The 144,077-nt window shown below is 32.6% G+C and overlaps 6 protein-coding genes and 2 long non-coding RNA genes across 18 annotated transcripts; 2 read left to right on the plus strand and 6 right to left on the minus strand.

Annotated features, from left to right (window-relative positions):
• Positions 1 to 354: 354 nt before the first annotated feature.
• LOC136271111 (uncharacterized) lies at positions 355 to 10,176 on the minus strand. Its single transcript, XR_010708947.1, has 4 exons — positions 10,078 to 10,176; positions 8,751 to 9,388; positions 937 to 4,434; positions 355 to 436 (listed from the first exon to the last, which is right to left on the minus strand). It is a non-coding gene; the product is annotated as an uncharacterized lncRNA (long non-coding RNA).
• Positions 10,177 to 13,027: 2,851 nt separating this feature from the next.
• Positions 13,028 to 23,014, plus strand: LOC136270601 (uncharacterized). Its single transcript, XM_066068712.1, has 5 exons — positions 13,028 to 13,143; positions 18,908 to 18,997; positions 19,193 to 19,330; positions 20,188 to 20,295; positions 22,902 to 23,014. Exons 1-5 carry the CDS (start codon positions 13,128 to 13,130, stop codon positions 22,997 to 22,999), a joined length of 450 nt encoding a protein of 149 aa, XP_065924784.1. The 5' UTR covers positions 13,028 to 13,127; the 3' UTR covers positions 23,000 to 23,014.
• Positions 23,015 to 27,230: 4,216 nt separating this feature from the next.
• LOC136270707 (uncharacterized) lies at positions 27,231 to 32,015 on the minus strand. 2 transcript variants are annotated; one of them, XR_010708534.1, is made up of 4 exons: positions 31,968 to 32,015; positions 31,795 to 31,857; positions 28,920 to 29,258; positions 27,231 to 28,100 (listed from the first exon to the last, which is right to left on the minus strand). It is a non-coding gene; the product is annotated as an uncharacterized lncRNA (long non-coding RNA). The 2 variants fall into 2 exon arrangements; XR_010708535.1 differs by lacking the exons at positions 31,795 to 31,857; positions 31,968 to 32,015 and adding an exon at positions 29,671 to 30,032.
• On the plus strand, positions 29,124 to 39,838 carry LOC105329192 (coiled-coil domain-containing protein 89). Of its 2 annotated transcripts, none has more exons than XM_066069143.1 (6): positions 29,124 to 29,265; positions 33,331 to 33,414; positions 33,609 to 33,746; positions 34,130 to 34,237; positions 37,340 to 37,426; positions 37,818 to 39,838. In XM_066069143.1, the coding sequence occupies exons 2-6, from the start codon at positions 33,375 to 33,377 to the stop codon at positions 38,423 to 38,425; spliced, it is 981 nt and encodes a 326-aa protein (XP_065925215.1). In that variant the 5' UTR covers positions 29,124 to 29,265; positions 33,331 to 33,374; the 3' UTR covers positions 38,426 to 39,838. The 2 variants fall into 2 exon arrangements, with proteins under 2 accessions (XP_065925215.1, XP_065925216.1); XM_066069144.1 differs by having other exon boundaries at positions 37,340 to 37,390.
• Positions 39,839 to 41,082: 1,244 nt separating this feature from the next.
• LOC117690368 (uncharacterized) lies at positions 41,083 to 62,154 on the minus strand. Of its 2 annotated transcripts, none has more exons than XM_066069148.1 (9): positions 62,034 to 62,154; positions 46,902 to 46,979; positions 45,894 to 45,978; positions 45,663 to 45,731; positions 44,208 to 44,313; positions 44,101 to 44,121; positions 43,647 to 43,991; positions 42,890 to 43,228; positions 41,083 to 42,066 (listed from the first exon to the last, which is right to left on the minus strand). In XM_066069148.1, the coding sequence occupies exons 1-9, from the start codon at positions 62,036 to 62,038 to the stop codon at positions 41,813 to 41,815; spliced, it is 1,302 nt and encodes a 433-aa protein (XP_065925220.1). In that variant the 5' UTR covers positions 62,039 to 62,154; the 3' UTR covers positions 41,083 to 41,812. The 2 variants fall into 2 exon arrangements, with proteins under 2 accessions (XP_065925220.1, XP_065925222.1); XM_066069150.1 differs by lacking the exon at positions 62,034 to 62,154 and adding an exon at positions 50,747 to 50,807.
• LOC136270596 (uncharacterized) lies at positions 51,404 to 57,443 on the minus strand. 2 transcript variants are annotated; one of them, XR_010708413.1, is made up of 3 exons: positions 57,208 to 57,443; positions 52,003 to 56,709; positions 51,404 to 51,504 (listed from the first exon to the last, which is right to left on the minus strand). XR_010708413.1 is itself a non-coding variant. In XM_066068687.1 (2 exons), exon 2 carries the CDS (start codon positions 55,974 to 55,976, stop codon positions 52,614 to 52,616), a length of 3,363 nt encoding a protein of 1,120 aa, XP_065924759.1. In that variant the 5' UTR covers positions 55,977 to 56,709; positions 57,208 to 57,443; the 3' UTR covers positions 51,513 to 52,613. The 2 variants fall into 2 exon arrangements, 1 of the variants encoding a protein (XP_065924759.1); XM_066068687.1 differs by lacking the exon at positions 51,404 to 51,504 and having other exon boundaries at positions 51,513 to 56,709.
• A 23,301-nt stretch (positions 62,155 to 85,455) lies between the features above and the next one.
• Positions 85,456 to 96,490, minus strand: LOC105322633 (uncharacterized). 3 transcript variants are annotated; one of them, XM_066069147.1, is made up of 9 exons: positions 96,276 to 96,490; positions 91,266 to 91,343; positions 90,245 to 90,331; positions 90,039 to 90,107; positions 88,582 to 88,687; positions 88,474 to 88,494; positions 88,014 to 88,277; positions 87,258 to 87,596; positions 85,456 to 86,442 (listed from the first exon to the last, which is right to left on the minus strand). In XM_066069147.1, exons 1-9 carry the CDS (start codon positions 96,330 to 96,332, stop codon positions 86,189 to 86,191), a joined length of 1,275 nt encoding a protein of 424 aa, XP_065925219.1. In that variant the 5' UTR covers positions 96,333 to 96,490; the 3' UTR covers positions 85,456 to 86,188. The 3 variants fall into 3 exon arrangements, with proteins under 3 accessions (XP_065925219.1, XP_065925217.1, XP_065925218.1); XM_066069145.1 differs by having other exon boundaries at positions 88,014 to 88,364; positions 96,276 to 96,489; XM_066069146.1 differs by lacking the exon at positions 90,039 to 90,107 and having other exon boundaries at positions 88,014 to 88,364; positions 96,276 to 96,489.
• Positions 96,491 to 98,370: 1,880 nt separating this feature from the next.
• Positions 98,371 to 108,135, minus strand: LOC105322631 (uncharacterized). Of its 5 annotated transcripts, none has more exons than XM_011421458.4 (10): positions 107,851 to 108,135; positions 105,478 to 105,531; positions 103,984 to 104,061; positions 103,189 to 103,308; positions 103,000 to 103,062; positions 102,375 to 102,474; positions 102,244 to 102,264; positions 101,157 to 101,516; positions 100,495 to 100,833; positions 98,371 to 99,143 (listed from the first exon to the last, which is right to left on the minus strand). In XM_011421458.4, the coding sequence occupies exons 1-10, from the start codon at positions 107,929 to 107,931 to the stop codon at positions 98,890 to 98,892; spliced, it is 1,470 nt and encodes a 489-aa protein (XP_011419760.3). In that variant the 5' UTR covers positions 107,932 to 108,135; the 3' UTR covers positions 98,371 to 98,889. The 5 variants fall into 5 exon arrangements, with proteins under 5 accessions (XP_011419760.3, XP_034330325.2, XP_011419758.3 ...); XM_034474434.2 differs by having other exon boundaries at positions 105,478 to 105,528; positions 107,851 to 108,059; XM_011421456.4 differs by lacking the exon at positions 107,851 to 108,135 and adding an exon at positions 107,014 to 107,204 and having other exon boundaries at positions 105,478 to 105,528.
• Between the last annotated feature and the right edge of the window lie 35,942 nt (positions 108,136 to 144,077).

Consider the following 144,077-nt stretch of genomic DNA (forward strand, 5'->3'; position numbering starts at 1 on the left):
TTAAGAAAATATTGTTATTTATATCGGTTTACCTTTTGCTGTGTATGCAAATATTGCATTTAATATCGGCCAAGCTATTAAAATACTATACATACTTGAACTGTCGTTATAAACTAAATTTTTTTTTAAAACTTTACCTTCTGTTTTGTGAGCCTCTGTCTGGTTTTGAAGAACAGGGCGGCACGTGATCTCGTCAATGGAACTGACAACACTTTCGGGAATACTTCCGGTACAACCTACAGACCAACCATCATCGCCGTTATATGTTGTGATACAAGCAAAATTCATGACATATAGAGGAAAAGTTGTATTTCCCAGAGTTCCAAGTAGATTAATTGATACAGGTATACGTACCCTCTTGTTGACGAGCACCTGATCTCAAACTGTTCGTCTACCGCTGACTGGTCAATTTCATTTAGGACTGAAGAAAGATCACCTACAAAGTAATCAGTTACAGGTTTAATTTCAAATTAAATCTTTTTCCTTTCCATGTTATTAAATCTTAGCAATATGCTAATTTCAAATTACTAATAAATATGATGAATTTTTTATAATATTTTTTAAATGTAATTCAAGATGAGCTGTCTATTCAACATCGTAAGATGATGGTTTAGACAAAAGGTTTGTTTTTACATTATAGGTTAACATCATGATAATAAGAAACAGTACGAAAACAGAAAGGTATTCTGTTGGAAGTGGAAGACATTATTAAAAAAGATTTGATCTTTTGTCAGCAAATTAATATTTAATGAGGTTTATAACTTGTTTAACACTTAATATTTTCAAACGTTAATTACGCATAAGATTAATTTTTTTTATATAAATACATTACTGTTGTAAATGTCTTCATTTCATAATATCCAAAAAAAAAGCAGCCATTGTAAATTCTAGTTATTACACAGATCAATTAAACTTTATTTCGATTTCAACATCTACCTGATGTGTATAACTTCTTGTTTGTGTTTGTAATGTAAATACAAGCTGTCCTTCATCACCACAATTGATTTGGCGACGAACGGATAATCCACTGTCCAGCCGAAAAGTCGTTTCGGAATATACCGTTTGATTAATCTCGGGAAAATGTTGTGTTTGGAGGCGGTAAATATTTGGATTTAATTCTAGGAGAAGTGATGAGTTTGAGATCATTTGTTCAATGTTTTCAAATTAATCACATTATATTACTATTACTGTACAATACTACTGTATTCAATCTCAATTTCCAGCGTGTTATGGTGGTTTTATCTGAGCTAAGAAAACATTCTACAACATTTAGAATAAATACATATCTATACTACTATATTAAAATAATAGACTCGAAATTTTAGTCTTTAATACCGAGAAATCGGAAGAATACTGCCTTTTGTTTTATATATTTTAAACATCATTGGTACTTGAAGATTGCCAATTTGTTTTTATTTTTCCTCAGTTAAGCTTTGCTAATTAATAATCAACGAAAATGGCTCAAAAAATCCCGGAAATCACCTGGATATTTTGGATTTTACAATCTTGCGCTTGTGCAATACATTCACCCTAACGGGATCTTTAGTTTATGTTTCCACAATATCACATCTGCATGAATAAACTCAGAAATGATAAAACAAATACGGGTAAATTTTCATAGGACTTTTGCTATATATTCTGTTCATATATATTAATGATTTCTTATGAGAGAAAGTATAAAATAACAAATATACATTTCAACTACATGTATGTACTTACTTTTGTCTTCGTGATGACAATATCCGATATGCAATGTCAACCCGTGCACGCACGGGTCAAAGTCTAGTACAGTTTATAAACGTTACAGTTGAATTCTGAATATTTTGTAAAGAAAAAATATGATGATAAAGAGACTGAAAAGCATGCTTACGGAACTCTTTTGAATAATCCTTTGAAAAAGTAGTAATATTATGTACATGAAAAGACCTAAGAATTATTTCATAGTTATGACCTTTCATTTTCTTTGTCTTTCTGTCTCCACCTTTCACCTGCCTTTGGACAGGAGCTGGAGCTGGAGCTTTCTGATACATAATAGTCACAGCAGCCATCACCACAACAATCACTGCTATGAAACACTGATGTTATCACAAATTTAGTAAACTAACAATAAAATATTATATCATGTTAATATCAAATACTATTGCATAATATAATATGTCCTATCTTTGATTCATAGAAAATAAAGCTTAGGACAGATGGAAGAAAGAAATGAAATACAATGTGAGTGAAAAAATCAAAATTTTAAATGAATTCTCTCACGTGAAAAAAATTCGCTATTTATTAAAGTCAAGGGTCCATTGCATGTAAAGTCTAATCGTGTGTGTTGCATTAATTTTTTTAAATTCAAAAAATTTAGAACTATATATCACAATTTAAATTGCTATAGATAATTTTTAAAACTTTGATGTAACAAAAATCTCACCTTATTAAATCATCAACTCAGATTTCAAAAATATGAAATAATGTAAGAGATAAACGTAAACAGTTAACGTAAACTGTAAATATATAATTTGTCATACAACTAAAATATCATTATGAGGTGAATTATAATGATAGTATTTGTCACTAACTCTGTAATATCGGTAAGCGGTAAAGGGGGATCCGTTAGGCCGCCCTAAGTCATGTTCATGAATATTCACTTTTTTACTTTCGTTTTGAATTCCATGTGCTCGTAAACAAGAAAAAATTTGAATTATTGAAAGGAAGCAGAGGAGGGAAAATTTACGGAATTGTGTCACAGACGATGGATATTGTAAATGCGTCAACTCCTTAGCAGAAGCAGAACAAGTTCGGAAGGAATTTGAGGTAGAGAAAAAGTCTAACTTTCGTGTCAGGGAAACGGTAATCTGATTTTGGCAATCACGGCCATTGTTAGTATCAGTTACTGTTGAAATTGATAATACATGTTACCGCAATGAAAGGTTAGTAAATCTCAGTGAGTTTGGGTTTTACCAAGGAAGGCATATACATGTATATACAGATCTGTTTTCTGATTTCTAGCTCTCGACAAAGTATAGTAATTGTTATATATATCTGATTGATAGTCTTACAGTCAATTTTAAAAATGTTTTATATCATGCAGCTCAATTTACGCACGCACGCACGCACGCACGCACGCACGCACGCACGCACGCACGCACACACACACACACACACACACACACACACACACACACACACACACACACACACACACACACACACACACACACACACACACACACACACACACACACACACACACACACACACACACACACACACACACACACACACACACACACACTTTCTTGAGTGATTAAAGTCATGGATCAGTAATTTTTCACAAGACTATTCTGCTTATTTTGTGTACTTAATATACACATGTATTGCTGTCTTCGTAAATGATGGTAACATTTTTTCAAATGCCTCAAAACTGCAGAAAATAATGCAATGTATTGACTGCATATGAGTTCGAGGGCAAATTCATTTTGTCAGACCCAAGAACCAAACTGTTTGTCGATTATGCTGAAGGCGAGCAGTTTGAATTATTCTTAATAATTGGAAACAACTTTTAGTTAATAACTCTATTTAATTCAAGTTAGTCAGTCTGTTTTTAACTTCAGATCTTCGTAATAAATTCCATTTGAGATTCACCGACATTGGCAACAATGAAACAATTAATTACACTGGCATGCCATTTATCAAAGTGTCCAAATATGAACGCCATTGCTTGTTTGGTAAAGACAAGTGTGTTCTCAAGTACCAACTTGTATCTCAGGCGAAGTTGTGCTAAGTAGATGTGTTTTCTCTTACTTCTTTGTTTAATGGATTAATAAAACCTATAATCTAAGTATATTATCTCAATAATAGTCGATTTATATCACAAAGTACACAACAGATGCGCAAACAGATTGAAACAAAGTCATTAATTATACAAACCTGACTAAGAAGATGCATGATTTGGTGTTCTTCATCCTTGGGTAAGCTTATATAAATCCGATGCTCTCTTCATGTTGCTTCCCATAACTTCCAGGTCTTCTCTTAGTTTCTCACTAGCTATTTTCCTGGCCTTCTCTATATCTTGTTTTGCTTGCAAATTTCAATCATCTCTACATACGTATCAATCTACATATTTTTAAATATGTTTCAATTTACCTATCTTTGCTCTTATTTTGAGTACATTATGGAGCTGTACTAAAAAAAACATCTGTTTGAAAATTAATTCTAAAAACATGTGAATATTTTGAATTGAAAATAAAAGTATTCCAAAAAATATAAGTATTTCATATGTATCCATTATAAAAATGAATTTTGACAATATTTGTTTTGAAACGTCAGATACCATATATTATCTGAACACAAAAACTTATTTCAAGACTATTTTTGCTGGACAGCCTTTCTTTTCCGTTGATTGGGTATGCTGCCTCCTATTCAAAGATGAAGGGTGGTCACCTTAAAAAAAAACAAATACGAAAAAGTATTATTTTATACATGTTTAAATAGCTACTTCACATCTGTAAGATCCAGTAGAGTGACCTAGGATCAAGTAGACCGCCACTGTGTTGGTACTTACATTAGAGACTTTGTATTATACCTACAATAAGTCCGGAACAAAGGAATAGTACTCCTTATGTTGGAGTTACCAGTAGATGGACCTAGGATCCAGTAGACCGCCCTCATGTTAGTACTCACCTGAAGGACTATGCATTAAACCTACATTAAGTCAGGAACCAAAGACACTCCTAACCTGGGAAAATTTTGTAGAGCGACCTAGGATCCAGTTAAATTAATCCAGTAAACTAAATCTATGCTTTATAAGTACCTTATTTCAAATATTTTATACTATGTTGTTTGTCACTGCATGAAATGGTTTTTTGTTGATTGTGTTCAAAAGTTTCTTAGTACTCTTATTTACTTTCTGATAAAGCTTGGCTTCTTGAATTCTGATATCGTTTTTAAATAGATTAATAGATGATGATGTTTTTTTCTCAGGTATTCCAAAATAGATCAGAAAAATCTAAAAACAAAAATTGGTGAGTCAATAGAAAGAAAGCTATCCAAGGGATAATTTTGATTTCATACCGGCTACATCAAATAAGGGTCAGCGACTGGATGAAGATAACATTAACGATGTGCAGTGTTGAACAAGATGATAAAGATGAGGTCCTCTCGGAGTTGATCACAACAACCAATTTCTTCTGTCACCATTCAGAGTTCTAGAGGCATTTGCTTTCTAGGTAATGTATTCTAAGTTTAAGATTGTCGTGCATAATTATTGGTGAGTTCATTTGTAATGCTGATATGTCTTATATTACTGTCTACATATGTTGTCACTTTTTATTGAGTTTTGATATCAAATGAATTAAAGTATTGTTTCATTTTGTTTTAAAGAAATTTTAAATTTTAGCTGTACGAAATTCTAAATACTCAACCGTGTATGCAGTAAGATGATAATTCAATAATATATTTCAGAAATGAAGACTCTGTTTGCTTATTGGATGCCACCTATAGAACCACGAAATATACTTTGCCTTTTTTATTTTTAGCAGTCAAGACAAATGCTGGTTTTAGTGTAACGGCAGAGTCACTTGTCCAGAATGAGACCAAAGACTTAAGGTCTCCAAACTATCAAAAAATGGGTAAATGAGGCTTCAGAAGGCTGGAAATGGAAGCTCGAAGCTGAAATTCTTTATGAAAGACTTCTGTGAGCGAGAAATAGTCACCATAGAGGACATTTTCTCAGGTAGTTTGGCTTATGGAACATGATATAGGTGTAATCTGCAAATAACTGTGTTTGGAATTACTGTATTAAATTTATTTTTATTCTAATTTTTCATAAGTCTGGTTTTGCTATCAGTTTCGAATTATTAACTTTATTTCAATTTTATGCATTAGCTGATACACTGTGATATAATTCTTGTTATAGAATGTTTCGTATTTCCTAGCGACTTTCACTGTGAGCAAAGCTGGACAAGATGGGTAAGCAAAACGGACAATGGTGTAAATGAGAGTAAGGATAAAGTCCTTGCCATGATAAGAAGGTGTACCCACTCCTGCTCAGGGGACCATTTGGAAATTGCACTAATCTCTCACAACTTCTTTTGAGTGGAAAGCAAATATGGGTTGAGGAACTGGTTTACTATGACATCGCTCTCTGAGAAAAAAGTAATTCATATCTTCTTATTTTGATAAATTTGATCAGTTAATGAATGGTTATATTTTAACACAATCTTACATTTTTATATGCAGATTATTTGTTGTGCACTTGCCAGTTTTTGTAATGCAGCAGACTACTTAATGAGCTAGCTCAACTATTTTGGGGTATTTTTGAAAATCAACACAAAGATTTAACAGTTTATAATTTCATCTTTTTATCGTTGGGTTTGGGCTTATAGATACGGTCAAGACCTCTTAGTAAACACCAACAATGGGCTTGAGAGGCAAAACACAATTTTCAAATATAAATTTCTAGAACAGAGAAAAGATAACCCTCTCTCAGTATTGAACAAAAATTAATAACACGCTAACGCAAAATGATTTTCCTGTTTTTATAAAACATGGCGTCTGTCCTCATTTTTCTCTTTTTGTAAGTTAAACTTGATAACTCTGAATTTAATATATTTTGCTGCAAACAGCATAACTTTTCGAAATCAATCGGACAAGTAGGTCAAGAGTCTTTACAAGTGTCGATTTAGATCTTTTATTTTTACTCTGTTTCCACTTATAAAAGACGTCAAGAAAATCCATCGCTTCCCTTGCCTTGACATTTCTTTTCAATTACATATTTAAGTCAGATTCGTTTATGTCAGTAAGAACTGCAAATGGAATATCTAACAATTTCTTTTCTTCGGGAGATGGGACAATTCTTTTCATTTCTAGAATACTAGTATTTACATCCGGTGTATTTTTCCAATAACGCTGGAATGGCAGCTGTTTGTTTCCTGGGGTATCTTGGTAAATTTGACTTTAACTTTTTAAATTCAGAACTCTCTTGCATCTTATTTAAAAACGATAACCCGATAATTGGCGTTTTGTAAAATTTCTATTGATATTTTATTGCTACGATTTTTGGCGTCACCATTTTTGCACCACCTACTTTTCAATTCAATAACTTTGTTTAATTTTGATGTTACTTCTTTCTCATTTTTGTTATTCTGTTTCTCTCTCTCTCTCTCTCTCTCTCTCTCTTACTCTCTCTTTCTTACTCTCTCTCTCTTACTCTTTCCCGTTTTGTTGTTTTTGTTTTCTTAAAATAGCGGCTTTAATGATCGTATCTTGAAATGGCATAATTTTAACGTACACATGTTAATAATTTTAATGCAACTGATTTGATTTAAAATTGTTTAACAAACAAATTTAGTTTTAGCAGTGTTGGTCGTAATAAAAAATGATTTACCATCAAGAATTTAATTATTATTTCATGAAATATTGTTTTGAGTAGTACAAACTGTTAAAGAAGAGATGAACATTACATACAATATCTATATTTTAAATGTTGTTCAAATATTTAGACGATAAATTAAAATAATCATTTGATTTTAGTCTTGCGTTTTTGTGGTTTAAGTAATGTGTGACTTACGATGTTAAACTATTTCTTGTATATAAGCGTCTGATTAAATTCAACTCAGATTTGTTGGCCCCATAAATTTTAAAGTAGCACATTCTGCATATACAGTTTTTAGGAATCAAATTCCAAAATTTAATAGATTTAAACGAAATTTATCAAATGAGTATTTTACGTACTCATGAGGTTTCCTCTACTTACAATGGTTGACACAGGCACCTACCATCGTTTTTGAAAATTGGGGGTAGGGGGTAGGGCTGACTCATCCAAAATGTCTTGACAAGCAAAGGGGGAAGGGGGCAAGTGTACCTTCAATTTCCATGTTTATTTCCTTTTTTCAATTCATTGATTTACATGGTCCCATAAAAGATGGGCACTTTCATGTTTATTCAATTTTTGTATGTTAATTTAAGACCCCCCCCCCCCCCCCCAAATGCTACGTGCCTGTGACACCAATGTCTTGCGCAATGTCTTTAGCACTTTTCGATAGTACGTACGCTCGAGTGCGTACATGTATATCTAGAGCGGAGCGGATCACAGGTGGTTGTGGTCAGGATACATTCCACCCTTGTAGATCCCATGGGTAGACTCATTGAATCCCTCTCTCTTATACATTTGATATGATAAAAATTCCTTTAAAGTCATTTCTTCAACATGCCCCTATCCAATACGAGTTATATATAAACCCCTCCCTCCCCAACCAGCATAATAAAAAGTAAAAGTACAGGCCATGTCACTTCAATTTGTTTACATTATCAAACAAAGAACCCTTTATGTAAATTTCAATTATATAATATTTATTTATTTTAAAAACCATTCAGAACAAATATATGGTTTGAAACATCCTTACCATTTTTGTCTGCTTTCTATATAAGCAAAATTGCATAAAAGTTACTAAATATATGTACCTTAAGTAGGTAAATAAATCTATGTAGACAAATGAAGCTACGTAGCTAAATCTGGTGGTTGTACTAGACCTGACTGTGTACTCTCTTTTATACAGAAATCAATTTGTACTGTCTTTCTTTAGCCAAAAAATATGTGCTCCTCTCAACGGTCACATCCGTTATAAATTAATGTAAAAATGTCGAGGGAAGGCTTTACCGAGGGCCTTGTTTACTATCTTTGTGTCGAAATTAAAATTCTTATAAGCGCGTCAAAAGATGTACAAATAAAAAATTGTTCACGATATATAAATTCATACCAAGCTCGCGCTCCGAAATTTCATGAGTTGCAGTGTGTAGGTATGATGTGGCTGTTTCATTTCGATGGAAGGCTTGTCAAGTCTGCCAAGTCAATATCCGGTGGCGTAAGTCATAAGTAAGTTGTACATGAGCAGTCGCAAGGTGTTGCGCAGAATTTTCACAAGGTATTCCGAGTGCGTGAACAAAATATCGAAGGCTTTTTGTACATTTATTTTGGTAGGTTAGTATTATTCTTTTAACTAACATTAATGATTTATTTACACTTCTTTTATAACTTGTCATCGATTCTTATGTTACAAGTAGTCGGACACTTGCCTGACTCTGACGTTTTGTAGTTATGTGTGTTCGGTAAGTCTGTCCAAAATGCCGTTTACTTTTCCCCCCACTATAGCAGGTGGTTTACCGCTAGTGAAATCCAAAAAGGGTTCTCAGTTTACGGGCGCAGATCCAGGCGTTGATGAAATAACGTTCTTGAAATCATTTCTACAATTGTTAGCACCAATAGCGTGCGCGACGTCTTCAACACTTTTCAATAGTACGTACACTCGAGTGCGTACATGTTTATCTAGATCGGAGATGATCACAGGTGTCTGTGGACAGGATACCTCCCTCTTCCATGGACAGACTCGTTGAATATCTTTTTCATAAAAAGAATTCTTTTAATGTCATGTATACAATATGCATCTATCCAATACGAGTTATATATACCCCCAACCAGCATATAAAACGAGAAAATATAAGCTAAGCCACTCCGGTTTGTTTACATTATCAAGCTATGGACCCGTTTTATATTTTAATTATTATATATTTATATATTTAAAAATCCACACAGTACAAATATGGGATGATAGTTCCCTGCCACCTTTTGTCTGCTTTACATAAAAAGCAAAATTGCATAAAGGTAGCTAAATAAACCTACCACAAGTAGGAAAATAAAGCTATGTAGGCAAATCAAGCTACGAAGCTAATTTTAGTGATTGTACTGGACCTGACTGTGTACAGTTTAAATAAAGGTAGCTATATAAACCCCTTTTCAGGTGGATAAATAAAGCTATGTAGGCAAATCAAGCTACGTAGCTACATCTAGATATTTTAATGTACTTAACTGTGTACTCTTTTTTATACAGAAATCAATTTGTACTGTCTCCCTTTAAATCTGTGTTGGTCTCAACGGTCACACCCGTTATAAATTAATGTAAAAATGTCCAGGGAAGAACTGACTTTACCCACGGCCGTGTTTACTATCTATGTATCGAAATGGCCTAACTTATAGGCACGTTACAAGATGTAAAAATAAGATATTGTTCACGATATATTAATTCATACCTAGCTCGCCTTCCGAAATGTTCATGTATTGCAGTGTGTAGGTATGGTGTGGCTGTTTCGTTTCGAAGGCCTGTTAAGTCTGCCAAGTCAATATCCGGTGGCGTAAGTCATTAGTAAGTCGTACATGAACTGTCGCAAGGTTGCTGTGCATAATATTCACGAGGTAATCCGAGTGCGCGAACCAAACAGCGAAGGTTTATTGTACATTTTGGCAGGTTAGTATTATTCTTTTTTTGACATTAATGGTTCATCTACACTTATTTTATCATATGTCATCAATTTTCTTGTTACAAGTAGTTGGACACTTGCCAGACTCGGACTTTAGCACGTGGTTTACATTAAGAAGTTTACCTTTCATAGGCGTCGGAACCGGAGGGGGGGAGGGGCTAGGCTTAGTTAGACCTAACCATTAGGCACATATCAGATTAGAGGGTTCAGCCCCCCCACTTTTTTCCGCAGGAAACATTATTGTTCCGTAATGTACGTTTGAAAGATTAAGAAGTTGGAGTCAGAGGCATACTAGCCCCCCCCCCCCCCCCCCGGGATTTAGGAATTTCGTTATTTCGGGAAAAAAAGAAAATGTAGTAGGTAATTTTTTTTTTATTGGAAGTATAGGTATACTCTCCCCCCCTCCCCCCACGGATTAGGATTTCCATGATTTTTTTGGGGGGGGGGGGGGGATGTAGTAGGAAGTATAGAGAATAGTTCCACCCCCCCCCCCCCCCCCCCCCCACGGATTAGGATTTTCATGATTTTTGGATTAGGTTTTTTTCTCTCAATATTTCTGAGGATCAGTCTAGCCACCCCCCCCCCCCACCCCACTTTCAATTTGCTTCCGATGCCAGTGCCTTTCTACCACTAAATTATGCAGCTAGTGAAGTTCAGAGGGACTCTTAGTATAGAGGCGCAGATCCAGGATTTTTCCATGATCAAACCACATTTGTCAATCATTTTGATTGAAATAAAAAAAAAAGAATAATTTTTTTTTTCATCAAAAATTAAATTTCTTTTTATGAATTATAAGTTAATAGAAAAATAGCGTTTTTTAAATCCTTTCTACAATTAATGAAACCAATATCGTGCGCGACGTCTACAACACTTTTCGATCGTACTTACGCTCTAATGCGTACATTTTCATCTAGTTTGGAGCGGATTACAGGATTTTGTGGACAGAATACACCTCTTCTTCGTTTGGGTCCCCTGGCCATGGGTAGACTCATTGAAAATCTTTTTTCATAAAGATTCCTTAAAAGTCATGTATACAATATGCCCCTATTAAAAAACCAGTGTTATATATATATATATATATATATATATATATATATATATATATATATATATATATATATATATATATATATATATATATATATATATATATATCCCCAACCAGCATATAAAAAGAGGAAATATAGGTTATGCATCTCCGATTTTTTTACATTATCAAACATATAAATCCGCTTCATACATCCTAACATAGCACGGGTTGATATTACCGCTCTAAAGATATTTCTTTCTATTAATGCTTTAAAAATGAATGAGTGTTCTTCTGCAGTCTTACTATACCATGTACAACGAGTCTTCGAAGACAAGCTAGGTAACTGAGCAAAATTCAAATCTGCCAAAATTCAAATATGTGACCTTGTAGGATAAAATCCGCCCGAAGTTGAAAGTAGAATATAATATGGCTGAACTTGAGACTAATTGGGAATCCCCTTTACACGCAATCGGGACACCTAGGATTTCTCGCATGTTAAGCGTAAGAGACAAAAATTGACTGATTGATTGTTTCATTCACTTTGATGCCTGTCTTTGTGGAAAAAAGTATTTGTTTTGGGGGAGCCGTCTATCCTTCCCCGGTTCCGACGCCTATGATATGATAGCTTTAAAGAATGGGTCTTCTTTCGTCTTGATGATTACTAATAAATAAATTTAAGGCTAGAATATGAACATGAAAATCCGCAATTCTATGATGAAAAATTAATAAACATTTTTATCTGAATCTCCAAGCTCGTAAAAGGAGCAACGGCAGCAGATTTGTCACACATTTCTAATTATATCTACGCTTGATTTCGTATATATGGCCGTCGAAGGAATCTTTATTTTGGGGGAGTAGGGGTGTATATAATGTGTTTGTTTAAATATTATTAACATACTCTTTTGTGGGAGTTTGCGTTTATAACTGCTCATACATTTATGCATCCCTTTACTCTAAACACGTTCAATTCTGTAAGACAACAACTACTGTGTATTACTGTGTATTAATCATTATTTCATATGACAGTGAGAGCATCTACGACGCTTGATATCTTTCGTCTTTTTAAATGCATTTTATATAAAGTGGTAAAGTCGTAAAATATAACGTAGAGCAGACTTAGTCCCTTGAATATAGTTTAAATGTTAATTTTAAAAAACCGATTCGTTCAAAGTATAGCCGCGTAACGTTTCTTTTTCCGCGAATAGGCTAAGGCGTGTTTAACAGAGAGGGGTTTGCGAGCGCTTGCTTAATTCCCTATACTTGCAACACAAATTCCGGCGAGCGCTCTCGAGCACCCGCTCAGCAGAACACGCATCAGTAGCCCTTATCACTTTAACGCGTACGCTCGGCTGTGTTTTACAAAAGAACTGACGACAACGTCGTAAATATTTTTAGTCTTCTGGAATGATCTTTGATGAACAAAATTTATGTAAAACCCTTATTTAGAACTTTTTTGATATCTATTATTATATTTTAAGGTCTTTTAAATCAAATATTCATTAGTTTGTGATTAAAAAGCCATTCTTTAGCTGGTCAAGTATTTTCAGTCTTAGGATATTAAACGAACAAAATTTATGTATTAGAACTTTTTACAACTATTTTGATTTTATTGTCATACTTTACCGTCCGTAGATTAAAACATCGATTGAATTGAGATTTGTAAGCAAACATTAATATGTTCTTTTCTCAAATGCAGCCATGAAGATGGCAGGGGATAAGAATTGATCTGAGGTCGGGCAAAAGAGGATCCCTACTAGTGCCGTTGTGATTTTAGGATCTATCATAATTCATAATGGCATCATTAGTTTGTAAGTAGTGTTACACAATTTTTTTATTTACACATTTTATTTCAGATTAAAAACATATATATCTTAATAATCTAACCTATTTGCAAACTGTTGTTATTTAATTGTATAGTTTTAGTAAATATAATCTTTTTGGTAAATATTTCGATCAAGCGAGGTTGATAAAATAGAACATTTAAGGTGGTATGGGACACCTGTCGATATTGACTTGGAAAAGAAATACATTATATAATACTTTTACATGTTTAGAATATTAAACTTTTACAATAAGTGATCAAAAATACGTTTAATTCTTGTTTTTGGATAGGTAAACATTATAAAAGCTCTAGCGGGATTCTAACTCATGACTTACAGATTCGTTGTGAACGATCTGACCCTTTGTGCAAGCTGTTAGGTAACAATTTTGGATGGAAATGTCTACAAAAGTAAACTAGATTTTATTGTTTATAATGATAGGAAATACGTCACTATATGGATATATGAAGATGTCTCATACCACCTTAAACAACATTCAACATGTACTATGTGTTGTAATTAATCGTTTATATAAAACTTATATTGATGACATTTATCTTTTATGAAAATTCAGATACTACAGAAAATCGCATTGTATATTGATTCCGTGAGCTTAGATTTTCATGGGACGTTTTATTTATCATAATATAAAGTATAATATGCTTATTGTATGCTTATTCAGAGGGTTGGATTTACATGTATATTGGTTGCTATTAACTATAAATGTATTTTCCGAAAGTATTTTTTATTTGGTGATTCAGTCGTCATTTAATTACGCAATTGCTATAAAAATCCATGTATATAAAAATGAATAAGAAAAACACAAATAAATAAATGACGGGCACTGGGCTGCAAATGTAATGCACAGAGAGGGAGCGTGTGATAGTTTTTATAATTCCGCAGGTGAATGTGTGGGTATTTGGACCCACACTGTCATCTTCCTCTCCCATGCAATCTTACACGTGCCGTTCCCTTACCCATAGTCCATACGTTACTTGAGTTTAGTTTTGCAGTAATATTTGATAAAAGGGGTTTTTCTAATGAAACAGTACACTGTCGTTAATTTTTTTTTAAAATAAGTTTTTACGACCTGTAAATGTTTTATTGTTAGACTTTTTTGACAATCCATTAAATTTTAAAACTAGAATATGAACTCGGAAAAATAATAAAACGATACATAAAATAGGACAAACTATTCTTATTTTTTTTAAGTCTGAATCGATATACGTATTTATACACATTTCCATAATATTGCAAAATGTGCAATATATCTAAATAAAAAAGAGCTTACTATAAAAAAAATAGGATTAAAGAAAGTTTATTCATGTAAAAATATATGTATTGTAATTGTTAGGAGAATACAATTAAAGTATCCGTTATTATTTTCGAAAATTTTCAATCGAGAGATACCCCAAATCCCCCCTAAGTGGATTTGTGCTATTCTGTATAATATTATTGCCATAAAGCATTATACCAACACTGACAAACGTAGTTTTTCTTCATAAACATCAAGAAAATTGAAAAGTCAAGGATAAAAAATTAATAGACTTGTCTAATTAAATCTTTCAGCTGGAAAAATGAGCAACAGCGAATTTGTCACACATTTCTATTTATAGATAGACAGGATTTCGCAGATTTTAAGTTCTCGCACAGAATCTGTTTTTAATGAGAGGAGGGGGGGGGGGGGGGCATTGTGGTCTACGTTTTTTTTTTTTTTTTTTTAGTTAATTAGCAGTTCACCAACATTTGCATACTCCTCTAAATACTCTTATAAATTGTAAAACCATAATTACTTATTTTCCTATGTAGACGTTTTGATATTAAACTAGATCAACAGCAATGAAGTGCTATCAAATCATTATTTAATTTCTTTTTCTTTTTTTGTAAAGTTCTCCCAGCTTGTAAAATAGATTACAATGGGCTACATATACAAATTAGTTGTACCTGTCATCTAGTATTTCAGCAGGATTTCACGTGATTGCTGCCATGTTTATTAGATACCTATAATATTTAATTACAATGCTGCAATTCTACATTTTAAAAAGTACTAGTTATTATCTTCACAGAAACAGAAAAGACTAGATACGATCTCGTTACGAGTAACGAGTAGGTCTTCCGTTCAATTTTTAAAAGATAGGATTCAAAAATCAATGAAATTTCAGAACTTCCCCTCAACCACTCCCTTTTAGATAATGTATACGATTGTCAATATCCTTTAAAATTCTTAACAAAGTGTTTTACTTTTTCATATACAGAACATTGAAGATTTAAGATTTTAGTCCCCTAAAATCCTTAATTACGTGATCAATGGGTGTGGCAATGAGTTTTTCAAACGGATATTGTTACGATCAACAACTTTGCTTCTTTAATGCATTACAAAATCTTTATCGTTTTTAAGGTATGGGTAAAAGACTTTACGAGTGACTTGGCCCCTAATTGAAGGGGCCAGCCCTTTTTTCTTGAGTTGATTTGAAAAGTCTCACGAATACTAACATTTTTTGTTCATACACCTATGTAAAATTGCTGATCATTTTTGAGATACAAATGATTGAATATTTTAGGGGCCAGCCCTCGAGATCCTTAGTGGGGACAAACATTGGTGTTTTGATTAATGGAATTGATTAGAATCATCAATGCAAACATTTTCTCTTCTACAATGCTAAACAAAATATGTCTCCTTCTCTAAATATATTGCGTCAAAGTTTAAGTACTTTAGCCCTAAAATCCCTAATTACGTAATATACGCGTGGCAGTGATTTGACCTGTTGAATATTGTTACGATCAACAACTTTGCTTCTATAATGCATTACAAAATCTTTATAGTTTTTAAGTTATTTGTAATAGACATTACGAGTGTCTTGGTACCTAATTGAAGGGGCCAGCCCCTTTTTCATAATTTCTTTGAAAAGGTCTAAAAAATAAGAACATTTTTTGTTCCTTCACCCATCTTGAATTGTTGTTCATTTTTTCTATACAAATGGTTGAATATTTTACGGGCCAGCCCTCTAGATCCTTTATAGGGATAGACATTGGTGTTTTGATTAATGGAATCGATTAGAATAATCAATGTTAGCATTTTCTTTTCTACAATGCTAAACAGAATATGTCTCCTTCTATAGACATATTGCGTCACAATTTAAGTACTTTGGCCCCTAAAAACCCCTAATTACGTAAAAGATGGGCGTGGCATTGATTTTTTTCTGATAGATATTGTTACGATCAACAACTTTGCTTCTATAATGAATTACAAAATCTTTATAGTTTTTAAGTTATCTATAATAGCGTTTACGAGTGTCTTGGCCCCTGAATAAAGGGGCCAGCCCGTTTTTCTTGATTTCTTGAAAAAGTCGTAAGAATACTAACATTTTTTGTTCCTTCACCCATCTAAAATTGGTCTTCATTTTTGAGATACAAATGATTAAATATTTTAGGGGCCAGCCCTCTAGCGCCCTAATGGGGACAGACATTGGTGTTTTGAATAATGAAATCGATTAAAATCACCAATGTAAGCATTTTCTTTTCTACAATGCTAAACAAAATATGTCTCCTTCTCTAGATGAATTGCGTCAAAGTTTCAGTACTTTGGCCCCTAAAAATCCCTAATTACGTAAAAAATGGGCGTGGCAATGGTAATTTTTCTGATAGATATTGTTACGATCAACAAATTTGCTTCTATAATGCATTACAAAATCTTTATCGTTTTTAAGTTATTCTTAATAGCGTTTACGAGTGGTTTGACACCTAATTAAAGGTGCCAGCCCCTTTTTTCTTGATTTTGTTGGAAAGAACGTTTGATTATCTACCACGTTTGTAATATATATCTGAACAAAATATCAACTGATTAAAAGATACAGATCAAAACGTATGAAAATTTTGAATGAAAATTTGTACCCAATTTTCGTGCCTAGGCGAACTCCAAGAAATGGCGCCACTAGCGTAAAACAACATAATAGTGCACAACTTCAAACTATAGACTACCTTTCCTGAAAATTTCATAGTCATATCTTTGATAGTTTCTGATATCAGCTATGCACAAAATAGGTCGTAAAAATGTACAAAATAGTCGATAAATCGGTACCGGAAAAAATAAAAAAAAAATGTATGAAGTTTAGATCACACCGAATAACCTCTGAAACAATTATCGATATTGGTTAAAAGGTTTTCAAGAAATCGCGTGCACAAAATTTGGAAAAAACAGTAAGAAACAGTACGAAAACTATAAGGTCTTCCGCTGGAAACGGAAGACCTTAAAATTTGAAATAATGAAATTGAAATACATGTAGTAACAACTGTACATGTGTAAATTCCTTATCTCCTGTAGTAACCCACAATGCATTGCAACTCATTCATGATTAGACCAGTCGGTAATATAAATTAAACAGGTCACAAACCACATTGTTGTCTCTTAGTCCTTAATTAAACGAAAATCACATGAAAAGAAAGCCAGCTCAAAACTGCCATAAATATTGATCATGCCTAGAATATATATCTACTCAAACATCATTTTTAGTGCTTTAAAATCTATAGGATGCGATTTAAGATGGGTCCCTATTCATAACATTTACCTTGTAAAACTCTACTTTCAGTTTGGGGAATGGTATATAACAACCTTTTTACTAACTTCCTATTACGCTTTCAAACAAAAATTTCTCACAATATTCTACTAGATTTGTATTTCTTTTTTTACCTTTCTTTTTATCCTAACCTAAAAACAACCAATTAAATCAGGCCATTGATTTTTATTTTTTAAAGCATAGTTTGTTACTGGGACTACTTGCGTAAACAATTAACTCATGGCTAAATAGTGAATGTGACCTTACAGACATCTGAAGTGTGTACTATAACGGCTGACAAAAGAAAACACTTATCCTGTCAAAATGTCCCAATATGATATATCTCGATCTTTATACTCTTTTTCCCCTGTTAAAAACTATTATGATTTTATTAAATCATTAATCAAGAAGATTTGACACGCCAGTAATTTATCAAATGGATCTTACATGGTTTTTATGAGAAATATAATCTCACAATGAAAAATAAATAAAAGAATTTATGAGAAATATAATTTCACAACAAAAGACCAATATAAGCTCTATATTATTTTTGTATGATTTTGTTTTTGTACATGTATTTTATTTTTAACTGAAAATTTTATTTGACTGCAAACATAATTGAACTTTGGTGTCATTGAGTGCATAATGTAATTGTTCTCAGCGTAATTGTCCTGCTATCGAAAATCATTTATATGTTTAGCGATAAGTCATTTCAGATAGGGTGATATTTAATTTTTCGTTTTTTATTTTTCAAGTGAAAATATATATGAAAATTAAAGTTGTTCCAACTTTTACAATAAATAAGTTAACAAAAAAAATATTGTTACCTACGCTACTTTTCCACCAAAATATAATAATTTTTTAGATTAAGCTTTGTAAACTATTTCTATGCCAATTTGTACAGCTGTAAAAAAGCAATTAAATATGAAATATCAAATTCCTTACATAGCCAAATTGTTGACATATACCAGTATTAGAATAAACGTTAAATATTTTGATAAGTCAGAAACAGGACAAAATTCCTTGTTTAATATAAAATTGTAGAAGGATCTATATCGAGACCTAACAAACAGGAATATAAATTAAAACACGATTTCTAAACAGTAATAAGGTGGACTTTTTACTCGGAGAAAATTAACAGTGGCTAAAATTACTGACTGCATTTATCTGCAAGTTTTAATCCTTTGTATGGTGTCCAGCTTATGAGGTTTCACAGCCGTTTCCCGAGCAATATGGTGTTGATGAGGAAATGATTAATATCGTTAAAAACATCATCGTGAAACTGACAGGTATATCTAATTTTTGAAAATTTTTATTCAAAATTACAATTTATTAATAAAAAACGGTATTTGTTAAAATTTTTATTATGTAAGTTATCAAATTTTAGTACCAGCATGAATAATTACTAAATAAATCTTAGCACAACCATCTTTCATTTAATTTATCAATATTTGTGAATAAAGCTGAATGGTCTGATATTTCAGGTTATCCTCCAGTTAATGCAGAGCATGTCTATAACTTGTTGCAGTATATCAATACTTTTCCTCACCCCTACCGCACAATAAGAGAGCATACAGGAGGTACTCTTCCAATCCCTCTAACAGTCGCAGCAAGTCTTCCAGGTTCGTTTTGTAACTTTTATTCACGTGCTTATATGGTGCTAGATCCCGAAAACAAGTCGCTGCGAAGTTGTTAATTTGAAGTTAACGCCCAAATAAAGTAATTACTGATAAAAGTTGGTTTACAGTATTTGCTAAGTTTTTGCATATGAAATAGTGCGTTCAAACAACAAATATTGTATTATTTATGTATAATTATCTATATATTAAGTAAATACTTCACGCAACTTTATATTTCTTCAGTTTTTGCAATTCAAATTTTAACTGTAGAAATGTTAAACGTAACTTAAAAATATACTGAATTAATTTCAGAATTACTTAGCTCACTGAAAAATGGTTATGAATCTCAAGTTTTATTTAAACAATACGATGTTCTCTTCATGTGATATTTGAAGGTGGCAACATTGCAGATAAAACTTGCATAACTTTTCACGATTTTTTTTTCCCGCAATGCTTGCAACCTTCATAAACCGCATGAATAATCAAAGAAAGCGAGTTTTTGTTTATATTTTCAAAATCTTTTTTTGATTGCAAAAAGTAAGAGGTAAAACTTACCGTTAATGTACGTCTGTACGTTAGCTAAAAAAAACAGCCAAATCTTCTCCTATGGAATTTGAGTCTGACATCATCATGATTGTTTCATACAGTCCTTGATTTTTCTTAGGTCGCTGTAGGTATTGACCGATCGATATACGGGGCGTGTAGTTTTTAGTCTGGCTGTTTCTATAGAGTCATGAATTAACAATAATGTTCTTAAGAAACAGATGGAACCATACTCGGGAGATGTAAATACCATGATTTAAATTCATATAAAGTAAAATTGAAGCAAGTTACATCTCTAATTCAGTATTTTTTCTTAGGATGGGAAAATATTACTCCTCAGCAAATGCATTTTATACGTGCCTTATTCAATCACATCCTAGAACCGGATCAAATGCTGGTGCGCGATATATTCTACAGACAACTCGGTAAGTTTATGAAGTGAGTAGATACACATTTTGGATAAAAACTGAGAATTGTTTCCTGTTTCTTTCTGCTTATTTCCCCATGATCAAATCTAATTTGCTTTTAAATTCGATCTACCGGTAGATTCCATCCCAGACTATCTCTCAACCTTTATTTTTTTATGACTTATACGAAAGCCGTGTTTCTACTTTATATAAAATGGTTTTTGGGAGTTGATTTTTAATCAACTCTCCTATGCAGTCACTCGGACAAACCGAAAGTGAAACAGTGTTTGGACCTCAGCACAACTCATTGCTCCTGACAAGACTTAGTTCTTGAAAATAATTAATGTATTCGATGTAATGTATGCTAAAGCATTGTTTTGCAAGGAAACGTATTTACAAATACCTTAAAAATAGTCAGATTTTGAATGGTACGAACAATTTAAATATTTTTTGTAGTCGTATGTATTCATACGCTAGAGTTTAATATAGTCTCGTTCAACTCGACGCTCGGCTGTCTCCGTAAACCCTTGTCGGAGATTTACGGTGTCAGCCGAGCGTTTGGTTTAACGAGACTAGAGTTCAATATAAAATAATTGCTTGGATCCATACAATTTTCGAGAAATATTTCTACCACTGATACATAGTTTGATTGAATGAATTTTATCTTTAAATATTATTCAATATGATTCATATGGAGGTTTCTCGACATTCTAGTCGAAAAGGTTCAAAAATTCATATTATAAAAATATGCGTAATTCAAATTAGAAAGTACGTATACATGTACTTGTCATGCAAAATAACATATCATTGATTTTAAAATAAATAAACCTCGACAAAATCAACTCCCGTCAGTTCTTCAGTACTTTGATTATTAATCGTGTCTATAAAGATGTAATATCGATGTTATTTGCATGTGCCAGTCAATTATTTTTCCCTCTGCAGAATCACTGGGCTGATATGATTTTAAAGTTTATTCAATATTCGACTCCCTCAATCAAAGAAGATTTTTATAAAAATATTTTTGATATAAATATAATTTATGATTCAAATCAGTTTATTTTGGTTAAAATAGATATCAATTCATTATACCCCGTTCCGAAGGAGATGGGGGTACATTATTAAGCATTTATAGCTAGCTGACATTTATTTATTCGATATGTCCAGGTTAATATCGGACCGAAATATGCGTCCCTGTTATTGGGCATCGAAGAAATTATATGAAATGAATTGACAATGATGTAGCGCCGACATTTTAGCGCGCATCAATGCTATGCACCTCGTACTTGATAAAATAATTATTCTTAAATGGTTTAACTTGTAAAACGTATTAAATTGACATTGAAAATACGTTGTTACGCCAATTTTCGTTTCGCAAAATAACTCTGAAGACTATACTCGAATCTGATTGGCTGCAGGATGTAGGATAGGATAGGATAGGATAGGATAGGATAGAACTTAACTTTGATATTTCTATCATGTACCGTGCATCCTGCATCCTATCCTATCCTTGTCAACTTTCAGGATAGCAGCACTGTATACTGTTTTACTCTTGTGTGTCTCTCTGTTTATCCGTCTCTGTATGTCTGTCTGTCTGTAACACAAATTTTCATCATATTTTTTTTAACTATTTACTGCAAATGCTTGAAATCTTAACACACTATTTTTTATGCATGCCATATTGTGTGATATATTTTTGTACCAATCGGACGTCAACTTCCTGTTGAATGACGACTTTGTTTATTTTTAGCCTAAATTTTCAAACAATTTTCGTCAAAGATTTCTCGGCAACTATTTATCGCACAGATGCTTGAAAATTTAACACACTATTTGTTTAGGCATACCATATTATGGAATATATCATTTTGTACCAATCAGAATTCAACTTTCTCTTAAATGACGACTTTGTTTTTTTTAGCCTGAATTTCACACAAATTTTTGTCAAAGATATCTCAACAACTATTTATCGTAGATGCTTAAAATTTCAACACATTGTTTGTTTAGGCAAGCCATATCGTGGGATGTATTTTTGTACCTACAGGACGCCAAACTATTGTTAAATATAGACTGTGCTTATTTTGCATATTCACATTAGAGCTGGGTATCACTAGTAAGCATAAGCTCACAGATATTTTATTTCATTTTTTTAAAATTTCAACAACTAACAATAATTAACAATGCCCATATATCAATGAACAACAAATTATTGAATATAAAAAGTACAAAGACAGAATACGAATTTGGCTTACGTTCAGTTTCATATTAGCAACACAAAACGATGTATAATGCTGTAAACGTTACTTTTTTAACATATACGAATAGCATTTTATTGATAGTGGGATTACTATAAGGAATTGCTAATGATATAATTCTCATGTTTTTCTAGTCACATATTGAAAAAAAATATTTCCGTTAAAAATCTAAAGAAGTCTCAATAGAGTTTCTTTAATCTTATAAAATACACAGTTGGCTCTAATGTATTAATATAACACCAGTAATGCTTGTTTGGAATTATGGATAGATACTATTGCTTGAACAAAGCTTTTTTCATTTAAATTGACATTGCAAGGAAAACAATTTTAAAAAAGTACACAGTCAAACAATGTATTCAAACTTTCGTTTTGCAGGCCGTGCTCCCACGGTGCAAGAATTTGTCCAGTTCCTTTTGAACTTCGAAGGTAATGAGCTGGTTGAGTCCCCTCGCAAGACTCTAGGTATTTTTTAGTCATATATAATAAATAAAGAAATAACTTCTATTTGCATCTTTGACATGCATATAATATTACAGGCAAAATTGAAGCTTCTAGAGGGATAATTTTGATAAAATGCGGCGTTTATAATTAGTTTGAGATAATTAGAAATCTTAATATATATCATGGAAATGTAGTTTACAGTGTTTTTATCGAGTTGTGTTTTAAAACAGGTTCATAATGTGTTTGTTAAACTAATTGAAAATCTTTTAATTACGCCTCCTGGAATCTAACTGTAAAAGATATTCTGCATCAATATGCAATTATACACAAGATATTAAGTTAACGTAAAACACTGATTTATTGTTGTATTTTACATAACAAAGGGCAGACGTTCTTCGAAAATCAGGAGCTCAGAGTCACCTTAAAATGTCTTCGAAGGAATATGGAATGGTTGAAAAAAATACACAGCTCTTTGACCAACATAGTACAGCTTTTAGGGGATTTAAGCACTCGGAATCTGAGAAGAATTTATGAACAGGAGACACGACAACGAGTCTTACAAAATGTTTTATATGAAGTTCAGCAACAGAATGCTATGCTGCAGCTTGACCATAATTTGATACAGAGTGAACTTACCAAATGCCATGTTGAGCTGGAGGATGAAAGAAAGGATAAGCAAATGTACCAACTTAGATGGGAAGAGTTAAAGACGGCCAAACAACAGTTACTGGTGGGAAAACAACAGTTACTGACAGACAAACAACAGTTACTGACAGACAATCAAAAGTTACTGACAGACAAACAACAGTTACTGACAGACAATCAGAAGTTACTGACAGACAAACAACAGTTACTGACAGACAATCAACAGTTAATGACAGACAAACAACAGTTACTGTCGTTATTGGTTCTTCTTCTTTTGCTGCTTTTTGCCTTTCTTTTTATCCTTCTTTTTAAATTTTGAAACAAGATCTTGCGTGAGCCGTTCCTCCAAGACACTTTTAAGAAGATCGTTGAGTGTAAGATAACACTTTAAAAGACGTTTTTTTCCCTGATGCTAATAAGTTGCCTTCGCAGATCTACAGTGGATAATATCTCTGAGAAGCCCTGTGGACTTTACATAATTTGATTAGGCCAACAAAGTCCAAGTGCCGGTGACTGCTTAGACATTGCTATATATTTGTTATCAACATTCGTTTGTTTTAGAATCTCATCATTTTTACCCCATGTTATACATATTATAAAGATGTGCTATCCCCCAAAATGGACCATTCAATTTGCATGTATATATTAAAAATTACTTTTTTTAATTTTAAAGAATAAGCAGACGTATAGTTATACTAATGTTGTCTTAGATTTTATGTTTTTATTCATTGTTTTAAGTGCATAATCTGTTTATACCCGCATATAACGCATTGGCCTGTATATTTATTGCTATTTTTCCCTAGCTTGGAATAGTTGCGTAAAATTGCATAATTTCATTGTTACCGAATAAGACGGTTCGCTGGTCGTGGCCATTTCTAGACTATATTGATCTCCTTTGGAGGAAGAGATGTATATAAAAGTGCATAAAAGAACCCAAGTTCAAATGGTAAAAATATATACAAGTTTCCTTTACTTAATTAATATTTGTAGTGAAACAAATCATATTGGAAAACTTAAGGCAGATCTGACAGTGAATTTGTTGACCTTTCAGCCTCCTTAACACGGCGATATGAGATGTACATAACTTGTTAATCGAAATACTCAGGTAAAAGGTCCTCGACTTTCATAGGGATTGTAGGGAGAGCGACGCTGGTGGAGAAATATAGTGAACAATGATTTTTACGAACAGTATTTAACTTTTATACTTTTTTAAATTTTCTGCATCTACTGTTGTTGTCATCTGTTCCTTTATTTTTATTTTGCATATTTGTTTAAACTTTATGTTGGAGAAAGGACGATAGAAATTCAATATTTGGCATCAAAGTATGACAAAAAATGTAAAATCTATTTTTAAGATGATAACTACTTGTTTCATCATCACTCCATGTTTATAAAAATGCCTAAATTAAGATTTTGTATCATATGGGCAGAAACATATTATTTTGTTTTCAAATTTGTGGAAAGAGACTCTAATATTCATCTATTTATTCATTATAAAGTTATCCAACTTATGAATTAACTTTATATCATAAATTTTTGTACATTCTACCTTTATTTAGATCTGAATGTTGAGTAAAGATTTACTTTAAATGAATGATGAATGTTATTAAAACGTTTCACTGATATTGAAAAACTCTAGATTGAAACGCGTGAAAAAAATTGCTGAAGATGTTTTTGCTTTATAAATCGTAAATATATCAAATCTGTTTCTTAATGTTTTCTATGTAAACACTGTTCTATCATTAAAAGGTTTAAACATTTCATTTCACTTTTTTAACATTTATTTGATTGCTTTTTTACTATTTAATTAATTATGAAATGTTATTTTATGTTTCATTTTCTTTTGGAAAATATATGTAGCCTTTTTTAAAGAGAGCTGTGCTACATTTTACAAAAGAACTAACGACAAAGTCGAAAATGTTTATTGTCTTGTTAGATGATCTTTAGAGAACAAAATTGACATACAACCATTTGTTTACAAATATTTCAATTCCCATAATTACATTTTCCAGCCATAAGAATAATTCATTGATTAGTTGGTGACTAATTAGCATTCATTAATGTGGTCGTAAGTCGTAAGTTCTTTTGTAAATCGCAGCCCTGGACGACCGTGACTGTTTTAGAATATATTAATTGTTTAAGATAAAAGAGCTCTGCATAAAGATATAGCAAAATGTTAAAATGTTAAAGCTTAAGTATATGATTTTTGTTCTCTGTTAATTGACAGTTTATGGCTAAACAAACTATTTAGCATATCTAAAGAAAAAAAAAGGTCTGATGTTAACATGGTGATCACCCAGCCTCCTTAAATTGATATAACAATTAAATATACTTATCTGAAAAAAAATTGTAAGTACATTAAAAATTTCTGTAAATAAATCGATAGACATCTCTTTTAAAACTTCACAATTCTTTTTTCTATGTCACTTATTTATATATTGTAGAATATTTTCATTCTTTTATGTCTTTTAGATACTTAAACATAATACAAATTATTGTAAGCGGCATAGAATACTGACAAAAAGCATCAAGAACAAAAACACAAATAATTTAACATAATATGATATTTGTATACGATAATAGTTTTTGATATTTTCAATATCAATCTTTATACACCTGGTTAAAGCATATCGATTGAGGACACATGGTTAGATATATTCTTATTTTCATCAGTCTTTTTTAAGGTAATATTTTCCGATATTAAAAGGCTGTATCTGTTCAAATATAATAAAGAAATTAATTAAATTGCTGCATAAATATAATACCAGATTAAACTGGGTGAGACAGTTTACGCTTTAGAAACTACAAAACGTTTTATATAATCGTAAACTTTTTTAAACGTGTATACATGTAAACGATTTTAGATATCTTATTATTAAATGTATTATTTTTCATGATATGTCCTATCATCAAGAGCAGGCGGCTACCAAAAGGATACACTATTGTACGGATAACTCCTCCTACAGTTTTCAAGATAGGAAGTTGTTCTTTTGCAGATCAATTGTACATATATCAGAGCTGTGCATATTTCCTGGATTTTGATTTTTTTATTAAATACGAGCTGATGAACCTTCTCATTCTCTCGCAGAGTATTTCATATAGGGTACCCCTATTGTACGGATAACGCCTTTTACAGTTTTTAAGATTTCTATGGATGGATTGTGTTAATCAATTCAGGGTTGACAAATGGATTATAAATACTGTTCACACAAAAGAAAACTCTGTTTGCAGTCACATTGACTGCTTTTCTCTTGTTTAGACAATGAAATAGTGCGTTTCAAACAATATTGAAATTTGTAATCAAATTCCACACGTAAAACTTGATATTTTAAGTTGATATCGCTGATGCATAAGACCGCACATGTTAACACTGTGGTATGAAATTAATATCTGAGTGTAAATTTTCATTTTTTTTTCTGTTTTAGCTTAAAAAATTCTCAGCATAATCACACATCGACAAGTTAATTAGATAAAATATCATAATAATGAAAACAAACGAAGGCTTTTTTTTTTTTACATAAAATTAAAGATTTGTTAAAAACCTCTGAAAACACAGACTATTTTTAACGAAGATATAACAAATATCGATTTATAAAAAATGATTTATTAATTCCGCTTAGAAGATATACCAAAATTTTCTTTCAATCATTAAGGATTGTATGTCTATCATTTATTTGATTCGATTCAATTTTTTTTCGCCTATTTCTTTATTTGTATTTATAATTTTAAATGATAAATATATTAAAGAGGGTTTTATTTCAAATACTTTCATTGATTAAAAACTGAAATAGGAAACGTTTTTACTAGTAAAATGTAAGATATGTGTTGATATAAGCATTTGTACCTAGTATAGCCCTAGACGGGTTTAAACGGGTGGGTAACGGATGAAAACAGATTGATGATATTTATTTACTGGTTTATTACACAGGTGACTTTTATTTTTTGTGCAACTCCTACAAGTTATTTGAATTGACTGTGAATGTTTCCTAAAATGAAACATTTATAACTTTATTAGTAAAGAATTGAACTAAGAATCTTATAAAATTGCTTCTTCAACATTAAAAACTCGCCCTTTGAATTTTAAATTTCATGTATTTCATATTTTGCAAGGTTTATATGTTGTCGATAAAAAGCCAGCACGAAACATGAAGAGTCACGAAAATTCTTCAATGTGTTCATACGATCACCTTAGCTTATAATTGCAAAACGTACATCGTGCAAATACACCCGTGCGCTAACTTCCAGTAGAATCCGTGCATATCGTTTTTACGTTTTCTACGTTGAGTCGCATCCCATCCCTATCGCATCCCATTTCCTTTATGACGTCATCAATATGGCTGCAGACGCAGGCTTGAGTAGAGAAGTATTCCCCTTTACCACAGGGAGCTGTGTAGAGTCTATCGTCCTCACAGCGGTGGAAAATGTTGCAAAATTTTGGATCTGAATAAAACCTGTCCTGATTATCTCCAGAACAGTCAAAACTACAATCTGTACCAAAAAAAGAAACAAACGAAAAGATAAATGGTAGAAATATTACAAAACACGTTCGTAACATATGATATAACAATATAACTAGTATCTAAAATCGATTTCAATATATACTAATTTCTTTTTTAAAAACAAGGAAGATTCACAGTTAACATTACTTTTTTTCTTTGAAAGTTTGATAGCAATGTGATTTATTTAAATATAGCTAATGTGTGTTTTTCATTACTGTTTAGAACATGTTATGTTTTTAATAGGTGTATTTGTTAATTTAACAATATCATAACACGCAGTAAAAAATATGATGACACGCAAAAAAAAATATGACGACACGCAAAAAAAAAGATAACCCACAGAAAAAAAAATGAAAAATACTGTAACACAATCAATTCGAGACAACTTGTATCAAAACGTTGATTATAGACCCTAAATAATTGCAATACTAACTAAAAAGGTAATAAATAAATAAATTATCTTGATTTAGAAATGGTCTGATGTTTCATTTGTTGTATGGGTTTTTATATTTTGGTAGTATTAAATCAAATCTGGAACGAATTAAAATAGACAATTTTAGAATAACAAAAATTCATAGTATAAAGAAAACTTATATCATAATGTAATGGATTTTTCGATAATTATTTATATGTAAGAGTAAGAAAATAAGGGCATATTCATACCAATTAATTTAAGAGGTAATATAATAACTCTACAATATTGTACAACGTGAAGCAGGATTGAAATTCATATCTGTTAATTTTTAGCTGTAAATGCAAATACTGTATCAAATATCGGCCGAGTTATTGAAATACTATTAATACATACTTAAACTGTCGTTACAAACTAAAACTTCTTTTGAAATTTTAGCTTCCGCTTCGTCAGCCTCTGTCTGGTTTTGAAGAACAGGGCGGCAGGTAATCTCGTCAATGGAACTGACAACACTTTCGGGAATACTTCCGGTACAACCTACGGACCAACCATCATCGCCGTTATATGTTGTGATACAAGTAAAATTCATTCCATATAGAGGAAAAGTTGTATTTCCCAGAGTTCCAATGAAATTTATTGATGCAGATGTACATCCACTTGTTGACAAGCACCTGATCTCAAACTGTTCATCTACCGCTGACTGACCAACCTCCATTCGGACTGAAGAAAGTTCACCTACAAAGTAATCAGATACAGGTTTAATTTCAAATCAAATCGTTTTCCTTTTTCTAATGCATGTTACCAAATCAAAGACATTTGCTAATATCTATATAATAAATTAAATCAATTATTCATTATATATCTTTTATGTGTCATTCATGATGAGCAGTTTATTCAATATTGTAAGATAATGGTTTAGACAAAAGATTTGTTTTTATATTATAGGTTTAGAAAAAATATATTTGAATTTATTTCAGATAATTAATAATAACTGGGGATTGTAGCTTTCTTTACAACCAGTTTTCTTCAATGTAACAAAAATAAAAATATGTTTTATTGATATATTAGTATATAGTTGTATTTGTCTGCATTTCACAAAATCTAGCCACAAGGAATCCTAATGATAACACATATCAAGCCAACTTACTTTCGATTTGAACGTCTACCTGTTGTTTATAACTTTTTGTTGGCGTTTGCAATGTTATTACAAGCTGTCCTTCATCCCGTACTGTTTTGAGGAGAAAGTGCATTTATAACTGTTCATTCATTAATGCATCCCTTTACTGTATACCCCTGCACATGTGACAGTGTGACGACAACGTGTATATGACATGTATGTTGTGTTATATTCACTGAATATGTATAAACTCCTAATCTCTTGTAGAAACCCACAATGCATTGCAACTCATTCATGATTAAACCAGTCGGTAAAATTAAACAGGTCACATACACTACGATAAAAAGTTACACAAAGTTTAAGTGAGTCAAACGGCTTGCGTGAAATGCAAAATACGCCCGACTAACTTTCGGTTTAAGTCCACTGACTCGAATTGAGATTGTAAAGGAAGTAACAAATGTCTGCACCAATCGGTGATGTTCCGTGTCCTCATGAAAGTTATAAATAAAATAGGCCTAGAAAATGGGCTTCTGTGCTTATTCGGAACACCTCGGACTTATCGCAAATTGAGCTTGCAAGACTTCGAGGTGTTCCTAAAATATATCCATCAAAAGTGACTGTAGAGTGTGCATGATCTATCGGAATTTATTATGACAGCTTTATTACCAATAAGTAAGTAATATTGATACTTACATATTTTATTCTAATTCTTATTATTCAATTCGGTACAATAATATTGTTCTCGCATTTCAATTGATTATATTAAACTGAAGCGTTACGGTATCCGAAAAGCTTAATCTAAGGTTTTCAGTACAGGCGCAGATGTGGGCCAATGATTCCCAGTCCCTTTTTCCACATTCACAAAACCATCTGATTTCTCAATTCCCAATTCCACAAATATCTATCCTGAATATTTTATTATTATTTTTTTTATTTATTTTTTTTTTTGGGGGGGGGGGGGTAAGATACATTGAGAACCTGAATTGTCAATACCATCAAGTATCCCTAATTTTCCTAAACGGGTTTGTCTTTACATGTACCAAAACCCAGAAACCTCACAAGGATAGATCTGTTTTATAGATTCAAAATTATTGTATTTAAGCAGTAAACCCACTGACATACTCTTCTAAATATGCAGAGGCATCGGAAGCAAATTAAAGTGTGTGTGTTGGGGGGGGGGGGGGGGCTTCGCCAAAATCTTGACCCCCCCCCCTTCCCCTAAATACAGTTCGCCAATCCTCAAAATCACAATTTAGGGGTTGGGGATTTGGGATGTTAACCGAAGTGCATTGTTAAAGTAAGATGTACATTTTAATTCTAAAGTAGTTCTAGAATACTACCGTTCATGTTATTTTAACCATATTAAAACACTTAATGATGAAATGGAAAATACTATGCTTATCATTATACTACTATGCTTATCTTTGCGGAAAAAAAGTTTTGGGGTAGAGGTAAGCCCCCTCCCCGGTTCCGACGCCTATGATATGATGCATGTAGCTGTGAAGCATGACACTATGTCTCCTTTTTCTTAATGCTTCAGTACTAATAAATAAATCTAAGACTAGAATATGAAAATGGAAATCCGAAATTCTTCGATGAAAAATTAATAAATATTTTTAAGTGAATCTCCCAGCCAGAAATATGAGCAACGGCAACTTTGTCACTCATTCTAAATTTATCGAAGCTGGATTTCGTACATATATAACGGTCGCAAAGAATCTTTTCACTACTTTTTTTTTGGGGGGGGGGGGGCAATCTCAGCCCATCTACGTCTTGGTTTTGTTGGTTTGTGAAATAGTAAAATAGTCAATAGTAAAATATTGATATTAATACGATAAGACAACTATAAATATATATTACTTGTACGGAGTAAAACATGACAGATACATATTGTGGGCTGTATATAATGTCTGAAAAAATACTATTAACGTACTGTTTTGAGGAGAAAGTGCATTTATAACTGTTCATTCATTAATGCATCCCTTTACTGTATACCCCTGCACATGTGACAGTGTGACGACAACGTGTATATGACATGTATGTTGTGTTATATTCACTGAATATGTATAAACTCCTAATCTCTTGTAGTAACCCACAATGCATTGCAACTCATTCATGATTAAACCAGTCGGTAAAATTAAACAGGTCACATACCACATTGTTGTCTCCTAGTCTTTTATTGAATGAAAATCACATTGAAAGACACCCAGCTCAAAACTGCAATAAATGTTGAATATCCCTATAACATATCTATTCAAATATCATTTCCAAAGTCTTAAAAATCTGTACGATTCGATTTGAGATCGATCCCTTTACATAACATTTACCTTGGAAAACCCAACTTTCTGTTCGGGGAATGGTGAACAATAGTCTCGTTCAACCAGACGCTCGGCTGTTTCCGTATATATCCGACGAGCAGAGATTTACGGAGACAGTCGAGTGTCTGGTTGAACGAGACTATGTGAACAACGGCCTTTTTACACACTTACTATTACGTCTTCAAATGTTATATTTTCACGATATTCTACTTGATTTTGATTTATTTTTTCCTTTCTTTTTATTCTTACCTAAAATATCAATCAAATCAGGTCATTGATTTTTTTCAAAACACAATTTTTTACTGGGACTACTTGCGTTAACACTGATATCATGGTTAAATAGTAAAGCTGACTTTACAGACAGCTTGAATGTGTGTACCATTCTGACAGACAAGGGAACACAGAGAACCTGTTGGAATTACCCTATAAGATACGGACCCAAGATAACCTACTTGTAGGGACATAGAATCCTTTGATTTTCATTATCCCCTAGCATGCAAATCCACATTTAGTTTGGTTTAATTTATGATAAACACACGTCTCGTTCTTTACACACTTTTTTCTCCTTTAAACGTCTAGTTATCTGAACGCATATGTTTGAAATCGTTGAGATATAAACATTTGAATAATGATATAGGAGGCTCGGCTCGACACCTCATAAAATTAATAAATGGATTTTTAAACGGTTTTTACTTAAAATATTATTTTCACAAAAAAGACCAATATAAGCTCTAGTTTATTTTTGTATGATATTGCTTTTGTATTTTTTTTAAACTAGAAAATTTATTTGGCTGCAAACAATAAAATGTAGAGCTTGGAATGTGGTCTCATTGAGTGCATAATGTAAATCTTCTCCGCGTAATTGTCCTCTTATTAAAAATCGTTTATATATTTTGCAATAGAACATGACATTGAGAGTAATATTTGTTTATTTTTTTAATTTTCCAAATAAACATATTTATAAAAATTAAAGTCATTCCAAATTTTACAATACATTTGATAAACAAGGAATATCTATTTACCTTCGGCACTATTCTGCCAAAAATATAGTAATTTTAGATTAAGTTTTGTTAATTATTTTTATGCTGAGTTGTACAGTTGTAAAAGAGCTAGTAGATATTAATGATCAAATTCCTAACATAGCAGATAATTGACAAATACTAGGATTCGATTATTTTTTTTTATATTTTGATGAATCAGAAACCGGAAAAAAATCTGTTCTTCAATTTAAACTAATAATGGATCCATATCAGCCACGGATATACCCGATTTCTGAAAAAGCACTATTGTGGACTTTTTAGTGACGGAAATACTATCATTGCCTAAAATTACTGATTGTTACTGCATTTAAAAATCCTTTTTATCATGTTAGCCACTGGGGTTTCTCAGCAGTTTCAACAAGGAGTTGATGAGGAAATGATAAATATCATTATCAGTATCATCATAATACTGACAGGTATATTTGATTTTTTAAATTTATATCAAAAATTACGATTTACTAATACAAAACGGTATTTCTTAAAATGGTAGTTATCTATGTTATATTATGTAAGAACCAGCATGAAAACTTACTATATAAATCTTAGCATAACCATCTTTCATTTAATTTATCAATATTTAAGAATTAAGTTGAATGGACTGATATTTCAGGTTATCCTCCAGTAAATGCAGAGCATGTCTATAACTTGTTGCAGTATATCAATACTTTTCCTCACCCCTACCACACAATAAGAGAGCATACAGGAGGTACTCTTCCAATCCCTCTAACAGTCGCAGCAAGTCTTCCAGGTTCGTTTTGTAACTTTTATTTACGTGCTAGTATGGTGCTTGATTCCCAAAAACAAGTCGCTGCGATCTTGTGAATTTCAAGTTAACGTCTAGATAAAGTAATTACCGATAAATGTGGAATTAAAGTATTTGCTAAGATTTTGCTAATGAAATAGTGCGTACAAACAAATATTGAATTATTTACATGTAACTAATTACTTTAGGCAACTTTATATTTGTTCAGTTTAAATTTAAATGCAGAAATGTAACTTGAAATGAAAATAAACTTATCTATTTTAAGAATAACAAAGTTAACTGAAAAGGGGTAATAAAACAAAAGCTCTGTGATACACATAACGAAAAAGGAAGCAAGTTACATTTACTACTTAAATATTTTTTTTTAGGTTGGGAAAACGTTGCTCCTCAGCAAATGAATTTTATACATGCCGTTTTCAATCACATCCTTGAACAGGATCAAAAGTTGGTCCGCGATCTATTCTATAGACAACTCGGTAAGTTAATGCAGTGAGTATACCAACATTTAGATAAAAAATAATTTTGATTTGTTTCCCGATTTTATGTGCTTCTTTCATCAAATCTAATGCGCTTTTAATTTCCGTCAATTTATGATCTCAGACTGTCTCTCAACCTTAACCTCTCTATGATATATCAAAAAGTTGTGTTTTTACTTTAAACAAAATACAATTAATTAATTTTTTTACAACGATTTTATTTTCTGCAGAATCACTTGGTTCATGTTGATATGCTTTGTTACAACGCACTTTAAGAATAACGCTCTTTGAATTTTTTTTCAAAGTGTCTTGATTTTGGGACCAAGTCAACGCCTTATGAAAAAAACTTCACTTTTCAAAGTGCGTTGATATTGTCGGTATTAACGCACTTTGAAAAAAAATTGTTTAGTGTTTAGTCAAAATAATTTATTATTTTATATACAATAAATGATTGTTTTTACCTTATTTAGCTTAAGGTGGAATGACCCTCTAATATGAGAGATAACTGCTTTAGAAATATTCTCACTTTGTCTCAGATAACTCACAATTTTTAAGGCATGTAGCAACAGGGGGCGGTACTTGGTCCTATTTAATGCAGGAAGGTGACATTTATTTAAACTTTTACCGGGGGGGGGGAGAAAAGTTTTGCAAAAAAAATACAAAAAACTCATTATATTGATCAAATTTTATAAGGTGATATCTATATACCATCCCTTTCTCACATCCCCCAGTGTATTGTCGTTTTTATTTTTTAAATCAAATGAAGTAGTGCAGTACATAAACTATACGTGTTTGATGTTTTAGGGCAGAGAATCTTTAGATAGTATTTTCTTTTATTTCTCTCTTTATATCTCGTTCACAAAGGTAAATGAATAATATTATTATACTTGGGAAAAACATACTAAAACAATTGCAAACTCTAGACTTATTCATCATCATTTGAGACTAAGATTTCTACTGTTGAAAACTGAATGAGGTTTTACTATTCTGAAAGATTAGATATGGGAAAACAAAATTAAAAACAACAATATTACATTTTATTGAGAATGTACCAATTACTGGAATATCATTCATTTGATCCCCTTTTTGTGTTAGAACAAAATGTTCTGGTTTACATTTTTAACATTCTTAAACATATGGATCCATTAACTATTATCCAAATTAAAAAATAAAACATTTTATGAAAAATTAGGAACTATGATACATGTAATGGCTGATTAAAGCAGCATTTATTACAAATCTATACAACAAAGTGCCATTTTGAACTACATGTAAAAAGCAGCGCTTTACTATGTTTTGAAAGCTGATTTGAAATTTTATGTAACTGTATTTTATTTATCATAGGCATTTATTATTTTTAATTTTATGCTTTGAAGGTAAAACTTTGGTTTAATCACTATGTCTAATTTTTTTTTCAAATCATGACAACACACATCATCAATTTTGGAGAAATCTAGCAGCGCTTTATCACTTTAACTGTGTTTCATTGGAATATCTTGGTATTGACTTTGATGAAAATCAAAACGATTTTTAAAAAAAAAGAAATATATGGTAAAATTGATAGCAGTGGTATATTACACTTTCATGGGATATATTTTAAAAAGAAACTATTCCATAATCAGGTAACTTGATAAGCGATTTCTCGATTAGAATATTTTCTTTTCTCACAAGCTTACGTAGTTTGACAATTTACACATAAAGAACAACTCGGGAGATTTAAATTATCCCAATATGACATAAACTGCATCGCTTAGCAACTGCATTTTCCCTTTTAGTTTATGCAATAAATTTACTTCTTATCCGGTACATTGGGCTATGTGTGATAATGTACACACACTCTAATTCTTATTTTTAAGTTTATAATAATTTAAAGTTTGTGTATGTACATGCAATTTATTATTTTTATGATTGATTTAAAAATTTAAAACGAGGGTTTATGTTGAAGCACGTAAAGATTTTTTAACATACCATTGGAGAAATTATTGTTTGGCCAGCTCGTTTTTTCAATATCGCTGTATTTTATTTAAAACAAGGCTTACTTATTTTTCCGATTTTAAACGTTTACTCTAAGTTGCTGAGTATCAAATATGTTTTGGAAGGAAAATGAGGGGTATGGGACACCATTTTACTGTAAATGATGTACTAGTAATTGATCTGTATCTTTGGTTAACCACCACCCCAACTTTATCAAAGACGGTAAATTAGATTCACTAGTGTCAACAAATCATTATACTATCAACACATTAGAAGTTCAATTTCAGAGTTTGCAATTTTTATACATATTTTTCAAAGTGAATTTCGTGTCTTGATACTAAAAGGAGTCGATATACATTCAAAACGCACTTTGAAAAAAGCTCAAAGTGGGTTAACTTGGTCTCAAATTTAACGCACTTTGAAAACTGCGTAATTTTTTAAAGTGCGTTGCCATACAGCTTATTAAGGTTTTTTAGATACATGAACCCCCTTCTGTTATAAACGTTTGTAATAGTAACAGAATTTAAATTTAGTTTATTTTTGCCACAACAGATATTCATTGATTACTTTTTTATTATTTTCAACAAGACAATAATAATTAATAATAGTACATCAATATTAATAGACAATAATAATTAAATTGATTTAAGTTGATTAACAACATTGGGTACAAGAGTACAAAAAGTACAGAGACGGAATACGAATTTCGCTTACTTTCAATTTCATTTTTATAAATGCAAGCGATGTAGAATGTAGTAAACTTTATATTTTTAACAAACTAAATAATGGAAAGTGAATCATACAGTAATGGCAATGTTATGCGATTTTTGTTATTGACTACAGACACAGTGCTTTTAATATCATTCTTGATTTTACTAGTCATTTAATGAAAAATCTACTTCATTTAAAAATCAAATGATGTTTCAATAGAGTTCTCTATAATCTTCTACAACACACAGCTGGCTCTAATGTATGTCATATATTGTTTGGAATTTTAAATAAATAATGTTGTTAAAACAAATCTATTTCTTTTGAATGGACTTTAGAAGGGAAACTATTAAGGAAAAAAAGTGTAAAAACAAAAATTGGAATATTATATGGTGATGTAATAAAACTTCCATTTTGCAGGTCGTGCCCCCACAGTGCAAGAATTCGCCCAGTTCCTTTTGAACTTCGAAGGTAATGAGCTGGTTGAGTCCCCTCGCAAGACTCTAGGTATTTTGTAGTCATATATAATAATTAAACAAATTAACATTTGATTTACATCAATTTACATGCATATTGTATGACAGGCAAAATTAAAGCTTCTAGAAGAATATTTTTGGTAAATTGAGGCGTTCATGATAAGTGTTAAGATTGGATTTATAATTTATAGCAAGGAAATGTAGTTTACAATGCTATTTTAGAGTCGTGTTTTCAAACACCTTAAAAGATTGACTAACAATGATATTAAATTCATTAAAATGTAACTAATTGAAAATATTTTGCTGATGCCCTCCTGAAAACTATTTGTAAATTAAAGTTATTTTCACATCAATATACAGTTTTATACAATACATTAACTTAACGTAAAAAACTGAGTTATTGTTATTTTTTTAAAACAAAGGACAGACATTTTTCGAAAATCAGGTGCTAAGAGTCACCTTAGAACGTCTTCGAAGGGATATAGGATGGCTGAAAGAAATACACAGGTCATTGGCCAACATAACGCAGCTTTTAGGAGAGTCAAATACTCGGACTAGGAGAAGAGTTAATGAGCTGGAGACACGACAAAGAGTCTTACAAAATAATTTAGATGAAGTTCAACGACAGAATGCTAGGCTGCAGCTTGATCATAATTCAATACAGAGGGAACTTACCGAATGCCATGTTGAGCTGGAGGATGAAAGAAAGGATAAGCAAATGTACCAGCTTAGATGGGAAGAGTTAAAGACGGGCAAAGAACAGTTATTGGCGGAAAAACAACAGTTACTGACAGACAAACAGAAGTTACTGACAGACAATCAACAATTACTGACAGACAATCAACTGTTACTCTCAGATAAACAACAGTTACTGACAGACAATCAACTGTTACTGACAGACAATCAACTGTTACTCTCAGACAAACAACGGTTACTGATGTTCAAACAGGCGCTGCAAACCACCTACATTTTATTATTGCTTCTTCTTCTTTTGCTGCTTCCTGGCTTTCTTTTTATGTTTCTTTTTTGAAACAAGAGCCATTTCTCTCAGACTACTGTAAGAAGATCATACAACGTAAGATGACACACTAAAAGACGTTAATATTTAAAGTCGAAATGGGTTAAATTATTTTGAATAGGTTAAATTGTACAGGACTAAAGGGGTACATGTATCAACAAAGATAAAAGTATGTTTTCATAGCTTTAAATTCTAAATTTGGTTTATGTAATTTTTTTGCATCCCAATTTTTATCGCTGATTTCTTAGATTTAGCTCTTGAGAATATTTTGATGCATATGACGTTCATACCAAACTGTACACGTTTCCTCATAAATTCATTTATGTAAATGGAGGGGTTGGGAGGGGGTTAAGTTATAATCATAATACTCGTATATTTTATTCTTCAATGAACACTTTGTTTGTTTTTTATCTAGTTGTTTGTTTGTGTGTTTTTTGTTGTTGTTTTTGTTGTTTTTTGTTTTTGTTTTTTTTTAACAAAAGTAACTTACGCAAAAAGTCCTGGTGATATTTTTATACATTGATATTTATTTGTTAAGAACATTCATTTATTTCAGAATCTCATAATTTTAACCCCATGTTATACTTGAGAGTAATGATATGCTAACGTAAAAACTGGACGATTCAATTTGCATGTATATATTAAAAATTACTATTTTTATATTTGAAGTATAAGCTGAAAATTATTCATAAATAGGCAACAGTACACTGTTATAAAAACCTTTCGATTTTCTAACATCTGAATGCACATTTAACTTCATGGCCATCGTGTAGTAATACTCATGTTGTCTTAGATTTTGCGTTATTATTCATTGTTTTAAGTGCATAATCTGTTTGTACTCGCATTTAATGCATTTGCCTGTATATTTATTGTTATTTCTTTCTTGGTTTAGAATAGTTGCGTAAAATTGCATAATTTCATTGTGACCGAATAAGACGGCTTGCTGGTCGTGGCCATTTCTAGATATATTGATCTTCTTTAGAAGAAGATATATATGTAGCCTTTTTTTAAAGAGAACTGGGCTACATTTTACAAAAGAACGTACGACAAAGTCGTAAATATTTACTGTCTTGTAAGACGATTTTTAGAGAACAAAATTGACATAAAACCATTTGTTTACAAATATTTCATTTCTCATAATTATATTTTGCAGCCATAAGAATAATTCATTGATTAGTTGGTGACTAATTAGCATTCATTAATTTGGTCGTAAGTCGTAAGTTCTTTTTAAATTGCAGCCCTGAACAATCGTGGCCAGATTAGAATATATTAATTGTCTAAGATAAAAGAGCTCTGCATAGAGATAGGGGAAAAGGTTAAAATGTTAAAGCTTAAGTATATGATTTTTGTTCTTTTTTAATTGAAAGTTCATAACTTAACAACCTATTTAGCATCTATACTACAATATTAAAATAATAGACTCGATTTTTGGGGCTTTAATAATAATAAATCATAAGATTACTGTCTTGTGTTTTATATATTTTAAACATCATTGGTACTTGAAGATTACCATTTTTTTTTTGGATTGTTTTGATTCTACAATCTTGCACAAGCACATTACGTTCACGCTTAAACACGGACGGCTCTTTAGTGTATGTTTCCACAATATCACATTTGGATAAACTCAGAAACGATAATACAAATACGTGTAAATTTTCATTGGAAATTTGCTTATATATATTCTGTTCATCAAAGAAAATACGGGAGATAAATCTAACACTATTTACTCGGGAAAATCCTGATAGCTCCGACTGACAACATGGTGTGTAAATTTGAAGCGAGTAAAAAAGTTAGTGAATAGGTGTCGAATTCTCCAAAACTATGAATCAGTTTTTTAGATGAGAGGTATTTACAGCCTTAAACTGGTTTGCTATGAATAATTTGTTATTTTTTATGCAACTTCCTTAATTTTCCCCAAAATCGTTTCGGAGCGAATCTGCAATTTTCTGCTACATTATGGGAGACATTTTAACTGTAGTGAAGGCTCAGTATATGGTGTGTCGATGTATCTATTTCGTAAATGTCCGATATCATATGCAATGTCAACCCGTGCACGCATAGGTCAATGTCTAGAATCTAAAGGATACGGATAACTCCTCCTATAGTTTTCAAGATAGGAAATTGAACAGATTGTTCTTTTGCGTATCAATTGCACAATTGCACATATATCATAGCTGTGCATATTACTTGGATTTTAATTTTTGATAATTTTTGAAAAAAAATACGAGCTGTTGAACAATTCGCACAGAATATTGTTCATAGGGTACCCATATTGTACGTGTAACGCCTTCTACAGTTTTCAAGATTTCTTTTGATGGATTATGTTATTCAATTCAAGGTTGACAAATTGATTATGAATACTGTTCACACAAAAGAAAACTCAGTTTGCAGTCACATTAAGAACTTTTCTTTTGTTTAGGCAATGAAATAGTGCGTTTAGAACAATATTGAAATTGAGTTTAAATTTTCATAATTTTTCCTGTTTTAGCTTAAAAATCCTTAGTGTAATCACACATCGACATTGTTTTGTCAAATGTGTCAAAAAAGATATTAAGATAAAATATTATAATAATGAAAGCCAAACAAAACATTTTTTACATAAAATTAAGGATTTGTTAAAAACCTCTGAAAAAAAAGAATATTTTTAACGTAGATATAACAAACATCGATCTATGAAAATGATTTATTAGTTCCGCATTTTTTTTCCATCATTAAGGATTGTATTTCTACCTTTTATTTGATTCGACTTTTTTGTTCCACCTATTTCTTTATATGTATTTATAATTTTAAATGATAAACATATTACAAAGTCACATACAAACAAACACAACTTGTGCTCATCATCATTTATTTAATACTTTTTGCCAAAAACTGCGGCGTCCGATTGTTTATCATACTTTTGAACTTTTTATAAATAGATGTTATTTCAAATACTTTCATTGATTATAAACTGAAGTAGGAAACGTTTCTACTAGTAAAATGTAAGATGTGTGTTGATATAAGCATTTGTACCTAGTATAGCCCTTGGTTTAAACGGGTGGGTAATGGGTGAAAACAAATTATTGATATTTATTTACTGTTTTTTTTACACAGGTGACTTACTTTTTGTGCAACTCCTACAAGACAATTGAATTGACTGTGAATGTTTCCAAAGAAGAAACTTGTATTACTCTTATAGTAAAGAATTGAACTAAGAATCTTATAAAATTGCTTCTTTCACATTAAAAACTCGCTCTTTGAATTTTTGATTACATGTAATTCATATTTTGAAAGGTTTATATGTTGTCGATAAAACGCCAGCGCTAAACATAAAGTGTCACGAAAATTCTTCAATGTGTTCATACGATCACCTTATAGCTTATAATTGCAAAACGTACATCGTGCAAATACACCCGCGCGCTAACTTCCAGTAGAATACATGCATAGCGTTTTTACGTTTTCTACGTTGAGTCGCATCCCATCCTTATCGCAGCCAATTTCCTTTATGACGTCATCAATATTGCTGCAGACGCAGGTTTGAGTAGAGAAGTATGCTCCTTTACCACAGGGGACTGTGTAGAGTCTCTTGTCCACACATCGGTGGAAAATGTTGCAAAACTTTGGATTCGAATAATACTTGTCTTGATTATCTCCAGAACAGTCAAAACTACAATCTGTGAAAAAAAAAGACAAACGGAAAGATTAACGATAGAAATATTATATTATATTATATATTATTATAATGTTCGTACCATATGAAATAACATTGTGACTAGTATCTAAAATCGATTTCAATATATACTAAGTTCTGTTTTAAAAACAAGCAAGACTTACAGTTAACATAACTTTTTTTTTCTTTAAAAGTTTGATAGCTAGGTGGTCAATAAAAATATAGCTAATGTGTGTTTTTCATTACTGTTTAGCAAATGTTATGTTTTTAATAGGTGTATTTGTTAATTATATCATAACACGCAGTAAACAATATGATGACACGCAAAAAAAAAATTAAAAAATGATAACCCACAGAAAGAAAAATTGAAAACTACTGTAACACAATCAATTCGAGACAACTTGTATCAAAACATTGATTATTGACCCTGAATAATTGCAATACGAACTAAAAAGGTAATATATAAATAAATCATCTTCATTTAGAAATGTTCAGATGTTTCATTTGTTGTATGGCTTTTTATATTTTGGTAGAATTAAATCAAATCTGGAACGAATTCATATAGACAATTTTAGAATAACCAAAATTCATAGTATAAAGAAAACTGACATCATAATGTGAGGGATTGTTCGATAATTATTTATATGTAAGAGTAAGAAAAAAAGGGCATATTCATACCCATTAATTTAAGAGGAAATAATAACTCTACAATACTAGTATTGTACAACGTGAATTAGGATTGATATTTATATCTGTTATTTTTTAGCTGTAAATGCAAATATTGTATCAAATATCGGCCGAGTTATTGAAATACTATTAATACATACTTAAACTGTCGTTACAAACTAAAACTTCTTTTGAAATTTTGACTTCCGCTTCATCAGCCTCTGTCTGGTTTCGAAGAACAGGGCGGCACGTGATCTCGTCAATGGAACTGACAACACTTTCGGGAATACTTCCGGTACAACCTACGGACCAACCATCATCGCCGTTATATGTTGTGATACAAGTAAAGTTCATTCCATATAGAGGAAAAGTTGTATTTCTCAGAGTTCCAATCAAATTAATTGATGCAGGTGTACATCCACTTGTTGACGAGCACCTGATCTCAAACTGTTCGTCTACCGCTGACTGACCAACCTCCATTCGGACTGGAGAAAGTTCACCTACAAAGTAATCAGGTAGAGGTTTTATTTCAAATCAAATCGTTTTCCTTTTTCTAATGCATGTTACCAAATCAAAGACATTTGCTAATATCTACATAATAAATTCAATTAATTATTCATTATATATCTTTTATGTGTCATTCATGATGAACAGTTTATTCAATATTGTAAGATAATGGTTTAGACAAAAGATTTGTTTTTATATTATAGGTTTAAAAAAAATATATCTAAATTTATTTCAGATAATTAATAATAACTGGGGATTGTTGCTTTCTTTACAACCAGTTTTCTTCAATGTAACAAAAATAAAAATATGTTTTATTGATATATTAGTAAATAGTTGTATACGTATTTGTCTGCATTTCACAAAATCTAGCCACAAGGAATCCTAATGATAACACAAATCAAGCCAACTTACTTTCGATTTGAACGTCTACCTGGTGTTTATAACTTTTTGTTGGCGTTTGTAATGTTATTACAAGCTGTCCTTCATCACCACAATTTACTGGGCCCCCACGAATTTCTATGACTGGCGAAGAACGGATAATCCATCGTCCAGTCGAAATCGTTTCGGACTGTAGCGTTTGATTAATCTCGGGAAAATGTTGTGCTTGGAAGATATTTGGATTAAATTCCAGGAGAAGTGATGAGTTGGAGATGATTTGTTCTATGTTTTCTGAATAATTACATAATATTACTATCGCTGTATTAAATCTCAATTTCCAGTGTGTCGTGGTGGTGTTATCTGAGCTCAGAAAACATTCTACAACATTTAGAATGAATACATATACTGTTTATAAACGTTACAATTGAATTCTTAATATTTCATAACGAAAAAATATGATTATAAAGAGACAGTAAGGCATACTTACGGAACTCTTTTGAATAATCCTCTGAAAAAGTAATAATATTATTAACATGGAAAGACTTCAGAATAATTTCATCGTTCCGAAATTTTATTTCTTTCTTACTCTTTTACCTGCTTTTGGATCTGGACCTGGGGCTTTCTGATACATAATAGTCACTGCAGCTATCACCACAACAGTCACTGCTATGAACACTGATGCTATCACAAATCTAGCAAACTAAGGATAAAATGTTATCTGTTAAAATATTAATAATTATTGCAAAATATTATGTTTCTTATATGTGATGCATAACAAATTATGCTTTGGACAGATGGAAGAAAGAAATGAAATGCAATATGACTGAAAAAATCAAAATTCTAAATGAATTCTCTCACGTGAAAATAATTCGCTATCTATTAAAGTCATGTGTCCATTGCATATAAAGACTTAATGTGTTACATTAAATTTTTAAAATTCAGAGAATTTAAAACTAGCTATATACATGTACAATAATTTAAATTGTTTAATTTTAGATTCTTTGAATTTTAAAACTTTAATGTAACAAATATCTCACCTTATTAAATCATCAATTCAAAGTTCAAAAATATTAAACGATTTTCGTTTCTTCGTCATGAAGAAAAGAGATGAACGAACATAAACAGTAAAGATAAACTGTAAATACTATTGAGTCAGGCATTGAGTCACACATAATTTAAAGCTGATTTCGAGCCTGATCATTGTATTGTTTTTGTTGTATTTTTTTTTGGGGGGGGGGGTTCTTCTTTGTTTCATTTTTTTTTTGGTTTATCGTTAATGTTCAATCGTTTAATATCGTAGCAAATTACACTATGATATATAATTTATATTAATATAATTTGTCGTAAAATTAAAGGTGAATTATAATGATAGTATTTGTCACTAACTTACATATATGCAATATCGGCACATCATATTCTAAGGGAAAGAAATAGTTTGCACCATTATGGATATCACCAATGTAATTGATTTTTTTAATAAACTGCATTTACGTCGATGTGAATTTGAACGAATTTCCCTTTTAAATGATGTTAAAAATGTTTGCATCTGAAAACTAAGAAATTAAAACATCACCAAGCATGCAATGGTAAAGAAAGATAAAACAATATTTACAAATGTCTCATTATTTGTGATGATAAAAGATTTTCATACAACTTGCTGTATTTTTGTATTTCCTTGTCAACGCATGGGGATTAAAACCTTACAACACGTAGGACAACGAGCATATACTTGTATCAATGCAAATCATTTGAAAACCAACATCAATGTTTTTACCCAACCGTTATTGCTAAATATTCTTACGTGGAAGCTAAAAGTAATTTGATTAATTTATAACAATTCCTAGTATGTCTTTCGTCTTGTGAAACATGTGCTTATGAATATTTGGAGCTGATACTCTCTCTTATAAAACTCCCAATTCTTACTCATCATAAATTACGGAAACTTTATTCATTAAAGGACTTGAATGAATTCAGGCATTATAACTGAACTGAATTGACAAGTCAAGGCTATCAGCTAAACATAATTGTTTATTGATACATAATACTCACTTTTATGTAACGGAATTTTGCGCTGCTTATAGGTTTTTCAGCACCATCGCCATTTTCATTGGGTGTGTTCTGTTGTTTACAGTTACATTATACATCAGAACAATCAGAGGGCTTTTTAGCATACTCAAAATAATGCAGTACATAAAAACATTAGTGTTTCAATGAGAGAGAGAGAGAGAGAGAGAGAGAGAGAGAGAGAGAGAGAGAGAGAGAGAGAGAGAGATATTTTACCACAGAGTTGCAAGTGAACTGAAACATTTGATTCCTCAACATTCTTGTTCCACATGAGTGTGCCGTTGTTTGGTAGTTGGGTATCCTAAACATAAGTTACGAAATGAATGAAACACAGACAAATTATCTTTTTGAGGTGTTTTGTAGACATTTACAGTCGAGTCGCACATAATTTAAAGATTATTTCGTGCATGGTTTGTGTTATGTTATTTTTGTATTTGGGGGTGATTTTTGTTTCTTACTTTTTCTTATTAATCGTTTATGTTCATGAATTTAATACTGTCGCAAATTACGGTCAAGTCACTTTTATATTGAACTATGTTGACCCTGGTTTAAAAAACTGTACATTTGCTTACTGTGTAATCATTTTTATTCGTATATGGGTCAATGTTCGTGGGTGCCAAAATATTTCCTTGCTCGTGGGGTCTAAATTTCGTTGGTACATGTGGCAGGTTAGGGATAATTTTGGTAAATATTAAACAAATGCTTTTGTATACGTTCGCGAAATATAAATTCGTGGGCAAGGGTTTTCAACGAAAGCCACGAACATTTGCCCCTAAGAACAATGATGAATCCAAAGTACTTCAGGAACATATATTTTTAAAAATAAGATCGCATATCAAGATGTTTTTAAAACTAAATATTTTTTAACAAATGCTTTCAGCACATTTATTAACTGTTAGTGCAAAATTTTGAGGCTGATAAAGACAATTACATTTTTTAAACGAAATTTTGAATGTAACAGAGATATTGAGGTATTTTCCTATTTTGCCACTATGAAAAGGTTTAATAATAATAAATATAATTTGTATAAAATATATAGTTTTTATTTGTTTAATAAATTGCATAATATATCTTTTGCCTTAAACTACTTTTTTATAGTTTTCACAGAATAATGAAATGGAAATGAATACACTTTTCAAAGGCATACACCACCTTTTTATTGCATTAGATATGGAAAGTTATCTGATAAAGAATAAACAATTCGGATGTTTAAAGAGTACTTACGGCCAAAGGATCCAAATGTGATCCCGGAACGTAAGACGGAGGCAAACCCCTGAGTGCTTTTGTTGAATCAGTAAAACGCTGAAACAAAAGAAAATGCATAGATAGATAGATAGATAGATAGATAGATAGAAAGATAGATAGATAGATAGATAGATAGATAGATAGATAGATAGATAGATAGATAGATGGATAGATGGATGGATGGATGGATGGATGGATGGATGGATGGATGATGGATAGATAGATAGATAGACAGACAGACAGACAGACAGACAGACAGCCAGCCAGACAGCCAGACAGACAGACAGACAGACAGACAGACAGACAGACAGACAGACAGACAGACAGACAGATAGATAGATAGATAGATAGATAGATAGATAGATTGTAGCTAATTCGTATTCTAATTTTTCAATGCATTCTTCTAAAGCCATTGATGTCTCCGAAAAGAAAATAGCAGTAATTCCTCTTTACCCCCCCCCCCCCCATCAAAAATTTAAAATAACGACAAAAAATAAAAACAAGAGAGCAGCAGGCCTCTAAAGTTAACTGAGTACCATACCTTTTGAGGAATCTCATATATGCATTTATGAAAATTCTTTCTTGGGTAAAGTAAAATCTAAAATGTGGTAATGACCATCACCTTCCAAAGTGAAATGTTACAAGGACATTGATAAGAAATAATTGTCCCATATTTGGTAACTTTCAAGATAGCTTTTATGTTTATATGTTTTCATAGAAAAACTTAAGATGGCTGGCATATACATGTTTGAATAAATACTTACAACAACAACAACAACAACAACAACAACAACCCCTTTTCCCATCCCCAGGGGCCAGACGGACATCCTCCTTAGGACAGCAATATTTATAATTTCAGACATTTTGCTAATAAACAATACCAGCTCCACAATAACTGCCTACACCTTTGGTAATTCCAAACATGTGAGATGATGTCCGTATGGTATAATTAAATATTAACTTATAAGTAGTGATTGTAAAATTAATTAGAATTCTACTTTTATTCTACCTTTATTTTCAATAAACATGTCCAAAATAGCAAAAACTGAGAGTAAGTCGATGGACACGCTTTGGCGGACCCAAGCAATAGTTAGTTTGTATAAAATAGATCAAGTCGCCAGTAAATATATATATTGGTACCTTATTTAGAGTATACTTAAAAGATAAGATCTGATAACTGTTAAAAATTAAATCAGCTAATTCGATCCTTTCTTGAACATACGATTTTATTTTTGATGGATAGAGAGATGTGACCAAGAACGCGGGTTGACAAATTCACGTAAATATGTGGAAAGTGTAGGACGAGTTCATAATGCATCGTGGGCAGAAAACCTGGATCAGACATCTGTTGAATACAAACACAAAAGTTACTGAGTAAAATGAGCCCATTTGAGACTCCCTTCCCCCTGTTTTTCCAAAAGGTTTTTGTGGTAAATATTATAGTGAAATTTGACCTAAAGAACAAATTTAGATACATGTAAGAGTCGCTGCGAAGCACTATACACCAATTTCCTGGTCTAGAATAAAATAAAAGAGTACATGTAAGTACATTTGAATATTTTCAGTCAGCTGCAACAAAACGAAATAAGGCAACATAAATGTAGATATAAACAATTTTAGTTGTTTTTCATCCCTTTCCGCTCCTTCAAACCCACGATGCTGTTGCACTCTAATTTCAACTTTAAAGTTTAAGTTACGAAGGCAACGAAGAAAATAAACGAAAATAAAAAAACCGAACACAGTATATATACAAAAAAGCAAATAAAAACACGTCTGGTTCAACAGATTAAGCAGTGCAATATTTTAATGTGAAAAATGTTAATTCACGCGCTTTGGCGGGATTTTATCTAGTTTAAAAAAACACACACTTAATTAAAAGTTATTTTGTTATAACAATCTTCATGTTTTCTTGTTCAATTGTCACTATCTGGAATTATTCAAAATTTATTGTACACAAATCACACTTAAGAATTTTTGGTAGCTAATTTTTACATTACTTAAATTTACTATTAACAAATCTACTGTTTATTTAAAAACTTAAGAAATCTGTTTTGGTTGCTTTGTCAAATAAAAAATAAAACCTATTAAACTTCTTTTATATTTTAACTTGGTAATAACGTTATTTTACAGTGATCAATTATATCAAATATGAACAAGAAAGTAAAGATAACTCCATTAACTGTTACACCCCTCTTCCCAAACTCTTGCCAATAGCTCTCGTGATCTTTGATTTTGATAGACAGCTTCATTCAATTTCTTTTCTAAATACGATCTTGCTTTCGTTAAAATTCAAGAGTTGAATAAACTATGAATGATTTACAAAACATCATATACAGCCACCCATACCCATAATAAGGGTATATTTAACACTAAACATGTATGATTGTTTTGGCCCGACTCTTTATCCCAAACCCGGGAGACTTGAAGTAAACAATTTTGTAGAGGGATTCCTGCATGGTCTACATATTTATACATTTAGATTTCCTTACAGATGCGTGGGAGTAAAGAAGAAGAGTTTTGAAAATAAAGCAGATTTCCTTAAATAGAGCACATATCAATTCAATATTGCCAAGTGATAAATTACCATGTAGTTTTCAAGATGACGTTAAAATTGTACATGGATGAAACGACAATTACCCTAAATAGAAATAAATTATATAACCATGCATTTGGTTTTTCTTAAATATAATTATATGGGAGTAGAGAAAAAGATGTTTTCAGATTTAATATATTTTTACTATATGTCCTTAATGATCCCACCCTAGGACCTAAACCCCTGACCCAGGAACCATAAATGTTATAAATAAGGTAGAGAGCTTCATAGAGACATCGATGGAAGTAGATAAAAATATTTTAGAAAATTTGGCTTTTTTGGTATGTTTGTGCCAGCCTATGGCACCCCGGGGTGATAGTGCCATGAACTTCACAATTTTGATTTCCTTTACCATAAAGATTCTTCACACAAAAAATGGTACAATTTGCTTCTTTGTCTTTAAGAAATTAAAACATGTAAAGATGTTAAAGCACAACGCATGACGGAGGACACACGACGGACGACGCACACCACACGATGACGAGACAAGGACCATTTGCGAGAGGTCAACTGAGTGACTCAGGTGACCAAACAAACTTGTGGTTTATAAATAAAGCATAATAAAGTATTATATCTTATAAAAACGATACATGTATAATATTAGTTATTGTTATAAATCAAAAATCAGTTTTTAGTTTATATTAATGGTCCATTCGATTTTATTGATTTTCCAATTATTTTCAGCATATTAAAAGACCGTGAATTTCAACCTGCAAATTATATTGAACTCTTGAAGCTGTGGTACAGGAGTATTCATGTACATACATATAATGTACTTGAATCTGTCTAAAAACTTTCACAATGGTTATTGTCAGTTCAGCACATGCAGTAAATAATAGAAAATTCCAGATGCGGACAATTTTTGTTCGCCACAGAAAGTCATTAATTTGTTGGGGTCATTATTCAACTTCTTTTAGTATCTTAACGACTAGGTCACTAGAATAATAATTTTTAAATATTAAACAAATCCCATTCAACATTTATGGAACCCCGATAGCAGAGAAATATATCCACCTGTACGAATATACTTTATAACTTAAGATTTTCGTCAAAGTTTAACGTGGATTCTCGGAATGCAGGTCACCGAATAACAATTGAAAAGAACCGAATCAGAAACAAAATTATGTTCAGAACAAAAAAAACTATGTTTGGATTAAAAGTCTTCGTTCTTTAATTTTATCCATTACATTTTATTACAAGAGGTTATATAGTTAAAGTTTAAAACACTCACCGTATGATCCAGCACGTCACTGGTTTTATCACGGTCAGTGATTGATCCACTTAGCTTGCCATGTTGAAATCAGAAGGAAAATTTTCGGCGTGAATAAAGCTGAATGAATTTGATGTGTATGACTAATAATTTTCCTTTTCTGGGTATTTCTTTATTTTTAAATGTCCAAGCGGTTGATGCAAATATTATGATCTGCATGAAAAAGTGTGCATCATATTATATACATATATGATGAAAAGAAAACAATATAGAAGAAAGAGAGGTTTTTGCTGAAATAAATAATGTAACGGGATGAGCGGAGGCTACTCCAAACAACAACAAGACATCTTAAATTTAACAAAATTTAATAACAAAAAAAATAAGAGAAAGAAAGAAAAGATAGAAATATAAACACTAAACCACACAAACACTCACATACCTTTCACTCAACAAGAAAAAATATGATGTTTATACAAATGACCAAAAATAAATTAGAAGAGTGTCCGAATCTCCGGGGCTGTAGTCCTGGACCAACTACGGACAACCACAACTAGAGTAGTTTCGTCACCACAATCATCATCATCACCATCGCCATCATAATCATCGACACTAACGTCAACATCATCGCCTACACCACAATCATAATAGACATCATCGTCATCAACATGAACATCGCATCGTCATCGACTTCACCATAACATCATCATCTACACCATCATCATCGACATGACCATCATCATTGTCGTCGTCATCATCTTCTCAACATCAACAATATGACACTACAATAAGTGTACAAGTGACACCATAACACCATAATAAAAACAATATTGTATAATACATCATATAAGTATCTCACTGATAGTATCAAACTATGATAATGTATAAATAGTATTATATTAAAGGCAACATCTCAAAATATTGTAAGTATATGGTAACTAAGTTATTTGTTTACAGTAAACAATATGGCGTCTGAGACTTCCGGTGACGCACTTCCGCCCAAGTAGTTAAGTGGAAAAAGTGACCATAAATTGTAAAATAAAATAACGCATAGAAAATAGCCCTTTAAATCACCGTTTCTTTATACAGCAATAGCAAAAACTGTACTATAGAAAAAGACGAATTCCATTTAAACACTCTCGCTAAAGTCACACATCAGTGAACACACAGGTAACTCTACAGTGAACAATGGTCAAGGTGACTTTATAGGACGACTGCGTAATACTAATAAAAAGGCAAAAATTTACAAATAAACTACACCAAACTAAATAAATACTTACCACGGTCAGCTATCCGTGTCCGCGTCAAATGCTGAACTTGTGAAACTAAAACATGCCACACAGGCTTCTAACACGATACCCCCTTCACACACTAAGCACGTCTTTATTGCTGGACAGCTCGGCCGGGTATAACTTAGCGCCTATTGTTAGCGTCGGCCAAGCACGTTGCAAAGAATTATGGGAAAAATAAAATCGGGTGTGTTCGATATGAACAGTGATTGTCACACACCTCCCCCCTTAAAAAATTGTCCTGCAATTTCAAATAAACAATCACTGAATTTTGAAAATTCTCACGTATTTACAATAAAACCTATACACATACCTGTACTGTCTACTATACATATCACTGACGACTCAGGTAATCCGCACCCACATTGTCGCTTCCTTTGATCGCAATGATCCTAAAGCGGTATGGCTGAAGCTGCAAAGCCCAACGCATCAGTCTGGAGTTCTCTGTCTTTGCTTTGTTAAGGTAGGTCAGGGGTTGGTGATCAGTTTCAAGTAGAAACTCGCGTCCATAAAGGTACTGGTGGAACTTCTGTATTCCCCACACTACCGCCAAACACTCCTTCTCGATAACAGCGTATGCCTTTTCTCTTGGTTGAAGTTTCCTACTGGCGTACGCTACGGGTTTCTCGTTTCTCGTCATCCTCCATCTGTAACAGCACAGCACCTATCCCATCATCTGCAGCGTCCGTGCGTAAAATGAAGGTTTCATTAAATTCTGGCAACTTCAATATTGGCCTTTCTGATAACATGTGTTTCAATGTATCAAAAGCTCGTTGCTGACTTTCAGTCCAAATAACTTTATTTGGTTGGCCCTTCTTCGTAAGATCAGAAAGTGGAATGGCTATCGCAGAGAAATTCGGAATAAACTTTCTGTAGAATCCTGCTAAGCCTAGGAAGGCACGAACCTGTTTCTTGGTTTGTGGTATTGGCGCATTTCTGACTGCATCAATCTTGTCCTGTTCTGGTTCTAGACACTTGTTGCCCACCATATGTCCCAAACAGTCAATCTTGTCAAATCCGATGAAACATTTTGTCGGTCTGGCCGCAAGTCCCGCATCTCTGAGTCGTTCGAACACAGTCTTCAGTATGTGTAGATGTTCTTCAAAGGTATCTGTAAAAACAATGACATCATCGATAAAGTTTTCTACGCCGTTCATACCTTGAAGTAGTTTTCTCATCATACGACTAAATGTTGCCGGCGCGTTTACAAGACCAAACGGCATTGTCCTGAATTGGTACAATCCGGATGGTGTGGAAAAGGCTGTAAGCGGCTTACTCTCGTCAGCCATCGGTACTTGCCAGTATCCTTTGCTTAAGTCTATCTTTGACACAAACTTCTTTCCGGTCATTTTGGAAAATATGCTTTCTGGACTGGGCATTGGTTCTGCATCAAATACCGTAGCACAGTTCAGTCGTCTATAATCAATGCAAAATCGATTCGTTCCATCTTTCTTCCGAGCTATGACAACTGGAGCTGAATAAGGGGAAGATGATGGCTCAATCACATTCAACTGTAGCATTTTCTGAACTTCTTCTGTAATTGTTTTCTCTGTACTGAACGGAATTGGATATGGTTTCACACGCACAGGTTCAGACGATGTCACAACAATCTTATGCTCCACTAAGTTCGTCATTCCAGGTATATCCGTAAATACATCTGAGAACGAATCACACAGTGATTTAGCAGTTTCCAACTGATCTGGTGTTAGTCTGTCTGCAAACTTTATGTCCTTTGCTGTTTCGGTTTGAGTAACAGGTGGCATAAGAATAGAGTCCTGTTGTTCATCATCATCTAGGTCACTAAAGTCTATGAGTGAAATTGCACATGTTGACAAAACACCACAGTTCAATGTATCTCGTTCAACATACTTCTTAAGAAGATTTGCGTGGAAAGTTTTCAGCTTGCCTCCCATATCGATCTTGTAATCCATCTGTCCTAACGGTACTGCAGGTACTTTTCCTTTCGGAATAGTCCGCTGACACACGTCACATGATCTGCAAAACCGTCTAATGTCTGACTGAATTCCTGGCCAGTAAAATTCGGACACTACTCTGTTGGTTGTTTTCTTTGATCCCAGATGACCACCCATCAGCGTTTCATGTGCTATCTTCATGACGATAGGTCTGTATTTCCGAGGAACGATTAACTGTCGGAAAAGTTTTCCACTGGACACTTTGGGACTGCAAAATTCTCTGAACAACATTTGCTTCCGTTCACACATTTTTGAAAATCCGCCGTCACTGAAATGTTTAAGCTGTCCACTCTCAGCTAAGCTCCATAACTTTTTCAGTGTCTCGTCGTTTCGTTGTTCTTGTAAGATATCCTCCGGCGATACATCCCGTATTGCTTCCGGTACTTTCAATGGTTTGTATGGAGACTGTTTCTTTTTCAGTTGCGCACGCGTTTCAACAGCTGCTATGTTTTCAACGGAATGAATCCAGGCTGGATTTGGTTCATGTGGTTTCCTTACTCCACGAATATTACCAAGAATAAGATCGTACGAAGGCGAATCAAAGCACCAAGCATCAACACTTCCGGTAAAGTAAGGAGTATCGACATCAATTCTAGCCACATCTGAATCAATAATACGACCGTCTGCTAACTTGCATCGTTGAGATGTCCCTGTCAGTTGATCATCGTTTACCAGTTCTCTACGAATAACGGCACCACTACAACCTGTGTCTCTTAGCACAGTCACTAGTTTATTGCCAACACATCCTTTCACAACTGGCATTTCCGTTTCACAGAAAGCAACCGAATCACCAACACACGGTAAGTTTCCATGTTTCTCGACGACACTCGCGGCTCCTTGGCGACCTCTACCGCGTCCTGGATATCCATGGTTCCCATTATTGTACGACCCACGTTGAAAATCACTAGGGTAAGTATGTTTCGGTGTTGTTTCTTGTTTCTCGCTCGAATTAAACGGCCTGTTATTCGGACTTTTGCGGAAGTTGCAGTTAAAGGCTTTATGTCCTTGTCGTCCGCACTCATAACACTTCACTGCATTTCCAGATTGGTTTTGTTGCACGGAATCTTTGTACGGCGGTTGTCTATCGGACTGCTGTCGTCTGTCAAAGAGCGGTTTTTGCGTAAGTGAAGAGGATGTCACTGTTCTGGCCTCAGCAAACTGGTCCGCGTATCGCGCCATGTCTTGGATCGAAGTAGGAATCCTCTCCTTTAGGAATAAGGCAAGTTCTTTCGAGCAACACAATAAAAACTGTTCACGTAAGAACAAGTCCTTCAGATCATCGAATGTCTTGTTAGTCTTAGACAGCTGAATCCACCGCTCAAGGTAACTGTCCAGTCTGGTAGAAAATTGCATAAAAGTTTCACTTCCGTCTGGTTTTGAAAATCGGAACTTCTTGCGGAAACCGTCCTCCGTCATGTCAAATCGTTTCAACAGGGCGTTCTTCAACTCGTTGAAATCAAGTGCTGTTTCGGGTGAGAGTCTTGCGAACACATCCAGTGCCTTTCCTTTGAGTAATGCGCTAAGATGAGTCCCCCACGTGTCTTTATTCCATTTCTGCGTTGTTGCGTATATCTCAAATCTTTGAATGTACGCGTCAATGTTGTCTTTCGAATCCTCAAACGGAGGAAGTTTTGGTCCTTTTATCACTTGAGAAGTTTCTTTCTCCTCTTTAGTCACAACACTCGGCTTCATGTGAGATCTCTCGAGTTGCAGTTTGTGATCAAGTTCCAGTTCTTCTAGTTTTTGCTGATGTCTCTTTTCTTCTATCAATCGGGCGTGCTCTCGCTCATCATGTTCTCTTGCGGCGCGCTCTTTCTCCATCTGTAGTTTGAAGTCGCGGTCTCTCTCCTCCTGTCTCTCGACTCTATGTTTCTCACGTTCGTCCCGCATTCTGGCCTGTTCGTCCTTCACGAATTGTTGAAGGGCTTCATCCTTCATCCCCATCTTGGTCCCCACTTCAAGTAGCTCCAGCATCTCCTTGACAGTAGACATGGTGCATTGACTGACAGACCAACTTACCTCAAAATTATATCATAAAGGGACTAACTTCTCAACTTTTAACAAAACAATCTGCCTAACGTAATGTACTCACCAAGGGAAAAGGAAACAACGACCTACACTTGCTCTTACATGTACTACAAAAAAGATCAAAAAATGAAAAATAAAATAAACCTTGGCAACTGTTCACTTATAAAGATATCTTGTAGTATCTGGAGGAGTCAACTCATCCCACCGCTGCCACCAATTGTAACGGGATGAGCGGAGGCTACTCCAAACAACAACAAGACATCTTAAATTTAACAAAATTTAATAACAAAAAAAATAAGAGAAAGAAAGAAAAGATAGAAATATAAACACTAAATCACACAAACACTCACACACCTTTCACTCAACAAGAAAAAATATGATGTTTATACAAATGACCAAAAATAAATTAGAAGAGTGTCCGAATCTCCGGGGCTGTAGTCCTGGACCAACTACGGACAACCACAACTAGAGTAGTTTCGTCACCACAATCATCATCATCACCATCGCCATCATAATCATCGACACTAACGTCAACATCATCGCCTACAACACCACAATCATAATAGACATCATCGTCATCAACATGAACATCGCATCGTCATCGACTTCACCATAACATCATCATCTACACCATCATCATCGACATGACCATCATCATTGTCGTCGTCATCATCTTCTCAACATCAACAATATGACACTACAATAAGTGTACAAGTGACACCATAACACCATAATAAAAACAATATTGTATAATACATCATATAAGTATCTCACTGATAGTATCAAACTATGATAATGTATAAATAGTATTATATTAAAGGCAACATCTCAAAATATTGTAAGTATATGGTAACTAAGTTATTTGTTTACAGTAAACAATATGGCGTCTGAGACTTCCGGTGACGCACTTCCGCCCAAGTAGTTAAGTGGAAAAAGTGACCATAAATTGTAAAATAAAATAACGCATAGAAAATAGCCCTTTAAATCACCGTTTCTTTATACAGCAATAGCAAAAACTGTACTATAGAAAAAGACGAATTCCATTTAAACACTCTCGCTAAAGTCACACATCAGTGAACACACAGGTAACTCTACAGTGAACAATGGTCAAGGTGACTTTATAGGACGACTGCGTAATACTAATAAAAAGGCAAAAATTTACAAATAAACTACACCAAACTAAATAAATACTTACCACGGTCAGCTATCCGTGTCCGCGTCAAATGCTGAACTTGTGAAACTAAAACATGCCACACAGGCTTCTAACACGATACCCCCTTCACACACTAAGCACGTCTTTATTGCTGGACAGCTCGGCCGGGTATAACTTAGCGCCTATTGTTAGCGTCGGCCAAGCACGTTGCAAAGAATTATGGGAAAAATAAAATCGGGTGTGTTCGATATGAACAGTGATTGTCACAAATAATAAGATTGAAAAGACAGATGACGTGGAAGAATTTGTTTTTAAATGTAAAAAAATGCAAACTATTCATGATGAGGATGAAATTTCATACGCTATTGAAATTCCATTCTCTGTTACAAACTCTGCTTTTTTCTTCATTTCACAGTCGCTGCTTTTAAACATATAAGATTATGTCATTGGTGTTGTTTAACAACCCAAGGTAGCCTATTCATGATTAAGATACGTCACCTAATACGCAGAAAACGATGGTATATTTCATTTCGCCCTTTTTCAACAGTAAAGTGTAGTGAAACAGTTTTCATTACTACCGATATATTTATCAGGGATAAACTTTTGCATTTATCTATATTCAAAGCATTTTTGACGGAGCTGTTGGGAAGAGAAAACTAACAACCCGGCCATCACATTTTTGTTTCGGAATTCAAGAGATAATATAAAAGATAAAAAGAACTTTGAAAGATTGTTGATTGTATTTTGCTTATAAGGATATGTTTTAGTTTCACCATTCATAATGCTTTAGCCAGATCCCGGTATAATAACATAATTGCGAACACTTTCAGAAGAGATGAACAAAAATAACATTCATTGAAATATTGTGTTGAAAATAGTACGAACTTTATAAATAGCGTAGTATTAATATTGTCATTCATTATACAGTGCATGTTCACCTAATATCTTCTCATTTATATCGATATCTACAAACGGCTATATCTTTTAGAAAGAAAAATCCTCTAAAACAGCGCTAAACTGTTTTCCTCCGTTTTTCTCCGTTGTGTAAACTATACTCTTATTGCATCAATGAAAACAAAAATATTCAAAATTTGAAGAAAAAAAAAGTTGTACGTCTCATTTACAGATGGCATATGTTAAAAATGTTCATACGTTATAAAGATCAGATGTATGATTTTTTAGGCATTCAGAAGTTGGAGTTCTATTCGCTTTTCGTTATTCACTATTCGAAAAGCGAATAGATTCTGTGGTCGGTTTGCTATTCAAATTACTGTAAACATGCTAAAAACGTAAATTCAAAATTTCATAATAACTTCCCTTTTTTATTTCAAAAAAAATAGTTTTATAGTAAAAATTATTACTTGCTGACCTAAACTGAACATTGACATAATGATCACGACCAGTAAGAGGCTTAGCTAGTCTGGCGAAAAATGCGACATTTCGTATAATACAGTTACAATGGGATTTCTTTCAAGCGGCTGGCTAACACCCTGTATCCCAAATTTGGGCCTTCATATTTGGTGAGGATGGGGCCCCAGGGCAGCCCAGTCGACCCTCAAAAGGAATTGGGTTTACATGACCAGTAAGAGGCTTAGCTAGCCTGCGAAAAATGCGACATTTCGTATGATACAATTATAATGGGATATCTTTCAAGGGGCTGGTTAACACCCTGTAACCCATATTTGGGTCTTCATATTTGGTGAGGATGGGGCCCCGGGACAGCCCTGTCTTTTGTTATTATAGCAATTAATATTTAATCGAAAATTAGTTATTTACACCTTATTTTACACCTCGCTTTGTAGTTTGAAATTGATTTATATCATAGTTATGTCTAATTATTTCTGTGGTCGGTTTGCTATTCAAATTACTGTAAACATGCTAAAAACGTAAATTCAAAATTTCATAATAACTTCCCTTTTTTATTTCAAAAAAAATAGTTTTATAGTAAAAATTATTACTTGCTGACCTAAACTGAACATTGACATAATGATCACGACCAGTAAGAGGCTTAGCTAGTCTGGCGAAAAATGCAACATTTCGTATAATACAGTTATAATGGGATTTCTTTCAAGCGGCTGGCTAACACTCTGTATCCCAAATTTGGGCCTTCATATTTGGTGAGGATGGGGCCCCAGGGCAGCCCAGTCGACCCTCAAAAGGAATTGGGTTTACATGACCAGTAAGAGGCTTAGCTAGCCTGCGAAAAATGCGACATTTCGTATGATACAATTATAATGGGATATCTTTCAAGGGGCTGGTTAACACCCTGTAACCCATATTTGGGTCTTCATATTTGGTGAGGATGGGGCCCCGGGACAGCCCTGTCTTTTGTTATTATAGAAATTAATATTTAATCGAAAATTAGTTATTTACACCTTATTTTACACCTCGCTTTGTAGTTTGAAATTGATTTATATCATAGTTATGTCTAATTATTTCTTTATATTATTCATTCATATTTAACTTAAAGTTGAAAATGAAAATGTTTCTATATCTGGAGGAAAGGTAAACCAGATGCTGATTGTATTTTTTTCAGAGTATGTTTTTTTTTCAGTTGATTTCTAAAATTTGTTTCAACTGGTTTACTTGTTTGAGAGACATGATCAAAACTCATTTCCGACATTGCGGAATAAAAAACTGTACAACTTACATTAAACATTTATAAGAATAGCCAGGGTCGATCTCAAAAGTTTTTGAAGGATTGTCCCTTATTCGCTTTTTTTTTATATACGTAGGTCAAATTATACTCTCTAATTCCGGGCGACTCCCATAAACTACGAAAGGATTTGCAGACTAATGTATATTAATGCAAATATTCAAGAATTGTTTTGAAAATCATTCACGTTCCATTCGAGTGAGATTTCATGTTCTGACAAACCCCCTTCCTTTTCCATTAAAAATCGAGAGTGAAAATAGAAGGCACAGTTTTGCATCTAAAGTGTCATTTGTCAATGACATAGACATAAGCCCTTTATCCACAAAATATAAAAAATAAATATTCTAGGAATTTTAAACGCTCAAATAACCACCCAAACCTCATATTTACCCCTTTTTATAAAATTTGATGTGTCTTTCCTGCGAAACCATCCCATGCCACCACCGAAAATAAACAAAACAAGAAAGCGTATTTGTTGGTTGATATGAAAGTCAAGGTCTCCTACAAAATTTAGAGAAAAAACGCTCAAGATACAGAAATGCCTAATCTTGTGTTTTCTTTGTCAACACTATTCATCGGATCCAAATTGATTTTAAGTAGCAATGACCCCCCGCCAACCCCCCCCCCCCCCCCCACCAACCAAAACACCTGAAATATGCCTCTGCTTCGCCCAATAACTCAATGTTTTACAACATTTTATGTAAAGGAGGCGGTGTGTATATGACATTATTTAGTCACTTGGCATTATATATATTTTTATTGATACCAGAGAAAACCCCACTGTACGTAGAGTTGGCAATGATCTACTGGGCTGTCCAGGGGCCCCATTCCCACCAAATATGAAGATCCAAATATGGGATACAGGGTGTTAGCCATCCCCTTGAAAGATATCCCATTATAATTGTATTATACGAAATTTCCTAATTTCGCCAGGCTAACTAAGCCTGTTACTGGCCATGTAAACCCAATTCCTTTTGAAGTTCAACTGGGCTGTCCCAGGGCCCCAGCCCAACCAAATATGAAGGCCCAGATGTGGGATACAGGATGTTAGCCATCCCCTCAAAAGATATCCCATTATAATTGTATAATACGAAATTTCCTACTTTTGCCAGGCTAGCTAAGCCTGTTAATGGCCGTGTAAACTCAATTCCTTTTTAAGGTCAACTAGGCTGTCCTGCGGCCCTATCCCTACCAAATATGAAGGCCCAGATATGGGATACAGTGTGTTAGCCAGCCCCTTGAAAGAAATCCCATTATAACTGTATTATACGAAATGTCGCATTTTCGCCAGGCTAGCTAAGCCTCTTACTGGTCGTGTAAACCCAATTTCTTTTGAGGGTCGACTGGGCTGTCCCGGGGCCCCATCCCCATCTAATATGAAGGCCCAAATATGGGATACAGGGTGTTAGCCGGCCCCTTGAAAGATATCCCATTATAATTATATTATACGAAATTTCCTATTTTCGCCAGGCTAGCTAAGCCTGTTAATGGCCGCGTAAACCCAATTTTTTTTTAGGGTCGACCGGGTTGTCTCGGGGTCCCATCCCCTCCAGATATGAAGGCCAAATATGGGGTACAGGGTGTTAGCCAGCCCCTTGAAAGATGTCCCAATATAATTGTATTATACGAAATGTCGCAATTTTCGCCAGACTAGCTAGGCCTCTTACATGTCGTGCTCATTATGTCAATGTTCAGGTGAGGTCAGCAAGTAATAATTTTTACTATAAAACTGTTTTTTCAATTAAAAATGGAAGTTTATATGAAATTTTGAATTTACGTTTATTAGCATGTTTACGGTAATTTGAACAGCGAACCGACCACAAAATTATATTTGCTATTCGAATAGTGAATAGCGAAAAGCGAATAGAACTCCAAGTTCTGAATGCCTATTTTTAAATATGTTTATAGATATATGATTGTGTATCGATTACAGATACATATTGTGGGCTGTATATATAATGTCTGAATAAATACTATTAACGTACTGTTTTGAGGAGAAAGTGTGTTTATAACTGTTCATTCATTAATGCATCCCTTAACTGTATACCCATGCACATGGGACAGTGTGACGACAATGTGTATATATGGCATGTATGTTGTTTGTGTTATATTCACTGTATATGTGTAATTTTTTTATCTCTTGTAGTTACCCACAATGCATTGCAACCCATTCATGATTAAACCAGTCGGTAATATTAAACAGGTCACATACCACATTGTTGTCTCCTAGTCCTTTATTGAATGAAAATCACATTGAAAGACAACCAGCTCAAAACTGCAATAAATGTTGATCATCCCTATATCATATCTATTCAAAGATCATTTCCAATGTCTTAAAATCGGTACGATTCGATTTGACATCGGTCCCTTTACATAAAACCCAACTTTCTGTTTGGGGAATGGTGAACAATCAATCGTAACTACTCGACCATTTCCGCTGGCGAAAAATAACTCATTATTTTTCGCCAGCGGAAATGGTTTTCCCATACGGTAGTGTAAAGCAGCAGCTATAGAGTGCGCTTTAATCAAGACAGGAATCTGGCTTCGATGGCGCACCACCAGTCTAGATAACCGGGACTATAAATACCTCCTCTATACAACAAAGTCTACAAATCTGGGGGAATCCCTTATTTTGCTTGTTCGGAACGTATTGCACGTTGAGCTTGCGAGACATCGGAGGTGTTCCTAAAACTAACCAAAGTGTGCATAGGCTCAATCAAAATTTATTATGACAGCTTTCTTACCAATAAGTAAGACTACTGATACCTACATATTTTATTTCAATTCTTATTATTCAATTCGATACAATGATATTGTTCTCGCATTTCAATTGATTAGAAAAAACTGAAGCGTTACGGTATCCCAGGAGCTTAATCTAAGCTTCTCAGTACAGCCGCAGATCGGTGGGCCAATGTTTCCCAGTCCCTTTCTCCACATTCAAAAAACCATTTGTTTTCTCAATTCCTTATTCCACAAATAAATATCCTGGATATTTTTTTATTATTATATTTTTTTTTTATTTATTTTTTTTTATTTATTTATTTTTTTTTTTGGGGGGGGGGGTTAGATACATTGAAAACGGGGAATGTCAATACCATCAATTATCCCCAATTTTCCTATACGGGTTTGTTTTTACATGTACCAAACCCAGAAATCCCACAAGGATAGATCTGTTCTATAAATTCAAAATTATTGTATTAAAGCAGTAAACCCACTGACATACTCTTCTAAATATGCAGAAGCATTGGAAGCAAATTAAAGTGTGTGTGTGTGGGGGGGGGGGGCGGGGGGAGGGGGCTTCGCCAAACTCTTCACCCCCCCTAAAAAAAAGTTCGCCAACCCTCAAAATATCCAGGGGATGGGGATATGGGTGGTTAACCAAAGTCCATTGTTAAGGTAAGATGACAAATTGTAATTTTAAAGTAGTTTAAGAAGGCTACGGTTCATGTTATTTTTTACCATATTAAAACACTTAATGATGAAATGTAAAATACTATGCTTATTATTATACTAATATGCTTATCTTTGCGGGAAAAACGTGTTGGAGGGGGGGGGGGGGGTAAACCCCAACACTTTTCCGGCTGGGAGATTCACTTGAAAATATTTAATAATTTTTCATCGAAGAATTTCGGACTGCCATGTTCATACTCTAGTCTTAGATTTATTTATTAGAACTGAATCATTAATAAAAAGCAGACCTAGTTTCGTACTTCACAGTTACATGCATCATATCATAGGCGTCGGAACCGGGGAGGGGGCTTACCCCCCCCCCCCCCAACACTTTTTTCCCGCAAAACTATGCATATTGGAACGTGTGACAGTGTGACGACAATGTGTATATGACATGTATGTTTGTGTTATATTGACTGTGCATGTGTAAATTTCTTATCTCTTGTAGTAACCCACAATGCATTGCAACTCATTCATGATTAAACCAGTCGGTAATATTAAACCAGTCTATGTACAGGGTAACACATGATGCGACCGTCTTACCCTGTCCAACACTTTTGCTTATTCGGAACACCTCGGACGTATCGCACGTTCAGCTTGCGAGACCTCCGAGGTGTTCCTAAGTATTTTCAACAAAACTGACTGTTGAGAGTGCATGATCTATCGGAATTTATTATGACAGCTTTAATACCAATAAGTAAGTAATATTGATGTCTACATATTTTATTTCAATTCTTATTATTCAATTCGATACAATGATATTGTTCTCGCATTTCAATTGATTAGAAATCCCACAAGGATAGATCTCTTCTATAAATTCAAAAGTATTGTATTAAAGCAGTAAACCCACTGACATTTTCTTCTAAATATGCAGAAGCATTGGAAGCAAATTAATGTGGGTATGTGTGTGGGTGGGGGGGGGGGTGGCTTCGCCAAAATCTTGACCCCCCCTAAAAAAAGTTCGCCAATCCTCAAAATATCCAGGGGATTGGGATTTGGGTGGTTACCCAAAGTGCATTGTTAAATATGATGTAAAATTTTAATTTTATAGTATATTTAGAAGGCTAAAGTTCATGTTATTTTTTACCCTATTAAAACACTTACTGATGAAATGGAAAATACTATGCTTATTATTATACTAATATGCTTATCTTTGCGGGAAAAAAGTGTTGGGGGGGGGGTAAGCCCCCTCCCCGGTTCCGACGCCTATGATATGATGCATGTAGCTGTGAAGTACGAAACTAGGTCTGTTTTTTTATTAATGATTCAGTTCTAATAAATAAATCTAAGACTAGAATATGAACATGGCAGTCCAAAATTCTTCGATGAAAAATTATTAAATATTTTCAAGTGAATCTCCCAGCCGGAAAAATGAGCAACGGTAGCTTTGTCACTTATCCCAATTTTATTTAAACTGGATTAGTACATACATATATATAACAGTCGCAAAGAATCTTTCCACTTTTTTGCTTGGGGGGGGGGGGGGGGGGCGATCTCAGCCCATCTACGTCTAGGTTTTTTTTGGGTTTGTGAAACCCTGTTCAATAGTAAAATATTGATATTAATACGATAAGACAACATGTAAATATATATTATTTACTTTTACGGAGTAAAACATGACATTCCACAGGTAGATCAGATGTATTATTTTTTAATATGTGTATAATTAAATTATTGTGTATGGATTACAGATACATATTGTGGGCTGTATATAATGTCTGAATAAATACTACTAACGTACTGTTTTGAGGAGAAAGTGTGCCTATAATTGCTCATTCATTAATGCATCCCTTCATTATATACCCATGAACATGTGACAGTGTGACGACAATGTGTATATGACATGTATGTTTGTGTTATATTGACTGTGCATGTGTAATTTCCTTATCTCTTGTTGTAGCCCACAATGCATTGCAACTCATTCATGATTAAACCAGTCGGTAATATTAAACCAGTCTATGTACAGGGTTACACATGATGCGACCGTCTTACCCTGTCCAACACTTTTGCTTATTCGGAACACCTCGGACGTATCGCACGTTTCGCTTGCGAGACCTCCGAGGTGTTCCTAAGTATTTTCAACAAAACTGACTGTTGAGAGTGCATGATCTATCGGAATTTATTATGACAGCTTTAATACCAATAAGTAAGTAATATTGATGTCTACATATTTTATTTCAATTCTTATTATTCAATTCGATACAATGATATTGTTCTCGCATTTCAATTGATTAGAAAAAACTAAGCGTTACGGTATCCCAGGAGCTTAATCTAAGCTTCTCAGTACAGCCGCAGATCGGTGGGCCAATGTTTCCCAGTCCCTTTCTCCACATTCACAAAACCATTTGTTTTCTCAATTCCTTATTCCACAAATAAATATCCTGGATATATTTTTATTATTATATATATATATTTTTTTTTATTTATTTATTTTTTTGGGGGGGGGGGGTTAGATACATTGAAAACGGGGAATGTCAATACCATCAATTATCCCCAATTTTCCTATACGGGTTTGTTTTTACATGTACCAAACCCAGAAATCCCACAAGGATAGATCTGTTCTATAAATTCAAAATTATTGTATTAAAGCAGTAAACCCACTGACATACTCTTCTAAATATGCAGAAGCATTGGAAGCAAATTAAAGTGTGTGTGTGTGGGGGGGGGGTGGCTTCGCCAAAATCTTGACCCCCCCCTAAAAAAAGGTTCGCCAATCCTAAAAATATCCAGGGGATGGGGATTTGGGTGGTAAACCGAAGTCCATATTTAAAGTAAGATGTAAAATTGTAATTTTAAAGTAGTTTTAGAATGCTACCGTTCAGGTTATTTTTTACCATATTAAAACAATTAATGATGAAATGGAAAATACTATGCTTATTATTATGCTAATATGCTTATCTTTGCAGGGAAAAAGTGTTGAGGGGGGGGGAGGTAAGCCCCCTCCCCGGTTCCGACGCCTATGATATGATGCATGTAGCTGTGAAGTACGAAACTAGGTCTGCTTTTTAATAATGATTCAGTTCTAATAAATAAATCTAAGACTAGAATATGAACATGGCAGTCCGAAATTCTTTGATGAAAAATTATTAAATATTTCAAGTGAATCTCCCAGCCGGAAAAATGAGCAACGGTAACTTTGTCACTTATTCCAATTTTATTGAAGCTGGATTTCGTAAATACATATATATAACAGTCGCAAAAAATCTTTCCACTTTTTTAGGGGGGGGGGGGGGGCGATCTCAGCCCATTTACGTCTAGGTTATGCAGGTTTGTGAAACCCTGTTCAATAGTAAAATATCGATATTAATACGATAAGACAACTTGTAAATATATATTATTTACTTTTACGGAGTAAAACATGACATTCCACAGGTAGATCAGATGTATGATTTTTAAATTTTTTATAATTATATGATTATGTATGGATTACAGATACATATTGTGGGCTGTATATAATGTCTGAATAAATACTACTAACGTACTGTTTTGAGGAGAAAGTGTGCCTATAATTGCTCATACATTAATGCATCCCCTTACTATATACCCATGAACATGTGACAGTGTGACGACAATGTGTATATGACATGTATGTTTGTGTTATATTAACTGTGCATGTGTAATTTCCTTATCTCTTGTAGTAGCCCACAATGCATTGCAACTCATTCATGATTAAACCAGTCGGTAATATTAAACTAGTCTATGATGAACATGGGTAAGACCGTCTCTCCTGTACACAGCTTTTGCTTATTCGGAACACCTCGGACGTATTGCACGTTCAGCTTGCGAGACCTCCGAGGTGTTCCTTAGTATTTTCAACAAAACTGACTGTTGAGTGTGCATGATCTATCGGAATTTATTATGACAGCTTTAATACCAATAAGTAAGTAATATTGATGCCTCCATATTTTATTTCAATTCTTATTATTCAATTCGATACAATGATATTGTTCTCGCATTTCAATTGATTAGAAATCCCACAAGGATAGATCTGTTCTATAAATTCAAAAGTATTGAATTAAAGCAGTAAACCCACTGACATACTCTTCTAAATATGCAGAAGCATTGGAAGCAAATTAAAGTGTGTGTGTGTGTTGGGGGGGGGGGGGGGGTGGCTTCGCCAAAATCTTGACCCCCCCCCTAAAAAAAGGTTCGCCAATCCTAAAAATATCCAGGGGATGGGGATTTGGGTGGTAAACCGAAGTCCATATTTAAAGTAAGATGTAAAATTGAAATTTTAAAGTAGTTTTAGAATGCTACCGTTCAGGTTATTTTTTACCATATTAAAACACTTAATGATGAAATGGAAAATACTATGCTTATTATTATGCTAATATGCTTATCTTTGCAGGGAAAAAGTGTTGAGGGGGGGGGGGTAAGTCCCCTCCCCGGTTCCGACGCCTATGATATGATGCATGTAGCTGTGAAGTACGAAACTAGGTCTGCTTTTTAATAATGATTCAGTTCTAATAAATAAATCTAAGACTAGAATATGAACATGGCAGTCCGAAATTCTTCGATGAAAAATTATTAAATATTTCAAGTGAATCTCCCAGCCGGAAAAATGAGCAACGGTAACTTTGTCACTTATTCCAATTTTATTGAAGCTGGATTTCGTAAATACATATATATAACAGTCGCAAAAAATCTTTCCACTTTTTTAGGGGGGGGGGGCGATCTCAGCCCATTTACGTCTAGGTTATGCAGGTTTGTGAAACCCTGTTCAATAGTAAAATATCGATATTAATACGATAAGACAACTTGTAAATATATATTATTTACTTTTACGGAGTAAAACATGACATTCCACAGGTAGATCAGATGTATGATTTTTTAATATTTTTATAATTATATGATTATGTATGGATTACAGATACATATTGTGGGCTGTATATAATGTCTGAATAAATACTATTAACGTACTGTTTTGAGGAGAAAGTGTGCCTATAATTGCTCATACATTAATGCATCCCCTTACTATATACCCATGAACATGTGACAGTGTGACGACAATGTGTATATGACATGTATGTTTGTGTTATATTAACTGTGCATGTGTAATTTCCTTATCTCTTGTAGTAGCCCACAATGCATTGCAACTCATTCATGATTAAACCAGTCGGTAATATTAAACTAGTCTATGATGAACATGGGTAAGACCGTTTCTCCTGTACACAGCTTTTGCTTATTTGGAACACCTCGGACGTATTGCACGTTCAGCTTGCGAGACCTCCGAGGTGTTCCTTAGTATTTTCAACAAAACTGACTGTTGAGTGTGCATGATCTATCGGAATTTATTATGACAGCTTTATTACCAATAAGTAAGTAATAATGATGCCTACATATTTTATTTCAATTCTTATTATTCAATTCGATACAATGATATTGCTCTCGCATTTCAATTGATTAGAAAAAACTGAAGCGTTACGGTATCCCAGGAGCTTAATCTAAGCTTCTCAATACAGCCGCAGATCGGTGGGCCAATGTTTCCCAGTCCCTTTCTCCACATTCACAAAACCATTTGATTTCTCGATTCCTAATTCCACAAATATTTATCCTGGATATGTTTTTATTATTATTTTTTAAAATTTTTATTTATTATTTTTTTTGAGTGGGGGGGGGGAGGGGTGTGAGGGTTAGATACATTGAAAACGGGGAATGTCAATACCATCAATTATCCCCAATTTTCCTATACGGGTTTGTCTTTACATGTACCAAAACCCAGAAACCTCACAAGGATAGATCTGTTCTATAAACTCAAAATTATTGCAGTAAAGCAGTAAACCCACTGACATACTCTTCTCAATATACAGAGGCGTAGGAAGCAAATCAAAGTGGGCGTGTGTGTGTTAGGTGTGGGAGGGGGGGCTTCGCAAAAATCTTGACCCCTCCCCCTAAAAAAAGTTCGCCAATCCTCAAAATCATAAACAAGGGGTTGGTAATTTGGGTGGTTAACCAAAGTGCATTGCTAAATAAGATGTAAAATTTTAATTTTAAAGTAATTTTAGAAGGCTACGGTTCATGTTATTTTTTACCGTATTAAAACACTTACTGATGAAATGGAAAATACTATGCTTATTATTATACTAATATGCATATTTTTGCGGGAGAAAAGTGTTGTGGGGGGGGGGGGTAAGGCCTCTCCCCAGTTCCGACGCCTATGATATGATGCATGTAGCTGTGAAGTACGAAACTAGGTCTGCTTTTTATTAATGATTCAGTTCTAATAAATAAATCTAAGACTAGAATATGAACATGGCAGTCCGAGATTCTTCGATGAAAAATTACTAAATATTTTCAAGTGAATCTCCCAGCCGGAAAAATGAGCACGGTAGCTTTGTCACAATTTTATTTAAGCTGGATTAGTACATACATATATATAACAGTCGCAAAGAATCTTTCCTCTTTTTTGCTTCGGGGGGGGGGGGGGGGCGATCTCAGCCCATCTACGTCTAGGTTTTTTTGGGTTTGTGAAACCCTGTTCAATAGTAAAATATTGATATTAATACGATAAGACAACTTGTAAATATACATTATTTACTTTTACGGAGAAAAACATGACATTCCACAGGTAGATCAGATGTATGATTTTTTAATATTTTCATAATTATATGATTATGTATGAATTACAGATACATATTGTGGGCTGTATATAATGTCTGAATAAATACTATTAACGTACTGTTTTGAGGAGAAAGTGTGTTTATAATTGCTCATTCATTAATACATCCGATTCCTATATACCCATGAACATGTGACAGTGTGACGACAATGTGTATATGACATGTATCTGTTGTAGTAATGATTTTGTAACTAGTCACACATGAAGAGACAGCATTTCCCTGTTCAACACTTTTGCTTATTCGGAACACCTCGGACGTACCGCACGTTCAGCTTGCGAGATCTCCGAGGTGTTCCTAAGTATTTTCAACAAAACTGACTGTTGAGAGTGCATGATCTATCGGAATTTATTATGACAGCTTTATAATTAATACCAATAAGTAAGTAATATTGATGCCTACATATTTTATTTCTATTCTTATTATTCAATTCGATACAATGATATTGTTCTCGCATTTCAATTGATTAGAATAAACTGAAGCGTTACGGTATCCGATGAGCTTAATCTAAGCTTCTCAGTAAAGCCGCAGATCGGCGGGTCAATGTTTCCTTGTCCCTTTCTCCACATTCACAAAACCATCTGTTTTCTCAATTCCTAATTCCACAAATAATTATCCTGGATATTTTTTTATTATCATATTTTTTTTTATTTTTATTTTTTTATTTTTTTTGGGGTGGGGGGAGGGGGTGTTAGATACATTGAAAACGGGGAATGTCAATACCATCAATTATCCCCAATTTTCCTATTCGGGTTTGTCTTTACATGTACCAAAACCCAGAAACCCAACAAGGATAGATCTGTTCTATAAATTCAAAATTATTGCATAAATGCAGTAAAGCAACTGACATACTCTTTTAAATATGCAGAGGCGTCGGAAGCAAATTAATGTGGGTGTGTGTGTGTGTGGGGGGGGGGGTCGCCAAATCTTGACCCCCCCCCCCTAAAAAAGTTCGCCAATCCTCAAAATCATCATCCAGGGGTTGGGGATTGGTGGGTAACCGAAGTGCATTGTTAAAGTAAGATGTAAAATTTTAATATTGAAGTAGTTTTAGACTGCTACCGTTCAGGTTATTTTTTACCATATTAAAACAGTTACTGATAATATGGAAAATACTATGCTTCACATTATACTAATATGCTTAATTATCTTTGAGGGAAAAAAAGTGTTGCGGGGGGGGGGGTAGGGTAAGCCCCCCTCCCCGGTTCCGACGTTTGATATGATGCATGTAGCTGTGAAGTATGAAACTAGGTCTGCTTTTTCTTAATAATTCAGTACTAATAAATAAATCTAAGAGTACTAGAATATGAAAATGGAAATCCGAAATTCTTCGATGAAAAATTAATAAATATTTTTAAGTGAATCTCCCAGCCGAAAATATGAGCAAGGGCAACTTTGTCACTCATTCCAGTTTTATCGAAGCTGGATTTCGTACATATATAACAGTCGCAAAGAATCTTTTTACTATTTTTTTTTTTTTGGGGGGGCGATCTCAGCCCATCGACGTCTAGGTTTTGTGGGTTTGTGAAACCCTGTTCAATTGTAAAATATTGATATTATTACGATAAGACAACTTGTAAATATACATTATTACTTTTACGGAGTAAAACATGACATTCCATGGATAGATCAGAGGTATAATTTTTAATATGTTTATAATTATATGATTATGTATGGATTACAGATACATATTGTGAGCTGTATATAATATCTGAATAAATACTATTAACGTACTGTTTGAGGAGAAAGTGCGTTTATAAATGTTCATTCAGTAATCATTAATGCCTCTCTTTACTGTATACCCATGAACATGTGACAGTGTGACGACAATGTGTATTCACTGTATATGTGTAAATTCCTTATCTCTTATAGTAACCCACAATGCATTGCAACTCATTCATGATTAAACCAGTCGGTAATATTAAACAGGTCACATACCACATTGTTGTCTCCTAGTCCTTTATTGAATGAAAGTCACATTGAAAGAAAACCAGCTAAAAACTGCAATACATGTGGATCATCCCTATAACATATCTATTCAAAGATCATTTCCAAGGACTTAAAAATCTGTACGATTCGATTTGAGATCGATCATTTACCTTGGAAAACCCAACTTTCTGTTTGGGGAATGGTGAACAATAGTCTCGTTCAACCAGACGCTCGGCTGTTTCCGTATATCTCCGACGAGCAGAGATTTACGGAGACAGCCGAGTGTCTGGTTGAACGAGACTAGGTAAAAAACGGCCTTTTTACCCACTTACTAATACGCCTTCAAATGTTATATTTTCACGATATTCTACTTGATTTTGATTTATTTTTTCCTTCCTATTTATCCTTACCTAAAACTCCATCAAATCAGGTCATTGATTTTTTCAAAACACAATTTTTTACTGGGACTACTTGCGTTAACACTGATCACAGAGTTAAATAGTAAATCTGACATTACAGATAGCTTATATATATGTACTATTCTGATAGACAATGGAACACGGAGAACCTGTTGGAAAGTCCCGAAAAGATACGGAATCAAGATAATCTATTTGTAGGGAGATAGAATATTTTGATTTTCATTATTCCCTAGCATGCAAATCCACATTTAGTTCGGTTTAATTTATGGTAAACACACGTCTCGTTCTTTACACAATTTTTTCTCTTTTAAACGTCTAGTTATCTGAACGCATGTTTGAAATCTTTGAGATATAAACTTTTAATAATGATCAAGGAGACTCAATACCTCATGAAATTAATCAATGGATTTTTAAACGGTTTTTACTTAAAATATTATTTTCACAATAAAGGACCAAAATAAGCTCTTATTTTTTTGGCGATAGAACATGTCATGGAGAGTAATATTTTTTTTTTCCAAATAAATATTTTTATGAAAATTAAAGTCGTTTCAAGTTTTACAATACATTTGATGAACAAGGAAAATCTATTTACCTTCGCCACTATTCCGCCAAAAATATCTATAGTGATTTTAGATTAAGTTTTGTTAGTTATTTTTATGCCAAGTTGTACAGTTGTAAAAGAGCTAGTAGATATTAATGATCAAATTCCTAACATACAAGATAATTGACAGATACTATGATTCAAATATTTTTTTAAATATATTTTGATGAATCAGAAACCGGAAAAAAATCTTTTCTTCAATTTAAACTAAAAAATGGATCCATATCAACGGCGGATATACCCGATTTCTGATTAGCACTATTGTGGACTTTTAACTGACAGAAATACTATCATTGCCTAAAATTACTGATTGTTACTGCATTTAAAAATCCTTTTTATCATGTTAGCCACTGGGGTTTCTCAGCAGTTTCAACATGGAGTTGATGAGGAAATTATAAATATCATTACCAGTATCATCATAATACTGACAGGTATATTTGATTTTTTAAATCTATATTAAAAATTACGATTTACTAATACAAAACGGTATTTGTTAAAATGGTAGTTATCTATGTTATATTATGTAAGAACCAGCATGAAAACTTACTATATAAATCTTAGCATAACCATCTTTCATTTAATTTATCAATATTTAAGAATTAAGTTGAATGGACTGATATTTCAGGTTATCCTCCAATAAATGCAGAGCACGTGTATCACCTGCTGCAGCATATCTATACTTTTCCTCACCCCTACCGCACAGTCAGAGAGCATACAGGAGGTACTCTTCCAATCCCTCTAACTCTTCCAGGTTCGTTTTGTAACTTTTATTTACGTGCTAGTATGGTGCTTGATTCCCTAAAACAAGTCGATGCGATCTTGTTAATTGGAAGATAACGCCTAATTAATTACCGATAAATGTGGAATTATAGTATTTGCTAAGATTTTGCAAATGAAATAGCGCGTGCAAACAAATATTGAATTTGTAAATGTAACTAATTACTTTGGGCAACTTTGTATTTGTTCAGTTTAAATGTTAAATGCAGAAATGTATGTGCTCCTTTCATCAAATCTAATGCGCTTTTAATTTCAATCAATTTATGATCTCAGGCTGTCTCTCAACCTTAACATTTCTATGATTTATCAGAAAGTTGTAGTTTTACTTTAAACAAAATACATTTTTAAAAATCACTTCCGGTTCGGACTTGTCCGCCATTTTGTCATTTTTTAAAACGTTCTTGTCCACACATTTTCTTAAAAACGAGCAAAGATATAGGAAGCTGAGATTTTCAGAAATGATAGATAACATGAACATCTAGCCTCACGAGGAAAATCATTGTCCGGAAATTCCGAGTACGGAAGCTAACAGGGGTCAAAATATAGGACACGTTTTTGACGAATACTTCTTGTCCACACATTTCCTCAAAAACGAGCAAAGATAGGAAGCTGAGATGACATGAACATCAAGCCTCACGAGGAAAATCATTGTCCGGAAATTCCGAGTACGGAAGCTAGCTGGGGTCAAAATATAGGACACATTTTTGACGAATACTCCTTGTCCACACATTTCCTCAAAAACGAGCAAAGATAAGAAGCTGAAATTTTCCTAAATGATAGATGACATGAACATCTAGCCTCACGAGGAAAATCATTGTCCGGAAATTCCGAGTAGGGAAGCTAAATTTTAAAACTCAATGAATGTGTTATAATGACCTCAGACTAATTGTAAAAAACATATTATCTAAGTTGCACTTTAATTCTGCGTCTAAAAAAATCGTATTCAAATTGATGGGTTGAAATTTAATTTTTTTGAAAATTTTAAATTTAATTAAATCGTAATAAAATGTCTTCAGAGTAATTTTAAAACATAATATCTAAGTTGCGCTTAGAATTTTGTGTCCAACGAAATCTTTCTCGAATAAATTAGATGAAATTTAATTTTTTTTTAAATTTAAAATTTAATTAAATCGTGTTAAAATGATCTCAGACTAATTCTAAAACTTGATATCCAGGTTGCGCCTTTAATTCTGCGTCTGATGACATCTTTTTCGAATTGATTGGATAAATTTTAAATTTTAAAAAATTGAATTTAATTAAATCTTTATAAATTGACCTCAGACTAATTTTTAATTGTAATATTGAAGCTCCGCTTACAATTCAGCGTCTAATGACATCTTTCTCGAATTGATTGGATGATTTTTAAATTTTTAAAAAAAATTAAATTTAATTAAATCGTGTTTAAATGACTTAAGACTAATTTCACAACATAATATTTAGGTTGCGCTTACAATTCTGCGTCTGATGACATCTTTTTCGAATTGATCAAATGAATTTTAAATTTTTAAAAAAATTTAAACTCATTTAAATCGCGTTAAAATGACCTCAGACTAATTTTAAAACATGATATCTAAGTTGTGCTTAGAATTCTGCGTCTAATGACATCCTTCTCGAATTGATTGGATAAATTTAAAAAATTTCAAAATTTTTATTATTATTCAAATCGCGTTAAAATGACCTCAGACTAGTTTTGCAACATGATTACTAAGTTGCGTTTACAATTCTGCGTCTAATGACATCTTTGTTGAATTGATTGGATGATTTTTAAATTTTTTGAAAATTTTAAATTAAATTAAATCGTGTTTAAATCACCTCAGACTAATTTTTAAACATAATATCTAAGTTGCGCTTAAAATTCTGCGTCTAATGACATCTTTCTCGAATTAATTGAATGAATTTTTAATTTTTTGAAAATTTTAAATTTAATTAAATCATGTTAAAATGAGCTGAGACTAATTTAAAAACATAATATTTTAGTTACGCTTACAATTCTGCGTGTGATGACATCTTTTTCGAATTGACCAAATGAATTTTAAATTTTTCAAAAAATTTAAACTCATTTAAATCGTGTTAAATGACCTCAGACTAATTTCAAAACATGATATCTAAGTTGCGCTTACAATTCTGCGTCTTATGACGTCTTTGTTGAATTGATTGGATGATTTTGAAATTTTTTGAAAATTTAAAGTTTAAGTAAATCGTGTTAAAATGACCTTAGACTAATTTTAAAACATAATATTCAGATAACGCTTACAATTCTGCGTGTGATGACATCTTTTTCGAATTGATTGGATGAGTTTTAAATTTTTCAAAAATTTGAAACTCATTTTAATTGCGTTAAAATGATTTCAAACTAATTTTAAAACATAATATCTAAGTTGCGCTTTAAATTCTGCGTCTAATGACATAATTTTCGAAATGATTAGATGAATTTAAAATTCTTTAATTTTTTTTAATTTAATTAAATCATGTTAAAATGACATCAGAATAATTTCTAAACAAAATATTTAAGTTGCGCTTTGAATTCTGCGTCTGATGACATCTTTCTCAAAATGATTGGATGAATTTTAAATTTAAAGAAAAAATTAAATTAAATTAAATCGTGTTAAAATGACATCAGACTAATTTTTAAACATTATATCTAAGTTGCGCTTAGAATTCTGCGTCTAATGACATCTTTCTCGAAATGATTGAATGAATTTTAAATATTTTGAAACTTTTTTATTTTTTTTAAATCATGTGAAAATAAATTATTGAACAGAAGACCCACTCGTTGCTCGCAACGAGATCGCATCTAGTTATTATTATTTTTATAATTTTTATTTTTTTATATTATTTTTTTTTTGGGGGGGGGGGGGGTAGATACATTAAATACGGGAATGTCACTACCATCAATTATACCCAATTTTCCTATACGGGTTTGTCTTTACATGTACCAAAACCCAGAAACCCTACAAAGATAGATCTGTTCAATAAATTCAAAATTATTGCATTAAAACGGTAAACGCACTGACATACTCTTCTAAATATGCAGAGGCGTCGAAAGCAAATTAAAGTGTGTGTGTGTGTTTGGGGGGGGGGACTTCGCCAAAATCTTGACACCCCCCTAAAAAACCCTCAAAATCATAATCCAGCGGATTGGGGATTTGGGTGGTTAAACGAAGTGCATTCTTAATGTAAGATGTAAAATATTAAAATTGAAGTAGTTTTAGAATTCTACCGTTCAGGTTATTTTTTTACCACATTAAAACACTTAACGATGAAATGGAATGATGTAATAGAAAAAAAATATGATTTTTTAATAAAAGACCAATTTAAGCTTTAGTTTATTTTTGTATGAATTTATTTTTGTATTTTTTTTCAAACTGGAACATTTATTTGGCTGCAAACAATAAAATGTAGAGCTTGTGAAATGGTCTCATTGAGTGCATAATGTAATGCTTCTCCGCGTAATTGTCCTCTTATTAAAAATCGTTTTATATTTTTTGCGATAGAACATGTCATGGAGAGTAATGTTTATTTATTTTTTTAATTTTCCAAATAAATATATTTATAAAAATTAAAGTCGTACCAACTTTTACACTACATTTGATGAATAAGGAAAATCTACTGTAAACGTACTACATTTCGCTGTGTATTCTATTTAGCGCTTTTGGCGGAATGCGGCTTCCGCTAAATCAAGTACATCCCTAAATGCCATTCAAATATATACAAGAATAGTTAAATTCAAGAATACGATTTTATTTTCTGCAGAATCACTTGGTTCATGTTGATATGCTTTGTTACAACGCACTTTAAGAATAACGCTCTTTGAATTTTTTTTCAAAGTGTCTTGATTTTGGGACCAAGTCAACGCCTTATGAAAAAAAAACTTCACTTTTTCAAAGTTCGTTGATATTGTCGGTATTAACGCACTTTGAAAAAAAATTGTGTAGTGTTTAGTCAAAATAATTTATTATTTTATATACAATAAATGATTGTTTTTACCTTATTTAGCTTAAGGTGGAATGACCCTCTAATATGAGAGATAACTGCTTTAGAAATATTCTCACTTTGTCTCAGATAACTCACAATTTTTAAGGCATGTAGCAACAGGGGGCGGTACTTGGTCCTATTAAATGCAGGAAGGTGACATTTATTTAAACTTTTACCGGGGGGGGGGAGAAAAGTTTTGCAAAAAAAATACAAAAAACTCATTATATTGATCAAATTTTATAAGGTGATATCTATATACCATCCCTTTCTCACATCCCCCAGTGTATTGTCGTTTTTATTTTTTAAATCAAATGAAGTAGTGCAGTACATAAACTATACGTGTTTGATGTTTTAGGGCAGAGAATCTTTAGATAGTATTTTCTTTTATTTTTCTCTTTATATCTCGTTCACAAAGGTAAATGAATAATATTATTATACTTGGGAAAAACATACTAAAACAATTGCAAACTCTAGACTTATTCATCATCATTTGAGACTAAGATTTCTACTGTTGAAAACTGAATGAGGTTTTACTATTCTGAAAGATTAGATATGGGAAAACAAAATTAAAAACAACACGATCTCGTTGCGAGCAACGAGGAGGTCTTCCGTCTGATTTTAGAATTTGTTCTATCTTGATTTTGCTATTTAACAGTTAAACATGATTTAGAATAAAAAAAACAGGGTCTACATTCTAGGGGGCCAGATACTATTTTGTTACAGGTGTAAGAGCTTTGTTCAACAAGTGTTTAGAATTCGTTACTGTTCTTGAGATATCTTAGAAGAAAAAGTTTTAGGGACCGGTCCCTTATCTCCTTATTGGAGCCGCTGAACCAAATTTTGAAGATTGCATGTTGTTAAGTACATCATTTTTAGCATCTTTTCTTCTATACTGCATTTCAAAATATTTTTTCTTTTTGAGATATAGGTGGTCATAGTTTTGGACTCTTGACCCCTAAAAAACCCTCATTACATAACACATGACATTACATTGCTTGGATACATAATTGTGAGATAAACATATTTGCTTCTATAGCCTTTCACAAAATATCCCTCAGTAAAGAGCTACAGATGAAAGACTTTGGAGCCCTTTGGTCCCCTAATTTGAGGGGCCAGCCCCTTTTTCTTGATATCAGATAAAAGTTCATTTAAATCTCAACACATTTTGTGCAACAAGTGTTTAGAAATTTGTTACCGTTCTTGAGATATATAGGAAAGAACGTTTTAGGGGCCGATCCAATAACTCCTTATAGGGGCCATTTAACGAAATTTTGAAAATTGCATATTATTTAGTACATCGTTTTGACTATCTTTACTTCTATACTTTATTTCAAAATATGTTTCCTTTCTGAGATATGGGTGATCAAAATTCTGGATTTTTGGCCCTTAAAAACACCTAATTACGTAACATATGCATTTATTGGATACATAACTGTAAGATAAACATATTTGCTTCTATAACTGTTCACAAAATATCCCTCAGTAAAGGGCTACAGATGAAAGACTTTAGAGCCCTTTGGTCCCTTAATTTGAGGGGTCAGCCCCTTTTTCTTGATATCAAATGAAAGGTCTTGTAAATATAAATCTTTTTTGCATTACAAGTGTTAACAAAATATTTTTCAGAAAAGAGACAAACTAAGAAAACCATTAAAAATTACGACGTTTTTTTAGTCTCCATTTTCGGGACCAGGCGAGCTTAAACGCCTTTTTAGCATGACAAATATGAACGCCAAATAGCACATCTACAATCTCTTGTCTACAATCCCTCAAAGTTTGAACTCAATATCTTTTACCGTTTAGGAGGAGATCCCTGGACAAGCCGACCCTCTGAAAATCGTTAAAACGTCATTTTCTCAAGAACGGAAAAGAGGTCATCAAAATAAAAAAATGTATATTAAGTTCGGATTAATATCTATTAGATCTGAAAGTTTCACGAAAATCGGTTCAGCCATTTTCGAGAAATCGCCTGCACAAATTTTGTAAGAAAAAAAATAATAATAGGGAAAAAGAAACCGAACGAAAACAATAAGGTCTTCCGTTGGAAAACGGAAGACCTTAACAATATTACATTTTATTGAGAATGTACCAATTACTGGAATATCATTCATTTGATCCCCTTTTTGTGTTAGAACAAAATGTTCTGGTTTACATTTTTAACATTCTTAAACATATGGATCCATTAACTATTATCCAAATTAAAAAATAAAACATTTTATGAAAAATTAGGAACTATGATACATGTAATGGCTGATTAAAGCAGCATTTATTACAAATCTATACAACAAAGTGCCATTTTGAACTACATGTAAAAAGCAGCGCTTTACTATGTTTTGAAAGCTGATTTGAAATTTTATGTAACTGTATTTTATTTATCATAGGCATTTATTATTTTTAATTTTATGCTTTGAAGGTAAAACTTTGGTTTAATCACTATGTCTAATTTTTTTTTCAAATCATGACAACACACATCATCAATTTTGGAGAAATCTAGCAGCGCTTTATCACTTTAACTGTGTTTCATTGGAATATCTTGGTATTGACTTTGATGAAAATCAAAACGATTTTTAAAAAAAAAGAAATATATGGTAAAATTGATAGCAGTGGTATATTACACTTTCATGGGATATATTTTAAAAAGAAACTATTCCATAATCAGGTAACTTGATAAGCGATTTCTCGATTAGAATATTTTCTTTTCTCACAAGCTTACGTAGTTTGACAATTTACACATAAAGAACAACTCGGGAGATTTAAATTATCCCAATATGACATAAACTGCATCGCTTAGCAACTGCATTTTCCCTTTTAGTTTATGCAATAAATTTACTTCTTATCCGGTACATTGGGCTATGTGTGATAATGTACACACACTCTAATTCTTATTTTTAAGTTTATAATAATTTAAAGTTTGTGTATGTACATGCAATTTATTATTTTTATGATTGATTTAAAAATTTAAAACGAGGGTTTATGTTGAAGCACGTAAAGATTTTTTAACATACCATTGGAGAAATTATTGTTTGGCCAGCTCGTTTTTTCAATATCGCTGTATTTTATTTAAAACAAGGCTTACTTATTTTTCCGATTTTAAACGTTTACTCCAAGTTGCTGAGTATCAAATATGTTTTGGAAGGAAAATGAGGGGTATGGGACACCATTTTACTGTAAATGATGTACTAGTAATTGATCTGTATCTTTGGTTAACCACCACCCCAACTTTATCAAAGACGGTAAATTAGATTCACTAGTGTCAACAAATCATTATACTATCAACACATTTGAAGTTCAATTTCAGAGTTTGCAATTTTTATACATATTTTTCAAAGTGAATTTCGTGTCTTGATACTAAAAGGAGTCGATATACATTCAAAACGCACTTTGAAAAAAGCTCAAAGTGGGTTAACTTGGTCTCAAATTTAACGCACTTTGAAAACTGCGTAATTTTTTAAAGTGCGTTGCCATACAGCTTATTAAGGTTTTTTAGATACATGAACCCCCTTCTGTTATAAACGTTTGTAATAGTAACAGAATTTAAATTTAGTTTATTTTTGCCACAACAGATATTCATTGATTACTTTTTTATTATTTTCAACAAGACAATAATAATTAATAATAGTACATCAATATTAATAGACAATAATAATTAAATTGATTTAAGTTGATTAACAACATTGGGTACAAAAGTACAAAAAGTACAGAGACGGAATACGAATTTCGCTTACTTTCAATTTCATTTTTATAAATGCAAGCGATGTAGAATGTAGTAAACTTTATATTTTTAACAAACTAAATTATGGAAAGTGAATCATACAGTAATGGCAATGTTATGCGATTTTTGTTATTGACTACAGACACAGTGCTTTTAATATCATTCTTGATTTTACTAGTCATTTAATGAAAAATCTACTTCATTTAAAAATCAAATGATGTTTCAATAGAGTTCTCTATAATCTTCTACAACACACAGCTGGCTCTAATGTATGTCATATATTGTTTGGAATTTTAAATAGATAATGTTGTTAAAACAAATCTATTTCTTTTGAATGGACTTAAGAAGGGAAACTATTAAGGAAAAAAGTGTAAAATCAAAAATTGGAATATTATATGGTGATGTAATAAAACTTCCATTTTGCAGGTCGTGCCCCCACAGTGCAAGAATTCGCCCAGTTCCTTTTGAACTTCGAAGGTAATGAGCTGGTTGAGTCCCCTCGCAAGACTCTAGGTATTTTGTAGTCATATATAATGATTAAACAAATTAACATTTGATTTACATCAATTTACATGCATATTGTATGACAGGCAAAATTAAAGCTTCTAGAAGAATATTTTTGGTAAATTGAGGCGTTCATGATAAGTGTTAAGATTGGATTTATAATTTATAGCAAGGAAATGTAGTTTACAATGCTATTTTAGAGTCGTGTTTTCAAACACCTTAAAAGATTGACTAACAATGATATTAAATTCATTAAAATGTAACTAATTGAAAATATTTTGCTGATGCCCTCCTGAAAACTATTTGTAAATTAAAGTTATTTTCACATCAATATACAGTTTTATACAATACATTAACTTAACGTAAAAAACTGAGTTATTGTTATTTTTTTAAAACAAAGGACAGACATTTTTCGAAAATCAGGTGCTAAGAGTCACCTTAGAACGTCTTCGAAGGGATATAGGATGGCTGAAAGAAATACACAGGTCATTGGCCAACATAACGCAGCTTTTAGGAGAGTCAAATACTCGGACTAGGAGAAGAGTTAATGAGCTGGAGACACGACAAAGAGTCTTACAAAATAATTTAGATGAAGTTCAACGACAGAATGCTAGGCTGCAGCTTGATCATAATTCAATACAGAGGGAACTTACCGAATGCCATGTTGAGCTGGAGGATGAAAGAAAGGATAAGCAAATGTACCAGCTTAGATGGGAAGAGTTAAAGACGGGCAAAGAACAGTTATTGGCGGAAAAACAACAGTTACTGACAGACAAACAGAAGTTACTGACAGACAATCAACAATTACTGACAGACAATCAACTGTTACTCTCAGATAAACAACAGTTACTGACAGACAATCAACTGTTACTGACAGACAATCAACTGTTACTCTCAGACAAACAACGGTTACTGATGTTCAAACAGGCGCTGCAAACCACCTACATTTTATTATTGCTTCTTCTTCTTTTGCTGCTTCCTGGCTTTCTTTTTATGTTTCTTTTTTGAAACAAGAGCCATTTCTCTCAGACTACTGTAAGAAGATCATACAACGTAAGATGACACACTAAAAGACGTTAATATTTAAAGTCGAAATGGGTTAAATTATTTTGAATAGGTTAAATTGTACAGGACTAAAGAGGTACATGTATCAACAAAGATAAAAGTATGTTTTCATAGCTTTAAATTTGGTTTATGTAATTTTTTTGCATCCCAATTTTTATCGCTGATTTCTTAGATTTAGCTCTTGAGAATATTTTGATGCATATGACGTTCATACCAAACTGTACACGTTTCCTCATAAATTCATTTATGTAAATGGAGGGGTTGGGAGGGGGTTAAGTTATAATCATAATACTCGTATATTTTATTCTTCAATGAACACTTTGTTTTTTATCTAGTTGTTTGTTTGTGTGTTTTTTGTTGTTGTTTTTGTTGTTTTTTGTTGTTTTTTTTTTTAACAAAAGTAACTTACGCAAAAAGTCCCGGTGATATTTTTATACATTGATATTTATTTGTTAAGAACATTCATTTATTTCAGAATCTCATAATTTTAACCCCATGTTATACTTGAGAGTAATGATATGCTAACGTAAAAACTGGACGATTCAATTTGCATGTATATATTAAAAATTACTATTTTTATATTTGAAGTATAAGCTGAACATTATTCATAAATAGGCAACAGTACACTGTTATAAAAACCTTTCGATTTTCTAACATCTGAATGCACATTTAACTTCATGGCCATCGTGTAGTAATACTCATGTTGTCTTAGATTTTGCGTTATTATTCATTGTTTTAAGTGCATAATCTGTTTGTACTCGCATTTAATGCATTTGCCTGTATATTTATTGTTATTTCTTTCTTGGTTTAGAATAGTTGCGTAAAATTGCATAATTTCATTGTGACCGAATAAGACGGCTTGCTGGTCGTGGCCATTTCTAGATATATTGATCTTCTTTAGAAGAAGATATATATATGTAGCCTTTTTTTAAAGAGAACTGGGCTACATTTTACAAAAGAACGTACGACAAAGTCGTAAATATTTACTGTCTTGTAAGACGATTTTTAGAGAACAAAATTGACATAAAACCATTTGTTTACAAATATTTCATTTCTCATAATTATATTTTGCAGCCATAAGAATAATTCATTGATTAGTTGGTGACTAATTAGCATTCATTAATTTGGTCGTAAGTCGTAAGTTCTTTTTAAATTGCAGCCCTGAACAATCGTGGCCAGATTAGAATATATTAATTGTCTAAGATAAAAGAGCTCTGCATAGAGATAGGGGAAAAGGTTAAAATGTTAAAGCTTAAGTATATGATTTTTGTTCTTTTTTAATTGAAAGTTCATAACTTAACAACCTATTTAGCATCTAAACTACAATATTAAAATAATAGACTCGATTTTTGGGGCTTTAATAATAATAAATCATAAGATTACTGTCTTGTGTTTTATATATTTTAAACATCATTGGTACTTGAAGATTACTTTTTTTTTTGGATTGTTTTGATTCTACAATCTTGCACAAGCGCATTACGTTCACGCTTAAACACGGACGGCTCTTTAGTGTATGTTTCCACAATATCACATTTGGATAAACTCAGAAACGATAATACAAATACGTGTAAATTTTCATTGGAAATTTGCTTATATATATTCTGTTCATCAAGGAAAATACGGGAGATAACTCTAACACTATTTACTCGGGAAAATCCTGATAGCTCCGACTGACAACATGGTGTGTAAATTTGAAGCGAGTAAAAAAGTTAGTGAATAGGTGTCGAATTCTCCAAAACTATGAATCAGTTTTTTAGATGAGAGGTATTTACAGCCTTAAACTGGTTTGCTATGAATAATTTGTTATTTTTTATGCAACTTCCTTAATTTTCCCCAAAATCGTTTCGGAGCGAATCTGCAATTTTCTGCTACATTATGGGAGACATTTTAACTGTAGTGAAGGCTCAGTATATGGTGTGTCGATGTATCTATTTCGTAAATGTCCGATATCATATGCAATGTCAACCCGTGCACGCATAGGTCAATGTCTAGAATCTAAAGGATACGGATAACTCCTCCTATAGTTTTCAAGATAGGAAATTGAACAGATTGTTCTTTTGCGTATCAATTGCACAATTGCACATATATCATAGCTGTGCATATTACTTGGATTTTAATTTTTGATAATTTTTGAAAAAAAATACGAGCTGTTGAACAATTCGCACAGAATATTGTTCATAGGGTACCCATATTGTACGTGTAACGCCTTCTACAGTTTTCAAGATTTCTTTTGATGGATTATGTTATTCAATTCAAGGTTGACAAATTGATTATGAATACTGTTCACACAAAAGAAAACTCAGTTTGCAGTCACATTAAGAACTTTTCTTTTGTTTAGGCAATGAAATAGTGCGTTTAGAACAATATTGAAATTGAGTTTAAATTTTCATAATTTTTCCTGTTTTAGCTTAAAAATCCTTAGTGTAATCACACATCGACATTGTTTTGTCAAATGTGTCAAAAAAGATATTAAGATAAAATATTATAATAATGAAAGCCAAACAAAACATTTTTTACATAAAATTAAGGATTTGTTAAAAACCTCTGAAAATAAAGAATATTTTTAACGAAGATATAACAAACATCGATCTATGAAAATGATTTATTAGTTCCGCATTTTTTTTCCATCATTAAGGATTGTATTTCTACCTTTTATTTGATTCGACTTTTTTGTTCCACCTATTTCTTTATATGTATTTATAATTTTAAATGATAAACATATTACAAAGTCACATGCAAACACACACAACTTATGCTCATCGTCATTTATTTAATACTTTTTGCCAAAAACTGCGGCGTCCGATTGTTTATCATACTTTTGAACTTTTTATAAATAGATGTTATTTCAAATACTTTCATTGATTATAAACTGAAGTAGGAAACGTACGTTTCTACTAGTAAAATGTAAGATGTGTGTTGATATTAGCATTTGTACCTAGTATAGCCCTTGGTTTAAACGGGTGGGTAATGGGTGAAAACAAATTATTGATATTTATTTACTGATTTTTTTACACAGGTGACTTACTTTTTGTGCAACTCCTACAAGACAATTGAATTGACTGTGAATGTTTCCAAAGAAGAAACTTGTATTACTCTTATAGTAAAGAATTGAACTAAGAATATTATAAAATTGCTTCTTTCACATTAAAAACTCGCTCTTTGAATTTTTGATTACATGTAATTCATATTTGGAAGGTTTATATGTTGTCGATAAAACGCCAGCGCTAAACATAAAGTGTCACGAAAATTCTTCAATGTGTTCATACGATCACCTTATAGCTTATAATTGCAAAACGTACATCGTGCAAATACACCCGCGCGCTAACTTCCAGTAGAATACATGCATAGCGTTTTTACGTTTTCTACGTTGAGTCGCATCCCATCCTTATCGCAGCCAATTTCCTTTATGACGTCATCAATATTGCTGCAGACGCAGGTTTGAGTAGAGAAGTATGCTCCTTTACCACATGGAGCTGTGTAGAGTCTCTTGTCCACACATCGGTGGAAAATGTTGCAAAACTTTGGATTCGAATAATACTTGTCTTGATTATCTCCAGAACAGTCAAAACTACAATCTGTGAAAAAAAAGACAAACGGAAAGATAAACGATAGAAATATTATATTATATTATATATTATTATAATGTTCGTACCATATGAAATAACATTATGACTAGTATCTAAAATCGATTTCAATATATACTAAGTTCTGTTTTAAAAACAAGCAAGACTTACAGTTAACATTACTTTTTCTTTCTTTAAAAGTTTGATAGCTAGGTGGTCAATAAAAATATAGCTAATGTGTGTTTTTCATTACTGTTTAGCAAATGTTATGTTTTAATAGGTGTATTTGTTAATTATATCATAACACGCAGTAAACAATATGATGACACGCAAAATAAAAATTAAAAAATGATAACCCACAGAAAGAAAAATTGAAAAATACTGTAACACAATCAATTCGAGACAACTAATATCAAAACGTTGATTATGGACCTTAAATAATTGCAATACTAACTGAAAAGGTAATATATAAATAAATTATTTTGATTTAGAAATGGTCAGATGTTTCATTTGTTGTATGGGTTTTTATATTTTGGTAGTATTAAATCAAATCTGGAACGAATTAAAATAGACAATTTTAGAATAACAAAAATTCATAGTATAAAGAAAACTGATATCATAATGTGATGAATTTTTCGATAATTATTTATATGTAAGAGTAAGAAAATAAGGGCATATTCATACCAATTAATTTAAGAGGTAATAATAACTCTACAATATTCTACAACGTGAAGTAGGATTGATATTCATATCTGTTAATTTTTAGCTGTAAATGCAAATATTGCATCAAATATCGGCCGAGATATTGAAATACTATTAATACATACTTAAACTGTCGTTACAAACTAAAACTTCTTTTGAAATTTTAACTTCCGCTTCACCAGCCTCTGTCTGGTTTTGAAGAACAGGGCGGCACGTAATCTCGTCAATGGAACTGACAACACTTTCGGGAATACTTCCGGTACAACCTACGGACCAACCATCATCGCCGTTATATGTTGTGATACAAGTAAAATTCATTCCATATAGAGGAAAAGTTGTATTTCTCAGAGTTCCAATCAAATTAATTGATGCAGGTGTACATCCACTTGTTGACGAGCACCTGATCTCAAATTGTTTGTCCACCGCTGACTGACCAACTTCCATTCGGACTGAAGAAAGTTCACCTACAAAGTAATCAGATACAGGTTTAATTTCAAATTAAATCGTTTTCCTTTTTCTAATGCATGTTACCAAATCAAAGAAATTTGCGAATATCTAAATAATAACTTGAATTAATCATTTATCATATTTTCTTTTGTGTCGGTCATGATGAGCAGTTTATTCAATATTGTAAGATATGGGGTTTAGACAAAACATTTGTTTTTATATTATGGGTTTAAAAAAATATATCTGAATTTATTTCAGATAATCAATAATAACTGGGGATTGTAACTTTCTTTACAACCAGTTTTCTTCAATGTAACAAAAATAAAAATATGTTTTATTGATATATTATTAAATAGTTGTATACGTATCTGTCTGCATTTCACAAAATCTAGCCACAAGATATTCTAATGATAATACAAATCAAGCCGACTTACTTTCGATTTGAACGTCTACCTGGTGTTTATAACTTCTTATTGGCGTCTGTAATGTTATTACAAGCTGTCCTTCATCACCACAATTTACTGGGCCCCCACGAATTTCTATGATAGGTGAAGAACGGATAATCCACCGTCCAGCCGAAATTGTTTCGGACTGTAGCGTTTGATTAATCTCGGGAAAATGTTGTGCTTGGAGGCGGTAGATATTTGGATTAAATTCCAGGAGAAGTGATGAGTTGGAGATGATTTGTTCAATGTTCTCTGAATAATTACATAATATTACTATCGCTGTATTAAATCTCAATTTCCAGTGTGTCGTGGTGGTGTTATCTGAGCTCAGAAAACATTCTACAACATTTAGAATGAATACATAGACTGTTTATAAACGTTACAATTGAATTCTTAATATTTCATAACGAAAAAATATGATTATAAAGAGACAGTAAGGCATACTTACGGAACTCTTTTGAATAATCCTCTGAAAAAAGTAATAATATTATTAACATGGAAAGACTTCAGAATAATTTCATCGTTCCGAAATTTTATTTCTTTCTTACTCTTTTACCTGCTTTTGGATCTGGACCTGGGGCTTTCTGATACATAATAGTCACTGCAGCTATCACCACAACAGTCACTGCTATGAACACTGATGCTATCACAAATCTAGCAAACTAAGGATAAAATGTTATCTGTTAAAATATTAATAATTATTGCAAAATATTATGTTTCTTATATGTGATGCATAACAAATTATGCTTTGGACAGATGGAAGAAAGAAATGAAATGCAATATGACTGAAAAAATCAAAATTTTAAATGAATTCTCTCACGTGAAAATAATTCGCTATCTATTAAAGTCATGTGTCCATTGCATATAAAGACTTAATGTGTTACATTAAATTTTTAAAATTCAGAGAATTTAAAACTAGCTATATACATGTACAATAATTTAAATTGTTTAATTTTAGATTCTTTGAATTTTAAAACTTTAATGTAACAAATATCTCACCTTATTAAATCATCAATTCAAAGTTCAAAAATATTAAACTATTTTCGTTTCTTCGTCATGAAGAAAAGAGATGAACGAACATAAACAGTAAAGATAAACTGTAAATACTATTGAGTCAGGCATTGAGTCACACATAATTTAAAGCTGATTTCGAGCCTGATCATTGTATTGTTATTGTTGTATTTTTTTGTGGGGGGTGTGTTTTTTTTTCTTCTTTTTTCATTTTTTTGGGGGTTTATCGTTAATGATCAATCGTTTAATATCGTAGCAAATTACGTTATGATATATAATTTATATTGATATAATTTGTCGTAAAATTAAAGGTGAATTATAATGATATCATGTGTCATTAACGTATGCAATATCGATCGGCACATCATATTCTAAGGGAAAGAAATAGTTTGCACCATTATGGATATCACCAATGTAATGGATTTTTTTAAATACAAAACTGCATTTACGTCGATATGAATTTGAACGAAATTCCTTTTTAAATGATGCTAAAAATGTTTGCAGCTGAAAACTCAGAAATTAAAAAAACACCAAACATGTAATGGTAAAGAAAGATAAAACAATATTTACAAATCTCTCATTATTTGTGGTGATAAATGATTTTCATACAACTTGCTGTATCTTTGTATTTCCTCATCAACGCATGGGGATTAAAACCTTACAACTCGTAGGACAACGAGCATATACTTGTATCAATGCAAATCATTTGAAAACCAACATCAATGTTTTTACCCAACCGTTATTGCTAAATAGTCTTACGTGGAAGCTGAAAGTAATTTGAGTAATTTATAGCAATTCCTAGTATATCTTTCGTCTTGTGAAACATGTGCTTATGAATATTTGGAGCTGATACTCTCTCATATAAAACTCCCAAATCTTACTCATCATAAATTACGGAAACTTTATTTATTAAAGGATTTGAATGAATTCAGGCATTATAACTGAATTGACAAGTCAAGGCTATCAGCTAAACAGAATAATTTATTGGTACATAATACTCACTTTAATGTAACGGAATTTTGCTTTGCTTACAGGTTTTTCAGCACCGTCGCCATTTTCATTGGGTGTGTTCTGTTGTTTACAGTTACGTATTACATAAGAACAATCAGAGGGCTTTTTAGCATACTCAAAATAATGCAGTACATAAAAAACATTAGTGTTTCAATGAGAGAGAGAGACAGAGAGAGAGAGACACAGAGATATTTTACCACAGAGTTGTAAGTGAACTGTGAAACATTTGATTCCTCAACATTCTTGTTCCACATGAGTGTGCCGTTGTTTGGTAGTTGGGAATCCTAAACATAAGTTACGAAATAAATGAAACGCAGACAAATTATCTTTTTGAGGTGTTTTGTAGACATTTACAGTCGAGTCGCACATAATTTAAAGATGATTTCGTGCCTGGTTTGTGTTATGTTATGTTATGTTAATTTTGTATTTTGGGGTGATTTTTGTTTCTTATTTTTTTTTAATTAATCGTTTATGTTCATGAATTTAATACTGTCGCAAATTACGGTCAAGTCACTTTTATATTGAACTATGTTGACCCTGGTTTAAAAAACTGTACATTTGCTTACTGTGTAATCATTTTTATTCGTATATGGGTCAATGTTCGTGGGTGCCCAAATATTTCCTTGCTCGTGGGGTTTAAATTTCGTTGGTACATGTAGCAGGTTAGGGATAATTTTGGTAAATATTAAACAAATGCTTTTGTATACGTTCGCGAAATATAAATTCGTGGGCAAGGGTTTTCAACGAAAGCCACGAACATTTGCCCCAACGAACAATGATGAATCCAAAGTACTTCAGGAACATATATTTTTAAAAATAAGATCGCATATCAAGATTTTTTTAAAAACTAAATATTTTTTAACAAATGCTTTCAGCACATTTATTAACTGTTAGTGCAAAATTTTGAGGCTGATAAAGACAATTACATTTATTAAACGAAATTTTGAATGTAACAGAGATATTGAGGTGTTTTCCTATTTTGACACTATGAAAAGGTTTAATAATAATAAATATAATTTGTATAAAATATAAAGTTTTTATTTGTCTAATAAATTGCATAATATATCTTTTGCCTTAAACTACTTTTTTATAGTTTTCACAGAATGATGAAATGGAAATGAATACACTTTTCAAAGGCATACATCACCTTTTTATTGCATTGAAATGGAAAGTTATCTGATAAAGAATAAACAGTTCGGATGTTTAAAGAGTACTTACCGCTAAAGGATCCAAATGTGATCCCGGAACGTAAGACGGAGGCAAACCTCTGAGTGCTTTTGTTGAATTAATAAAACGCTGAAACAAAAGAAAATGCATAGATAGATAGATAGATAGATAGATAGATAGATAGATAGATAGATAGATAGATAGATAGATGGATGGATGGATGGATGGATGGATGGATGGATGGATGGACGGACGGACGGACGGACGGACGGACGGACGGACGGACGGACGGACAGACAGACAGACAGACAGACAGACAGACAGACAGACAGATAGATAGATAGATAGATAGATAGATAGATAGATAGATAGATAGATAGATAGATAGATCGATCGATCGATCGATCGATCGATCGATCGATAGATAGATTGTAGCTAATTCGAATTTTGATTTTTCAATGCATTCTTCTAAAGCCATTGATGTCTTCGAAAAGAAAATAGCAGCAATTCCTCTTACCCCCCCCCCCAATCAAAAATTTAAAATAACGACAAAAAATAAAAACAAGAGAGCAACAGGCCTCAAAAGTTATCTGCGTACCATACCTTTTGGGAAATCTCATATATGCATTTATGAAAATTCTTTCTTGGGTAAAGTAAAATCTAAAATGTAGTAATGACCATCACCTTCCAAAGTGAAATCTTACAAGGACATTGATAGGAAATAATTGTCCCATATTTGGTAACTTTCAAGATAGCTTTTATGTTTATATGTTTTCATAGAAAAACTTAAGATGGCTGGCATCAACATGTTTGAATAAATACTTACAACAACAACAACAACCCCTTTTCCCATCCCCAGGGGCCAGACGGACATCCTCCTTAGGACAGCAATATTTATTATTTCAGACATTTTGCTAATAAACTATACCAGCTCCACAGTAACTGCCTACACCTTTGGTAATTCCAAACATGTGAGATGATGTCCTTATGGTATAATTAAATATTAACTTATAAGTAGTGATTGTAAAATAAATTAGAATTCGACTTTTATTCTACCTTTATTTTCAATAAACATGTCCAAAATAGCAAAAACTGAGAGTAAGTCGATGGACACGCTTTGGCGGACCCAAGCAATGGTTAGTTTGTATAAAATAGATCACGTCGCCAGTAAATATATATATTGATACCTTATTTAGAGTATACTTAAAAGTTAAGATCTGATAACTGTTAAAAATTAAATCAGCTAATTCGATCCTTTCTTGAACATACGATTTTATTTTTGATGGATAGAGAGATGTGACCAAGAACGCGGGTTGACAAATTCACGTAAATATGTGGAAAGTGTAGGACGAGTTCATAATGCATCGCGGGCAGAAAACCTGGATCAGACATCTGTTAAATACAAACACAAAAGTTACTGAGTAAAATGAGCCCATTTGAGACTCCCTTCCCCCTGTTTTTCCAAAAAGTTTTTGTGGTAAATATTATAGTGAAATTTGACCTGAAGAACAAATTTAGATACATGTAAGAGTCGCTGCGAAGCACTATACACCAATTTCCTGGTCTAGAATAAAATAAAAGAGTAAGTACATTTGAATATTTTCAGTCAGCTGCAAAAAAACCGAAATAAGGCCACATACATGTAGATATAAACAATTTTAGTTGTTTTTTATCCCTTTCCGCTCCTTCAAACCCACGATGCTGTTGCACTCTAATTTCAACTTTAAAGTTTAAGTTACGAAGGCAACGAAGAAAATAAACGAAAATAAAAAAACCCGAACACAGTATATATACAAAAAAGCAAATAAAAACACGTCTGGTTCAACAGATTAAGCAGTGCAATATTTTAATGTGAAAAATGTTAATTCACGCGCTTGGGCGGGATTTTATCTAGTTTAAAAAAACACACACTTAAAAGTTATTTTGTTATAACAATATTCATGTTTTCTTGTTCAACAGTCACTATCTGGAATTATTCAAAATTTGTTGTACACAAATCACACTTAAGAATTTTTGGTAGCTAATTTTTACATTACTTAAATTTACTATTAACAAATCTACTGTTTATTTAAAAACTTAAACAATCTGTTTTGGTTGCTTTATCAAATGAAAATAAAACCTATTAAACTTCTTTTATATTTTAACTTGGGTATAACGTTTTTTTACAGTGATCAATTATCAAATATGAACAAGCAAGTGAAGATAACTCCATTACCTGTTACACCCCTGTACCCAAACTCTTGCCAATAGCTCTCGTGATCTTTGATTTTGATAGACAGCTTCATTCAATTTCTTTTCTAAATACGATCTTGCTTTCGTTTAAATTCAAGAGTTGAATAAACTATCATGAATGATTTACAAAACATCATATACAGCCACCCATACCCATAATAAGGGTATATTTAACACTAAACATGTATAACAGTTTTTGCCCGACTCTTTATCTTTATCCCAAACACGGGAAACTTGAAGTAAACAATTTTGTAGATGGATTCCTGCATGGTCTACATATTTATACATTTAGATTTCCTTACAGATGCGTGGGAGTAAAAAAAGAAGAGTTTTGAAAGTAAAGCAGATTTCCTTAAATAGAGCACATATCAATTCAATATTGCCAAGTGATAAATTATCATGAAGTTTTCAAGATGACGTTTAAATTGCACATGGATGAAACAGGAATTACCCTAAATATAAATAAATGTTCAATAAATGGTCATAACCCCCCCCCACCCCCCCCCCCCCCCCCCCGCCTGGGGACCACGAATCTCGCCATTTAACATCAGGACATAATGAACATACAATGTAACAACAATACATGACTATATCTCCCATAATTATGATAGTACAAAGGAAAATATTATATCAATACAATTTAACTACTGTAGAATCATTTTTACTCATGGGGTCCATATTTGTTGGTAGCCAAACATTTCCTGGTTCAATTGTTTGTATATACGTGAGGATGTGAGTTCATAGACAAAGGTTACCCACGAAAGCGACGATCACTGGCCCCAACAGACAATCATTCATTGCCACATTAGCCGCCCCAAGGGCCTGAATCCCTGACCCAGGAGCCATTTTTGTAGAGAGCTTCATAAACATTATAACCTTGCATTTAGTTTTTCTCAAATATATACGGGAGTGGAGAAAAAGATGTTTTCAGATGTCCTTAATGATCCCACCCTAGGACCTAAACCCCTGACCCAGGAACCATAAATATTTAAATTTAGGTAGAGAGATTCATGGACACATCGATGGAAATAGAGAAAAAGTTTTTGAAAATTTGGCTTTTTTTGTATGTTTGGCCCCGCCTATGGCATTTCAGGGTTAAAGAACCATGAATTTCACAATTTTGATTTCCTTTACCATACTGGCACTGTACCAGTTATCGGCTAAAATTTAACGTTTTCTTTTCGTAATTCCTTATTTCTTGATATTTTGGATAAAACTTGACATACTTTAAAAAGTGAACTCCTTTTTTATCAATCTGTTAGTTAATATCATTATTTAGAACCCAAAATATCTTGTTTTGTGCTTTTAAGCACGCCCCAAGTTTGCCGAGTTTTTACGATTTACTGTACCAGTTATCGGCTTCGTGATAATAACATACATGTAGTAAAAATCGGTGTTCATGTTGATTTTATACTCTGCTAAATGTAGTTTAAATTATGCCCCTTGTGAGGTCAGACTAAAGTATTCGGGGTCATGATACATTATAAACAAAACTCATAAAATAATTCGTTTATTATCATACGGTTATACACCAAATCGTATACTATTCAATACATAATTGTGCAATCAGGCGTTCAATTGCGCTACGAATCTCTCGGAAATTTGTGAATTCCTTTTGTTTATACATGTTAAATGTATTGATTTTATATGTCAAATCAAAGAAGGGATATAAAAACGTACCACAAAGAGGTAATATTCTATTTTTAACTTATTACGTCACTTCCCCCACTGCTGAAAGTGCAAAGATGTAAAATCAGCGGTAAACAAAGATTGTTTAAGCTCATGTATAAAACATATTCAAGAAAGTTTTCAAGCAAACTTACTTTTTTTTATTCGAAAAAGACGACTGAATTAAAAAATCTTGGATTGTTGCGTGCTATAAACCCGAACTATCAGTTTAGCCGATAACTGATCTTAGCCGATAATTGTACAGTACCAGTAAAGATTCTTCACACAAAAATGGTAGCAATTTGTCTCGTTGTTTTTAAGAAATTAAAACATGTAAAGATGTTAAAGCACAACGCACGACGGACGACGGACGACGCACGACGGACGATGCACACCACACAATGACGGGACAAGGTCCAGTTGCGAGAGGTCACCTGAGTGACTCAGGTGACCAAACAAACTGGTGGTTTATAAATAAAGCATTATAAAGTATTATATCTTATAAAAACGATACATGTATAATATCAGTTATTGTTATAAATTAAAAATCAGTTTTTGGTTTATTTTAATGGTCCATTAGATTTGATTGATTTTCCAATTATTTTCAGCATATACATGTAATAGGAACGTTAACCATTTCAACATGCAAATTACATTGAACTCTTGAAGCTGTGGTACAGGAGTATTCATGTACACACATATAGTGTACTTGAAACTGTCTAAAAACTTTCACAATGGTAATTGTCAGTTCAGAGCATGCAGTAAATAATAGAAAATTCCAGATGCGGACAATTTTTTGTCTGCCACAGAAAGTCATTTTTGGGCTCATTGTTTAACTTCTTTTAGTATTTTTACGACTAGGTCACTAGAATGATAATTATTCAATATTAAAAAAATCCCATTCCACATTTATGGAGCCCCCATAGCAGAGAAATATAGACACTTGTACGAATGTACTTTATAACCTTAGTTTTTCTTCAAAATTTACCATGGATTCTCGGAATGCAGGTCACAGAATAACAATTGAAAAGAACCGAAACCGAAACAAAATTATGTTCAGAACGGAAAAAAACTATGTTTGGATTACAAATCTTCGTTCTTCAATTTTATCTATAACATTTTACTATAAGAGTATATACAGTTAAAGTTTAAAACACTCACCGTATGATCCAGTTCATCTCTGGTTTTATTTGGGGCTGTAAGTGATCCACTTGCCATGTTGTAATCAGTAGAAAAACGGCGTGTATAAAGCTGGATGAATTTGATGTGTATGACTAATAATTTTCCTTTTCTGGGTATTTCTTTATTTTTAAATGTCTAAGCGGTTGATGTAAATATTATGATCTGCATGAATAAGTGCGCATCATATTATATACATATATGATGAAAACAAAACAATAAAAGAGATAGAGAGGTTTTTGCTGAAATAAGAAATAAGATTGAAAAGACAGAAGACAGATGACGTGGAAGAATTTTTTGTTAAATGTACAATAATGCAAACTATTCATGATGAGGATGAAATTTCATACGCTATTGAAATTCCATTCTCTGTTACAAACTCTTTTTTTTTCTTCATTTCACAGTTGCTGCTATTAAACATATAAGATTATGTCATTGGTGTTGTTTAACAACCCAAGGTAGCATATTCATGTTTAAGATACGTCACCTAATATGCAGAAAACGATGGTATTTTTCATTTCGCCCTTTTTCAACAGTAATGTGTAGTGAAATAGTTTTCATTACTACCGATATATTAATCAGGGATAAACTTTTGCATTTATCTGTACTCAAAGCATTTTTGACGGAGCTGTTGGGAAGAGAAAACTATAACTACCTATCAAATGTATGTTTCGGAATCCAAGAGATAATAATTATAAATAAATAGAACTTTGAGAGATTGTTGATTGTATTTTGAATATAAGGATATGTTTTAAATTGATCATTCATAATGCTTTGGCCAGATACCGGTATAATGACACAATTTCGAACACTTCCAGAAGAGATGAACAAAAACATCATTCTTTGAAATACTGTGTCGAAAGTAGTGGGAACTTTTTAAACAGCATAGTATTAATATTATCATTTATTACACAGTGCGCATGTTCACCTAATGTCTTCTCATTTATATCAATATCTACAAACGGCTATATCTTTTAGAAAGAAAATTCCTTTAATTTCTTTAATTTAAAACAACGCAAAGCCGTTTTATTTCGTTCTTTTTTATGATGTAAACAATTGTCTGCATTTCTCTCATATTATTTATGTAGTTTACTATATGAAAGGAAAAAAAAACTATTTAAATTTGAAAAAATGTAACATCTCTCTTACAAATGGCATATATTTAAAAAAGTTCATACATTGTAATAGTTTGTAAAAGAGACAAAAGTAAGCTTTTATCAGAGTATACATATATTTGCAAAACAAAATCATGACATGCAGCTTTTTCGCATATTATTGATTAAATATATGCTCTGTTACAATGCTCTGCATCTTGTTTTGAAAAACTTGACAAAGGGTGTACACATTTTTGCTGACCTTCATTAAAACATTTGCTTCGTATTGTAAACATTTAAAATAGACATATAATTCTTTCTAAAGTATCAAAATACCAGTTTAATACCATGACCATATGCCTCTTTTTTAAAAGGACACTCTTGTGTTTAATATTCCGTCATTCAAATCCGCAAATGCATCTAGCACAAATTGCAGCTCTAGTACATTATTTATTTCAAAAGTCGTATTGGTTGAAAAATTATTTATAATTACACTGATATTTTCTTCTTCTCTAAGTTCATGATTTATATCTACATCTTAAAACAAAGGGGATGTGAGATATTGTCTTGGTCCACGAAATATTAAAATCGTTGTTTGAGTTGTGCGTTGTAATATCTTAAACTAAAGTTAATGTCTTCGTATTTGGATGCCCTTTACCATGATTTCTGAATAAATTGATATTATTTGTCGATTCTCGCTACCTTCTGTTCTTATCGTACTTTTGTCAAATTGAGATAAATAATAGAATCATGGTCAAATTTTTATCCTTAGAATTCAAGCCAATGTTTAGTGTTTGAGTTGGATAAAGATATTTTATTTAAAAAAATACTTTTCATTATTTGTCAATATCCACTTCAATTGTATATTGATTTTATTTTAATGGATAAAAAAAATTAATAAAGTTTTCAGAGTAAAAATCTAAGTTATATGTTAATGCATAAAAATTGTTATTTATTTCATCCGAACAAAAAATGCAAATAACTTTAGTTTCAACATGAAAATATTTATTGACAACGAAATCTGAGAAATCAATATAGTAAATCTGGTGCATGTTACAATGTCTGTTCACAAATGTATTATCAGCACAAATTTGATGTACTTTGATTTTTTGATCCTCAATTTATTAGCAGAGTATAATGTTAAATGAATTTGAATGAATCCATTTTCAGGGGTATAACAAATGCTGAGTTGAATTTCGTTATTCATGATTTGCTTTTTACTCCTTTTACTGGCATCGAAAATGAAAAAGAAAGAAACATATGACGTTTACTGTGTGTTTAAAATACTTTTATCATTGTATGACAATCATGCGCAAAGAACATGTATCGCGGATGAACAAAAATCATAATCAAACATACAATGTGCTATATAAACAGAAAATCGTGCCTTCTAAAATTAAAATATAAGCTACGTGATGACATAAAGATGAAATGAAAAATGATATTCTATTCTTCACTATGCTTTGAAGAACTCATACAGAGGTAACCATAAGGTAAGCTCGCTATCTTCGAGTGGAATCAGTACACAGTTCTTTGTCCTTTCCTCCCTTGAGTCTAAGTCCGTCCGTATTGCAGCTATTTTCTCCTATGACGTCATTAATATGGCTACAGGCGCACCTTTTAGTAGAGAAGTATGTACCCTTCCCACAGGGAGCCGTGTACAGTCTCTCGTTCACACAGCGGTGGAAAATGTTGCAAAATTTTGGATCCGAATAATATTTGTCCTGATTCTGTTTAGGGCATTGAAAGTTACAGGCTGTAGAAAAAAAGGATCAAAACTATTAGAAATATTATTATCATGCGTTTAATACAGTACTCTTTAGCAAATATAATGCACTTTATTCTTAAAACATACTGTAAAAAGTAAAATATTCGCCCCGTTTTATTTTCACCCCTTTTGCCCTCGTTGTCAGCGTGCGAATTTTAAGACTGGGCGAATTCAAATGTGCAAGCTATTTCTTTAGCACACAAGCGAGTCTGTGCGAATTTAGGACGGGGCGAACCCGTTTGCAAGTGTAGAAGAGTGAAAATAACAAGGGGCGGAAATAACCCTTTATATAGTATCTTGTTAAAAAGCCGTACTAGTTCTCAAAAAGAGAAAACTTTACTACCATTTTCAGCAGTTGTTTACAGATCTTACATGCACTATTTACAGATGAGCATTTTAAATCAATTGCAACAATAACAAATGCAGTCATTTAACCATGTGTTATGTTTTAAATTCATGATGCACTGTGTATAACATATATAAGACACTGAACAAAATTATCCCTAGAAGTGGCATGATGGTCCAGGATTTAGTTTTCAATTTAATTTTCATAACATGTTGTCATGTAAACCGATTCCAAAGACTTTTACAACTACTTAAGAAATATAGTCATTCTTTGAGTATTAAGAGGTGGTTAAATACGGTCAGAGGGATCAAACCTAAGCGGCTTTTTCATAGATTTGATAACGCCCGATTGTATTTGATCACTTTACATTATGCAAAGAAGGATTCCTTATTAGTTATATATGATTTTCAGCCATTGTACGATGAACTATCAAAGAAGTCATTGATGAAATGTACTGGATTATGCATTACAAAATCGATTCGTAGTGTTATTACCAAGACACTGGAAATGTAAACATTAATTGATAATAGGCTAAGGACATGTTTAATGACACCGCCAAAACTCAGCATTATGAAGCATTTATAATTATAAGACATAATATTTCATTTATTTGAATGCATTATGCCACTTTTACATATGCCACACTATTTGTCAAGGTTTCAACACATAGTGAAATCAAGTTAGGTTCTATCACCTCAAGTACAATAAAAGAAAACCTTACTACTACATGCAATTCAGCATTCTAGTTGCAAACGGCTTAGTAGTAAAATAATCACAGTACAACCAGATGAATTGATTGAAAGGATTACATTGTACGTAGTACATGTATATTAACCATATTTTTCTCAAAAGTAAACAATCACATATATCAATCGATTTTGAACGCATTGTTTGCTTTTCTTATGGAACAACAACCGTCGCCCTTAATAATTATTGTTGTAAGTTCTATACATTTAGCTCTGTTAGTAAACCAAAATGATAAACTGTACGTACTTTCATCATTGTTACAAAGGAGTACATCCTTGGAAACTTTAGCTTCCGTTTTGTCAGCCTCTTTTTTGTCTTCAAGGATAGGACGGCACGTGATCTCGTCAATAGAACTGACAACACTTTTGGGAATACTTCCGGTACAATTTACGGACCAACCATCATAGTCGTTATATTTAATGATGCACGTGAAGTTCATTCCATATAAGGGAACAACCTTATTTCCAAGAGATCCAAGCAAGGTTATTGGCGCAGGCGTACAATCGCTTGTTGAGGAGCACGTGATCTTGTATTGCCCGTCTGCTTTTGACTGACCAACCTCCAACTGTACTTCAGAAGTTTCGCCTATAAAAAATAAGTTCTATTTTCATTTCTCTCCATATTAACGAAAGTTAGAAAATGTTATTAAAACCTCTTCTATTTATAGAAAAAGGGACCGATTTACTCAATTAATTGTATGTCTTATAGTTATTCTTTCAAAAGTGACTTGATTTTTGCTCATCAGATTCCATTTGTGCCATTTGTGTAGCATCTAATACGAGTCTAATTATGGGGGGGGGGGGGGGGGGAGGGGCTAATTTGTTTTTAAGAATGTGTTCAAAATCGCTTTAGTCAAAAACATTTAAAGAAGTAAAAATGTGTCTTTAAATTCAACCATGCTCTCTTACTTTCAATTTGGATGTTCACGTCACTTGGGTATATTTTATTAGGCTTTTGTATTAATGTAATTCTAAAATATCCGTCACCCCCGCACTTCACCGGATCCCCAAGGATCCTTATCCTGCGTTGAGGGTGGGACACGCTGATTTGCCACCGTCCTGCTTGAACCGTGGTCGGCAGTAGGGTGTGATTAATCTCCATGGCGTTTTGAGTTTGCAGAAGGTAATACTCGGGTTTGAATTCCATCAGTAGAGTCGAGTTGTAAACGTCACTAGCGATTTTTTCTGAATAGTCACACAATATTTCTATCGTCGTATTAAATTTCAGTTTTTTCGCTGCTGTAGTGTCATTTGGAATCAATATACATTCTACAATATATAATAGTAGCTGAGTTGCTTAGTGGAGGTACTTGTATACATTTAACACATCTCTATTTTGATGTACCTTATTTCCAGATAAACAAAAATTTTGTCTAGCTATAATTGTAATAACATGATATTGTTTTTTGTTCACAATTTTTTTTCTACATGTAACAGCACACAATATTAATTAAAGCGTTAGTTATTCATCTACTAATCATGTTATCAAAACCCTCTTCAATCAAAGTAACTTTTTCTTCACTTTCTAACCAAACAATACACAATTGGAAAAATGTTAATCAATGGTTATATCGTGAATTTAAATTGTTTTATTCTTAACAACATTTAGTGTCCAGTATAACTTTTAAAAAAATGAAACATGTTGTTAAGATGCTTTAAATTAAATACATATATGTATAATTAATCCTAAAACATTAGTATCTTATCAAACTGTTAGCTTTGTATATCATAGAACAAATTGAATTACAGTGCAAAATATGTTTAAATATTTAAAAATAAGTTATAAAGGAATAGTAATGTAAATGGAGATGTGAGTGTTTGCTATTAATCGAAGATCATCCCTACTATTAAACGTCATAGAGTCTAAGCACGTGCCAGGCCAGCAAAATGTGAAAGTGTTGTTGGAAACCCATTTTTTTTTTATTATTATGAGTTTATTCTTACTAGAATTAAATTGTTTTAAATAAAATTGATGATATCTATTGAAAATACTTACGAAAGTCAACGGATGAAGCACCTGAAATGAAAATATAAAAATGCTCACAAACACAATTATTTTTTTGGTCACTTTGCTCTCTCTCTCTCTCTCTCTCTCTCTCTCTCTCTCTCTCTCTCTCTCTCTCTTACTTGTCCTTGTGTCCTGTGTATTTTCGTACTCAACAGTCACCACAACCACCGCCAATATGGCCACAGCGATAAACACTGATGCTATTATAAACCGGGCGGACTGTTAAAAATGAAAGTGAAAATGAATCAAAACTTGAACGAATACAATGTGTAAAGTAAAATTCCACTTTATATTTGGGTTAGTTGTTTTCAGTAATAGTATTTTGCTTCTATTGTTTTCTTGTTATTTATTCTATTAACTGAAAATACCCTTGAATATATTTTTTTTTATTTCTTTCAATTATAAAGTTTTTAACATCATTTATTGTTGAAGGCATTACACCAATAGCAACGCAATTGTTTCATTGTATGGCACACAACCCGACAACAGATGTTTTATTCAATTTTCTTAAAAACTATTTCAGAAGTTATATAAAATTGAATTGTATATAGAGGTAAAGTATATAGTAATATATAATTTTAACTTAAGTTTGATTTTCAAAAATGTGTGATTTTAACTTTCACTTTTTTTTCTTAATTTATGAAAAATTTACTATGAAAAAGTTTTTCAGTGACAATATCATATTTGTCCTATATGAAAATAACGAGAGTGTTCGAATTAATCTATAAAATTTAAAGTACTCACGTCCATGTAACGGACCTTCTTTTTGGGTTGTTCATCATCGTCGTCCTTCTTTTTGGATTTATCCTTCGTTTTAAAAATCATAACAATTTAGTGTTATATGGTTCATCGATTTTACGTATAACTATTTGCTTTGAGAGAGAGAGAGAGAGAGAGAGAGAGAGAGAGAGAGAGAGAGAGAGAGATATTTACCACAGGGTAATCTCTTTCGGAAGGAGTGTAGGGCTCCTGTGAAAAAGTTATTTCCTCTCTGTCTTTGTTAAAACCAATGGAACCATTTCCTAGAGTCCTGGAGTCCTTGTTAGTCTGTAACTGAAGACGAATAATATTTCTTAAAATGAACGTATTCATTTCGCATATTGTATTTTTGTCGGACAAGTGTTCCTTTGATGAATAAATTATGCTAATGATGATGCTAATTAAAATCAAATCCATGATAACCCGTTGTAAAGCATATGCCGCCAAATATTAACCCTTAGCGCTATGGAAACTGCAACTCCTTAAAATTGGGGCAGGGGTGTGTTTAGAGTTGTTCTAACCTTACTGATATGTACAATCCTACTACCAAAGACAAGTCATTGAAACAAATCGAAAAACCATTACAGAATCAGCTAGACTCTGTAAGCAATGAACATTTGGCATAGCTAGCCGGTCTTTCGGCCAAGATGATTTTTAGGACCTCCGTAATCCTACAGCATATAAGTCCTGGGTTGTTAATTTTTTATATATTTATCTACATAAAAATGTACATTAAATATTTATTTTGTACAGAACCAATATAATTGTTAATTTTTTCCCTCTACTCAAGCATAGAGTGTAAATTGTGTATATGTTTGTAATATTCTCTATGTTGTATAAACTACAACCATAGAGATAAAATAAACTGTTTATACTCGGTTGTATAAATAAGATTGTCATAATTCATGTAATCAAGAAGTTTTTTTACTGCCAAAGTACGAATGCATATTAACAGATAAATGTACTTACAGAACTAGGGTCCAATTTTGCGCCCGGGTTATATGAACTTGGTGAACCCGTGTGGATTTTTGAGAAATCTACAGCGCTCTGAAACGAAAAACATGTGTTAAATAAAAATAGTTTTTAAAAGTTATGATAGTTTGATCCTCAGAAAATGTTTCTTTAGATTGACGTCATATTTATTTATGCATATGGCATGACTTTCTCTATTAATAAGGAAAAAAAATCTAATAATTTTAGGCCTTTTGTCACGAAGTTTAAAAAAACCTTCATCGTTAAATGTTATACAGAACGGCTATATCAACATATCGGTGTTTCAGATTGATTTAAAGTTCATTTAAAAAATAGTCTTGGAATATAAAACGTTGTACATATTACAGGCACAATAGATATTGTATAAAACCCGGAAGACTAGTTCCTAATTCTCAAACATAAAAATATTAAATAATGTTCTGAGTGGTTATCTTAAAATGCGTCTTATAATTTGTTCTCCGAAGCTGTTTGTCTGTTTGTTTGCCATGCAACTTAGCTTCTGTTTGTGTATTATTATTTTTTTTCCTTTGAGAAAATTGATACATAGAAATTTAATTGAACATAATATAAAAAAAACAAAAAACAAATAAACAAAAAAACAGACAAACAAACAAAGAACAATAGCATTCACCGAAAAGTAATGCAAATTACTGTATTTAAGTTTTAGTATTCAAGTGGATTTTAAAAACGAAATAAAAGATATAGATTTATTTAAAAGGCTTGCCATCGTTGATTAGTGTTCAAACCCGGAAGATACAATTCCACAGATATTTAAACTCTTGACTAATGACGTGAGGTCTCTTTGTCTCGGCGTGCATAATACACGGACTGTAAAGGAAGGCTTACAATGTAGTAGTAAGGCAGTCATCATGTTCATTGTAAAATGTTTACTACCTTTTGTCCATCTGCATAATAAATTTGACTTTATAAGGTACCGACCAGGGTCGCTTCATAAAAATTAATTTTTTATTTGATTTCAACATGATAAAGAAGACTTAAAATAGGCAGTGCTTTAAATCAGAAGTAATAGTATTTCGTTTTGTAATTTTACACTCAAAAGGTCAATAGATAATGCACATATTATAGATATCATTTCATTTCTGTGGTTCAGCTTTCGTTGATGGTAATTTTTCGCGGGTTTCCAAATGACGCTACTATTTTAAGGACTTATCTACATCATTAATGATTATGTTCATTGGTGAGGGAAACTCACGAAATCCACGAAAATTAACCATCTACAAAAATTAGCCACCAACTGAAGCAACACAATTAAAGAAGGAGTCTTACCTCCTTTGTTTTTGACTAACACAATTAGTGATTAAAAATAGCAATTACAAACGACGTGATCATTTTGAAGTTTGAACAGGAAATCAGAACTTTTAAAGATGAAAGGATAATTAAAAAAGCATTTTTTTAATTCACAAGACTTTTGTGTTTAAAATTGAACATCCTATAAAAATGCATACATACCGGTGACACAGGCTGTGTTTTGGGAGTAATAGCTTGGACGTCATCGTAACTCTGCTGTGAATTATGCAAACAAATGTTAATTTTAAATTTTAAAGGTTAATTTTTCAGAGAGAGACAGGCAGAGAAAAACATATAGAGTATTGATTTAAATTGAACAAATTTTATCGTAATTTCTAAAATTTTAATACAATGCTTAGGAGATGCGTGTATTAGACTTCATAGGTCTAACTACCCCCCCCCCCCCCCCCCCCACACACACACACACACCTTATATCCTCCAGTCCATATATTATTTGAATTAGATCATATTAGAGTTTTTAAAAGCATTGCGACTGCGGTTTCTTATTAGATATTCTTTTTAAACTCTAACAAAATATGTTAATCGTTGTTTTGAAAAATTATGCATACATTTAATTCATATGCATTGCAATTTTGATCGATATCAAAGTAAAATTTTGAAAGGGCTTATTTCATTTTGTTTTATGTTAAAACTAATTCAAACTGATCACAAATTTAAATAACAATTTGAGACATGTTTTCTTTTTTAATTAAAAGACCATATATTAAGTTTTTATAGGTCAACAAATGTTGATAGGGTAGATTTTTACCTTTTTTATTCAGTGTTTTATTTAGTTTAATTAATGGACTGGTATATATGTGAGCAGTTGATCTACAATGTACATATTCAAACCCAATTTTTGCGATTGTTGTGGACTTTGAGCATAGTGTAAATTAAAAAGTTTACATCCAATGTCTTTTAAATATTCTTAAATGCCATTCAAATAGAGACAAGCTATTTGCATGATGCACTTGAATAAATCAATATTGATCTATCTGTACTTTGTTGAGTTTTTGAATTCATCTGTAGTTTAACATTCTAAAGATTTATCATCAGTACGCATGATCGCCTGTTTAAAAATTTGCCGTTTTCATAATTATTCAACTCAATATATATAGTATTACGTAATTTAGTTTATGATTGACTTCAATTGAAATTCCCAAAACTATTGGTATCTCCCTATGACGTATAAATGAAAGCGACAATGAATTGTTGCATTAGCCAGCATGGTGCATTCTAGATAATTTCTATTTAAGTGACTATTCAAAACACCCCGATCCCTCCCCCACCTGTTTCTTAAAGCAATCCCTCCCTCCCCAAGAAACGACAAGTTGATCACTATTAATAATGCTTTTTTCTCGATAATGCTCAGAGAAATCAAGGCTCCTTTCCTGTTCTTTTTAAAGATATTCCAAGAATCCATTAATCATCACCGCAAATAGATAGAAACGAAAGAGGAATTAAAATAGCACAACGTAATATAATTCAGTTTTACTTAAAGAAAAATAGCAGATTATTTAAATGTGTTGAATGTGTGTAGAATTTACAAGTCCAGAGCTCACGCCAACTAATGGCAAAGATCGAACTTGGCCAATATAACAATGAATCGTAATGACTTAAACTTCCGGGTTCTAAATAATTACGTCTATATGTTAGAATATGGGGAAAATTAATAAGTACACGTTACATTTACTTACCGTAGAATATACACTAGAGTTGCTCAAATTAAAATCCGTTATTTTACTATTTTGATAAAAGTCGGAAACTTGTCCCGTGGCCATTGCTTTGAAGCGTTGGAAAATCAGGAAGCAAACATGTCGAATAAATTTTCGTCTAAGAATGATATAAATGTAGAACTCGGGTGTTTGACTGTTGGGTATATATGGAAATTTAAAAGTCTCTTTTATTAAATCTAAAGGGTTCTGCATGAACGAATACGCATTCAGCAGTTGGCAAATTCTTTGTTGCTTTAAATATTGCATGGTTTGAAGAATACCTAGTAAATGAACCTATAAATAGTCTGTTTCTTTTGAGAAATGTTGTCAACGTGTCTGAAAATGTCACGCACAAAAGACGGTAAAAATGTTTTGACTGGTGATCATAATTTGTGAATAAAGAGTAATAATACATACGAAATCAATACTCGATTTTAACTTTTAAAAATGTCTTCAGAAGGGAAGATGTTATAGAATATGGAGATAGAGCCAGAGAAACAGAGAAACGGACAGACAGACAGAGTTTATGGGGTTTAGAAGAAAAGGAATACTGTAATTTTCATTATACATGCCTAAAATGCATATTTTAAAGATTGAAATTCTATACATTGAATTATTCATGATTATACAGTCGTTGGTCTCAACAATGCACGCTATTGTTGTAAAGGAACGCATGCACCCACACATGGTGTAAATGGTTGATAGCGAGCTACAATTCATTAAAAAACCAAAACGTATTTTACTTCCTAGTTCTCTCTCTCTCTCTCTCTCTCTCTCTCTCTCTCTCTCTCTCTCTCTCTCTCTCTCTCTGAAACTTACTGATATATTTCTATCATTAAAATAATTTCTGTCCAAGTCATCAGCATCATCAGCATCATCAGCATCAAATAAATTTTCCATCTTTACTATGTAGAAGAAGTAACTACTAGAACTATCTTGTATATGGATTGCAGCCTTTGGTTTTCAAATCCCCACTAGCAGTGGCATCATTCTCACGACCAGGTAAACCATGTATTCCATACAGGTATAGTTGTTACCAGTTATGTTGAAACATCGTACAAGCTGTCGTATATCCGCTCCTTCTACACAAACGCACCTGTAGACAGGACTCACAGTTAGAAAGCCTGTCATGGTTCGCTGATTCAAGGTTTTAAAAGTCTGCTGGACTATTGATCTTTGAATTAAAGTTCCTCGATGCACCAGCATTCTATTTGATGGATCGATCGAGAATCTTTTTTGAAATATGATTCCACAAAACAGTGATCAATATCGGCTTCCAGTTATTTTGCATGATATTTTTTTTGTATTTTTTCATTGAAATTGGAAAAAAATGTTTTGAGGAAAAACAGGGTATTTTAGATCTTAAGATTTGGTGTCAATTAATGGGTAATATAAATATGAATAAATAAATTCTAAAGATCCTTTGGTCAAGTATTTAATTTGTCGATAAATATTTATGAAAATCAAAATTGTAATTCTCTTTAAACTATAGATAAAATTTACAGAACAACATAATTATAGTCACATGCAGTACTTACTAAACAATGAACACTGTGCCGGATAATTATGCCAGTGCCAAGGTGGCATTTTTGCACCCGCTTAAAATGCAGTTTCGGAAAAATCCATGAATACCAAATGATAGACCATTGTCTAGAGAGTATATAACCACTTTTGTTTTTAGTGTGTTTCACCTGACAGGTGAGATATTTACCTTTAAAAATAATATCCCATCGGAAAATGATAATTCCCATAGGAGAATTGACTCTCCTAAAGGAAATATTGACAGTCCTATAGGATTTTTAAAAAGTCCTGTAGGAATTATATTTTCTATTAGACAATGGTAATTCCTGTAGGAATTTGATTTAGACATGTAGTTTTCCTATAGGATATTAAATTTTCCTATCGGAATTGAAATTCCTATAAGAAGTTCTTGTAATCCGATAGGAAATTTCAAATTACCTATAGGAATATTGAGTTTCCTATGGGAAAAATTATTTTCCTATATGAATTTATTTTTGAAAGGTAAATATCTTACATGACAGGTGAGATACACTGATTAACAAAGGTGGTTGTTAACTCTGTAAGCACTGGTCTATCATATGGCATATTTGAATTTTTCGATATATGCAGCTTAAGCGGGTGCAAAAATGCCACCTTGGCACTGGCATAATTATCCGGCACAGTGTTAATGATATTTTATAAAGAATTTGGAACGAAAATGATAAATTATAGAAAAAATTGCAATTTATCAAATTTTACCCGATTTCGATTGAAAAACACCACAAATTACGATTGGTATATGAATCCACAGGTCCGCCTTGCAATTATGATTTCTCCTTATGGGCGTAAACCAATATACAGTGTGCTTACGGCATTTCTTTATCTTTTGACATATTAACACGGCGCGGATTCAGTATTTTTAAAATCATAGAGTAGGTGCAAGAATAATTTCATTTCTGCGGGGGGGGGGGGGGGGGTTCCGAACCCCCTTTTTTGGGGTAAGAGAATTTGATACGCGTTTCGATTTTTCAGGAGAAGAGGTAACGATCCCCGCTTTGATCCCTTCTACACCCCTGCAGTTGTTATTGTCATTTACATTTAGACCACGTAGTTTTATTTTACCCAATTAGTTCCACAGTAAAATTTTGAGCCTCGTGCTGAAGGCCTATTTCCTAGAATTTCAATTTTTACAAAAAGACGCATGAATCATTTAATTGGTATTACTCTGATAAGATATTGCCCCTTCTAATGGGTCGAAATATTTCTTTGATATCTGCATCACTAAAATTTTCGCCGGATCTACTTATAAGTACTGGCTCTAAAAAGTACTGAAAGTGCCATTTTTTACTGATAATTTCTGATATTTACTGATATTGTACTGTTAGTGCTGAGAATTGCTGATATTTACTGATAATTTTACTGCTGTTACTGATAATTGCTGTTGGTTCTGATATTTACTGATATTTACTGATGCTTTTGCTGTGAGCTCTGATAATTACTGATATTTACTGAGATTTACTGTTGGTACTGAGAATTGCGTATAATTACTGAGAATATTTTAAGGCCCAAAACATTGTCTTTTAATTATTAAATACCACATATTTCAGATTTAACATAATTTATTTAATTATATATTCTTAAGTTTTATTTATTTGATATTTAGCTTCTTTTGAACTTCGGAAACTCACAGATCACATTTTAGACAATATTAGAAAGCCGGTCAAAAACTGGTACTTAAACTTCAGGCAGACTCCACAAAAATTTTAATTTCTAAATGCGGTGGACATTTTTTTTCAACAATCAAAAACCCCATAATTCTTAACATGATTATTTTTCTTTTCAAAATAGAGAGATACCCGGTCAGGACTTTATAATGTCTTTGAGGTTTTACTTCACAGAAAGATTAGCGAGGCAGTATCTGTGTATAGTATACATACTTTCAGCAGATCAAGAGGTTTGAATGTCGCAATTCAACCTTGTAAATTGTCAGTCTGGCACCTTCTGTATGACATTACGTAATATCCGTATACAGGAATCCATGATCTTGAGAATATTTATTCAAAGAGAAAAGTATTATTTTTATTGACAACAATATAAATAACGTATTAGAATGATTTTCATATTCATCATCTTATTTGTTCCGCATTCAATTGATTCAAAAAAGTTGGATAAATAATCTCTCTCTCTCTCTCTCTCTCTCTCTCTCTCTCTCTCTCTCATTAATACTTTATTCATGCACTTGTATGCGGTTATATGACCAGCGGCTATATAATTTTGAAAATAAGACACACAATTTAACTGATTTTCCTTAATGTATGAACGCTTAGATATTTAATCTCCACGCCTAAAAGCAAGCAGAAAAAAATATTTTGTATGTCTGGGATTAAGAAAAACCTCAGAACTAACAGAGAGCACTCAGACTATATACACGACAGGGTGACCACGGCAAGGTGTGAAAATTGACCACCTGTGTATATGTCTGGCAGTCGCTGAAAAGATTCTTTTTTATGTCTGGGATCAAGAAAACCCTCAGAACTAACAGACAGCGCTCAGAATATATACACGACAGAGTGACCGTGGCAAGGTGTGAAAATTGTCCACCTGTATATATGTCTTGCAGCCTCAGAATAAACAAATATAAATGGCCAAGAATACAATGTGAAACAAAAGTTTTTGATTTTATTTTGAAAACAAAATTAGTGATTATGGCCGGGATAAAAACATCTTAAGTTTATAATTATAAATATTTAACACGGTTCATTTAAAGAGTTGATCGCTCAAAATTTAGAATCATTAATAGATGTTTATCAATTACATAAAGTGGTTAAAATCTTTATAATTTTTTTTTTTACTATGGATTGTCCTATATATACAATGTAACACTGTAGTATCGAGTGGATTGGCGCACGGGGATGGGATATACAGCAATTCTGCAATTTCTACATTCATTTATTTATGTGCTGAATTGTGTTAATCAGCTAAAATAAAACTTAGAACAAGAACAGACAGAAAAAATATGCATTGAAATAAATAAGCAGATATAAGAAGAATAATCAAATCTAATTTTTGTGGTTGTAAAAAAGAAGTTACTGTTGATAAAACTTTAGTTAGATCTTACATATTTCTTTTTAAAAAATGCCCGGTATTTGTTTATCGATACTTTTCAATAAATATAATTTGCATGTTACAGTAATTAAAATTAATCTCTTAAAAATCCCCTGCCTGTAATTCTCAGTAATTATCAGCAATTCTCAGTACCAACAGTAAATCTCAGTAAATATCAGTAATTATCAGAGCTCACAGCAAAAGCATCAGTCAATATCAGTAAATATCAGAACCAACAGCAATTATCAGTAACAGCAGTAAATTTATCAGTAAATATCAGCAATTCTCAGCACTAACAGTACAATATCAGTAAATATCAGAAATTATCAGTAAAAAATGGCACTTTCAGTACTTTTTAGAGCCAGTAGTGATATATATATATATATATATATATATATATATATATATATATATATATATATATATATATATATATATATATATATATATATATATATAAGTCTTGACTTTGTCAGGGATCACCCTGCTTGTGATGATGTAGTTTTTTGTGCAAGTTTTTGATTCGTCATTAATAAATGATATTATTTCGTCACTGACTGTTTAGTTGCTTTTTTAGGTGAAAAATTTACAAGCTGCAGTTCATAGATGGAACAAAAGATTTGAGATTTTTGATTAAATAGGCTTTATTGGTAACTGTTAAGATCAATGTATGGGCATAAAGGATATTAAGAATATAATACCAGAATAAAAGAACTTCCTACAGGAATTTAAATTCCGATAGGATTTGAACAAATCTCCAATGGGATTTTAAAATCCAATAGGAAATTTTAATTTCCTTTAGGAAAACTACCTGTCTGAATCAGACTCCTGCAGGAAATACTTTTTCTCCTATTGGAAATATAAATATTATAGGATTTAAAAAAAAACATTGTATAGGCCGATTTTCAATATTTCCTGTAGTAATATTATTTCTCCCATTTTTTTCCTACATGATATGCATTTTTAAAGGTAAATATCTCACCTGTAAAAAAAAGTAAAAAATATCAATTTTTAAAGTCCTTCCGGTGACAACCGGAAGAAATGACTAATGAGCGAACAAAATAGTTTAAGTTTTCATAGAAAAGTCTATCATCACACAAGATAAGTTGTTCAAGTTTTTACCGTTGCGGTAATCTTGAGGAAACTCGAGACCGGAACCGGAGAAACGGAAGTGCTTGATGAAAATAAAAGCTTGTACTTCGTTTACATTTGCCTACTGTGCAATATTATATATCAATTTCTTTAAAACAATGAAAGAAGAAACGTTAAGTTTAAAATATCTTGATTTGTTTGAACCCTTCCAATGAGGAACGGAAATGACGGGTAACTAAATGACACCCAATAAATACATCTTTTGTTAGATGTCTATCACCCAAAAAACGCTATGTGTCTTGATCGCTTATATTTTCTGATATCTCAGGGGGAATAACATTTCAAAAAAGAAACTTTTCTGAGAGTTTTTAGATATCTCAGTGTAAGAAGAAGTTTTATGTATATCTTATATTGCATGGATAACGTATGTAAAGTTTTGTACTGATATATTCATTCCATGTAATATTTTAAAAATAATATTAATACTTAAATACATCAAATGACAAAAGGAAGCGCTGACGAACCAAACTAAACAGTATAAACACATTTACATACGTAGGACTTTCATCCCAAAAAATTTGAATGTTTGAGTATATACCATTTTAAAAAAGATTTTTTTGGGACAGAAAACGAATGACCGAAAAAAAAATTGAAAAAGCGAAGAAAAAAAATTCTCGAGGTATTATCATTTCTTATCATCCCAGAAAAATTCAGAGAAAAAATCGAATTAAGTATCCATCTGTGAGAAGTTCTTCTAACAAAACGGAGAAGAAAGAAAGAAAGAAAGAACATTACAATCTGTATAAGGTATCATATTGGAAACGGAAGACCACAGCAAAAATATTCTCGTTGCATACAAGTAGTAAGTCTTCCGTTCAATTGAAGAAAAGATGATATTTCGAATGAATTTTGATTCCGATGTCATTTTAAAAAGATTTATATGAATTGAAAAATTAAAAACTTTATCGAATCAATTCAATATAGATATCATTAGACGAAAATCGCAAGCGCAACTTACACATGTAGCCGTGATCGTTTAGAACAGGTCTGAGGTAATTTTAACACGTTTTAATGAGTTTATGGTAAGGGATATAACTCATACATTTTCATTGTGACACAACACAACTACCCTTATTTCATTTATGCCGTCGAAATTTATATGAAATCTTAATTGATATTATTTTTAATCTATTTATTGAAGAAATAACAGGACACACGCATTTTATCAATTTTTCACAAAAACGAAGTCCACATCATATGGTTTTGAATAGAGTTTTAAAAACGCCAGATTACAAATATACTACATTGTAAGATACGTTTTTCGTGGACTTTGAAAGGTTTCAAAAATGATCTTGTCACTTACGTAATATAGTCCAAGATAAAGACTTTTGTTGAATTTTATTCTTTTTTGAACAGTTCATTAGAAATTTAAAACAAATTGAATCATGAAAAAAAATATAATTAGTGATATTATTTTTTAACATTTAAAGCCTAAATTACAATAACCTACTTAATAGTTACATATAAAATGTACATGCATATTTTCACGAAATTATATACTCAACATGAAAATTTGAATAACTTAGATATGACTATTAAAAGGCACCTGCTTAACAAACTTTATCCTTCTCCATCATCTAATATTCATGGCCAATATTCAGCATCCAAGTCTTTCAAGTTTACAACTAGGTCCATATGCATTATCCTTGCAAGGTTGGTGAAGATAGGACAAGTTATAACTAAGATACCTGGATCTGCAACAAAAACCTTAACCATGTCTGCATAAGTCCCCCCCCCCCCCCCCCCCCCCCCCGACTTCCCGACTTCATATCGGTGGTCTAAAAAAATCTAATCTACATTACTTTCACAAAATGGCATTCACACTAAAAATCAGACTTAATCCGGTTATATTTACATTCAACTGTGTTTTTCCATTAAATTCTGCAATCTTTTAAATGCATCTAAATGCAACAACTAATCACTGCGTATGAATTTACTTGTAATTTACATACATGTAAGTAGTTCTGAAACAGTGATTTCTTTGTTATCGGTTCAAAAATACATTTCAGAAATGTTGTCAAAACACCACGTTTTACAATTCTTCACAAAAAGTTGACTTTATGGTTAAAAGCAAAATTTCAAGAGTTAATTTTCATAGATTATAAACAGTGCGACATTTAAGTCCGGACATGACAAGGTCCGGGCTTTTAGCTACCCTTTCCGTTGGACATAGCTTACTTTTGTTTATATATCTTGGTGGGACATTTTACTTTGATCCTATCATGTCAGCATGAATGTACACATTGCTCTAGTTTTCTTATAATTGTCTCTCAAATATCAAAATCCCATGGGATTTTGGTGGGATTTTTCATCCCATCTCAAACCCCACCAAAATCCCATGGGAGAAAAAAATCTTTGTGGGATATAAACTCCCATGGGATTTTTTCTCCCATCTTTGGTGTTTATAGGATAATTAATCCTATAAAAGGCTTTTATAGGATTTAAAATCCTATGAATGACCATGTTGGGATATTTTATCCCAGAGGATAAAAAGTCCTCTAAATATATCATCTTGATTGATTGTATGTTGGGGTTAACTAAACACTTATGATTCAATTGTCTGATCATATAGTCTAGTAAAAGCAATATTCAAACAACCAATGTATTAATTTATTAGATAATGTCATTATATCCATCTAATGAATTACACATGCTAAATTATATGTACCATCAATAACATATTCTTCTTGAAATGACTTAATAGAGCTTATAACAATAAGATTTAACAAATTCTGCGAAAATAAATACCAAAAATTACCAATTCTATTGAATATTAATGAAAATATTTCTGTTTATGTAAACCTATAAACTCTTACTTTTCACTGCAGCCAAGAGAATCATTTTCGTTTTAAATTTTGATTGATTGATATGATTTGATTTGATACTGTACCTCAGGTGAACCGGCATGACCCAAGGAACAAGAATATATATGATTTATGGGCGGGGATCTCAACTGTTTTCAAGATATTTGGGCACTTCCTGTTCAAAGCAAAAGGGGGGGGGGGGGGTCATGACCACCCTTGGAGCCCATGACCTATATACTATTTGATGCTCCTTGACACAAGGAACAAGAATATATTTGGTTTAGGGGTGGGGATCTCAACCGTTTTCGAGATATTTGGACACTTCCTGTTCAATGGGGGTCAGGACAACCCCCAGGGCCCATAACCTACATACCATTTGATGCCCCTTAACACAAAGAACAAGAGTATAAGTAGTTTGGGGTTGGGGATCTCATGGGAATTTAATGAGATATTTAAATTAGGGCACTTCCTGTTTCAGGGGTAGACGGAACCACTCCCATATGGCCATAACCTATATACCATATGATGCCCCATTACACAAGGAACAAGAATTTATATGGTTTAGGGGTGAGGAGTCACGGTTTTTTAAATATTAAGTAATTTCCCAAACCTCGGGGTTGGGGAATATATATAGTCCCCAGAGATCATATCTATAATGTACCATGTATTGACCATAATTAACACTCAAAATATTTAGCATTTGAAAAATCCATGTCAATATATTTAACTGCATGTTTTCAAGTGATAACCATTTACAATATAGTGTATAATTTTTCCCTACGGATTCAGTGTTAGACTCCACCCCTATTTGACCCCCAAAACTATGGTTGCCCAACCCCAATTTAAAAACAATAAATTCAAAATTTAAAACAGGGTATGCAGGCCTATCATATTCTAGATCTAGAGTTGTGTACAACTCTGTTCATGCAGCCATCTCTGAGAAAAGCAATGGACAAGTTCAGAGGCAAGAAAGAAGAAAAAGAAGAAACCGCTTTCAAAAACAATGTCTCCAAACTTCTTTTGGGAGACTTAATTACAAAAGGTTACACAATGTAAACAATTATTTTTATATAAATACAGAAGGAGAGTTTATTAATACTCCCTCTTCGGTTACATGAGTATAGAATAGCCACCACTTGAGTGAAATTTGGCCTTACCCAGAAAGTTGGAATTTCCTATTCTGATGACAATTTATAGGCTTAAGTTAATTACTGAGATAAGAATAAATTAATACTTTTAAAACGGTTTTTATCAATTTAATCATTAAATTTATAAATCTGCAGTGAAGTTGCTCTCTGGTTTTATGAAATAACATTAAGAAACCTGACAAATTATAAACCCATTTTTTTTTTAAAGAATATGTTTCTTTCAAATGTAGTACAAATGTAATTACATGTAAACAAATGTAGTTATCATAGTATCAACCTTAAAAACCCAAGTGTATGTATCCTGTGCAAAAGTGATATTTAAGATGTTTTTACATTAGTTAAAAAATCATCTCCCTTCTTTCATTACGTATATACATGTATGATATGTAAAGGTACACTTGACCTTCAAATAACATCTAGCTACTATAATTACGGTACTACTATTGAAACGAACAAGAATCAACATATTTTTACCCTTTTATTGTATATATATATGCGTCAAAAATGTAGAAATACATGTAAAAATTGAACATTTTTCATGAAATTCTTATATATATATCCATCTCCAGTGTAACCCTGGTGTGCTTTAATTTTATCTAAATTAAAGGTAGGCATATCATACTTGTAGGTCCTACTGTTTATCAAAAGGAGACTAGAAACCAGAATAGATAAGATATTCACTAAATATGATTGTTAACTTCCATTTTCATGGAAAGAAAAAAAAAAAAAAAAAAACACATGCAGGATGGCATGTCTAGATGTGAATAAAAATGCTACAAATCATCCAATTTACCAAAAAAGAGCAATTTCTTAGCATCAGTGATGATTATTTCAAATATGTGTAAGAAATGACCCAAGAAAATTGCCACAAGTTTCATAATATTAGGTAAAATATTTCAAACTTATAAATGCTTTTTCTGACAATCAAAATATGGGGAGTGTAATACATGTAAGAGTATTTCTAAGTGATTTGATGCTTTTATCATAGTAATATTATGTAGATGTATGTAGTACTGAATAAGGTTTCTTATTCAAGGAGGTTGAACAACAATTGATGTCTAAAAGATTAAGTTAATATGTTTTACTAAAGGAGAGCCCCATGAATCTGTGTTAAATAGAGGAGTGGGGAAATGGTAGGTTCACTTAAATGGCTATATTTTTCTTATACCTCAATGGAATTGGCAATATGATGCATATTTTTTCTCAGAATTGCATAAGCTTTCTAATTTCATCTTTTCATAGAATTTTAGTGTAAATTAAAGAGAGCAAGTCAGACAGTTTTGGATAATAATGGGAGTAACTCCCTCCTAAATTATTATTTTATTTTTAAATAAAATATGTTTAAAGATATTAATTGTTCCTCTGAGTTGGGAATTGTAACTTATTTTTTAAAAAGTGTTCATCCCACGGGTACATAATTAATACTAAGGAAGTTTTTGTCCCATGCTTTTCCTTTATAAAAAAAAGTCATTGCCCCATGCCTGTTAAATGAACTGGGTCCCATCATTGTGATAAATTTAAGGTTCTCAAAAATTATAGCTCATACAGCCTCAAAATATTAGATTTGCTCATCTGACTTATATTGGAATCATTATTATATGATTGACATTTATTAGTCAAGATTGTTTTAAAATATTTATTGAATGGCGGATCAGAGGCTAGAACCCATTAATTTCTTAAATAACATTTATTTATTATGCAGTTGTATTATGTTGGTCTCAGTGGTACTTTTATGGATATTGTAAGGTTATACTACAAACACTTAAATGTTTATTCAATAGTTATGTTACATATTAAATTTTTCCTAATACTCTACTCAACAATGCTCAATGAGCTTAAATAAAGCTCTGAATATATACCAGGTACATGTATTTGTAACCATGTTCAACAACTCTCTCTCTCTCTCTCTCTCTCTCTCTCTCTCTCTCTCTCTCTCTCTCTCTCTCTCTCAGCTCTCCTAATGAATGATTCTGGTTTGTTTCAAAGTTAATTATGAACATGATTATATATACCGGGTATGTTCTCTTTCTCTCTCTCTCTCTCTGAAAATTTTTGGCCATAGGTTTTAAAGAATTAATTCTGATTTTTAACTTGCAGTTACCTACATGTAGTACTTAATTATTTCTGATCGACTTCTTCTATTCATTGACAAGATGTTTTAGTAACTAAAAGCCTTGTATTTATGTTACTCATTATTTACTGAAGTTGTTGTCTTTCTGGGCAGTCATATGGTATATCATGTACATATAAATTGTTGTTTGACAATACACATATTAAAATGTACATGTAGTAGTGTGACAAGGACTATTCATAAAAGCACAATGTCTATTCTAGATGATGTAGATATACTAGCTGGCAACCTATGAAAATATGCCCCCATGTACTTCATGTATAATATATATTAACTCATTTTATTAGCAAACAGCAGTTAGAACATGAACTAAGATGGCAAATGGATATCCACATTAAATACTCCTAAATTAAGAACATACAAACTATCAAAGGAAAATTTTTGCCTAGAAAATAACATCTCAATGAACATTCCTAAACATATTGTTAGCTAGATCAACAATGGCACAATTTCGGTGTGGGGTATACTACCCCTGAAAATAGAGACTGCACAATTTCAGGGTGAACTTGTCTAGACTGAGTGCACATGAAAACTCTGTAGACGAAATACATGTAGAGGACACATTCCAATTTCTTCTAAAATGAACTAAGATTACAATCTCAGAAAAAAACTATATCAAATTGTTATTTTTCTAAATAATCTCTCTAATTTCTCTAGTTTCTAAATTCAAACTCTCATTTGTAATTTCTAAGACAAGCTGCAAATTTTATTCATTCTGCGTTTTAATTAAGACAAATTAAGTTCTTGCCCATGCATAAAATCATAACTTAGTGTTAACAGTGACTTATCATAGGTCCAATGGGCAGGTGTTTGATTTATGTAATTGTATACTACTCAGTTGTAAAAGATACACATGTCACAATAATAAATGATTTACTTACCACGGTACTTACATATAACTTCAACCATTCAATCATTCAACGGACTTATATAAATTTGAATTAGTTTGGTAAGACTATCTTAGATGTCCAGCTCAGTCAATTAAGTTATTCAAGTTTTTACAATCCTCATATGGTATATGATATATATTACATCAAATTAATAATTTTTGGTAAAAATATGCTTTGCATAAAGACATTAATAATTGATAATTTTATACACATGTATAATATTTTTGGAAGAATATAAGTTGACATATTTGTTTACTTTGAAATAGGAGTAGTAAAATAAGTTGACTATAAGACAAAAACGGTTCCTGAAAAAAGTCTTCACCCCCCCCCCCCCTCCCCCAATGAGAGAATGCAACAGTGCACAGTCTATAATAGACATGATGCTAGACTATATATAAATGTTTTTTAAAATGTTGCCAATTATACTAATGACAAATTTGAAATATGGATCTGTTCATATTACTTATAAATATTTCCTTAAAATGAAAACAATACAAGTGTAGTAACAAAACTGTATTTAAACTTTATCAATATAGATCAATGCATATAGTTTTGTGAATGCAATGATTTGTATTATATTGACTATATGTGATAATCTACTCTTTCAACATTTTATTACTTGCACATTCATTTCATTTATAATATCATTTTAATAACTTTTAAATATTGTGTTGATGTCAATTTCAAATAAGCTTTACATGTGCCAGCTGTGTACATGTAGCATTATAAGTCTTTGTTATGTTCATTATGAATTCCTCATAGATAAGTCAACTGACCAAGGAGACACATTCTGTGTATACCTAATTACTATCCCATTGTCCTAAAGCATCTACCAATTCACATGGCAGTATCTACAGGTGTCAGTCTGTGTATATTAATTAGCACCCTATTGTTCTACAAAGAATGGAGATATACATGTGTAAGACACGTGCGAGCAGATACAAGATTGAACAGAAACACGTGACACAGGTGAACTCGCTCGAGGCTAAAATTGGATGAAGAAAATAATTAAGAACATACATGTACTTACTGCTCATGATAGCAAAATTATTCCCCTCGTTTGTCTTCACTCCACTTCCGAGTTTTGGAAACTGGCTGTGAACCAGTTTATCAAGTTGCATGATAAAATGGAAATTTGGCACATACAAGGAGTGAATTGTGAATATTTATATTAATTTTGGATTGTTTTTCATCCATTTTTAAGGTTTTGCGTTCTTATTTTTTTTTTACTGGAAGTTCAGAAGCGAGAAATTTTACCGAACACTTATCATTAAGGTCTTCCGTCTCTACGAAATCAAACACGGTTTTTATTACGTGAATGTAAACATTATTAACCAATTTTGTTAACTGTTATTCGTTACTATCAATATTAATGAATCAGATAGCTTTTGGCATTAGATATTTACGTGGATCAATGCGACATATATCATTTTAAGTAAATGGTAGTTGTCTTGCCAGTGAGACACCAGCGTCCCTGGTTTTGCTAATCCCGTTACAATGCCATCCCGAAACGAAGATTATTATATTCACATTTTGCCAATCAATACAAGTGTGCGTAAGTTTTAAAACACTGTAAATTATCGGGCTTCTTAACATGTATTAAACGGGATGCCACAAATTTGGGCTGATCATTCAATTAAATTATTTCGTGTGAATCCAAGTTAAATGCAATACATGCATGATTTTGAGAATCATTTTCAAGAATGAACAAGTGTGTCGGCTATAATGAAAAAAATATCATTGGTTTCTAATTAGAACATATAAATGATAACGAATTTCAAAGCTAATGCTAAGCTGAGTATCAAACCGGCAGTGACAAAACGCGTATCATTGACCGGACGGACCTCTTTGAAAATTTAAATTTACATAAAGAAATATCGAAAATATGCCTCTGACCCCCTGGCAAACTAAAATGTCACTACGAACCCCCCCCCCCCCTCCCCAAGGAGAAAAAGCTGGATCGGTGCATTCCATGTCAGGCGGTGATATACATAAATGTCCCTGGTAGTACTATAAAACATCAAAAAGTATTTATTCAAATTTTGAATAAAGAACCATAACAAGGGGTGAAATACTCTATATTTTTAAGAATATATTATTCCGAAGAAAAAATTAGCTTTACTTTTATTGATTTTCAGTTTATTTCCTTTTTAATAAGATAGCCTTACCTTTTATTTAAAAAAAAACCCAAATATAATTAAAGCGCGAGTGGCGCAGTGGCTGCGCGGAGGGCGATATAAGTAGCACTAACGTACTAGCGTGGGATCAAATCACGCTCCCGGCACTGATTTTTCTCCAAAATTTCTTCATAACAAGTTTATAATTGAGAGCAAAATTAACCACAAGCTAAGCAAGTTGAGAGAAAACAAAAATCTAGACAAAAACACTGACTTGTGTGCTGTGTACACAATGACCTTCTCGATATACATGTACATACAAAACGACATGAATACAAAATATGTACACAGATATACAAAGCAAATATATAGGAATTGGTGAATAATATATTTACTAATTTAGCATCACAAATAAAGCTCTATGAAATGGAGTATTTACGGTATGAATGCTAGCAGTTTGATATTATAGAAAATTATTTGTTGTACTTACATAATATAACTATAATTAAGGCGACATATTCAACATTATTTTATTAATTTGCTTATTCAACATGCGGAAGAGAGGTTACGAGATCAACAGGAAAGGAATTACCTTAAAAAGCATTACAAAATAAATTCGATTTTGCAGTCAAAAATTAAAAAAATTGATATAGCTCTGATGTTTTGACGTATCTAGTTATTTAAAGTATTGTAGCTTTAGAAATTTGTATCCTTAATTATTTTGTTACAATCAAGTTTCTTTTTAAAGGATTTTGGCTATTCTCGTGGCCTTTTTTACCGATGATTACGATATCTTAAATGCTTGCATGGACAGATTGATGTTCATTATTCAGTTGTTGATTACATAATCTCCCTTCACACACGATTGACCCGAGACGATGGCGCAGGTAAACCAACGAAGCTACTGCTCCAGACACGTGTGTGTCTGGGGTATGTATACACATGGTACACGAGTCTGGTGAACAAAGAGGAGGTTTCACACCTCTAGACTAGTAAATTGATTTGTGTATAATTAGCTACTCACTTATTAACAGCTAAAACAGAAATTAAATTAGACTGTGTAAAATAAGCATTCATTAGCTAATACACGGGTATAGTCCGTCAATCAGTGGACAAAGAATGCATGCACGAGACTATCAAAAAGAAACTAATGTTCAAAATATGCCTTAATCGTTACTTATCTTTTAAAAAATGACAAAACTCACAATTCAGCAATTTAAACCTTGTTTAAAAAATGCAATCAAGTAATAATGAAGTAATAATTTCGGAAGTAATTACGTCCCTGGTCTTAATTTCTTGTCCAATAAAGAACACCTTTCTTTCGAGCGCTATAGTCAGCAATTTAACCTCAAATAGCTTAATTAAATTGTTATACTGACACTGAATCATTATTTAAACTGAAAGAAACTTTAACATATCTTGACAAAGGATGTAAATAAGTGTAAAATTAAATTCCATTATCGTATTTTCAAAGAAGTTACGAGACAAACTTCATCATGCGGCCATCTTGGACTTTCGCCTTGATCCGTTAATAATCCCTCGATTGTTTGTTAAAATGTGCATGCTATTTTGATTGTTATAAGTCCGAAATCAATATAAAAATGAATAATCGGGCAATATTGATGTAATTTCGGACAGGTGGCATCGTTTTTTATCCCCCCCCCCCCAATTAAAAAACGATGCTACCTGCCTGAAATTACATCTCAGACTCATCCAAAAAATCTTGACAAGCAAACAAAAAAATAAAAAAAAAATAAAGGGGATATTCTTCTATATCCTTATCCGTGGGGGAGGGCGGGAGCTGGCGTGGTATATATCTGGAACTTCAATTTCACTCTTAATTTCCTTAATTAATACTTACATACTCCCCCAAAAAGTAGGGGGGGGAGGCTCCATGATAATTCAATTTTTTATATGTAAACATGGTAAATGCAAGCCCCCCCCCCCCCCCGACCGATGCTTCGTGCCTGAATTTTATATCTCATACGAGGAATAGACTCCCACGTCACCTTTTACAAAACATATAAATTTATCAATATCATTATTAATGTCATGAAAAAAACATCCGAAAAATGTTTAAAAAATAGGTTTCTTATAACAATAGTGCCTTGATTGATTGTCAATTTGCTACATAGAATACACATGTGATGCAAAATGTGTCACATATTTGAATAAATTCATGAAGCAAACGTTAACAAGTTTCCGAATTCGGCATTTTTGTTCGATAAAATATGGGTTTAAACTCAAACAACAGTATATTTAGTCATTCAGTGTTGATAAGGAAATTTAAAAAAAATGTTCATATATCGAAAAAGCAACGCAAGAAAACAAACAGTTATCATACGATATTCTTGTTTCTCATATTATAGTAGTTGACCCCGTGACGCCACAGTTCATCCCGCGCCAAATCGGCTTGATTAAAAATCGTTCTGAAGGTGTGAAATCGGGTTTTCCCCAAATATCTCGAAAAGTACTTATGCGACCGCAGTAAAATTTTCAGGATGTTTTTACACATAGATCTCCATTATATCAAAAATTGACCGCACTATACATGTAGGTAGTCTAGATACCGTTTGTCCCTGGTATACTTTAAAGCAGTACTTAAGCAAGCAAATAATGAGAGAGAGAGAGCGAGAGAGAGAGAGAGAGAGAGAGAGAGAGAGAGAGAGAGAGAGAGAGAGAGAGAGAGAGATTTCAAAAAATGAAACATTTGGTGAATGATTAATTCATATATAATTTCTTTTATAGGGAAATAATATTGTAACCAGTAAATTGAATTTTAAACAAAAATTTCACCTTTGTGTTTTCCTAGAACCGTACATCGCGGATTTAATTACAGGTAACAAGTCTTAAACATCTGGGGATATAATTACATGTACCGGTATATACAAAACGAACCACCGAGGGGTAAGAATATTAATCAAGGTGACAGTCTGACAATTTACGGGTTGATGTTTGCAACGTTGCCACCTTCGGTCTTCTGTACTATGTATGTCCATGTATTTTTAAAATAAACTTATTTGATCTACTGTTACTTACACGTATGCAGGTAATATACACAAGTACAGAAAGTCGCTCATAGCTGAGCTCGGTGCAACCAACCTATAGAAATAGCGTTTGTGAATTTATTAAACTTAGCGGCAATTTGAAGTCTTGTTACCTTCTTACATGTATCAAAACAACAACAATCACATTGAAAAAAAACACCAAACAGTCTCACTATAATGACTTAATTAAACTACAAAACTTGATACAGTTATTTTAGCATGATTTTGAAGTCAATATAAAACATTTTTTTTTTCCAAATGTTATATTTTACTCTCTTTTATTTAAAAAAAATCCGTTCAATGGGTAACAATGCGGCGTAGACAATCGCCGTTATTGACGATGTGGTGATGTGGTTCTTGTTCTGTGCACCTGACTCCATGAAACATGATATGAGATTGTCTTAGTATTCCGAATTCTTTTAAAGGGGGGGGGGGGGGGGGTAATTTAACAATCGGGTTCGTAATTCAACATAATTATTACACTCCAAGATGGAAACTAGGAACATCACTGGGAACATCAGTCTGATCAGAGTTGAGAAATGACTACATGAAGTTTATGAGCATTAGATATGAAAAAACGTCATCATTGGGTAAACATTTGGTTGCTTACAATCTGCATAAGGTATTTTTTGAGCGTTGCATTAGTACTGCACATCAACAAAGGTCATTCTTATCTGCTGAGGTAAAGAACTGCACCTGTTATAGACGCTCACCATCTATACACCATTGTGCCAAATACTCATCTCTGTTCGGGATGGATTTTTTATACACTGATTTTAGGTGGGAAGCGCCTATGGTAATTACAAGAAAGAGCTTTATAATATGTAATGAAATTATATGTTCCTAAGAGATAGATAACAAGAAAGTCTAATTAGATGGATTAAAAATGAAGAACCAAATAATAACTATTAATTGAGGATTAGAATCTGCATTTTATAGCAAACATGCACCTACAGTATTTTGGAAAATCAACACAATACATTCTCACATGTCTTTAAAAGATTAATATCAGATGAAAACATGAAATGTTTGTACACCAATCAATTACTATGAGACAGAGTTTAATGTTATGTGCAAATTAAGGTGAAATAACAAAAGAAAATAATTTATTATGAGAAATCATGAGAAGAATATCTGTGATATATGGGAACATTTATCCTATCTGAAAAATCATGGGATATATCCCATTTTCTTTATTATGTGGGATTTTTTGTCCTATATGGGAGAATTAATCCCATCTTTTAACAATTATGGGATTTTTTCTCCCACATGGGACAATTTATCCCACAGTACTTTTTCTCCCATGGGATTTTGGTGGGGTTTGAGATGGGATGAAAAATCCCACCAAAATCCCATGGGATTTTGATATTTGAGAGACAATTATAAGAAAACTAGAGCAATGTGTACATTCATGCTGACATGATAGGATCAAAGTAAAATGTCCCACCAAGATATAAAAACAAAAGTAAGCTATGTCCAACGGAAAGGGTAGCTAAAAGCCCGGACTTTGTCATGTCCGGACTTAAATGTCGCACTGTTTATATATTTTCATGCTCGTCGATCTCAACTCAACTGTCTATGTGAAAACAAGTTTAAACCCGTTTTACAAAACAGCTGTTCTTGCTGTTACTAATTTACTCTATCCGTGATCTGCAATTTATCTGACTATTTATTGAAGTAAATAATTGGTTTCACCAGTAAGGAAATGTAAATATAAGCATGGAATAATTTATTTTTGACGTCATGTCAATAACTGCCGTCAGTTGAGTAAGCAAATTATCATAACGCGCTAACGTGCGTTATTTAATTTGTCTGCTCATCTGACGGCAGTTATTGACACGACGACGTCAAAAATAAACCATCCAATGCTATAATACACACCGAGATGAGAACAGCCTTAGAGTAATCAATTAAATTACGATTACTTGTAATCAGAAGCATTTGTGATTACTTATGATTACTCAGCAACCTGTGATCAATTACAAGTTTATATGATTACTGATTACGATTATCCCATCCCTGGTCATGTTCAGCTTTAACTCATTGTTATAAAAATAATACAAAATCTGGAACTGGAACACACTTTGAAAGAATACATAAGGACCCTTGAGACCCTTAAAAAATTTCCTGGCTAAAAGGAAGTGCATTTCTTAGCATGAACATTTTCCCATTCTTCAAAATGGATTCTTTCTCCGTTGAAATGTAAGTGCATTAGATAAATATTTTGATTTGCTTTTAAAATGTAGATATTATGAGTGTATTTCTTGTATATAGCGTGAATAAGAAATGTTTACGTATCAAATTTAACAGATGTTAGGGACTGCAGCACATGTCGGAGACAGTGTTTGTAGGACTGTGTGAGATAGTGGGTACCTCACAACAGGTTGCCATCAGGAGGGAAACATGGGACATCAAGGAGTTGGTGGAGAGACGAATGATACCTCTTAATGGGGTCATGGGTATGTTAAGTGGAAGCATGAGAGAAGGATTCAGACTGAAGGGATCAGATTATGACATAATGTTCTGGCTTAACAACCACCGCGTGATCATGGACATGTCTCAGTCTGAGTATTACAACACAGCTAATACAACCTTGATTCTCTCTGAAAGTTCTGAGAGTCCACCAGGATTCACTTTACTCCAGTTACTGACACCATCAAGATACAAAATTGCCTTGTCAGCATGTGTCAGAATGAATGATAGGGTCTATATAACTAGTTCTATATACAGACAGTTGAGTTGTTCTTTAGCAATATCTAATTCTACTGTGCATGGACCCTGTGGTAGTGGTGTTAGAGTAGGAGTAGAATATGATACTGCTCATTGTCTTGTTTGTGACTTTTGGCCTCCGTCTGCCTCCTCATGGATAGACAGATGTCACTCATGGCCTGACCCTGAAGTTGTTGGTGACATTGTCAGAAATGGATGTCACTTTGTAGCAATAGGACACCCATTAGGGCCCCATGGAAATGAAGAATGGAGAATTTCTTTTTCTAAAGCTGAATATAAACTTGTGTCATCAATGAACCACTGTCAGTTTTTGACTTATGGACTGTTGAAACTTTTCTTAAAAGAAGTTAAATCAACAATCAGAAGAAACAAGTAAACTATTGTGTTCCTATCACATGAAGACAACGGTTTTCTGGGCGATTCAACACAACACATTGCCTCACTTGTGTCCACAAAATCTCCTGGCCGCTTTCTGGGTCTGCTTCAAACTCCTCATTAAGTGGGTGTATGAGGGGATCTGTCCAAACTTTTTCATCCCACAAAACAACTTGTTTCTGACAAAGGTCAATGGCTCAGCACAAAACAGATTGTTCCTACAGTTACATGAATTGTACAAGAAAGGTCTGGCCTGTCTGTTACAGAGTTCCTCTATCAGGTCCTACATCATGGATGTCCTGTACAATCCTAGACTTTCTATTTGTACAAATAAGAGTATGCTTAGGTCTGAAGTTGATAATGATGTAGACCTAGTCAAAGAGTCCTCATATGTTTTAGCTACAACTGGGTATCTGTGTCTAATAACCAAAATCATTAATTCGTTAGACCAGTTTATGGATTCACCAATGACACAATACCAAGTTGTAGCCATGCAAAAATTTACAGCCTTCATCCTTCAGCAAACTTCTTTTCGATTACAAACCATGTACCCTAAAACAGGTGTCAACAAACAAATATATATTTCAGACAAATTGTCCTGTCTCATGCTCAAATTAGCAGCTAAATTTGGGTATGTTTCTGACATGTTGTACAGTGCCATGTATTATTACAAGACACTCAGATACAGGGAAGCTTTATCTGCTATAGAGATGACAAAGGTCAAGTTAGCAGAGCCATACCTGATGTATAATGGTCATGTAGACAGAGAGAGGTATACTGAGGCTGTAGGGGGACAGTCCTGGTCTACAAAGATAAGACAGGCTGTAGCATGGGATATCACACTTTACAACAGCATCTGTTATATCAATGAACTAATACCAGAACAACAGTCGGCTCTACAGAACAGAATACCTGCGCTAGTTATCCCAGTGGTTGTGCTGTTACACTTCCTAGAGTTCTTGTGTTACAGACACATTGATACAACGTTATCACAAGCAGCTCTAGATGAGCTACAGGTCCTAGTCCACCTTGATCAGGGACTGTACATGTATGTAGATGTTTATAACAGAGACATCTCCTGGGAGATCCTGGGGGTCTGTCAACAGATCACAGGGAACCTCCCGGCTGCTCTATACTCATACCAACAGACGTTTACACAGTATCCATACCACAGAATACAAACTGTCACACAGAGGAGAATACAAGACATAGTTCAATCAACACAACACCAGTATATTGAGGATCTGCCTTTAGATTGAAAAAAAAATCAATATGTTGAAATTAAGACAATATTTGCACAGGGACAATCCCCCATCGTTACATTTCTAAGCAGTGTATCTGATTATATATAACTTTCAACTTTTAACCATTTCTAAGCAGTACAGTACAGTATAACCTGTCAATCTTTTAGCAGTGTATCTTTCTCTCTGGTTTTTTGGGGGTTCTTTTTGGCTTAGTTAGCAATACCTTGGGAGAACAGGCATACCAGTATTATAACAGTAAATTTAGATTAATTTACAACAATATGCTTGTATGCTTGCAAGCCAATATTTGATGACTGTCAGGAAATGTGCTTTGTTGTGATGTTTCATTTGTTTTGATGTTCAATTTGTTTTAATATACTATTTGTTTTGATATACATGTACCATTTGTTTTGATATACCATTTGTTTTGATATACCATTTGTTTTTATGTGATGAATTCTGTTACATATGAGTTATCCCATCGATATTGTAAAATTAACTGCTGTAGTAGAACCATACATCCATGCTCGATTTATTCTTTTATCACATGTTTAGCTCGATATACGGTATATATCACTCATGTAATAATTTTTTATATTACACTGGGTACTTTTAACCCACATGACGTTATAACACAAGACATTATGTAGGTTTATGAACTTGATTGACGTAGAATGAAAAGGTAAAAAAAAAATAAGTAGAAAAGTAAATGTGAAGTTTTAAATGCTGGTTTTATTGTTTTTTCATAAATTGATGAAGATATGATCTAAAATGAAATATTTGATTGTTGATCTTTAAGGAACTTTTTTCCATGAGTCAAGTTGTTGATGTCTTGCAGTCAATGTGTTGTGCAGCTTGGGCTATTGGTACTTTGCGGAACGGAACGGAACCAGTTAAGAGGCCCCAAAAGGGGAAACAAGATTTCTTTTAAACGTCATTATTTCAATTTAACTTATCGTAAATGGAAGATTGTTTTACAAATTTTGCTGTTTTAATGAATTGTGTATTACATAAAATATGCTACTCATTGCTCTATAAGTCAATACACGCTTCTTTCCCGAGAAAACCTAAAGTCACTAGTTGTTTTATGATGTTTGATTGACACTGTAAATATAAAGTTGAGGTTTAAACCAGACTCAATTAATCTGTGTGTGTAACGTCGATAAAATTACTTAAGTAATCTTTCTCCTGAATATATTTCTTCTGATTCCGTTCCGTTCCGCAAAATACCATTACCCGTGTGGATATTGGTATTTAACGGAACGGAACGGAACCGTTTAAAAATTTTGAAATAAAGGAAAACATCATAACAACTACTAGCTGTTTGTTTATTTCTATGTTCTTTTGAGATAAATGAAGCAAATCATTTCATCAATTCAAACATCTTGCATATGTGCATATCACTCCTGTGTTGTATACAGCTATAACTTTTATTTCATCTATGATACATTACTTACACGGATGATATTACTAGTTTGTTCACAAAGCTAGCAATAACGCAATGTGCATCCCATATTACGTAGAATTCTAAAATATAACGAGCACATTCGCAAGGAAAAAGTATAATATTCATCACTTACCTTCCGTCTGAACAATTTTCTTCTGGTTCCGTTCCGTTCCGCAAAATACCATTACCCGTGTGGATATTGGTATTTAACGGAACGGAACGGAATCTTTCAAACTTTTTAAATAATGGAAAATATCATAACAACTACTCACCGTTCCTTGAATTTTTTATCAGATTCTTTAAAGATGAATGAGTCTATCAATCAAATCAATTCAGTCATCTTATGTATTTGCTGATTATTAATTTCAGCGTTTGTGTGCGTGTGCTGCATACAACAACTTTGTTTTCATTTTTTGTTTATCAATTTTATATCATTGTCACGGCAGAACTAACTAGTTGGTTAATTAAGCTAGCAAAAACACAATGCTTATATCAAGTAGAATTCATATTATACCAAGATCATTCGCAGCGCAGGGATAATATCGATAAAAATACTTGATAGTCTTATTTGAAATAAATTTGAATGAATGTTGATATAACAAATGTTGTTACCATACTTATAAATAATTTTCTTCTGGTTCCGTTCCGTTCCGCAAAATACCATTACCCGTGTGGATATTGGTATTTAACGGAACGGAACGGAACCGTTTAAAAATTTTGAAATATAAAATATATCATAACAACTACTAGCTGTTTGTTTATTTCTATGTTATTTTGAGATAAATGAAGCAAACCAACAAATCATTTCATCAATTCAAACATCGTGCATATGTGCATATCACTCCTGTGTTGTATACAGCTATAACTTTTATTTCATCTGCATACAACAACAACTTTGTTTTCATTTTTTGTTTATCAATTTCATATCATTGTCACGGCAGAACTAACTAGTTGGTTAATTAAGCTAGCAAAAACACAATGCTTATATCAAGTAGAATTCATATAATACCAAGATCATTCGCAGCGCAGGGATAATATCGATAAAAATACTTGATAGTCTTATTTGAAATAAATTTGAATAATTGATGATATAACAAATGTTGTTACCATACTTATAAATAATTTTCTTCTGGTTCCGTTCCGTTCCGCAAAATACCATTACCCGTGTGGATATTGGTATTTAACGGAACGGAACGGAACCGTTTAAAAATTTTGAAATATAAAATATATCATAACAACTACTAGCTGTTTGTTTATTTCTATGTTATTTTGAGATAAATGAAGCAAACCAACAAATCATTTCATCAATTCAAACATCTTGCATATGTGCATATCACTCCTGTGTTGTGTACAGCTGTAACTTTTATTTCATCTATGATACTACATTACTTACACGGATGATATTACTAGTTTGTTCATCAAGCTAGCAATAACGCAATGTGTATCCCATATTACGTAGATTTCTAAAATATAACGAGCACATTTGTAAGGGAAACGTTTAATATTCATCACTTACCTTCCGTCTGCACAATTTTCTTCTGGTTCCGTTCCGTTCCGCAAAATACCATTACCCGTGTGGATATTGGTATTTAACGGAACGGAACGGAATCTTTCAAACTTTTTAAATAATGGAAAATATCATAACAAGCACGGCATTTATTCAATCTATAACGAACATGTATTTGTTACGGGAGTTTACGGGAGATTTAACGAGTTTGTTTATCAAATTAAAAATACACAATGTTTACATCCAGTAGAATTTTATATTATATCAAACATATTCTGAGGGATAACATTATTTCCAAAAATAATTGATGGCTTTATTTGTAATACATTAAAATAGATATTAATATAAGAATATGGATTCCATACTTATTAATAATTTTCTCATGATTCCGTTCCGTTCCGCAAAATACCAATACCCGTGTGGATATTGGTATTTAATGGAACGGAACGGAATCTTTTCCTTTTTTTAAAGCCATCTCAGGGCTTTGTTCGTACGATCAGTTTTATAATTATTTATAGAGATTAACTGCCACTGATCATGGCTAAATATACATTTACATGCTTTATATGTTAAAAATATAATGTGCACATTAAATGGATTGCATGTCACTGAATTTTCATATCCATGATACAGCAAGAGACAGATTATCATAATGTTGATTAAATGTGCTTAATCATGTGTCTCTGTATTCCGCTTGTAAGTTTGTGTTACTAATCAGTGTAGTCTAATTGCAACTTCTCGGGCCTTCCCGACAGGCTCGGAAAAAACATGAATGCATTAACATTACCGGATGTTAGAATTTTATACAAAATGGAGTTGCTTCCCATTTAAATAAGGATAGACTAAACAGCCTTGTGTGTCGTTTTTCGTGGTATAGTTTAGGATATATCGTTGGCTTTAATGAAGTCTATGTCAGATCTCAACAGATCATAGATTGTGTTGTATTTATATCAAGTTTTATAAAAATGGATGTTACCATGTACGCCTATCTAATACTTCCAATTGTGTCAATTTCAACTGTTACCCTCCAAAACAGGACTATTAATTTTTTTATACTGAATGTTTTAATTTTAGAGAACATTTTACTGCTTCTACATAGAAATGACGAGAATTATACAGCAAACCGTACGCGTATGTAACAATTTGTGTGTTACCCGTTGCCAAGGGAGTTGCTAATGCTGAGGGTAATATAACGGATTATCAACTGCGTCTAAACCAATCAGATTTCAGTAAAATGAACATGTACAAGTTATTCACATCTTATATACTAGTATTTAGTTTTACAGTGCGTACACATCATATATTCACTTCATTTGAGATTCAGAATATAAGTATAATATAGACACAGTCACATACCGAAGATAAAAAAGCACATGTACAGACAAGTGTATACACCGACAGACAGACGTATATATGCACAAACAATCTCGAAAACTTGCTTTCAAAAATTAACATAGAATTATAATAAAACAAAATATTCGGAAATGTATTTATTGGCCAATAAATCTCTCATCGACGGTAGAAACTAAAATATACATATAAAGACAAATGAATTCAAAGCACAAATCACACACCAACGCTAGATCAACATACAGACTTGAATCACAACGACAACTGATTACCCTTATGTCACGTCATACTATTACTTATTAGGTTAGTTACTGACTCACTACGCCTCGCCATCTATGAGATTGATCAACCCAATATATTTCCGTAGTGAGTCAGTAACTAACCTATAAGTGTTTTGTTTTCCCAAGGACTATCAAGCGACATGTTTATTCACAAATAGCGATGATCTACGCAAAGCCATGTACAAGATGTCTAACATCTCGTGCAATTTAACTCATTTAAACTCTTCAAAATTTTGCTTTCGATAAGTTTGGCAAGTATCTAGTACATTTCGGAAAGATGCGTTTATTATGCAGCGTACAGATGTAGTCAGACGATAGGAATAAGTAATTTTAACATTTTACAACCTATATATCGTCAGAAATCGTTGGAGAAACGGAAGAACTTGTTTAAAACATAGCTTGAAATGAGGACCCCCTATAAATCCAAAATGGCGAGTGTCGTCCCTTTACTTTTTTTAATGTACATTGAATAAACTTTTTTAACATGATTGAAACGGGGGGTTTCGGTGAATTTATTTATTGCAATACACAAAAATACACATAAGATTACCAATTTTAATCAATTTTTTCTTCGGGAACAAATAATTAGGAAATTCACTATCCAACAACCAAGCCCCTGTGATTAAAGTATTCTCGTGCAAAATGTGACATAAAGTAAGCATTAAAGATTTTAATTGACAGAAAACTGCAATGCGATAAGAATCTGTAATAAACAAAATACAAATAAAAATGACAGGTATTGGTTTCCATAGAAAAACAATCCAATAAAGTTTTCACATAGAATTAAGTAATGCAACATATCTTAAATATATTCTATAAATAAATTCATTAATTGAATAGAAAATAATGAGTTAAAACCGTAATCAATTGACTTTATTAAACTGACAGTACGTAATTATCAAGTTCAAAATGTAATGTTTGTCGACGAAATGGCGCACCATACTTGAAGCACATGGTAAACTAAAATCCATCGGTAACAAGAATATGCAAATCTAAGCATAGTTGACAATAAAGACAGAGGTAAATTACATCACTAGAAGATTAATAATACCTAATTATAACAGTCAAAACACTTACACAGTGGAATTCAAGGCTTACAAAAAACTGTAGTAATCGAGCGTTTAGAAATATGGCGCAGTACTCCCATAAACAAACAAGTCGTACACAAAATCTTTCGTACAAAATACATGTAGTAATCAAAATAAGATATGCACAAGACATAACAGAAATAAAAGTTAACGTTGTACACAAGATAAGCACACAAGATATTTATAATTTTATATTAATGAAATGGTTTGTTAGCTTGCTTCTTATATCCCAAAATGATGTTTTGATATTTTCCATTATTTTTTTTTTTAAGATTCCGTTCCGTTCCGTTAAATACCAATATCCACACGGGTAATGGTATTTTGCGGAACGGAACGGAATCATAAGAAAATTATTCAAAAGTTTCGTAACAACATTTGTTATATCATTATTCATTTCAATGTATAACAAACAAGCTATAGGTTAGCTTTTTAAAAAGAAAGTTAAGAAAGTCAGCCAGCGGAATATTATTTTAGGTCAAACGTGAATACACAATCTATTAAAATACGGGTTATGTAGTTTTCAGAAGAATGATAATAGGCAAGTGTATTTTTAGTTTGCACTCTTATTTTCATGTCTGTTTGCATATGTGCGGAGAGAAGCTTATATATTATAGCAAAGTCCTTCATTGTACGATTGCAAATCTACTTATTACTTAAAATTGTAATTTGCAAGATTGCACTCTGAATTTCATGGTCCTGTCGCAAACTACTGCCAATGCATTTTCTCTCCAATCTCACTAAGCTGATTCCGAAGACCCCGGCCCGTGAATGCAGACGATACTTATGGGCAGTCTTTCAAGATATATACAGTAAAACTCGTTTAGTACGAACACGGATATTGAGAATTCACGGATATAGCGAAGTCATCTTGGATCCCCAGCTATGTAAATCTAATGAATTTCTTATACGGTTATAACGAATTACGGATATAACGAAGTAATTTCTTAGGTCTCAGTGACTTCGTTATAACCGAGTTTTGCAGTATCCAGTTTGACCTAGAATCTTCGAGTTTCTCTAACAAGGACTGTCTAATTCCTTCCCAGAATTTTAATTTACGGAAGCGCAATTGAAGTTTAATCCCAACTTGATAAGTCAGCCCACTCATAAGGCTATCAAGTATTTATTTTTAAAAATGATTATAACCCTGCAAATGGATTTGATATAAACTTCGACTTGATGTAAACATTGTCTTTCGCTAGCTTGATTAACCAACTAGCTAATTCTTCCTTTAAAAAAATCGAATGATTTATTATATAATGAATAAATGTTGCCTTTGTAAAAATATGTTTCACATTTTAAAAATTTTGAAAGATTCCGTTCCGTTCCGTTAAATACCAATATCCACACGGGTAATGGTATTTTGCGGAACGGAACGGAACCAGAAGAAAATTGTGCAGACGGAAGGTAAGTGATGAATATTAAACTTTTTCCTTGCGAATGTGCTCGTTATATTTTAGAAATCTACGTAATATGGGATACACATTGCGTTATTGCTAGCTTGATGAACAAACTAGTAATATCATCCGTGTAAGTAATGTAGTATCATAGATGAAATAAAAGTTATAGCTGTACACAACACAGAAGTGATATGCACATATGCACGATGTTTGAATTGATGAAATGATTTGTTGGTTTGCTTCATTTATCTCAATATTCAAGGAACGGTGAGTAGTTGTTATGATATTTTCCATTATTTAAAAAGTTTGAAAGATTCCGTTCCGTTCCGTTAAATACCAATATCCACACGGGTAATGGTATTTTGCGGAACGGAACGGAACCAGAAGAAAATTGTTCAGACGGAAGGTAAGTGATGAATATTAAACTTTTTCCTTGCGAATGTGCTCGTTATATTTTAGAAATCTACGTAATATGGGATACACATTGCGTTATTGCTAGCTTGATGAACAAACTAGTAATATCATCCGTGTAAGTAATGTAGTATCATAGATGAAACAAAAGTTATAGCTGTATACAACACAGGAGTGATATGCACATATGCACGATGTTTGAATTGATGAAATGATTTGTTGGTTTGCTTCATTTATCTCAAAATAACATAGAAATAAACAAACAGCTAGTAGTTGTTATGATATATTTTATATTTCAAAATTTTTAAACGGTTCCGTTCCGTTCCGTTAAATACCAATATCCACACGGGTAATGGTATTTTGCGGAACGGAACGGAACCAGAAGAAAATTATTTATAAGTATGGTAACAACATTTGTTATATCATCATTCATTCAAATTTATTTCAAATAAGACTATCAAGTATTTTTATCGATATTATCCCTGCGCTGCGAATGATCTTGGTATAATATGAATTCTACTTGATATAAGCATTGTGTTTTTGCTAGCTTAATTAACCAACTAGTTAGTTATGCCGTGACAATGATATGAAATTGATAAAAAAAATGAAAACAGAGTTGTTGTTGTATGCAGCACACGCAGACAAACGCTAAAATTAATAATCAGCAAATACACAAGATGACTGAATTGATGTGATTGATAGACTCATTCATCTTTAAAGAATCTGATAAAAAATTCAAGGAATGGTGAGTAGTTGTTATGATATTTTCCATTATTTAAACATTTTGAAAGATTCCGTTCCGTTCCGTTAAATACCAATATCCACACGGGTAATGGTATTTTGCGGAACGGAACGGAACCAAAAGAAAATTGTTCAGACGGAAGGTAAGTGATGAATATTAAACTTTTTCCTTGCGAATGTGCTCGTTATATTTTAGAATTCTACGTAATATGGGATGCACATTGCGTTATTGCTAGCTTGGTGAACAAACTAGTAATATCATCCGTGTAAGTAATGTAGTATCATAGATGAAATAAAAGTTATAGCTGTACACAACACAGAAGTGATATGCACATATGCAAGATGTTTGAATTGATGAAATGATTTGCTTCATTTATCTCAAAAGAACATAGAAATAAACAAACAGCTAGTAGTTGTTATGATGTTTTCCTTTATTTAAAAAGTTTGAAAGATTCCGTTCCGTTCCGTTAAATACCAATATCCACACGGGTAATGGTATTTTGCGGAACGGAACGGAATCAGAAGAAATATATTCAGAAGAAAGATTACTTAAGTAATTTTCATCGACGTTACACACACAGATTAATTGAGTCTGGTTTAAACCTCAACTTTATATTTACAGTGTCAATCAAACATCATAAAACAACTAGTGACTTTAGGTTTTCTCGGGAAAGAAGCGTGTATTGACTTATAGAGCAATGAGTAGCATATTTTATGTAATACACAGTTCATTAAAACAGCAAAATTTGTAAAACAATCTTCCATTTACGATAAGTTAAATTGAAATAATGACGTTTAAAAAAAATCTTGTTTCCCCTTTTGGGGCCTCTTAACTGGTTCCGTTCCGTTCCGTTCCGTTCCGCAAAGTACCAATAGCCGCAGCTTGCAAATATATATTTTACAGAACAGATTGAGGTTTAACATAAGATCTGGTAAAATATATGATAAAAAGAATCTCTCATAATTTGCGATTCTTGGGGATAGAAAACACATAACCTATTGTATAAAATTCGTATACCATCGCAAATCATGAGTGATTCTAAAAGTATATCAAGACAGGATATAAATGACTTTTATTGGATTATTTAATCTATTTTATTTTAACAATGAATCATAAACATGTATATAAACCTACATATTTCCGTCAGCGATATTAAAATCTGTTTAATCAAACACAGGTGCTTGGGGACAGGTTCGACATCCCCCCCCCCCCACTCCCACCCCCCCCCCCCTCTCCCATTATATAGACCTACTGGACTTTATTCATTTTTTTAAAATTATCCTTTTAGGACATATTTCTAATCTAATTTATACATTCATTGCACATAATTAGCTAAAACAAACATTTTTTTTAAATCAGACTCTCTACATATATAATACAAGAAGTATCTAACTTCATCTGCCAGCCGAGAGGCACTGCCGATGAATATTTGTTGAAATGTACTATCAAACTACATCTCCCAGTAAAAACGGTGACTTTATAACGTAGCCCGATATATCCCTTCATTAAATATTTGCTTGCTATGCCCGTGTAAATATTTGTGTAAATTAGGACAGTTTTCACCGACAGGTTGCAAGATTTGAACCGATCCATCCAGAATCAACGGAAGTGAGGCTTTATCGCAAGGAAGATAACTCCGCTCTTAAACAGAGCAATTGTATGGCAAACTCGAAAAAAATCAAAGTACTGAAAGTACTGTTAGACGGTGGCGCCGTTTGAAAGTGGCATATTACATGTATGGAAATTATTGTTGTCGAAAATCCACAGCCAGCAACTCATACATGTACTAGCACAACTGGTTGTGAGTTACTCACATGGATAATTATGTGAAAATCGTAGTTGTGTTCACAATCCACACTTTACAAATGTTCAGTCTCTTTATCGTCATCTTTTGGGGAAAACCCATAGATTTATCACAGTAGCCTTTGTAGTATAGAAGTTTTTAGGGTCTTCCGTCTTCAGCGGAAGACCCTTCTATTTTTCTATTGTTTCTTTTTCACTTTTTAAGGTCTTCCGTTTCCAACGGAAGACCTTATTGTTTTCGTACTGTTTCTTATTATTATTTTTTTCCACAAATTTTGTGCACGCGATTTCTCAGAAACCATTCAGCTGATTTTGATCATTTTTTCACAGATGATTGTCAGAGGACATAATTCTAGACGTTTTTTTGAAATTTTGAAATCGTCACTTCCGGTACCGAGTTACGGCGGATTTTCTATCTTTTTACGACCTATTTTGTGCAGAGCTAATCTCAGAAACTATTAAAGATATGAATACGAAATTTTCAGGATAGGTAGTCTATAGTTTGAAGTTGAGCACTATTATATTGTTTTACGCCAGTGGCGCCATTTCATGGAGCTCGCCTAGGCACAAACATTGGGTACGAATTTTCATTAAAAATTGTCATACGTTTTGATCTGTATCTTTTTATTAGTTGACATTTTGTTAAATAATATATAACAAAAGTGGTAGATAATCAAAAGTTCTTTCCAATAAAATCATGGAAAAGGGACTGGCCCCTTTAATTAGGGACCAAGAGACTCGTAAAGTCTATTACGAATAACTTAAAAACGATAAATATTTTGTTATGCATTATAGAATCAAAGTTGTTGAACACTACATTATCGGTTTGAAAAAACTCATCGTCAGGCCCATGTTTGACGTAATTAGAGATTTTTATCCAATATTTTAATTTTTTTTTTTGGGGGGGGGTGTTAAATATAAAATTGTATCAATATTTCATGGTATCATTTGAAATAACAAAAAAAATTCGGACGGAAGACCTACTCGTTACTCGTAACGAGGTCGTATGTAGTTATTAAGGTCTTCCGTTTCCAACGGAAGACCTTATTGTTTTCGTACTGTTTATTATTATTTTTTTCCCCAAATTTTGTGCACGCGATTTCTCAAAAACTACTCAACCGATCTCAACAATTTTTTCACAGATGATGGGACATTATCTGAATTATTTATGTTTTTGAATTTTTTGTCGTCGTCACTTCCGATCCGGATTAACAGTCGATTTTGTAATTTTTTACGACCAATTTTGTGCAGAGCTGATCTCAGAAACTATAAGAGATATGACTTTGAAATTTTCAGGATAGGTAGAGCATGGTTTGAAGTTGTGCACTATTTAGTTGTTCTGCACCAGTGGCGCTATTCCTCGGAGCTCGCTTAGGCACGAAAATGGGGTACAAATTTCGAATCACAATTTTCATATGTTTTGATCAGTATCTTTTTATCAGTTGATATTTTGTTAAGACATATAGAACAAAAGTAGTAGAAAATCAAAAGTTCCATCCAATAAAATCAAGAAAAAGGGGCTGACTCCTTTAATTAGGGACCAAGAGACTCGTAAAGTCTATTACGAATAACTTGAAAACAATAAATATTTTGTTATGCATTATAAAATCAAAGTTGTTGATCTCTACATTATCGGTTTGAAAAAGTCATCGTCAGGCCCATGTTTGATGTAATTAGGGTTTTTATTCTATATCTTCAAATTTGGGGGGAGGGGGGGGGGGGGGTAATTTTGAAATTGTATCGATATTTCATGGTATCATTAAAACTATAAAAAAAAAAATCGGACGGAGACCTACTCGTTACTCGTAACGAGGTCGTATCTAGTTATTATTATTTTTTTCCACGAATTTTGTGCACGCGATTTCTCGAAAACTATTCGTTTGATTTCGACCATTTTTTCACAGATGATTGCCAGTGGTCATAATTCTAGAAGTTTTTTTAAATTTTGAATTCGTCACTTCCGGTTCCGATTTACGGCCGATTTTGTAAGTTTTTACGACCAACTTTGTGCAGACATAAACTCAGAGACCATCAGAGATGTGAATATAAAATTTTCAGGATAGGTAGACCATAATTTGAAGTTGTGCACAATGCAATTTTTTTAACGCCAGTAGCGCCATTTCTTTGAGCTCGCCTAGGCTCAAAAATTGGGTACGAATTTCGAATCAAAATTTTCATACGTTTTGATCTGCATCTTTTTATGAGTTGATATTTTATTAAAACATATATAATAAAAGTAGTAGATAATCAAAAGTTCTTTCCAACAAAATCAACAAAATGGGGCTGGACCCTTAAATTAGGGGCCAAGACACTCGTAAACTCTATTACAAATAACTTAAAAACGATAAAGATTTTGTAATGCATTATAGTAGCAAAGTTGTTAATCGTAACAATATATATCAGGTAAAATCCTTGCCACGCCCATTTATCACGTAATTAGGGATTTTTAGGGGCCAAAGTACTTAAACTTTGACGCAATATATCTAGAGAAGTAGACATATTTTGTTAAGCATTGTAGACGAGAAAATGTTTGCATTGATGATTCTAATCGATTCCATTAATCAAAATAACAATGTATGTTCCCATTAAGGATCTAGAGGGCTGGCCCCTAAAATATTCAATCATTTGTATCTCAAAAATGATCAACAATTTTAGATGGGTGTAAGAACAAAAAATGTTAGAATTCTTAAGACATTTTCAAAGAAATCAAGAAATAGGGGCTGGCCCCTTTAATAAGGGGCCACGACACTCGTAAACTCTGTTACAGAAAACTTAAAAACGATAAAGATTTTGTAATGCATTATAGTAGCAAAGTTGTTGATCGTTACAATATCTATCAGGTTAAATCATTGCCACGCCCATTTATTACGTAATTAGGAGTTTTTAGGGGCCAAAGTACTTAAACTTTGACGCAATATATTTAGAAAAGGAGACATATTTTGTTAAGCATTGTAGAAGAGAAAATGTTTGCATTGATGATTCTAATCGATTCCATTATTCAAAACACCAATGTCTGTCCCCATTAGGGATCTAGAAGGCTGGCCCCTAAAATATCCAATCATTTGTATCTAAAACATGAATAACAATTCTAGATAAGTGTTAGAACAAAAAATGTTAGTATTCGTGAGACCTTTCGAATGAACTCAAGAAAAAATGGCTGGCTCCTTAAATTAGGGGCCAAGACACTTGTAAACTCTATTACACATACCTTAAAAACGATCAAAATGTTGTAATGCATTATAGAAACAAAGTTGTTGATCGTAACATTTTCAGTTTCTAAAACTTAGTTCAAAACCCATTGATGACGTAATTAGGGATTTTAGGGGAATCAAATCTTAAATCTTTAATGTGCTGTATGTGAAAAAGCAAAACTCTTTGTTAAGCATTTTAAAGGATATTGACGATGGTATATAATATCTGAAATGGAGTGGTTATCTCAAATTTCATTGATATATTAATCGTATCGTTTAAAAATTGAACAGAAGACCTACTCGTTACTCGTAACGAGATCGTATCTAGTCTTCTTCTTATTTTTTTTTCTTACCGATTTTGTGCAGACGATTTCTCGGAGATGGCTGAGTCGATTTCGCTCAAATTTTCAATATTAACGTGCTTTTATCTAAAGCTGATACATCTTTTTTATTTTTTGAAAATACACTTCCGGTCAGAAGTTATCGTCCGTTTACGATTTTAAAAAGTCAATTTTGTCTGTCAGGTTTTTCAAAAACGAGTAAAGATATAGAGCTGAAATTTTCAGAGATGATAGAACTACCGTTTTTCTGGTGCACCTCGGTATAGAGAATGTCCGTCGTCATTTCCGGTCGTCACCGGAAAGAAATTTCAAAAATTGAATTTTTCGACTTTTTTATTTTTTCACTGATTCAGAAAATGTAATTTGTTTTAAAATCGATCAAGGCATTCTCGAGAAATTAAGCGTCAAAGTTCTGAAGCAGGAGTCCGAGTAGCTCAGTCGATAGAGTCGTGGACATGGCCCAGGCGACCCGGGTTCAAGCCTCGAGTGCCGCAAATGATTTTTTACTAATTTTCGCTAAGATCTACGTTTTTATCATTGAATTGAGAAGTTTGATCTAATCTAATCAAAAATCGGACGGAAGACCCACTCGTTGCTCGCAACGAGATCGAATCTAGTTATCTTTATGTTTGTATCTATATGTGTGTATCTATATCAGTTGACATTAAAACTCCGTTTGAATGACTCATTAAATATGTGGGTTGCCACCACATATTGAATGAATAAATCAAATCCAAACTGATTTCATCACAGTTCACCAAAATATTTGATTGTATAAAGAAGGGGAATTTTGGTTTTTTCCCTTTTGACCTTTGGGTTGACCCCGCAAAGGGGAACAACTTTTGAAAAGTGTGGATTGGACTATTGTGCTTTAAAGATATTGTAGATTTCTCAAAGTAACGAGAACAAATAAAGCTTTGGTATGATAAAATACTTATCAGGTTTTTACTGACTATTTGGGCATACATGTAGTATGTTTATTGTCCCTCTCGACAGCATTTTTTCTCAATTTCTTCACGGGGAAAAAGTTGCATCATCGCACTTGCTTGTGGACAATCACACTTGCTTTTGTCATCATAGTCAGTTATACATTTATTTGTACAGAAAACGGAGTGGTTTGCAAGAACCTGTTTGATAAAAACTGGTATTGCTTTTGGAATTAATGCACGTCATCATGTAACAGAAGAGTCAGTCAATATTTTATCTTCGACTGTAGTGGATTTTTTCCATTTGCTCACAACGAAA

This window comes from Magallana gigas, chromosome 8 (assembly GCF_963853765.1).
Source record: "Magallana gigas chromosome 8, xbMagGiga1.1, whole genome shotgun sequence".
Taxonomy (NCBI): Eukaryota; Metazoa; Mollusca; class Bivalvia; order Ostreida; family Ostreidae; genus Magallana; species Magallana gigas.

Bases quoted from the DNA above. Each gene is read 5' to 3' on its own strand.
- LOC136270596 (XM_066068687.1), bottom strand. From the start codon at position 55,976: ATGTCTACTGTCAAGGAGATGCTGGAGCTACTTGAAGTGGGGACCAAG.
- LOC117690368 (XM_066069148.1), bottom strand. The intron at 43,992-44,100 runs GTAAGTATGCCT...TAAATGTTGTAG, and splicing joins GGATTATTCAAAAGAGTTCC to AATGTTTTCTGAGCTCAGAT. The intron at 42,067-42,889 runs GTATGTATTAAT...TTTTTTTCACAG, and splicing joins AGTTTGTAACGACAGTTTAA to ATTGTAGTTTTGACTGTTCT.
- LOC105322631 (XM_011421454.4), bottom strand. From the start codon at position 107,097: ATGGCCACGGGACAAGTTTCCGACTTTTATCAAAATAGTAAAATAACG. The intron at 105,532-107,013 runs GTAAGTAAATGT...CATAATTCACAG, and splicing joins ACTCTAGTGTATATTCTACG to CAGAGTTACGATGACGTCCA. The intron at 101,517-102,243 runs GTAAGTATTTTC...TATATATTGTAG, and splicing joins TGCTTCATCCGTTGACTTTC to AATGTATATTGATTCCAAAT.
- LOC136270601 (XM_066068712.1), top strand. The intron at 18,998-19,192 runs GTATATCTAATT...CTGATATTTCAG, and splicing joins CATCATCGTGAAACTGACAG to GTTATCCTCCAGTTAATGCA. The intron at 20,296-22,901 runs GTAAGTTTATGA...TTCGTTTTGCAG, and splicing joins TATATTCTACAGACAACTCG to GCCGTGCTCCCACGGTGCAA.
- LOC105329192 (XM_066069143.1), top strand. From the start codon at position 33,375: ATGATAAATATCATTATCAGTATCATCATAATACTGACAG. The intron at 33,415-33,608 runs GTATATTTGATT...CTGATATTTCAG, and splicing joins TATCATCATAATACTGACAG to GTTATCCTCCAGTAAATGCA. The intron at 34,238-37,339 runs GTAAGTTAATGC...TCCATTTTGCAG, and splicing joins TCTATTCTATAGACAACTCG to GTCGTGCCCCCACAGTGCAA.
- LOC105322633 (XM_066069145.1), bottom strand. From the start codon at position 96,332: ATGGCAAGTGGATCACTTACAGCCCCAAATAAAACCAGAGATGAACTG. The intron at 90,332-91,265 runs GTAAGTACTCTT...ACTTATGTTTAG, and splicing joins CACATTTGGATCCTTTAGCG to GATTCCCAACTACCAAACAA. The intron at 88,688-90,038 runs GTGAGTATTATG...TTTTATCCTTAG, and splicing joins CAAAATTCCGTTACATTAAA to TTTGCTAGATTTGTGATAGC.